Source organism: Ranitomeya variabilis, chromosome 5 (assembly GCF_051348905.1).
Source record: "Ranitomeya variabilis isolate aRanVar5 chromosome 5, aRanVar5.hap1, whole genome shotgun sequence".
Lineage (NCBI taxonomy): Eukaryota > Metazoa > Chordata > Amphibia > Anura > Dendrobatidae > Ranitomeya > Ranitomeya variabilis.
Genome location: NC_135236.1, coordinates 277,224,692 through 277,368,870, shown reverse-complemented (window position 1 = coordinate 277,368,870; position 144,179 = coordinate 277,224,692).

The following is a 144,179-nucleotide window of genomic DNA, read 5'->3' as shown; positions in this document are numbered from 1 at the left end:
ATACATGAAATATGAAAAACTATATGGCTTCTGAATACTAGAAAAAAATTAGACGCTTTGCACACAATTTGGTCAAGTTATGTCTGCCCATCCACCATCATCAAGGTGGTCTCAGAAAAAAACTGATGTAGTGTCCACATTCACCTAGGAATTCAGACATTAGCCTAAGAGAGGAACAGTGGGTACAGCACTCCCGATTTCCAGGCGCCAGTACGTTTCACTCTGATGACACAAGGACGTGAAAGAGCCCTTAGTGAATTTTGGCTGACTTTTGAAAATTTTTAGGGAAAAGGGTCAGGATTCAGGAATCCAAACACAAATTCAATTGCGCAATGTTAATGCTTAATTTGAGATAGGCAAACGCTTTCCGAACAAGTTCGCTCATCTGAGTACTCGAGTATTTTAGTGCTTGCTCATCACTAGTCTTTAGGGAACACCCTCAATTATTACATACATGCACATCACCTGATCTGCTTCATCCAATAAGGATTCAAGTTTATACAGCTTTAAGCTGTAATATCTGCATAAAAATTATGATAAGATCAAAATACTTCAAATTACTTGCCTAATCATTCTGCACACTGTGTGTATCTTTTTAGAGGTCAGACTCTGTTTTTACTTAACAACATCTCCTAATCCTTAGTCTATATACAAATACTATTCTGATTTCATATAGCCACCAATAAAAGGTGTATGGCAGCTTATTGAATACAATTTTAACCCCTTCACAACATGTGACATGCATTTGCGTCATATGTCGTTGTGAAGATCTGAGGTTGAGGATCATAATAATAGCCTAGGCAGGTTAATGATGCAACTATAGTTCCACTGCCCCTGTACCAGGCAATACCTACTTTCTCCCAACTTTTGGTTGGCCCACAGATTTTGTATTTCCCACCAGTATAGTCTGTAGTCATAGTCATTGCTCCTCTAAATGATGGATACCACGACCATAGCACACCTATCCGGCTCCAGCCATCAACAATTTTCCATTCCCTCGTCAGTGTCCTTGATACCCCAAGCATCCACAATGAATTGAGCCCAACCCTCAGGAAACACCCCGACAAAGCTATCTGTGCATTGGTGGAGGTATTTTTCTCAGGCCGAGCCCATCACCTGGGTCTGCATGCGAGACCCGTGTGGTGAAGGCTCCACTGGCTCTATTACCCACATCCACATAATGGGACTAGTGACTAGGAAAACAATGTCTTAATTGAAACCCCTGAGACACTGATGAGAGTAATGGAATGATTGCTTTACATTTAACTTTATCAATCTCTTGTCTGGCCTTTTGTATACATACACTTTATATGAAAACACAAAAAAGCACAGTAAAACCAAAAACACTCTGTTACAAAAAAAATCACAGTGGACAGCAAGTGCTAGTAAAAAGATGGAAAAAACAGGGTATTTGGTTGATACATTTTTTGCAAAAAATGTATATTAAGCCGCTCTACCAATCGCCAAGGTATACCCATATCAGAGCAGTCCTAACTAATGTATGTAATCCCTATCTGATGTATTTAAAACCTGGTCATATGTACAATACCTGTATGAGCAGGATTCAGAAAAGGAATGTCCATGTGGACACGCTGTACAGAACGGCTACACTTATATGAAAAAGTTTGGGCACCCCTATTAATCTAAAGCTTAATGTTTTATAAAAATAGTTTTTTTTGCAACAGCTATTTCAGTTTCATAGATCTAATAACTGTTGGACACAGTAATGTTTCTGCCTTGAAATGAGGTTTATTGTACTAACAGAAAATGTGCAATCTGCATTCAAACAAAATTTGACAGGTGCATAAGTATGGGCACCCTTATCATTTTCTTGTTTTAAATACTTCTACCTACTTTTTACTGACTTATTAAAGCACTTTTTTTGGTTTTGTAACCTCATTGAGCTTTGAACTTCATAGCCAGATGTATGCAATCATGAGAAAAGCTACTTAAAGTGGCCACTTGCAAGTTGTTCTCCTGTTTGAATCTCCTCTGAAGAGTGGCATCATGGGCTCCTCAAAACAACTGTCAAATGATCTGAAAACAAAGATTATTCAACATAGTTGTTCAGGGGAAGGATACAAAAAGCTGTTTAAGAGATTTAACCTGTCAATTTCCACTGTGAGGAACATAGTAAGGAAATGGAAGAACACAGGTACAGTTCTTGTTAAGGCCAGAAGTGGCAGGCCAAGAAAAACATCACAAAGGAAGAGAAGAAGAATGGTGAGATCAGTCAAGGACAATCCTCAGACCACCTCCAGAGAGCTGCAGCATCAACTTGCTGTAGATGGTGTCACTGTGCATCGGTCAACTATACAACACACTTTGCACAAGGAGAAGCTGTATGGGAGAGTGATGCGAAAGAAGTCGTTTCTGCAAGCACGCCACAAACAGAGTCGGCTGAGGTATGCAAAAGCACATTTGGAGAAGCCAATTTCTTTTTGGAAGAAGGTCCTGTGGACTGATGAAACCAAGATTGAGTTGTTTGATCATACAACAAGGCGTTATGCATAGCGGCAAAAAAACACAGCATTCCAAGAAAAACACTTGCTACCCACAGTAAAATTTGGTGTAGGTTCCCAGGGCTGCCATCAGGGCATGACAGCCATGACTGGCGTATGGGGCCCGGTGAGCAGAGGGGGCCCGCATCGGGCCCCGTCTAATCTGCTCACCGGGCCCCACCCTGCCAGCGCTGCGGGCCCCCCACCTGCCGGCGCTGCGGGCCACTATTGACGTGCGGGCCCGTGCCCGCACGTCAATGGTTAACAGCCGCCGCCAGCCAGTCGGAGGCTGGCAGCTGACTTGAGCGGCCGCAGTGTGCAGTGCGTCCTTCACCTGCGTGGAGGAAGTGAGGTGGTTCCCCGCCGCAGGAGCATGGCAGGGTAAGAACTCTTTTTTTTTTTTTTGAGAGCGGCGATCCCAGGGGGGTGGGGCCCGGGGCAGAATGCTGGACACGCTGGGGCCCGGGGCAGAACGCTGGACACGCTGGGGCAGAAAGCTGGACACGGGCAGTATGCTGGACACAGGGGGCAGAGATGCTGGACACAGGGGGCAGAGATGCTGGACACAGGGGGCAGAGATGCGGGACACAGGGGGCAGAGATGCTGGACACAGGGGGCAGTATGCTGGACAAGGGGGCAGAATGCTGGACAAAGCGGCAGAATGCTGGACACAGGGGGCAGAATGCTGGACACAGGGGGCAGAGATGCTGGACACAGGGGGCAGAGATGCTGGACACAGGGGGCAGAGATACTGGACACGGGCAGAGATGCTGGACACAGGGGGCAGAGATGCTGGACACAGGGGGCAGAGATGCAGGACACAGGGGGCAGAGATGCTGGACACAGGGGGCAGAGATGCTGGACACGGGGGCAGAGATGCTGGACACGGGGCAGTATGCTGGACAAGGGGGCAGAATGCTGGACACGGGGCAGAGATGCTGGACACAGGGGGCAGAGATGCTGGACACAGGGGGCAGAGATGCTGGACACAGGGGGCAGAGATGCTGGACACAGGGGGCAGAGATGCTGGACACGGGCAGAGATGCTGGACACAGGGGGCAGTATGCTGGACAAGGGGGCAGTATGCTGGACACAGGGGGCAGAATGCTGGACAAAGGGGCAGAGATGCTGGACACAGGGGGCAGAGATGCTGGACACAGGGGGCAGAGATGCTGGACACAGGGGGCAGAGATGCTGGACACAGGGGGCAGAGATGCTGGACACAGGGGGCAGTATGCTGGACACAGGGGGCAGAATGCTGGACACAGGGGGCAGAATGCTGGACACAGGGGGCAGAGATGCTGGACACAGGGGGCAGAGATGCTGGACACAGGGGGCAGTATGCTGGACAAGGGGGCAGTATGCTGGACACAGGGGGCAGAATGCTGGACAAAGGGGCAGAGATGCTGGACACGGGGCAGAATGCTGGACACGGGGCAGAATGCTGGACACAGGGGGCAGAATGCTGGACAAAGGGGCAGAGATGCTGGACAAAGGGGCAGAATGCTGGACAAAGGGGCAGTATGCTGGACAAAGGGGCAGAGATGCTGGACACGGGGCAGAATGCTGGACAAAGGGGCAGAGATGCTGGATACAGTGGGCAGTATGCTGGACATGGGGCAGAATGCTGGACACAGGGGGCAGAATGCTGGACAAAGGGGCAGGATGCTGGACACAGGGGGCAGAATGCTGGACACAGGGGCAGTATGCTGGACACAGGGGAGTATGCTGGACACAGGGGCAGTATGCTGGACACAGGGGCAGAGATGCTGGACACAGGGGCAGAGATGCTGGACACAGGGGCAGAGATGCTGGACACGGGCAGAGATGCTGGGCACAGGGGCAGGATGCTGGACACAGGGGCAGAGATGCTGGACACAGGGGCAGAATGCTGGACAAAGGGGCAGGATGCTGGACACAGGGGCAGTATGCTGGACACAGGGGCAGAGTTGCTGGACACAGGGGCAGAGATGCTGGACATAGGGGCAGTATGCTGGACACAGGGGCAGAGATGCTGGACACAGGGGCAGAGATGCTGGACACAGGGGCTATGAATGATGCTGGACACGGGCTATGAATGATGCTGGACACGGGCTATGAATGATGCTGGACACGGGCTATGAATGATGCTGGACACAGGGGCTATGAATGATGCTGGACACAGGGGCAGAATGGAGATATGGGGTATGATGAAAGACATGGGGGCATGACTGGAGACAGATGGGGAAGGATTGGAGACACAGGAGGCATGATTGGAGACACTGGGGGCAGAATTGGAGACAGATTGTGCAGGATCATGGGGCAGGATGGATACGATGGAGACAGATGGGGCAGGATGGGGAGATCATATGGGGCAGGATGGATACTCATGAGGGCAGGATGGGAGAACATATGGCTGACGCCAGGAATGAGACACACGGGGGCCAGGATGGGGAATATTATTACCATAGGGACTAATTAGGGGATATTATTACTGCAGTGATGTATTTATTTTTTGAGGACACTGTTTTAAATGAGGGGGCGGTCCTGTTACTGTGTAGAGTGACACTATGTCGCCTCTTTTTCTTTATGCGGTGTAATGTAGAAGTTGGGAAAAATTAAGTAATGTGTTCTACAAGCGGAGCTCGAGATAACTGTGTTATTTCCTGCAGAAACGAGTCCTGGCTGGAAGACATGATGGCGGTCTGTGCTGGATGAAAGATGAAGGACTTAACCTAGAGACGTCACTGGTAAGTCAGTGTTACCTATACACTGACACTATACACTGTATATAGGGTTGAGCGAAACGGGTCGTTCATTTTCAAAAGTCACCGACTTTTGGCAAAGTCGGCGTCTCATGAAACCGAGCCGATCCCAGCGTTGCATCGGCCATGCGGTACGCGACTTTCGCGCCAAAGTCGCGTTTCAATGACACGAAAAGCGCCATTTCTCAGCCAATGAAGGTGAACGCAGAGTGTGGGCAGCGTGATGACATAGTGCCTGGTCCCCACCATCTTAGAGAAGGGCATTGCAGTGATTGGCTTGCTGTCTGCGGCGTCACAGGGGCTATAAAGGGGTGTTCCCGCCGACCGCCATCTCACTGCTGCTGATCTGAGCTTAGGGAGAGGTTGCTGCCGCTTCGTCAGAAGCAGGGAAAGCGTTAGGCAGGGTCCATAAACCACCAAACCGCTTGTGCTGTAGCGATTTCCACTGTCCAACACCACCTTCGGTGTGCAGGGACAGTGGAAGCTACATTTTTTTATTTTTTCTCTCAGCGCTGTAGCTCATTGGGCTGCCCTAGAAGGCTCCCTGATAGCTGTATTGCTGTGTGTACGCCACTGTGGAAACCATCTGCTTTTTTCAAAGCACATATCCTCTTGTTCCTTCCTTTCTGCACAGCTATCTTTTTTGTTTGTCCACACTTTTTATTTAATTTGTGCATCAGTCCACTCCTTATTGCTGCCTGCCATACCTGGCTGAGATTACTGCAGGGAGATAGTAATTGTAGGACAGTCCCTGTTTTTTTTTTTTTTTTTGTTGGAGATTAAGATTGGCATTTCTGCTAGAGTGCCATCCGTGTGTGTGCCATCTCTCACTGAGTGGGCCATAGAAAGCCTATTTATTTTTTTCCATGATTTGGGTTCTAAAATCTACCTGACAAAAAAACACTACATCAATCAGTGGTAGAAAAATATTGGCCTCAGTCAGGGCTTGTGTGCCACTCCTGACTCCTGTGTGTGCCATCTCTCACTCAGTGGGCCATAGAAAGCCTATTTATTTTTTTGCTTGATTTGGGTTCTAAAATCTACCTTTAAAAAAATCACTACATCAATCAGTGGGAGAAAAATATTGGCCTCAGTCAGGGCTTGTGTGCCACTCCTGACTCCTGTGTGTGCCATCTCTCACTGAGTGGGCCATAGAAAGCCTATTTATTTTTTTCCATGATTTGGGTTCTAAAATCTACCTGAAAAAAAAACACTACATCAATCAGTGGTAGAAAAATATTGGCCTCAGTCAGGGCTTGTGTGCCACTCCTGACTCCTGTGTGTGCCATCTCACACTCAGTGGGCCATAGAAAGCCTTTTTTTATTATTATTATTATTTGGTTTCTAAAGTCTCCCTGAAAAAAAAAAAACAGTGGGAGATTAATATTGCCCTTTCAGCTTGTGTGCCAGTCTTGACTCCTGGGTGTGCCACCTCTCTCTCTCAAATTGTGGGCCATAGAAAGCCTATTTATTTTTTTCCTTGATTTGGGTTCTAAAATCTACCTTAAAAAAAACACTACATCAATCAGTGGTAGAAAAATATTGGCCTCAGTCAGGGCTTGTGTGCCACTCCTGACTCCTGTGTGTGCCATCTCTCACTCAGTGGGCCATAGAAAGCCTATTTATTTTTTTGCTTGATTTGGGTTCTAAAATCTACCTTTAAAAAAATCACTACATCAATCAGTGGGAGAAAAATATTGGCCTCAGTCAGGGCTTGTGTGCCACTCCTGACTCCTGTGTGTGCCATCTCTCACTGAGTGGGCCATAGAAAGCCTATTTATTTTTTTCCATGATTTGGGTTCTAAAATCTACCTGAAAAAAAACACTACATCAATCAGTGGTAGAAAAATATTGGCCTCAGTCAGGGCTTGTGTGCCACTCCTGACTCCTGTGTGTGCCATCTCTCACTCAGTGGGCCATAGAAAGCCTTTTTTTATTATTATTATTATTATTATTTGGTTTCTAAAGTCTCCCTGAAAAAAAAAAAAAAAAAAAACAGTGGGAGATTAATATTGCCCTTTCAGCTTGTGTGCCAGTCTTGACTCCTGGGTGTGCCACCTCTCTCTCTCAAATTGTGGGCCATAGAAAGCCTATTTATTTTTTTCCTTGATTTGGGTTCTAAAATTTACCTTAAAAAAAACACTACATCAATCAGTGGTAGAAAAATATTGGCCTCAGTCAGGGCTTGTGTGCCACTCCTGACTCCTGTGTGTGCCATCTCTCACTCAGTGGGCCATAGAAAGCCTATTTATTTTTTTGCTTGATTTGGGTTCTAAAATCTACCTTTAAAAAAATCACTACATCAATCAGTGGGAGAAAAATATTGGCCTCAGTCAGGGCTTGTGTGCCACTCCTGACTCCTGTGTGTGCCATCTCTCACTGAGTGGGCCATAGAAAGCCTATTTATTTTTTTCCATGATTTGGGTTCTAAAATCTACCTGAAATAAAACACTACATCAATCAGTGGTAGAAAAATATTGGCCTCAGTCAGGGCTTGTGTGCCACTCCTGACTCCTGTGTGTGCCATCTCTCACTGAGTGGGCCATAGAAAGCCTATTTATTTTTTTCCTTGATTTGGGTTCTAAAATCTACCTGAAAAAAAAACACTACATCAATCAGTGGTAGAAAAATATTGGCCTCAGTCAGGGCTTGTGTGCCACTCCTGACTCCTGTGTGTGCCATCTCTCACTCAGTGGGCCATAGAAAGCCTATTTATTTTTTTGCTTGATTTGGGTTCTAAAATCTACCTTTAAAAAAATCACTACATCAATCAGTGGGAGAAAAATATTGGCCTCAGTCAGGGCTTGTGTGCCACTCCTGACTCCTGTGTGAGCCATCTCTCACTGAGTGGGCCATAGAAAGCCTATTTATTTTTTTCCATGATTTGGGTTCTAAAATCTACCTGAAAAAAAAACACTACATCAATCAGTGGTAGAAAAATATTGGCCTCAGTCAGGGCTTGTGTGCCACTCCTGACTCCTGTGTGTGCCATCTCTCACTCAGTGGGCCATAGAAAGCCTATTTATTTTTTTGCTTGATTTGGGTTCTAAAATCTACCTTAAAAAAGACACTACATCAATCAGTGGTAGAAAAATATTGGCCTCAGTCAGGGCTTGTGTGCCACTCCTGACTCCTGTGTGTGCCATCTCTCACTCAGTGGGCCATAGAAAGCCTATTTATTTTTTTGCTTGATTTGGGTTCTAAAATCTACCTTTAAAAAAATCACTACATCAATCAGTGGGAGAAAAATATTGGCCTCAGTCAGGGCTTGTGTGCCACTCCTGACTCCTGTGTGTGCCATCTCTCACTGAGTGGGCCATAGAAAGCCTATTTATTTTTTTCCATGATTTGGGTTCTAAAATCTACCTGAAAAAAAACACTACATCAATCAGTGGTAGAAAAATATTGGCCTCAGTCAGGGCTTGTGTGCCACTCCTGACTCCTGTGTGTGCCATCTCTCACTCAGTGGGCCATAGAAAGCCTTTTTTTTTTTTTTTTTTTTTATTATTTGGTTTCTAAAGTCTCCCTGAAAAAAAATAAAATAAATAAAAAAACAGTGGGAGATTAATATTGCCCTTTCAGCTTGTGTGCCAGTCTTGACTCCTGGGTGTGCCACCTCTCTCTCTCAAATTGTGGGCCATAGAAAGCCTATTTATTTTTTTCCTTGATTTGGGTTCTAAAATCTACCTTAAAAAAACACTACATTAATCAGTGGTAGAAAAATATTGGCCTCAGTCAGGGCTTGTGTGCCACTCCTGATTCCTGTGTGTGCCATCTCTCACTCAGTGGGCCATAGAAAGCCTTTTTTTTTTTTTTTTTTTCATTATTATTTGGTTTCTAAAGTCTCCCTGAAAAAAAAATAAAATAAATAAAAAAACAGTGGGAGATTAATATTGCCCTTTCTGCTTGTGTGCCAGTCTTGACTCCTGTGTGTGCCATCTCTCACTCAGTGGGCACTGGGCCATAGAAAGCGTTTTTTTTTTTTTTTATTATTATTTGGTTTCTAAATTGTCCCTGAAAAAAACCTTTTATCTTATTTGGTTTCTAAAGTCTCCCTGAGAAAAAAAAATTAAAAAAATAGGTCGGAGATTAATATTGACATTTGGGCTTGAGTGACAGTCCTGCGTGTGTGGCATTTCTGTGATTTTGTGCCACAGAAAACAATGTGTGTAACATTGTGCCTGATTTTCCTTGTGGTCTCAGCAACCTGTTAAGGGATATTGAAATCATACTGAAGCTATAGCTCACCGTGTAAGTTGTTTGACAGTAACAAATATAGTTACTTAGGTTACGTTTTTAAAACAATGAGGAAGTCTGGTGCAAGAGGTCGTGGCCGTGGGAGTTCATTGTCAGCTGGTAATGATGGTAGTGGTAGTGGAGCATCAGGTGGGCGTGGGGATAAAAATATTCCACCTAAGTCTGGAGCTGTGGAGCCAGTTTCGTTGTCTGGCAACACAAGGCCTCGAAAGCTCTCTTTTCTGGGAGTAGGAAAACCGCTTTTAAAGCCGGAGCAGCAACAGCAAGTTTTGGCTTACATTGCAGACTCAGCCTCTAGCTCTTTTGCCTCCTCTTCTGAAACTGGTAAATGTAAAAGCAGCGCGTCGCTTGTGGATGTTCACGGTCAGGGACAAGTCGCTTCCTTGTCCTCTTCAGCAAAAACAACAACAAGAGAGAAGGATGCAGCAGGCGACACAACGGGTTACTCCATGGAGCTCTTTACACATACCGTCCCTGGCTTAGAAAGTGAAACACTTAACAGGCCATGCCCATTACAAGTAGATTCTGACATGGAGTGCACTGATGCACAGCCACAGCCAGAGTACTATGCTGCTCCTTTGACTCAGACCACAACTTTGCCCTCTCAGGGTACTGATACGCAATCAGACCCTGATGAGACTATGTTGCCCCGCCACGAACGCTATACCACCGACCGACACGGTGACACAGACGAAGTTGCACACGAGCTCGAAGAGGAGGTAATAGATGACCCAGTTGTTGACCCCGATTGGCAGCCATTGGGGGAACAGAGTGCAGGCGGCAGTAGTTCAGAAGCGGAGGTGGAGGAGGGGCCGCAGCAGGCATCAACATCGCAACAGGTTCCATCTGCCGGGCCCGTATCTGGCCCAAAACGCGTGTCAAAGCCAAAACCTGTTGGAGGACAGCGTGGCCATCCGGTTAAAGCTCAGTCTGCAATCCCTGAAAAGGGATCCGATGCTAGGAAGAGTGCAGTCTGGCATTTTTTTAAACAACATCCAATTGATCAGCGCAAAGTCATCTGTCAAAAATGTTCAACTAGCTTAAGCAGAGGTCAGAATCTGAAAAGTCTCAATACTAGTTGCATGCATAGACACTTAACCACCATGCATTTTCTAGCCTGGACTAACTACCAAACGTCCCTTAAGGTTGTAGCACCCTCGGCCAATGAAGCTAGTCAGCAACGCAACATCCCTTCCGTCACTGTAAGGCCACCATTTTCTGCACCACCGGCAGTATCTGTGCAGGTTTCTTTGCCAGCCAAAAGCAGTCAGGGTCAGGGAATCACCAGTTTTGTAGGAGGAAATATTGCATCTAGGGCACCGGCGGAAACAATACCGTCTCCAACCGTCTCTCAGTCTGCCCTGTCCACCGGCACACCCGCAAGTTCCACGTTCTCCATCTCTCCAGTTCAGCTCACACTACATGAGACTCTGGTTAGAAAAAGGAAGTACTTATCCTCGCATCCACGTACACAGGGTTTTAACGCCCACATAGCTAGACTAATCTCGTTAGAGATGATGCCCTACCGGTTAGTTGAAAGCGAAGCTTTCAAAGCCCTGATGGAGTACGCTGAACCACGATACGAGCTACCCAGTCGACACTTTTTTTCAAGAAAAGCCATCCCAGCCCTGCACCAGCATGTTAAACAGCGCATCGTCCATGCATTCAGGCAATCTGTGAGTACAAAGGTGCACCTGACTACAGATGCATGGACCAGTAGGCATGGCCAGGGACGTTATGTGTCCATCACGGCACACTGGGTGAATGTGGTGGATGCAGGGTCCACAGGGGACATCAATTTCGGGACAGTTGTGCCTAGCCCACGGTCTAGGAAACAGTTGGCTGTAGGCGTTCGCACCCCCTCCTCCTCCTCGTCCTCCTGCAGAAGCTACAGCTCTTCCACAGACCGCAGTCGGCCAACCACTCCATCGGCAGATGACACTGTTGCACACCAGTTGTCCCATTATGGGCCAGCTACTGGCAAGCGTCAGCAGGCTGTATTGGCTATGAAGTGTTTGGGCGACAACAGACACACCGCGGAAGTTCTGTCTGAGTTCTTGCAACAAGAAACGCAGTCGTGGCTGGGCACAGTAGATCTTGAGGCAGGCAAGGTAGTGAGTGATAACGGAAGGAATTTCATGGCTGCCATCTCCCTTTCCCAACTGAAACACATTCCTTGCCTGGCTCACACCTTAAACCTGGTGGTGCAGTGCTTATTGAAAACTTATCCTGGGTTCTCCGACCTGCTCCTCAAAGTGCGTGCACTTTGCTCACATATCCGACGTTCGCCTGTACACTCCAGCCGTATGCAGACCTATCAGCGGTCTTTGAACCTTCCCCAGCATCGCCTAATCATAGACGTTGCAACAAGGTGGAACTCAACACTGCACATGCTTCAGAGACTGTGCCAACAGAGGCGGGCTGTTATGTTTTTGTGGGAGGATACACATACACGGGCAGGCAGTAGGATGGCAGACATGGAGTTGTCAGGTGTGCAGTGGTCCAAGATACAAGACATGTGTCAAGTCCTTCAGTGTTTTGAGGAATGCACACGGCTGGTTAGTGCAGACAACGCCGTAATAAGCATGAGCATCCCCCTAATGCGTCTGCTGATGCAAAGTTTGACGCACATAAAGGATCAGGCGTCTGCACCAGAGGAAGAGGAAAGCCTTGATGACAGTCAGCCATTGTCTGGTCAGGGCAGTGTACAGGACGAGGTTGCGAGCGAAGAGGAGGTGGAGGACGAGGAGGATGATGGGGATGAGTATATTTTTAATGCGGAAGCTTTCCCGGGGGCACTGGAAATTGGTTGCGTGGCAAGGCCGGGTTCTGGTTTTTTGAGGGACACAAGTGACGTAGATTTGCCTGAAACTGCCCCTCAACCAATCACAACCGGAGATTTGACAACTGGAACTTTGACCCACATGGCGGATTATGCCTTACGTATCCTAAAAAGGGACACACGCATTACGAAAATGATGAACGATGACGATTACTGGTTGGCCTGCCTCCTTGATCCACGCTATAAAGGCAAATTGCAAAATATAATGCCACATGAGAACTTGGAACTAATATTAGCAACCAAACAATCAACTCTTGTTGACCGTTTGCTTCAGGCATTCCCAGCACACAGCGCACGTGATCGTTCTCACATGAGCTCCAGGGGGCAGCAGACTAGGAGTGTTAGGGGTGCACACATCAGAAGTGGCGTTGGACAGAGGGGTTTTCTGACCAGGTTGTGGAGTGATTTTGCTATGACCACAGACAGGACAGGTACTGCTGCATCAATTGAAAGTGACAGGAGACAACATTTGTCCAGTATGGTTACTAACTATTTTTCATCCCTTATCGATGTTCTCCCTCAACCGTCATTCCCATTTGATTACTGGGCATCAAAATTAGACACCTGGCCAGAATTGGCAGAATATGCATTGCAGGAGCTTGCTTGCCCGGCAGCAAGTGTCCTATCAGAAAGAGTATTCAGTGCTGCAGGTTCAATATTAACCGAAAAAAGGACTCGTCTGGCTACCCAAAATGTTGACGATCTAACATTCATTAAAATGAACCACAACTGGATTTCAAAATCTTTTGCCCCACCTTGCCCGGCCGACACCTAGCTTTCCTATGAAAAGCTCTTGCCTGTGAATTACTTTTCTAATGTCTAATTTGCTGCAGCTGATTGTCCAGCATACGACATGTTTACACCTCCATAAATGGCCAAACTCACCACACGGGGCCGTGGTATCGCGACTTGGCGCAAGCACCCGTGAGACTGCTGTTTGTCTGAAGAGGTGGGTGTGCTCGCTTTTGGTTGACGGCATTGCTACTGGGTCCCTCATAGTACAATGTAGTGTCTCTGGCGGTGGTGGTGCGCACCCAACGTCAGACACACCGTTGTAACATGAGGGGCCCTGGGGCGGTCCCGCCGGCCACAAGAGAGTTCCCCCCTCCCCCAGCTCAAACTGTGCTCTACCACGTGCAAAATTATGTCGCACAGCTCCACCAATGTTTAGTCTATTCGCTGACATCATTCAATGTCTGGCACTGACAATACAAATTTGTAGACATCTATGATGCTACTTAAAGTAGTCTGTGTCAGTGTCCTATATTGGCACCATTAAATAGTTACTGCCAAATTACTATGTCAGAAACTCAGCAGATGAGCCCACCCCTGTACCTAAGTATGCCACCTTTTTTTTTTTTTTTGGGTTGTTTTGCGAGACATTAACATCTATTTATATTTTGGGAGTACTGGGACAGACACTCCTTGCAATACTCCTCCACTGACCACAATGCTGCCTGCCTGTGTATCCATGTAACTGATGTAAAACTGCCTTGAGCCTATGTTTTGTTATTTTAGGCCTTTGATAGCCTGTGTGCTGTCCCTACTTGCAATACTCCTCCTCCGCTGACCACCAAGCTGCCTGTGTATCCATGTATCCTATTTTAAACTGCCTTGAGCCTATGTTTTGTTATTTTAGGCCTTTGATAGCCTGTCTGCGGTCCCTACTTGCAATACTCCTCCTCCGCTGACCACCAAGCTGCCTGTGTATCCATGTAACCTATTTTAAACTGCCTTAAGCCTATGTTTTGTTATTTTAGGCCTTTGATAGCCTGTCTGCGGTCCCTACTTGCAATACTCCTCCACTGACAACAATGCTGCCTGCCTGTCTATCCATGTAACCTATTTTAAACTGCCTTGAGCCTATGTTTTGTTATTTTAGGCCTTTGATAGCCTGTCTGCGGTCCCTACTTGCAATACTCCTCCACTGACAACAATGCTGCCTGCCTGTCTATCCATGTAACCGATTTTAAACTGCCTTGAGCCTATGTTTTGTTATTTTAGGCCTTTGATAGCCTGTCTGCGGTCCCTACTTTAAATACTCCTCCACTGACCACCAAGCTGCCTGTGTATCCATGTAACCTATTTTAAACTGCCTTGAGCCTATGTTTTGTTATTTTAGGCCTTTGATAGCCTGTCTGCGGTCCCTACTTGCAATACTCCTCCACTGACAACAATGCTGCCTGCCTGTCTATCCATGTAACCGATTTTAAACTGCCTTGAGCCTATGTTTTGTTATTTTAGGCCTTTGATAGCCTGTCTGCGGTCCCTACTTTAAATACTCCTCCACTGACCACCAAGCTGCCTGTGTATCCATGTAACCGATGTAAAACTGCCTTGAGCCTATGTTTTGTTATTTTAGGCCTTTGATAGCCTGTCTGCGGTCCCTACTTGCAATACTCCTCCACTGACAACAATGCTGCCTGCCTGTCTATCCATGTAACCGATTTTAAACTGCCTTGAGCCTATGTTTTGTTATTTTAGGCCTTTGATAGCCTGTCTGCGGTCCCTACTTTAAATACTCCTCCACTGACCACCAAGCTGCCTGTGTATCCATGTAACCGATGTAAAACTGCCTTGAGCCTATGTTTTGTTATTTTAGGCCTTTGATAGCCTGTCTGCGGTCCCTACTTTAAATACTCCTCCACTGACCACCAAGCTGCCTGTGTATCCATGTAACCGATGTAAAACTGCCATGACCCTATTGTTTGCTATTTTAGGCCTTTGATAGCCTGTCTGCGGTCCTTACTTTAAATACTCCTCCATTGACAACAATGCTGCCTGTGTATCCATGTAACCGACGTAAAACTGCCATGAGCCTATGTTTTGTTATTTTAGGCCTTTGATAGCCTGTCTGCGGTCCCTACTTTAAATACTCCTCCACTGACCACCAAGCTGCCTGTGTATCCATGTAACCGATGTAAAACTGCCATGAGCCTATTGTTTGCTATTTTAGGCCTTTGATAGCCTGTCTGCGGTCCCTACTTTAAATACTCCTCCACTGACAACAATGCTGCCTGTGTATCCATGTAACCGATGTAAAACTGCCTTGAGCCTATTTTTAGGTATTTTAGGCCTAGGAAGCCTGTCTGCAGTCCCTAATTCAAGTTGTCCTCAAATGAATAAAGCTGAGCTTCTACCTTCTGCCTCTCATTAACTGCTGTTTTTAAAAAAAAATGGTGTTTAGGGCCTACTAACGGTTTCTGCCCCTTCCTGGTGTTGTCCTCAACTGAATACAGCTGAGCTTCAACCTTCTGGCTCTCATTAAGTGTTTTTTAAAAAACAAAATGGTGGTTAGGGCCTACTAACGGTTTCTGCCCCTCCCTGGTGTTGTCCTCAACTGAATACAGCTGAGCTTCAACCTTCTGGCTCTCATTAAGTGTTTTTTAAAAAACAAAATGGTGGTTAGGGCCTACTAACGGTTTCTGCCGCTCCCTGGTGTTGTCCTCAACTGTATAAAGCTGAGCTTCAGTCTTTAGGCTTTTGGCCTACAGTAGCAGATATTAAACTGCATTTGGCCTACTAGTGTGGTTGGGCCCTTAAAACAGTGTCTGCTGCTCCTGCGTTTGCTACTCCACTGAACAAAGCAATGCCGCCTGTTTAGTCCTGTTACCAATTTTGAACTGCATTTAGCCCACTTTATTCTTTGGGCCCATATCTGTTTCCCCCTCATCCTGCCCATTGCCCAGCCAGTGATAGATGAGAATGCTGGTACATTGACCCATAATGCAACATTCCCCGTGCACACTACACTGCAAGATTGGGACCCTGCTGAAAGTCAGGTCCCCCTTCCCGCATAAAATACCACCTTACATGGGGACAAAGAGGAAGGTGCAGATGAAGGTGCAGGTTCCTTCATCAGGTGGGGGGAGGAATACTCGTTGGCGACGTCACTGCCACAGGGCCCCTCATAGTATGCAAAAGTGTTGCTACCGGTGGGAGGCGCCCCCGCCGTGCAAACACACCGCTGTACTTTGATCGGTGACTACCCAGATAACGGTGCAGCTACGACACTTAAGTAAGCCCACCACGAAGTCCATCCCGACCATCTCCCAGGGCCTGTCTGCCACTGGCAGGGGGTAAAGTAGCCCAGCAGGCCGTTGCCGAGTAGACCGATTCTTGGCGCAGGAGACACATGCCCGAATATTATCCCCGACGTCACGAGCCATATGCAGCCACCAGTATGTTCTCGCCAGAAGCTCAAATGTCCTCTTGATCCAGAAATGTGTACCCTCCTTGGACAAAGGAGCCCAACAGAGAAACTCCGGTCGCAAATTTGATGGTACAAAAGGCTTGCCCGGGGGAACAGACTCTAGTGAATCCGGAGCCACGGTTCTCAGGCTCTCAGAAGGGACAATAAGCCAAGGCTCCTCCTCCTCTGATGACACTACGGAGCGGGAGAGAGCGTCGGCACGAATGTTCTTCAACCTGGAGAAAAAAGTTAGGGTGAAATGGAACCGGGAGAAGAACAGGGACCATCTGGCCTGGCGAGAATTTTGCCGCTGGGCTGTCTGTTAGTACACAAAATTTTTTTGGTCTGTAAAAACTTTAGGAGGTGTCTCCACTCTGAGAAAGCCAACTTCATGGCTAGCAACTCCCTGTCCACGATGGAATAATTCCTCTCCGCTGGTGAGAAGGTCTTGGAGAAGAAGCAAGGATGCTTCTGACCTTGAGCATCCTTTTGGAAGAGGACTGCTCCAAGACCAACGGATGAGGCATCCACCTCTATTATAAATGCCTTATCTACATCGGGGCGATGTAGGATGGGAGCGCTAGCGAAGTGTGACTTAATAGTGAGTAGGGCCTTGGAGACCTCCTCCGACCACAACTTGGGATTTGCTCCCTTCTTGGTGAGGGCAACCAAGGGAGCTACCAAAGATGAGAAGTGTGGGATGAACTGGCGATAGTAATTAATGAACCTCATAAAGCGCTGCACTGCTTTAAGAGAATGGTGTTCTTGCCAGTCCATTACAGCCTGTAGCTTGGCAGGATCCATAGCCAATCCCTGGTCAGAGATGATATAGCCAAGGAAAGGCAAAGACTCCTGCTCAAACACACACTTCAGTTTGCCCGTAAGAGGTCAAAAACTTTGCAAACATCTCTCTGATTGGAGTCAATATCTGGAGAGTAGATGAGAATATCATCCAGATAGACTACGACCGAGGTGGTGAGCATCACCCGGAAGATGTCGTTCACAAAGTCTTGGAAAACGGCTGGGGCATTACAGAGTCTATCAAAGAGCTCAGATATCAAGGGCAAAGGATACTTATTCTTAAGTGATGGCGTTAAGACCCCAGTAGTCTATGCATGGACGTAGTTCTCCCCATATTGACAGCAGCATCAGAGGGGCTAAACGCCCACGATCAATGCTAGCAGGGCGTCACCTCTCATATTGAGTTGACACCCACATTTGATCGTGACGGTGCTTTGTGTGAGCTCATATGATCCCACAGCACTGTACATATATGGCGCATGTTGGGAAGGGGTTAAGAAAGAAGTGTGTAAAGACAGAAGACACAACCTTCAAAGAAATCATGCATTTTGGAAATTAAGAAAAGTAAACACTGAATCAGAAGGCAAACATTTTAATAAAATTCACAATACTAATAACAATACCACACACAATACAATACAACCACTCACCGATTCATCAAACCTACATACTAAAGATGACCTGCTAATAGTTGTTATCACATTTTACTGTCTTTATAAGTATAACAGCAGCTCTAGAATGTTGTCTTTATGTTGTTTTTTATCTATTTTGAAACACTACTGCTTTTGACAGAACAAACTTGACATTTAAGTCTGTCTTAAAATATTGTGCACAGGGCAACAAGCTCAGAGTACAAAACCAGCACTAAAACTACATATAAATTATACAAAAGGAATCAATGAAGAAAGTAATGCAATAAAAGGAACAAATAATGTCATGTCAAATGCATACAGGTTGCTGGGGAGAGGATGTATGCCTACAGAAAAGTGCTGAATGATTGCCCACTGTCCTTAAAAGGTGATTATACCTATGGTGATAATTACAATCAGTTCCTTCTATAAAATCTTGCAATGGCTTTAAAATATAACACATTAAGTAGCAATGAAGAAAGTGTTTAAGTAGGAAAGATGGATATGCTTCTTAGACCAGCTAATTTTCCTTACTGCTCAGTTCACAGATCTGGGGGTATGACCTAGAATAATGGCCCAACAGACGGAACTTGATAACATTTCACCTGAGAAGAGCTGACAAGTGTCCATTCAGTTTTTATTATATATAACAGTAAAGGCATAACAATCATTTCCAAACCATGAAATCTTTGAGATCTCTTAGAGCCACAATTACAAAAAATATATAATGTGACTCATTAGAAACACATATATAAGACACTTTATAAGCGTGTCCCGAGGAACACTCCGGTATAAAACATCAGAAAATATAAAAATAAGTATTTTGCTTATAAAAAAGAAAATACTGGAGAGATATCAAATGCAGACATTTTAACATTAAAAACAAAAACACATACAACAAAAAACTGGTACAGTACAAAAATTGGCCACCAGCTACAAAAACTTTCTCCTGCAAGTAGTTAACTGAAAGGTTTTTTTCAGTTGAAAACACAGATATGGCATCCACCGAGTGTTGTCCTGTCGCGTCTTCTTTATATTATTGCCAAGAAGCTGCAACTGAATAAAGCTGTGCTTCAACCTTATGGCTTTCGGCCTATAGTATCAGATATTAAACTGCATTTGGCCTTCAACTTTGGTTTCGGCCTACTAACGGTGTCTGCCCCTGCCTGGTGTTGTCCTCAACTGAATAAAGCTGTGCTTCAACCTTCTGTTCCAAATTAAGATTTTTAAAAAAGAAATTGGGTGTTTAGGGCCTACTAACGGTGTCTGCCCCTCCCTGGTGTTGTCCTCAACTGAATAAAGCTGAGCTTCCACCTTCTGGCTCTGATTAACTGCTGTTTTTTTAAAAATTGGCTGTTCCGGCCTACTAACGGTGTCTGCCCCTGCCTGGTGTTGTCCTCAACTGAATAAAGCTGAGCTTCCACCTTCTGGCTCTGATTAACTGCTGTTTTTTTAAAAATTGGCTGTTCCGGCCTACTAACGGTGTCTGCCCCTGCCTGGTGTTGTCCTCAACTGAATAAAGCTGAGCTTCCACCTTCTGGCTCTGATTAACTGCTGTTTTTTTAAAAATTGGCTGTTCCGGCCTACTAACGGTGTCTGCCCCTGCCTGGTGTTGTCCTCAACTGAATAAAGCTGAGCTTCCACCTTCTGGCTCTGATTAACTGCTGTTTTTTTTTAAATTGGCTGTTCCGGCCTACTAACGTTGTCTGCCCCTCCCTGGTGTTGTCCTCAACTGAATAAAGCTGTGCTTCAACCTTCTGTTCCAAATTAAGATTTTCAAAAAAGAAATTGGGTGTTTAGGGCCTACTAACGGTGTCTGCCCCTCCCTGGTGTTGTCCTCAACTGAATAAAGCTGAGCTTCAACCTTCTGGCTCTTATTAACTGCTGTTTTTTTAAAAATTGGCTGTTCCGGCCTACTAACGGTGTCTGCCCCTCCCTGGTGTTGTCCTCAACTGAACAAAGCTGAGCTTCCACATTCTGGCTTTCGGCCTATACTATCAGATATTAAACTGCATTTGGCCTACTAGTGTAGTTAGGCCCTTGAAACAGTGTCTGCTGCTCTTGGGTTTGCTACTCCACTGAACAAAGCAATGCCGCCTGTTTAGTCCTGTTACCAATTTTGAACTGCATTTAGCCTACTTTATTCTTTGGCCCTATATCTGTTTCCTCCTCATCCTGCCCATTGCCCAGCCACTGCTAGATGAGTCTGCTGGTACATTGACCTAGACCACTACATTCCCCTTGTACTCTACACAGCCAGAATCTGACCCTGCTGAAAGTAAGGTTCCCCTTCCCGCATGTTATACCACCTTACACAGAGACAAAGAGGAAGGTTCAGATGAAAGTGCAGGTTCCTTCATCAGGTGGGGGGGGCATACTCGTTGGCGACGTCACTGGCACAGGGCCCCTCAGAGTACGCAAAAGTGTCGCTGCTGGTGGGAGGCGCCCCCGCCATGCAAACACACCGCCGTACTTTGAGGGGCCCTGTGCCAGTGCCAATGCGAACGAGTGGGCCCCCCCTGCTTGCTCAGGATCACAGCACTTGCAACGTTGAAATACTTACCTCTCCCTGCTCCACCACCGTGACGTAGTCCGCTTTTCCTGGGCCCACGAAAAACTTGAGCCAGCCCTACTCCCCCCACAACTTTAGCCAAATGACCCCCAATTTCCTATGCCCAACTATTATTATAAAGTTAATTAAGATTGACAAGCTTCAGAAACAAGAATGGATGTTTTTGGCATTAAAATGGGCACTGTAGGTGTTTTCCTGGCCTCCACTCACTGCCGACTATGCTTCCCCATTGACTTGCATTGGGTTTCGTGTTTCGGTCGATCCCCGACTTTTAGCAATAATCGGCCGACTGCACTCGACTCGACTCTGGACAAAGTCGGGTTTCACAAAACCCGACTCGATCTTAAAAAAATGAAAGTCGCTCAACCCTAACTGTATACTATATACAGAGGTCCTTTGTATAATTTCACTAGTGATCACTGTATTATCTGTACACAGACATTGCATACTAAGTACAGATCTCCTGTGTATAATGGCACTTATGGTGATAGTGTGGTGCTTTTTTTTTATTACTGATCAGAATTGTAGTATTCAGTAACTATGTGGTGGTAATATGTGGTCTGGACATGGTGTTGCGGGATTTGTTCCTTGTATGTGATATTATTCGATCACTGTGGTGGTGGTAATATGCGGTCTGGTCATGGTGTAGCGGTATTTGTCCCTTGTATGTGATATTATTCGATCACTGTGGTGGTAATATGTCATCTGGTCATGGTGTAGCGGTATTTGTTCTTTTTATGTGATATTATTGGTCATTTTAAAAATTGAAAAATAAATAAAAATATACCTAAATTGTATTGCATATTTTAACAAATATTTAATAGGTTACAGCAGAGTAGGGCCTCACCAAAAGAGTCTACCGTGTTATGGTGGCGGCTTACAAAATCTTTTGGCCAAAACAAAAGCTGCCGGCTATATGTGTGATCTGGTGATGGGAACTGTTAGGGTATGTGTCCACGTTAAGTAAACGCTGCGTGTTTGACGCTGCGTGGGGCCGCAGCATCAAACACGCAGCGTCCAGATGTTCCAGCATAGTGAAGGGGATTTTATGAAATCCCGTCTCCACTATGCTTGGTAACACGCACCCGGCGGCCCTGTGACTCCGGACATGCGGAGCTTCTTTTAAGATCGCAGCATGTCCGTGTTCCTTGCGGCAGCTGCGCCGCCGCAAGCTATAACACAGGGCCCTATGTGTGGGGTGAGATGATCCCGGATGTGTGCAATGAACCCATCCGGCATCATCGCCTCACAGTAGGGAGCGGGGCTTAGCGTCGAGCGGGTTTGCCGCTCCGACGCAACCGCCGGCCATCCTGAAGGTGGATACGTACCCTCAATGTGTGATTGGTGAGAAGTGGAGTTTTTCCAAGAGAGAGCGGTGGGACTGTGGACAGTTTGAGGGGTGGAGCGTGGAGGCGGGGCTGGGGTGGAGCCTGGGCGGAGTCTCAAGGGGGCCCCGAAAATTTTGCCAGTATGGGGCCCCAAAATTTCTAGTGGCAGCCCTGTAGGTTCCATCATGCTTTGGGGCTGTGTGGCCAATGCCGGCACCGGGAATCTTGTTAAAGTTGAGGGACGCATGGATTCCTCTCAGTATCAGCAGATTCTTGACAATAATGTTCATGAATCAGTGACAAAGTTGAAGTTACGCAGGGGATGGATCTTTCAGCAAGACAATGATCCAAACCACCGCTCCAAATCTACTCAGGCATTCATGCAGAGGAACAATTACACTGTTCTGGAATGGCCATCCCAGTCCCCAGACCTGAATATCATTGAACATCTGTGGGATCATTTGAAGAGGACTGTCCATGCTCGGCGACCATCAAACTAAACTGAACTGGAATTGTTTTGTAAAGAGGAATGGTCAAAAATACCTTCATCCAGGATCCAGGAACTCATTAAAAGCTACAGGAAGTGACTAGAGGCTGTTATTTTTGCAAAAGGAGGATCTACTAAATATTAATGTCAATTTTCTGGTGAGGTGCCCATACTTATGCACCTGTCAAATTTTGTTTGAATGCAGATTGCACATTTTCTGTTAGTACCTGATTTCAAGGGCAGCACGGTGGTGCAGTGGTTAGCACAGCAGCCTTGCAGCGCTGGAGTCCTGGGTTCTAATCCCACTCAGGACAACATCTGCAGAGAGTTTGTATGTTCTCTCCGTGTTTGTGTGGGTTTCCTCCGGGTACTCCAGTTTCCTCCCACATTCCAAAGACATACTGATAGGGAATTTAGATTGTGAGCCCCATCAGGGACAGCGATGATAATGTGTGCAAAATTGTAAAGCGCTGCGGAATATGTTAGCGCTATATAAAAATAAAGATTATTATTATTTCAAGGCAGAAACATTACTGTGTCCAACAGTTATTAGATATATGAAACTTAAATAGCTGTTGCAATAAAAACAATTTTTATAAAACATTAAGCATAAGATTAATAGGGGTGCCCAAACTTTTTCATATAACTGTAAGATCCAAATAAAACACAACAATAAAAGAACAGAGTCTCTTAGAGCCCTGGCCAGCTCCTCACAGTCATGTTTCTGATTTTGATGCGGGCTTGCAAGCCAAGTCCACATCTTTTCCAGCAGCTGTTTTAACCTGTTAAATGTTGCTGTCAATCTCTGACACAGTTAACATGCGCCAAGCAGGGGGTGAGTCATTCCTCAAAAAATAATGCCTCACACAGCCCCATAACCAAAAATTTAAAATGTTATGGGTTTACGAATACATCAACACAAGCAATGTGGTCTTTTTCAAAATTAAAAAATTTGTATTGAGACACAGTCTGTACATAGGGCCTCATGATGAGCCAGAGGGGCGTAACGCGTTGAGGCGGAGCAGGCAGGTAGCGTCCAGATGAGCACTATGATCTTTCTGTACTATGTTCTGTGATGGCAATTAGCATTTATCTTTAAAGGCATATCTAGGAATAAATTGCTATCAATGAGTTATGGTTTCTTGGTGCTCTTGTATTGTAAACATAAGGGGATATGTGCAGATGTAATAATTTAAAAACAAAGGAATTTTTCTCTGATTTTCTATTCCCCAATATTTTGATCAAGGTTTACAGTGGAAATATCTATGATTGCCACCAAACGCCAATTGTGTTCTCTTTTTGTTTTTAATCTTATTGGTGGCTAGGGTTTCCCTAGCGATAGAAGTGATACTTGTCTAGTCATAGAGGTACCCTTTAAATATACCTTATCAGGGGAGGGAATACCTGGAGGACAGAAAGGATATCTAGGGCCTTTAGGTACAGTCATCGTTGAGCGTGGGCGCCAATACGCTTCCCATAGGGTGCCAACCTCCGCAGTTAGGAAGGTGCAAGTTTAGGCACAAGACTAGGGACTCATAGAAATCCCCAATAGGTTGGTTAAGGTTGGTGTTTTTTTCACTGTGTGTTGATTTTTTCTTTTGATGTGTAACCACAGGTTGGTTGTTGTTCTTGACATATAAGTTCGAATAAAATACAGATGATTTCATGGGGTATAATTATGATTGATTAATTTTTTGACTTGATTGCAAATTTCTGAATAAAAAATTCTATCCACCTTAAACCATTTAAAAAAGTAATTAATGCCTTTATGACCACAAATTGGTGCTACAGCAAAGAAGAATCACATTTTGAAGTTCAGTATCCATTATTCTGTAAGTGCATTGGGGTGTGACGATTAGAAATGAGCGAATTTGTTCGGGTTTCCTCTTATTCAACAAGCCAAATAAGCTGCAGAGGGAACCTGGCTTCCTGGATCGTGCTGGCCGATCAGATGATCGGTGCCGCAGCTGCATGGTACATGCAGCTGTGGCGCCGATCAGATGATCGGCCAGAGTGATCCAGGAAGCCATTTTTCCTCTGCAGCTTATTCGGCAAGCCAGAGGCATAGCTAGGGTTTTGGTTCAGGGGGCAAAGCTTCTGAGTGGGTCCCTAACCAGGTAACCTTCATTACAATTTGGTGACATGCCCTAATAGTGGAGGAGAACCTCAGCAGATGACTGCGCTATTACTGAAGATAATCTCTATATAACGACCAACATGGATATTACCACCATATGGTCAGTGGTAGATACCAGTCCTACAGAATATATAAGAGATCACAGCACAGTTACAGATAATGTCTTACCGCTGACATTCTTTCTGATGGAATCGTTCATTTTTCCCGTCTTTTCCATCGGCACAGACCGACATGGCAACTTCTTCCAGCCAGGACTCGTCTGCAGAGAATACAACAAAGACACATTTCACTTCTCATATTCCAGCCCCATCACCATTTATTCCCAACCTGCACAAACTCCTCATCCTGCTGATACCCCAATACTGAGCCGCTGCTGCCGTATGTGTCCCTAATACTGCCCCTGATACCCCAATACTGAGCCACTGCTGTCGTATGCGTCCCTATTACTGCACCTGCTGTGTGGTTCTCTGTGCCTTCTGTTGTGAATTTGGATTCTGGGCTCCCCCGGTGGCTACTGGTGGAATTGAACTTGTGACATCATCTTCCCTGTTCACCTGTTCTGATTAGATCTGGGTGTCGCTATATAACCTGGCTTCTTTGTTAGATGCTTGCCGGTCAACAATGTTATCAGAAGCCTCTCTGTGCTTGTTCCTGCTCCCAGACATCTACTAGATAAGTTGGACATTCGTCCATGTTTTGTTTTGTATTTTGGTTCCAGTTCACAGCTGCAGTTTCGTTACTGTGTCTGGAAAGCTCTTGTTGATCAGGAATTGCCACTCTGGTATTATGAGTTAATGCCAGAGTCCTAAAGTAATTTCTGGATGTGTTTTGTTAGGGTTTTCTACTGACCATGAAAGTATGCTTTCTGTCTTCTGCTATCTAGAAAGCGGACCTCAAATTTGCTAAAACTATTTTCCTGCTGCGTTTGTTGTTTCATCTCATATCACCGCCAATATATGTGGGGGGCCTCTGTCTCCTTTCTGGGCATTTCTCTAGAGGTGAGTCAGGTCTTATATTTCCCTCTGCTAGCATTATTTAGTTCTCCGGCCGGCGCTGGGCATATAGGGATAAAAAGTAGGACATGCTACCTGGCTACTTCTAGATGATGCGGTAGGTTTAGTTCATGGTCAGTACAGTTACATCTTCCAAGAGCTTGTTCCTATTGAGGCTTATGCTAGTTCTCTGGCCATGGAGATCATGACAGTTTGACCGGCCAACTAAAGGGTTAAAATCCTTGGCTGAGAAAGGAGAGAAATAAGAAGTCTGCTGAAAATTTTTTTTTTTTTTTTTTCTCTAGTAGTTAGTGTGCTCTTAATTGGATCACTTGCCAGTCTGTCTATGCTGCAGTCTTTCTTTTTTTTCTCTCTCCTTCTAATCTTTGAATGGCTCTATGTTCACCTGTCTATAATGGATCTACAGAGTGTAACTGCAGGTTTGAATGATCTCTGTCATGATCTCTGCAGGCAGAGATCATAGCAAGCCTATAGAGGGACAAGCTCTCGGAAGATGGAACTATACTGACCATGAACTAAGCCTGCCGCGCAACTAGAAATAGCCAGGTAGCATTTCCTATTTATCGCTAGATGCCCAGCTCTGGCCTAAGACCTAAATAGCTAGCAGAGGGAAATATAAGACCTGGCTCACCTCTAGAGAAATATTCCAAAGAAGACAGTAGCCCCCCACATATAATGACGGTGAGTTCAGATGAAACAACAAACGCAGCAGGAAAATAGTCTTAGCAAATTTGAGGTCCGCTTCCTAGATAGCAGAAGACAGATAGTATACTTTCATGGTCAGCAGAAAAACACTAACAAAACACCATCCAGAGATTACCTTAAACTCTGGCATTAACTCATAACGCCAGAGTAGCAATCCCTGATCAACGAGAGCTTTCCAGACACAGTAACAAAACTTCAGCTGTGAACTGGAACAAATAGGCAAAACAAAACATGGACAAAAGTCCAACTTATCTAGTAGTTGTCTAGAAGCAGGAACAAGCACTGAGAGGCATCAGATAACATTGTTGACCGGCAAGAAACCACCAGAGAAATGAGCTTAAATAGCGACACCCACTACTGATGGAACCAGGTGAAACAGGAAAGAGGATGACAAGTCCAATTCCACAAGCGGCCACCGGGGGAGCCCAGAATCCAAATTCACAACAGTACCCCCCCCTCAAGGAGGGGGCACCGAACCCTCACCAGATCCACCAGGGCGACCAGGATGAGCCCTATGGAAGGCACGAACAAGATCAGAAGCATGAACATCAGATGCATTGACCCAAGAATTATCCTCCTGGCCGTAACCCTTCCAGTTGACCAGATACTGGAGTTTCCGTCTGGAAACACGAGAGTCCAAAATTTTCTCCACAACGTACTCCAACTCACCCTCAACCAACACCGGAGCAGGAGGCTCAACTGAAGGTACAACAGGTACCTCATACCTGCGCAATAACGACCGATGAAAAACGTTATGAATGGAAAAGGACGCAGGGAGGTCCAAACGGAAAGAAACAGGATTAAGAATCTCCAATATTCTATAAGGGCCGATAAACCGAGGTTTAAACTTAGGAGAAGAGACCCTCATAGGGACAAAACGAGAAGACAACCACACTAAATCTCCAACACCAAGCCGAGAACCAACACGACGATGACGGTTGGCAAAACGCTGAGTCTTCTCCTGGGACAACTTCAAATTGTCCATAACCTGCCCCCAGATGTGATGCAATCTCTCCACCACCGCATCCACTCCAGGACAATCCGAGGATTCCACCTGACCGGAGGAAAATCGAGGGTGAAACCCCGAATTACAGAAAAACGGGGACACCAAGGTGGAAGAGCTGGCCCGATTATTGAGGGCGAACTCTGCCAATGGCAAAAAAGCAACCCAATCATCCTGGTCAGCAGAGACAAAACACCTCAGATATGTCTCAAGGGTCTGATTAGTCCGCTCGGTCTGGCCATTAGTCTGAGGGTGAAAAGCAGATGAAAAAGACAAATCTATGCCCATCCTAGCACAGAATGCCCGCCAAAATCTAGACACAAATTGGGTACCTCTGTCAGAAACAATATTCTCAGGAATACCGTGCAATCGGACAACATTCTGAAAAAACAGAGGAACCAACTCAGAAGAAGAAGGCAACTTGGGCAGAGGAACCAAATGGACCATTTTAGAGAAACGGTCACAGACCACCCAGATGACAGACATCTTCTGGGAAACAGGCAGATCTGAAATAAAATCCATCGAGATGTGTGTCCAAGGCCTCTTAGGAATAGGCAAGGGCAACAGCAGTCCGCTAGCCCGAGAACTACAAGACTTGGCCCGAGCACAAACGTCACATGACTGCACAAAGACTCGCACATCTCGTGACAGGGAAGGCCACCAGAAGGATCTTGCCACCAAATCCCTGGTACCAAAAATTCCGGGATGACCTGCCAATGCAGAAGAATGTACCTCAGAGATGACTCTGCTGGTCCAATCATCCGGAACAAACAGTCTATCAGGCGGACAACGATCCGGTCTATCCGCCTGAAACTCTTGCAAGGACCGCCGCAGATCAGGAGAAACGGCCGACAAAATTACTCCCTCCCTAAGGATACCTGTGGGTTCAGAATTACCAGGAGAGTCCGGGTCAAAACTCCTAGAAAGGGCATCTGCCTTAACATTCTTAGAACCCGGTAGGTATGACACCACAAAATTAAAGCGAGAAAAAAATAAAGACCAGCGCGCCTGTCTAGGATTCAGGCGTCTGGCAGTCTCAAGATAAATCAAATTTTTGTGGTCAGTCAATACCACCACCTGATGCCTAGCCCCCTCGAGCCAATGGCGCCACTCCTCAAACGCCCACTTCATACTGTCATGATCTCTGCAGGCAGAGATCATAGCAAGCCTATAGAGGGACAAGCTCTCGGAAGATGGAACTATACTGACCATGAACTAAGCCTGCCGCGCAACTAGAAATAGCCAGGTAGCATTTCCTATTTATCGCTAGATGCCCAGCTCTGGCCTAAGACCTAAATAGCTAGCAGAGGGAAATATAAGACCTGGCTCACCTCTAGAGAAATATTCCAAAGAAGACAGTAGCCCCCCACATATAATGACGGTGAGTTCAGATGAAACAACAAACGCAGCAGGAAAATAGTCTTAGCAAATTTGAGGTCCGCTTCCTAGATAGCAGAAGACAGATAGTATACTTTCATGGTCAGCAGAAAAACACTAACAAAACACCATCCAGAGATTACCTTAAACTCTGGCATTAACTCATAACGCCAGAGTAGCAATCCCTGATCAACGAGAGCTTTCCAGACACAGTAACAAAACTTCAGCTGTGAACTGGAACAAATAGGCAAAACAAAACATGGACAAAAGTCCAACTTATCTAGTAGTTGTCTAGAAGCAGGAACAAGCACTGAGAGGCATCAGATAACATTGTTGACCGGCAAGAAACCACCAGAGAAATGAGCTTAAATAGCGACACCCACTACTGATGGAACCAGGTGAAACAGGAAAGAGGATGACAAGTCCAATTCCACAAGCGGCCACCGGGGGAGCCCAGAATCCAAATTCACAACAGATCTCGCCACGAAAGTACAAAGTTTGCAAGATTTTGTTGTTCATGCTCCGGTATCAGAGCCGAGAATTCCTTTGCCGGAATTCTTCTCAGGGAATAGATCTAGCTTTCAGAATTTTAGAAATAATTGTAAGTTATTTTTGTCCCTGAAATCTCGTTCTGCTGGAGACCCTGCACAGCAGGTTGGGATTGTGATTTCCTTGCTCCGCGGCGACCCTCAAGATTGGGCTTTTGCATTGGCACCAGGGGATCCTGCGTTGCGCAATGTGGATGCGTTTTTTCTGGCCTTGGGCTTGCTGTATGAGGAACCTCATTTGGAACTTCAGGCAGAAAAAACTTTGATGTCCCTATTGCAGGGGCAAGATGAAGCTGAAATTTACTGCCAAAAATTCCGTAAATGGTCTGTGCTTACTCAGTGGAATGAGTGTGCCTTGGCGGCTGCTTTCAGAGAGGGTCTTTCTGATGCCATTAAGGATGTTATGGTGGGGTTCCCTGTGCCTGCAAGTCTGAATGAGTCCATGACAATGGCCATTCAGATCGATAGGCGTCTGCGGGAGCGCAAACCAGTGCACCATCTGGCGGTGTCCACTGAGAAGACGCCAGAAAACATGCAGTGTGATAGAATTCTGTCCAGAAGCGAGCGGCAGAATTTTAGACGGAAAAATGGGTTGTGTTTCTATTGTGGGGATTCTACTCATGTTATTTCAGCATGCTTTAAGCGTACTAAAAAGCTTGATAAATCCGTTCCCATTGGCACTTTACAGTCTAAATTTATTTTGTCTGTGACCCTGATTTGCTCTTTGTCATCTATTACTACGGACGCCTATATCGACTCTGGCGCCGCTTTGAGTCTTATGGATTGGTCCTTTGCCAATCGTTGTGGGTATGATTTAGAGCCTTTGGAGACTCTTATTTCTCTGAAGGGGATTGACTCCACCCCATTGGCTAATAATAAACCACAATACTGGACACAAGTGACTATGTGTATTAATCCGGATCACCAGGAGACTATTCGTTTTCTGGTGCTGTATAATCTACATGATGATTTGGTGCTGGGATTGCCATGGCTGCAGTCTCACAACCCAGTCCTTGACTGGAGAGCTATGTCTGTGTTGAGCTGGGGATGTAAGGGGACTCATGGGGACGTACCTTTGGTGTCCATTTCATCATCTATTCCCTCTGAAATCCCTGAGTTCCTGTCTGATTATCGTGACGTCTTTGAAGAACCCAAGCTGGGTTCACTACCTCCGCACCGTGAGTGCGATTGTGCTATAGATTTAATTCCGGGTAGTAAATACCCAAAGGGTCGTTTATTTAATCTGTCTGTGCCTGAACATACTGCTATGCGAGAATATATAAAGGAGTCCTTGGAAAAGGGACATATTCGTCCATCGTCATCTCCCTTAGGAGCCGGTTTTTTCTTTGTGTCAAAAAAAGACGGCTCTTTGAGACCATGTATTGATTATCGGCTTTTGAATAAAATCACGGTTAAATATCAATACCCATTGCCGTTGCTGACTGATTTGTTTGCTCGCATAAAGGGGGCCAAGTGGTTCTCTAAGATTGATCTCCGTGGGGCGTATAATTTGGTGCGGATCAGGCAGGGGGATGAGTGGAAAACCGCATTTAATACGCCCGAGGGCCACTTTGAGTATTTGGTGATGCCTTTTGGTCTTTCTAATGCCCCTTCAGTCTTCCAGTCCTTTATGCATGATATTTTCCGCGATTTTTTGGATAAATTTATGATAGTGTATCTGGATGATATTCTGATTTTTTCGGATGATTGGGACTCTCATGTCCGGCAAGTTAAGAGGGTTTTTCAGGTTTTGCGGTCTAATTCTCTGTGTGTCAAGGGTTCTAAGTGCGTTTTTGGGGTTCAGAGAATTTCCTTTTTGGGATATATTTTTTCTCCCTCTTCCATTGAGATGGATCCTGTCAAGGTTCAAGCTATTTGTGATTGGACGCAGCCCTCTTCTCTTAAAAGTCTTCAGAAATTTTTGGGCTTTGCCAACTTTTATCGTCGATTTATTTCTGGTTTTTCGGAAGTCGTTAAGCCATTGACCGATTTGACTAGACAGGGTGCTGATGTTGCTAATTGGTCCCCTGATGCTGTGGAGGCCTTTCAGGAGCTTAAGCGCCGTTTTTCTTCTGCCCCTGTGTTGCGTCAGCCTGATGTGACCCTTCCTTTTCAGGTTGAGGTCGACGCTTCTGAGATCGGGGCTGGGGCAGTGTTGTCGCAGAAAAGTTCTGACTGCGCCGTGATGAGGCCTTGTGCCTTCTTTTCCCGTAAATTTTCGCCTGCTGAGCGGAATTATGATGTTGGGAATCGGGAGCTTTTGGCCATGAAGTGGGCGTTTGAGGAGTGGCGCCATTGGCTCGAGGGGGCCAGACATCAGGTGGTGGTATTGATTGACCACAAAAAATTGATCTATCTTGAGACCGCCAGGCGCCTGAATCCTAGACAGGCGCGCTGGTCATTGTTTTTCTCTCGGTTTGATTTTGTGGTATCGTACCTGCCGGGTTCTAAGAATGTTAGGGCGGATGCCCTTTCTAGGAGTTTTGAGCCTGATTCACCCGGCAACTCTGACCCCACAGGTATTCTTAAGGAGGGAGTTATCTTGTCAGCCGTTTCTCCGGACCTGCGGCGGGCCTTGCGGGAGTTTCAGGCGGATAGACCGGATCGTTGTCCGCCTGATAGGTTGTTTGTTCCTGATGATTGGACCAGTAGAGTCATCTCTGAGGTACATTCTTCGGCATTGGCAGGTCATCTTGGAATTTTTGGTACCAGGGATTTGGTGGCAAGATCCTTCTGGTGGCCTTCCCTGTCACGAGATGTGCGAGGCTTTGTGCAGTCTTGTGACGTTTGTGCTCGGGCCAAGCCTTGTTGTTCTCGGGCTAGTGGATTATTGTTGCCCTTGCCTATTCCTAAGAGGCCTTGGACACACATCTCGATGGATTTTATTTCAGATCTGCCTGTTTCTCAGAAGATGTCTGTCATCTGGGTGGTGTGTGACCGTTTTTCTAAGATGGTCCATTTGGTTCCCCTGCCCAAATTGCCTTCTTCTTCCGAGTTGGTGCCCCTGTTTTTTCAAAATGTTGTTCGTTTGCATGGTATTCCTGAGAATATCGTTTCTGACAGAGGAACCCAATTTGTGTCTAGATTTTGGCGGGCATTCTGTGCTAGGATGGGCATAGATTTGTCTTTTTCGTCTGCTTTTCACCCTCAGACTAATGGCCAGACCGAGCGGACTAATCAGACCCTGGAGACATATCTGAGGTGTTTTGTGTCTGCTGACCAGGATGATTGGGTTGCTTTTTTGCCATTGGCGGAGTTCGCCCTCAATAATCGGGCCAGCTCTGCCACTTTGGTGTCCCCGTTTTTCTGTAATTCGGGGTTCCACCCTCGATTTTCCTCCGGTCAGATGGAATCCTCGGATTGTCCTGGAGTGGATGCGGTGGTGGAGAGATTGCATCATATCTGGGGGCAGGTGATGGACAATTTAAAGTTGTCCCAGGAGAAGACTCAGCTTTTTGCCAACCGTCACCGTCGTGTTGGTCCTCGGCTTTGTGTTGGAGATTTGGTGTGGTTGTCTTCTCGTTTTGTCCCTATGAGGGTCTCATCTCCTAAGTTTAAGCCTCGGTTCATCGGTCCGTATAAAATATTGGAGATTCTTAACCCTGTTTCCTTCCGTTTGGACCTCCCTGCATCCTTTTCTATTCATAACGTTTTTCATCGGTCGTTATTGCGCAGGTATGAGGCACCGGTTGTGCCTTCCGTTGAGCCTCCTGCTCCGGTGTTGGTTGAGGGTGAGTTGGAGTACGTTTTGGGAAAAAATCCTAGACTCCCGTGTTTCCAGACGGAGACTCCAGTATCTGGTCAAGTGGAAGGGATACGGCCAGGAGGATAATTCTTGGGTCACTGCATCTGATGTTCATGCCTCTGATCTGGTTCGTGCCTTTCATAGGGCCCATCCTGATCGCCCTGGTGGTTCTGGTGAGGGTTCGGTGCCCCCTCCTTGAGGGGGGGGTACTGTTGTGAATTTGGATTCTGGGCTCCCCCGGTGGCTACTGGTGGAATTGAACTTGTGACATCATCTTCCCTGTTCACCTGTTCTGATTAGATCTGGGTGTCGCTATATAACCTGGCTTCTTTGTTAGATGCTTGCCGGTCAACAATGTTATCAGAAGCCTCTCTGTGCTTGTTCCTGCTCCCAGACATCTACTAGATAAGTTGGACATTCGTCCATGTTTTGTTTTGTATTTTGGTTCCAGTTCACAGCTGCAGTTTCGTTACTGTGTCTGGAAAGCTCTTGTTGATCAGGAATTGCCACTCTGGTATTATGAGTTAATGCCAGAGTCCTAAAGTAATTTCTGGATGTGTTTTGTTAGGGTTTTCTACTGACCATGAAAGTATGCTTTCTGTCTTCTGCTATCTAGAAAGCGGACCTCAAATTTGCTAAAACTATTTTCCTGCTGCGTTTGTTGTTTCATCTCATATCACCGCCAATATATGTGGGGGGCCTCTGTCTCCTTTCTGGGCATTTCTCTAGAGGTGAGTCAGGTCTTATATTTCCCTCTGCTAGCATTATTTAGTTCTCCGGCCGGCGCTGGGCATATAGGGATAAAAAGTAGGACATGCTACCTGGCTACTTCTAGATGATGCGGTAGGTTTAGTTCATGGTCAGTACAGTTACATCTTCCAAGAGCTTGTTCCTATTGAGGCTTATGCTAGTTCTCTGGCCATGGAGATCATGACAGCCTTCTAAATTCTAAAGCACCCCTCTATAATATAGTAATGCCAGGTGCAAGTGCCCTAGAAAACAGTGCTCACATTTTGCTCCCTAGAAAGTAATATTGCCATGTGTGCCCCTTTGATAGTCACAGTAACCTGAGATCCCCTATAACAAGAAATGCCCACTTTACATTTAATAATGTCCTGAGTCTCCCCCCTGTACAGCTCCCCTATACAGTATAATGCCCCCTCGTTGTATAGTACCATCCACACAGTATACTGACCCCTTAGTAGCCCCCAAACGGTTTGATGGCTCCAACACTGTATGATGGCCCCTTCACTGTAATCTCCACACTGTATGATGGCCCACTAGATGGCCTCCATATAGTACAATGCACCAGATCATCCTAAATACACTATGTTCCAAATTATTATGCAAATGACATTTTTCTCTGATTTTCCTAAATGGTTGGTGCAAATGACAGTCAGTCTAATAAAAGTAATCACCCGTTAGAGTATACATCGAATTTTATTGAATAAACCTCCCAATGATAACAGTATAATCTCCAAAATGAATAAAGACTCAAAATGCACTGTTCCAAATTATTAGGCACAGTAGAATTTCGAAACATTTGATATGTTTTAAAGAACTGAAAATGCTCATTTGTTGAATCTGCAGCATTAGGAGGTCACATTCACTGAACAAAAAGCTATTTAACTCCAAAACATCCTAACAGGCCAAGTTACATGTTACCATAGGAACCCTTCTTTGATATCACCTTCACAATTCCTGCATCCATTGAGTTCTGCTTGTATTTCTTTACATGAAGTCAGAATAGCCTCCCAGAGCTGCTGTTTTGATGTGAACTGCCTCCAACCCTCATAGATCTTTTGCTTGATGATAAACCAAAGGCTCTCTATAGGGTTGAGGTCAGGGGAAGATGGTGGCCACTAGTGTTGAGCGATACCTTCCGATATTCGAAAGTATCGGTATCGGATTGGATCGGCCGATACCGGCAAAATATCGGATCTTTCCGATACCGATACCCGATACCAATGCAAGTCAATGGGAGCAAAATATCGGAATTAAAATAAACCCTTTATTTCCTTGTAGCCTAATTCCACATGAAGGAAAACAACTAAGAATAACGTAGAATGTATCGGAGAAGGTGGAGGGGACATTAAAGGCATAGAGGTTTAGCCCATTCAAATGGAATAGCAGGAATTATAAATTTTTTAAGACATTCGGAGTTACAAAGATTTTGACTATGTTTGGATTTTTTAGATTTTGTCAGATATTTATGTTTCTCTACTTCCATGCTCTGTACCTTTTTTTTACTTCAAACACACTTTCTTCTTCATCATCCTCAGCAGCAGCATCTTTTTCATCAACTTCTTCTCCACCTTATTCCTCTTCTTCTTCACCTTCTTCCTATTATTCTTTTTTAAAAAAATCTTCATTTTCTTCTCATTCAACTCTTATTCTTCTCCATATTCAAGTTCATAATCTCCTTCATATTCCTCTTCTTCATCAAAATCTTATGTTTGACAGGCATTCCTGTACTTGTTATCTATCAAAGTTTGAAGATTACACCTTCTGTTCTGCCTGTCGCAAAAGATTTAAAACAGGATTTGTCCGCGTTCAGTTTGGCCTGCAGCAGCAGGCTTTATCCAGGGGCACCACGAGGAGGAACGGACTCACCCCCATACACTGCTTAGTCTTCTTCTGCTTATAATTTAGATTATATCTTTTGCTCTGATGTTTAGTCTTATGCTTAATGTTCTTCTGCTCTTTGTTCTGCAGCCTCTTGTTCTTTTGCTTCTCGGTCTTCCATGGCGTTGTCTCCAGTGTCGTCGTCTCCGGGGTCATCGTCGTCATCATCGGGGTGGTCGTCATCGGGGTGGTCATCAGGGTCATCATCTCCAGGGTCCTCATCTCAGTGGTTGTCTTCTTTGGTGTCGTCGTCATCTTAGGGGTGGTCTTCTGGGTCGTCGTCTTTAGGGTCTTGAACTTGGAAATGTAGCAGAAGGTACAAGAAGGCTGAGAAAATGCTGAGAACCAGCTGATGGAACTGGAACTCGGATGGCTACCCGAAGGTCCAAGAGCCAATGGAACTACCGAGGACCAGCTGATGTTACTGGAACCTGGTTACTAAGCAGGAGGTACCCGTGCCTGAAAGCACTACCAAGGACCACCTGACGTTGGTGGAACTCAGATACCCAGAAGGAGGCACCTAAGCCAAAGGCTCTGCCTGGAACCAGCTGACGGAACTGGAACCAGGATGGGGAGCAGAACGTACAAGAGCAAAAGACACTGCCGAGAATGAGCTGACGGTACTGGAATCCAGATGGGTAGCCGAAGGTCCAAGAGCCAATGGAACTACCGAGGACCAGCTGACGTTACTGGAACCCGGTTACTAAGCAGGAGGTACCCGTGCCTGAAAGCACTACCTAGGACCACCTGACGTTGGTGGAACTCGGATACCCAGAAGGAGGCACCTAAGCCAAAGGCTCTGCCCGGAACCAGCTGATGGTACTGGAACCAGGATGGGGAGCAGAAGGTACAAGAGCAAAAGACACTGCCGAGAACCAGCTGACGGTACTGGAACCCGGATGGGTAGCCGAAGGTCCAAGAGCCAATGGAACTACCGAGGACCAGCTGACATTACTGGAACCCGGTTACTAAGCAGGAGGTACCCATGCCTGAAAGCACTACCAAGGACCACCTGACGTTGGTGGAACTCGGATACCCAGAAGGAGGCACCTAAGCCAAAGGCTGTACCCGGAACCAGCTGACGGTACTGGAACCAGGATGGGGACCTATTCAAGATTGTCTTCCTAGGGCCCCAACTAGCGGTGTTGGAGCAAAGGGTCAGCAGGGGGAGCAGAGTGTAGGCCGAAGCCTGCAACTGGAGGCATTTGGAGGTCCGTTGTGTCTGCGTGGCGTTTGCAGGACACGATGCCGGCTACACAGCAGGGGAACAGCTGGCGTTGCTGAACCCCACTGACACAGTGGCGGGTGTTTTTCACTGTGCAGCCTGCACTACCGGGCACCAACTGGCAGTGTTAGAGCCCAGGGAATCAAGGAGTAGCAGAGTGTAGGCCGAAGCCTGCACTGGAGGCAGTTTAATATCTGTTGCGTCTGCGTGGCGTTTGCAGGACACGTTGCCGGCTACACAGCAGGGGAATAGCTGGCGTTGCTGAACCCCACTGACACATTGACGGGTGTTTTTCTCTGTGCAGCTAGCACTTCCGGGCACCAACTGGCGGGGTTAGAGCCCAGGGACAGCATGAAGAGCAGACTGTAGGCCGAAGCCTAATTGGAGCATATTGAAAGGCAACCTTTAAACCCCCCTCAGGTGTTACAAACTAGAAGAGCCACCTTGTGCAGCAATAATGCTGCACAAGTAAAAGATTGCTCTTTTAATTTCGTTCCTTGCACACGCTGAATGAAACACGTATAAAATTTAGCCCCTTATACAGTCAAACTGTCTTGGAGGCGTGACTTTCCTTCTTAATGAGACGCAGCACAGCTGTGAAAAATACCACCTTGGTGCTGGGCGCTGCCTCCTGAATGTTGCTTTTTTGTGTTCCGTAGTCTGCGATGTTGTGTTATCCCTTGGACATGCGCTGTTACTGCGCAAGGCCATGAATCCCAGCCCCGCAGTGTCTTCTGATTTACTTACACTGCGGGGCTGGGATTCATGGCCTTGTGCAGTAAATACCGGCGCCTGTCACTCATGTCCTTACTCCTGCTTCAGACTGTGGGGTGTCAGCTGACCCCTTATTGCATGCCACGGCCGTGAAGCCGCACAGTCTGAAGAAGGCGGAAGGAGATGAGCGAGAGGCGAAGATATGCACAGCGCATTCCCATGAATCCCAGCACCGCAGTGAGAACAAATAAGACACTGAGGCGTGTGATCTTGGGCAGCGCGTCCGCACAGGCGCAGCCAGCCTGACTACAAATGTTGTCAGAAGACAGGCAGCGCTAACTGCGGATGGCCAAGGGATAACATTACAGCGCAGGCTCCGGGACAGATTCAAACAACGCTAAGGAGGTGGCGCACGCTGGCTAGGGGGTTGCTGCATGTCATTACGAATGAAAGTCACATCTCCGGGACGGTTGAACTTTATCAGGGGAAACATATTATTATAACTGTGTTTAGTTCAGCATGTGCAAGGAGTAAAACTGAAAGCCACCTTGTACAAATGCAGCATTACTGCTGTACAAGGTGGCTGTTATACATATAAACGCCTGGGGGGGGACAGGTTCCCTTTAATTTCAGTTGTTGTGTCTGCGTGGCGTTTGCAGGACATGATGCTGGCTACACAGCAGGGGCACAGCTGGTGTTACTGAACCCCACTGACACATTGACGGGTGTTTTTCTCTGTGCAGCTAGCACTTCCGAGCACCAACTGGCGGTGTTAGAGCCCAGGGTCAGCAGGAGGAGCAGAGTGTGGGCCAAAGCCTGCACTGGAGGCAGTTTAATATCTGTTGTGTCTGCGTGGCATTTGCAGGACACGTTGCCGGCTACACAGCAGGGGAACAGCTGGCGTTACTGAACCCCACTGACACATTGACGGGTGTTTTTCTCTGTGCAGCTAGCACTTCCGGGCACCAACTGGCGGGGTTAGAGCCCAGGGTCAGCAGGAAGAGCAGAGTGTAGGTCGAAGCCTGCACTGGAGGCAGTTTAATATCTGTTGTGTCTGCGTGGCGTTTGCAGGACATGTTGCCGGCTACACAGCAGGGGAACAGCTGGCGTTGCTGAACCTTACTGACACATTGACGGGTGTTTTTCTCTGTGCAGCTAGCACTTCCGGGCACCAACTGGCGGGGTTAGAGCCCAGGGTCAGCAGGAGGAGCAGAGTGTAGGCCGAAGCCTGCACTGGAGGCAGTTTAATATCTGTTGTGTCTGTGTGGTGTTTGCAGGACACGTTGCCGGCTACACAGCAGGGGAACAGCTGGCGTTGCTGAACCACACTGACACATTGACGGGTGTTTTTCTCTGTGCAGCCAGCACTTCCGAGCACCAACTGGTGGTGTTAGAGCCCAGGGTTAGCAGGAGGATCAGAGGAGCAGAGTGTAGGCCGAAGCCTGCACTGGCGGCAGCTTTGTGTCTGCGTGGCGTTTGCAGGACACGTTGCCGGCTACACAGCAGGGGAACAGCTGGCGTTGCTGAACCCCACTGACACATTGGCGGGTGTTCTTCTCTGTGCAGCCAGCACTTCCGGGCACCAACTGGCGGTGTTAGAGCCCAGGGACAGCAGGAGGAGCAGAGTGTAGGCCGAAGCTTGCACTGGAGCAAGTTGAAAGGGAACCTTTAACCCCCCCAGGCGTTAGTTGCTGAAAGAGCCATCTTGTACAGCACTAATGCTGCAAAAGGAAAAGGTGGTTCTTTTAATTATGCTCCTTGCAAACGCTGAACTAGACACTTATGAAATGTGTCCCAAAAACACCGTAAAACCGTTCCGGAGGTGGGACTTTCCTTTGTAATGTGATGCAGCACAGCCGTCATTCTTACCCCCTTGGCGCCATGCGCCGCCTCCTCAGCGTTGTTTGATTCTGTCACTGAGCCTGCGCTGTTATGTTATCCCTTGGCCAGGCGCACTTAGCGCTGCCCATCTTCTGACATCATTTGGTGTCGGGCTGGCTGCGCCTGTGCGGCCGCGCTGCCCGACATACCGCCTCGCAGTGTCGGCTAATGTAATCCCACTGCAGGCCTGGAATCCATGGGCATGCGCAGTGCATATCCTCACCTCTCACTCCCCTCCCTCCGGCTTCTTCAGACTGTGCGGCGTCACGGCCGTGGCATGCTATTAGGGATCAGCTGACGGCGCACAGTCTGAAGAAGGCGGAGGGAGATGAGTGAGAGCCTGAGGTGAAGATATGCACTGCGCATGCCCATGGATCCCAGGCCCGCAGTGTGATTAAATCAGAAGACACTGCGAGGCAGGATCTCGGGCAGCGCGGCCGCACAGGCGCAGCCTGCCTGACACCAAATGATGTCAGAAGACGGGCAGCGCAAAGTGCGCCTGGCCAAGGGATAACATAACAGCGCAGGCTCTGTGACAGAATCCAACAATGCTGATGAGGCGGCGCACGGCGCCAAGGGGATGGGAATGACGGCTATGCTGCATCACATTACAAAGGAAAGTCCCACCTCTGGGACGGTTTTACGGTGTTTTTGGGACACATTCCATAAGTGTCTAGTTCAGCGTTTGCAAGGAGCACAACGAACAGAGGCACCTTTTCCTTGTGCAGCATTACTGCTGCACAAGGTGGCTCTTTCAGTAACAAATGCCGGGGGGGGGACAGGTTCCCTTAAATTTCAGTAGTTGTGCCAGCGTGGCGGTCGCATGACACGTTGCCGGATACACAGCAGGGGAGCAGCTGATGTTACTGAACCCCAATAACACGGCAGCAAGTGTTAACTGTGCAGCCAGAACTTCCAGGCACCAACTGATGGTGTTAGAGCCCAGGGACAGCAGGAGGAGCAGATTGGTGGTATTGCCGCACACACAGCTGGGGAACAGCTGACGTTACTGAACCCCAATAACAGAGGAGCGACTGTTGACTGTGCGGACAGCACTTCCAGACACCAACTGGTGGTGTTAGAGCCCAGGGACAGCAGGAGGAGCAGATTTGTTTTGCCAGATATACAGCAGGGGAGCAGCTGAAGTTACTGAACCCCAATAACACGGCAGCAAGTGTTAACTGTGCAGCCAGCACTTCCAGGCACCAACTGGCGGTGTTAGAGCCCAGGGACAGCAGGAGGAGCAGATTTGTTTTGCCAGATACACAGCAGGGGTGCAGCTGACGTTACTGATCCCCAATAACACGGCAGCAAGTGTTACCTGTGCAGCCAGCACTTGCAGGCACCAACTGGCGGTGTTAGAGCCCAGAGACAGCAGGAGGAGCAGATTGGAGGTATTGCCGCACACACAGCTGGGGAACAGCTGACGTTACTGAACCCCAATAACAGAGGAGCGACTGTTGACTGTGCGGACAGCACTTCCAGGCACCAACTGGTGGTGTTAGAGCCCAGGGACAGCAGGAGGAGCAGATTTGTTTTGCCAGATACACAGCAGGGGAGCAGCTGAAGTCACTGAACCCCAATAACACGGCAGCAAGTGTTAACTGTGCAGCCAGCACTTCCAGGCACCAACTGGCGGTGTTAGAGCCCAGGGACAGCAGGAGGAGCAGATTTGTTTTGCCAGATACACAGCAGGGGTGCAGCTGACGTTACTGATCCCCAATAACATGGCAGCAAGTGTTACCTGTGCAGCCAGCACTTGCAGGCACCAACTGGCGGTGTTAGAGCCCAGGGACAGCAGGAGGAGCAGATTGGAGGTATTGCCGCACACACAGCTGGGGAACAGCTGACGTTACTGAACCCCAATAACAGAGGAGCGACTGTTGACTGTGCGGACAGCACTTCCAGGCACCAACTGGCGGTGTTAGAGCCCAGGGACAGCAGGAGGAGCAGATTTGTTTTGCCAGATACACAGCAGGGGATCAGCTGACGTTACTGAACCCCAATAACACGGTAGCAAGTGTTAACTGTGCAGCCAGCACTTTCAGGCACCAACTGGCGGTGTTAGAGCCCAGGGACAGCAGGAGGAGCAGATTGGAGGTATTGCCGCACACACAGCTGGGGAACAGCTGACATTACTGAACCCCAATAACTGAGGAGCGACTGTTGACTGTGCGGACAGCACTTCCAGGCACCAACTGGCGGTGTTAGAGCCCAGGGACAGCAGGAGGAGCAGATTGGAGGTATTGCCGCACACACAGCTGGGGAACAGCTGATGTTACTGAACCCCAATAACAGAGGAGCGACTGTTGACTGTGCGGACAGCACTTCCAGGCACCAACTGGCGGTGTTAGAGCCCAGGGACAGCAGGAGGAGCAGATTTGTTTTGCCAGATACACAGCAGGGGAGCAGCTGACGTTACTGAACCCCAATAACACGGCAGCAAGTGTTAACTGTGCAGCCAGCACTTCCAGGCACCAACTGGCGGTGTTAGAGCCCAGGGACAGCAGCAGGAGCAGAATGTAGGCCGAGGCCTAATTGGGTCAAGTTAAAAGTGAACCTTTAACCTCCCCATGCGTTAGCAACTGAAAGAGCCAACTTGTGCAGCACAAGGTGGTTCTTTTAATTATGCTCCTTGCACATGTGAACTAAACACTTATAAAGTGTGTCCCCTGATACTGTGATACTGTCCCACAGGTGGTACTTTCCGTCGTGATGAGACGCAGCACAGCCGGCATTCACACCCCCATGACGCGGGGCGCCTCCTCATCAGCGGTGCTTGAATCTGTTATGTTAAACCTTGGCCATGCGCAGTTAGCGCTGCCTGTTTTCTAACATCATTTGGTGTCATGGTAACTGTGCCTGTGCGGCCGCACCGCCCAAGAAACCACCTCTCAGTGTCTTCAGATTTAGTCCCACTGCAGGGTTGGGATTCCACTACTCTCCATCCGACTTCTTCAGAGTGTGCGGCGTCACGGCCTTGGCATGTGAATTGGGATCAGCTGACGCCACACTTTCTGTAGAAGGCGGAGGGAGAAGAGGGAGAGGCGAAGATATGCATTTGCTGCCGTGTTATTGGGGTTCAGTAACGTCAACTGCTCCCCTGTGATGCGGCGGTCGTTTCTCAGGCACTGCAGCATGAAATCAATCATGTGCTTCAGACTGCCAACTGGCCAAAAAACGCTGCCCCCTGCTTGAGGCGTGATGTCTGCCTGCTCTGCATCACCCCACCCTCGCTCTACATACTGACTACTGGAGATTTGTGTAACTCCCTCCTCTGGAAAGATGTCTTCCTCCTCCATTGACTCCTCCTTATCCTCCTCACAAAAGGTCCCCTGCCTATTCCTTAGTGAGGAACCACGTCACGCACACTGTCCAGAAGCTGATGGAATTGGTAACTCCTCATCCTCAACCTCTTCCACCACCTCATCCCTTAGCGCTTGCAGGGTTCTTTCAAGCAGGCAGATAAGGGGGACAGTCATGCTGACTAGCGCATCATCTGCACTCGCCATCCTCGTGGATTCATTAAAGGCCTGCAAAACCTGGCAGATGTCCTTCATAGTGGCCCACTCAGTGGTTGTGAAGTCTGAACAGCGTGCACTGCGACTTCTTTGCGCCTGATGCAGCTGGTACTCCATTACTGCTGGCTGCTGCTCACACAACGGCTCCAACATATGTAATGTGGAATTCCACCGGGTGGGGAGGTCACATATGATGCGATGTTCCGGAAGACGGAATCGCCGCGGCAGACTTGCAATGCGCGATCTGGCCATGCTGGAACGCCGCAAGTGAGCACACTCAAGGCGGACCTTGTGCAGCAGTGCATCAAGATCCGGATAGTCCCTCAGAAAACTCTGCACAACCAAATTGAGCACATGTGCCAGACATGGGATGTGAGTGAGGTTGCCAAGGGCCAGAGCTGCCACCAGATTTCAGCCATTGTCACACACTACCATGCCTGTCTGGAGATTCGCTGGCGCAAACCACTTGTCGCTCTCAGAATTGATGGCATTCCAGAGCTCCTGTGCTGTGTGGCTTCGATTCCCCAAAGAAATTAATTTAAGTACGGCCTGTTGATGTTTGGCCACAGCTGTGCTCATATCGGTTGTTACAGGTAAGCGTTCACGGGTCAAGGTGGAGGTAGACCGTGATGGCTCCTGCAGCGATGATTCTGAGGAACTGAGGTATGAGGAGGAGTCAATGTGCACAGACTGGATTCCTGCAATCCTTGGCGTTGGCAGTACACGTACAGCACCACTCGCCATGTCTGTACCCGGCTCCACAACATTGACCCAATGGGCAGTGAGGGAAAAGTATCGTCCCTGTTCATGGTGACTGGTCCACGCATCGGTGGTGAGGTGGACCTTGCTATTAACGGCGTTTAGTAGCGCATGTTTGATGTTTGCATCCACATGCTTTTGCAGGGCAGGGACGGCTTGCCTGCTGAAATAAAAGCGGCTGGGCACATTGTATTGTGGGACTGCCACTGCCATCAAGTTACGGAAGCTGTCAGTCTCGACCAGCCTGAATGAGAGCATTTCCAGTGACAGAAGTTTGGCAATGCCTGTATTCAGAGCCTGTGCTCGTGGGTGGTTTGCCGAGAATGGCCGCCTTTTCTCCCATACCTGTGCTACTGATGGCTGTAGACTGGGCAGGGAGTGTGAGGATGACTGGGAATGTGGTGCTGTGGGTGGAATTACACTGGGTCTCTGGACAACAGTGCCAGAGGTTCTTCCATGGCGATCCTGTGAGGAAGCTGAACCAGCAGTGTGTGAGCTGGAGGAAGAGGCAACAACACAAGCTGAAGAGGTGGTAGGTGCCGCTGTAGGTTGGCCTAGGTCTTCAGTGTGTTTTTGTAACTCCACCGCATGCTTGGTCCGCACATGTTTCCACTAGTGTTGAGCGATACCGTCCGATACTTGAAAGTATCGGTATCGGAAAGTATCGGCCGATACCGGCAAAGTATCGGATCTAATCCGATACCGATACCCGATACCAATACAAGTCAATGGGACTCAAGTATCGGACGGTATCCCTGATGGTTCCCAGGGTCTGAAGGAGAGGAAACTCTCCTTCAGGCCCTGGGATCCATATTAATGTGTAAAAGAAAGAATTAAAATAAAAAATATTGCTATACTCACCTCTCCGATGCAGCCTGGACCTCACCGAGGGAACCGGCAGCGTTCTTTGCTTAAAATGCGCGCGTTTACTTCCTTCCGTGACGTCACGGCTTGTGATTGGTCGCGTGCCGCCCATGTGGCCGCGACGCGACCAATCACAGCAAGCCATGACGTAATTTTCAGGTCCTCAGTGCCTAATTCTAGGCATTCAGGATTTTAAAATTACGTTCCGGCTTGTGATTGGTCGCGTCGCGGTCACATGGGCGACGCGACCAATCACAAGCCGTGACGTCACGGGAGGCAGGAGACGCGCGCATTTTAAAATTACGTCACGGCTTGTGATTGGTTGTGTGCCGCCCATGTGACCGCGACGCGACCAATCACAGCAAGCCGTGACGTAATTTTCAGGTCCTGAATGCAGAATTAGGCATTCAGGACCTGAAATTACGTCACAGCTTGCTGTGATTGGTCGCGTCGCGGTCACATGGGCGGCACGCAACCAATCACAAGCCGTGACATAATTTTAAAATGCGCGCGTCTCCTGCCTCCCGTGACGTCACGGCTTGTGATTGGTCGCGTCGCCCATGTGACCGCGACGCGACCAATCACAAGCCGGAACGTAATTTTAAAATCCTGAATGCCTAGAATTAGGCATTGAGGACCTGAAAATTACGTCACGGCTTGCTGTGATTGGTCGCGTCGCGGCCACATGGGCGGCACGCGACCAATCACAAGCCGTGATGTCACGGAAGGAAGTAAACGCGCGCATTTTAAGCAAAGAACGCTGCCGGTTCCCTCGGTGAGGTCCAGGCTGCGTTGGAGAGGTGAGTATAGCAATATTTTTTATTTTAATTCTTTCTTTTACACATTAATGTTGTTTCGATACCGATACCCGATACCACAAAAGTATCGGATCTCGGTATCGGAATTCCGATACCCGCAAGTATCGGCCGATACCCGATACTTGCGGTATCGGAATGCTCAACACTAGTTTCCACATGTTTGAGGTATTGAGGTTGCTGATATTTCTACCTCGTTTGTTTTTCTGACTACATAGCTTGCATTTGACAAAGCAAATGTCATCTGCAACTGTGTCAAAAAAGGACCAGGCACTGCAACTCTTGGGAGCGCCCGCTTTGGCTTTTGGAAGAGGCATGCTCCTAACGGGTGCCGAAGTGGAGGCTCCAGGCGCCGCAGTCTTCCCCCTCCCTCTCCCAGCCGTTCGGGGAATCTCTTCCTCAGAGCTGCTCCCACCACCTTCCTGTTCCTCACGCCATGATGGGTCGAGGACCTCATCATCTACGCTACCCTCTGCCTCCAACTGCTTCTCCTGGGTAGTCTCGGCAGCACAGTACGCACCAGAAACTGGCACCTGAGTCCCATCATCTGATGCGTACTGAGAAGTTGTAACCGGAGGCACTGTCCCACCCGCCTCTTCTGATTCAGAGAGACAAAGCTGTTGGGCATCACTGCATACAGCCTCTTCTTCTGATTCTCTAATGCTTCTTGGCTGGCCCCCTGTTTCCAAGCTAAGAGATTCAGAGAACAGAAGTAGAGATGGCTCCTGTCCTGGGCTCTCTGACTGCCTGGGCAATTTGGCAGGTGGTGAAGAGACAGATGGTTGCTCTTCAGCGCTCTGTGCCTGAGAGGATGTGGCACTAATTGAAGTCGATGAGTTAGCTGCCATCCATCCGACAACAGCTTCAATTTGTTTGTCCCGCAGCAGCGGGGTACGGCGAGCTCCGACAAAGCTGCGCATGAAGGTCTGCTCCCTGCTGAAACTGGGGGATGATGAGTCACCGGTGCCCGCAGCTGGCACAGAATCCCCACGTCCTCTCCCTGCTCCATGCCCACGCCCACGTGCCTTACTCCCTGCCTTCTTCATCCTGACTGAGTGGTTAAGATAGGCAGAAAAGTACTATCGGCTTAGTGTGCTTATTCCTGAACAGCTGCTAACAGGTATAAGAAACACGTATTTTATGGAGTGTGGACTAGACTTTATTATGAGCTTATGTGGCCTACACAACAGTAAAGTGGAGTGTTCGGTGAACTTTGGGTTTATTTCACAGAACAGACACTACAGAGTGAGTGCAGTACTCAAACACAGACCGTGCAGACAGCCGCGAACGGCGCTGCAAGGCCAAACAAAGCTCCTCTATCTAATCCTATATAGTGATTTTCCACAATCTAGCAGGATACAGATGGAAAGCCACTAATATAGGATATATTTGAGAAAATGTGCAGCAGGCTGCACTAAATTAAAAAAAAAAAGGATTTAGCAGTATGAGGCAGTGAAGCACCCTGAGCTGAACACAACCGGCTGTGGCTATGGACAGACAGCAGAGTGAGCTGCACCCACACAGACTGTGCAGACAGCCATGAACGGCGCTGCAAGGCCAAACAAATCTCCTCTCTCTAATCCTATATAGTGATTTTCCACAATCTAGCAGGATACAGATGGAAAGCCACTAATATAGGATATATTTGAGAAAATGTGCGGCAGGTTGCACTAAATAAAAAAAAAAGGATTTAGCAGTATGAGGCAGTAAAGCACCCTGAGCTGAACACAACTGGCTGTGGCTATGGACAGACAGCAGAGTGAGCTGCACCCACACAGACCGTGCAGACAGCCGCGAACGGCGCTGCAAGGCCAAACAAAGCTCCTCTATCTAATCCTATATAGTGATTTTCCACAATCTAGCAGGATACAGATGGAAAGCCACTAATATAGGATATATTTGAAAAAATGTGCAGCAGGCTGCACTAATTTTAAAAAAATGGATTTAGCAGTATGAGGCAGTGACGCACTCTGAGCTGAACACAACCAGCTGTGGCTGCGGACAGACAGCAGAGTGAGCTGCACCCACACAGACTATGCAGACAGCCGCGAACGGCGCTGCAAGGCCAAACAAAGCTCCTCTATCTAATCCTATATAGTGATTTTCCACAATCTAGCAGGATACAGATGGAAAGCCACTAATATAGGATATATTTGAACAAATGTGCAGCAGGCTGCACTAATTTAAAAAAAAAAAAAAAAAGGATTTAGCAGTATGAGGCAGTGAAGCACCCTGAACTGAACACAACTGGCTGTGGCTATGGACAGACAGCAGAGTGAGCTGCACTCACACACACACACACACACACAGACCTTGCAGACAGCTGTGAAAACAGCGCTGCGAGGCAAAAGCAAGGTGAACACACAGCGGTTGCTAATTTAGTGTGGATTAAGCACAATTAAGCAAATCGCAATCTCTAAACTGGGCCTCAGTCAGAACACAGCGTCCTGTCACTAACTGAATTCACAGCAGAGTGAGCACAAAATGGCGGCGGCGACTTTTAACCCCTTCATGACCCAGCCTATTTTGACCTTAATGACCTGGCCATTTTTTGCAATTCTAACCAGTGTCCCTTTATGAGGTAATAACTCAGCAATGCTTCAACGGATCCTAGCGATTCTGACATATTCGTGACATATTGGGCTTCATGTTAGTGGTAAATTTAGGTCGATAATTTCTGAGTTTATTTGTGAAAAAAATGGAAATTTGGCGAAAATTTTGAAAATTTCGCAATTTTCACAATTTGAATTTTTATTCTGTTAAACCAGAGAGTTATGTGACACAAAATAGTTAATAAATAACATTTCCCACATGTCTACTTTACATGAGCACAATTTTGGAAACAAAATTTTTTTTTGCTAGGATGTTATAAGGGTTAAAATTTGACCAGTGATTTCTCATTTTTACAACAAAATTTACAAAACCATTTTTTTAGGGACCACCTCACATTTGAAGTCAGTTTCAGGGTTCTATATGGCTGAAAATACCCAAAAGTGACACCATTCTAAAAACTGCACCCCTCAAGGTGCTCAAAACCACATTCAAGAAGTTTATTAACCCTTCAGGTGCTTCACAGCAGCAGAAGCAACACGGAAGGAAAAAATTAACATTTAACTTTTTAGTCACAAAAATGATTTTTAGCAACAATTTTGTTATTTTCCCAAGGGTAAAAGGAAAAACTGTACCACGAAAGTTGTTGTCCAATTTGTCCTGAGTACGCTGATATCTCATATGTGGGGATAAACCACTGTTTGGGCGCACGGCAGGGCTCGGAAGGGAAGGAGCGCCATTTGACTTTTTGAATGAAAAATTGGCTCCAATCTTTAGCGGACACCATGTTGCGTTTGGAGAGCCCCCGTGTGCCTAAACATTGGAGCTCCCCCACAAGTGACCCCATTTTGGAAACTAGACACCCCAAGGAACTTATCTAGATACATAGTGAGCACTTTAAACCCCCAGGTGCTTCACAAATTGATCCGTAAAAATGAAAAAGTACTTTTTTTTCACAAAAAAATTATTTTAGCCTCAATTTTTTGATTTTCACATGGGCAACAGGATAAAATGGATCCTTAAATTTGTTGGACAATTTCTCCTGAGTACACCGATACCTCACATGTGGGGGTAAACCACTGTTTGGGCACATGGTAAGGCTTGGAAGGGAAGGAGCACCATTTGACTTTTTGAATGAAAAATTATCTCCATCGTTAGTGGACACCATGTCGCGTTTGGAGAGCCCCTGTGTGCCTAAACATTGGAGCTCCCCCACAAGTGACCCCATTTTGGAAACTAGATGCCTCAAGGAACTTATCTAGATGCATAATGAGCACTTTAATCCCTCAGGTGCTTCACAGAAGTTTATAACGCAGAGCCGTGAAAATAAAAAATAATTCTTCTTTCCTCAAAAATGATTTTTTAGCCCAGAATTTTTTATTTTCCCAAGGGTAACAGGAGAAATTGGATCCCAAATGTTGGTGTCCAGTTTGTCCTGAGTACGCTGATACCCAATATGTGGGGGTAAACCACTGTTTGGGTGCACGGCAGGGCTTGGAAGGGAAGGCACGCCATTTGGCTTTTTGAATGGAAAATTAGCTCCAATCATTAGAGGACACCATGTCGCGTTTGGAGAGCCCCTGTGTGCCTAAACATTGGAGCTCCCCCACAAGTGACCCCATTTTGGAAACTAGACCTCCCAAGGAACTAATCTAGATGTGTGGTGAGCAGTTGCAACCCCCAAGTGCTTCACAGAAGTTTATAATGCAGAGCCTTGAATATAATAAATAAGTTTTCTTTCCTCAAAAATAATTTTTTAGCCCAGAATTTTTTTAAATTTCCCAAGCGTAACAGGAGACATATGACCCCAAAAGTTGTTGTCCAGTTTCTCCTGAGTATGCTGATACCCCATATGTGGGGGTAAACCACTGTTTGGGCACACGTCGGAGTTCGGAAGGGAAGTAGTGACGTTTTGAAATGCAGACTTTGATGGAATGCTCTGCGGGTGTCACATTGCGTTTGCAGAGCCCCTGATGTGCCTAAACAGTGGAAACTCTCCACAATTGACCCCATTTTGGAAACTAGACCCTCAGAGGAACTTATCTAGATGTGTGGTTAGCACTTTGAACCCCCAAGTGCTTCACAGAAGTTTATAACGCAGAGCCGTGAAAATAAAAAATCATTTTTCTTTCCTCAAAAATAATTTTTTAGCCCGCAATTTTTTATTTTCCCAAGAGTTACAGGAGAAATTGGACCCCAAAAGTTGTTGTCCAGTTTCTCCTGAGTACGCTGGTACCCCAGATGTGGGGGAAAACCACTGTTTGGGCACATGCTGGGGCTCAGAAGGGAGATAGCACCATTTGACTTTTTCAATGCAAGATTGGCTGGAATCAATGGTGGCGCCATGTCGTGTTTAGAGACCCCCTGATGTGCCTAAACAGTGGAAACCCCTCAATTCTAACTCAAACACTAACCCCAACACACCCCTAACCCTAATCCCAACCCTAACCACAACCCTAACCCCAACACACCCCTAACCATAGTCTTAACCCTAATTCCAACCCTAACTCTAATTCCAACCCTAACCCTAAGGCTATGTGACCACATTGCGGATTTGTGTGCGGATTTTTTTGCACCGTTTTTGAAAAATCTGCAGGTAAAACGGACTGCGCTTTACCTACGGATTTACTGCGGATTTCCAGTGTTTTTTGTGTGGATTTCACCTGCGGATTCCTATTATGGAGCAGGTGTAAGACGCTGCGGAATCTGCACAAAGAATTGACATGCTGCGGAAAATACAATGCAGCGTTTCCGCGCTGTATTTTCCGCACCATGGGCACAGCGGATTTGGTTTTCCATAGGTTTACGTGGTACTGTAAACGTGATGGAAAACTGCTACGAATCCGCAGCGACCAATCCGCTGAGGATCCGCAGCCAAATCCGCACCGTGTGCACATAGCCTAATTCTAACCCTAATTCCAACCCTAGCCCTAATTCTAACCCTAATTGTAACGCTAATTGTAACCCTAATTGTAACCCTAATTCTAACCCTAGCCCTAAGTGCAACCCTAGCCCTAAGTGCAACCCTAGCCCTAAGTGCAACCCTAAGTGCAACCCTAAGTGCAACCCTATCCCTAAGTGCAACCCTATCCCTAAGTGCAACCCTATCAAGTGCAACCCTAACCCTACCCCTAACCCTAACCCTACCCCTAATGGAAAAACAAAAATAAATATATTTTCTGTATTTTATTATTGGCCCTACCTATGGGGGTGATAAAGGGGGGGGTTTATTTACTATTTTTTTTATTTTGATCGCTGTGATAGAACTTATCACAGCGATCAAAATGTACAGGGAACGAATCTGCCGGCCGGCATATTCTGCGGGTGCACTGCGCATGCGCAAGCCATTTTCCAAGATGGCGGCGCCCATGGGAGAAGACGGAGGACACCGGGAGGGATACCGGGACTAGGTAAGTATGGGTGGGTGCGATCGGACAGCAGGGAAGGGCGGAGGAGGGGCGGAGGGGAGAGGAAGGCGCTTAGGACAGGACGGAGGGGTAGGGAACACTGACGGCGGCTGCAGATTGCCGCCGCCAGTCGGTGGGGGGGCCAGATCGGGGTCTCCAGCCATGGCCGATGCTATTGCAGCATCAGCCATGGCTGGATTGTAATATTTAACCAATTTTCATAGGTGAAATATTACAGATTGCTCTGATTGGCTGTTTCACTTTCAACAGCCAATCAGAGCGATCGTAGCCACGGGGGGACAAAGCCACCCCCCCTGAGCTGTAGTACCACTCCCCCCCTCCCTGCATGTCGGGTGAAATTGGAGTTAACCCTTTCACCTGGCCTGCAGGGACGCGATCCGGCCATGACGCATATGCTGCGTCACAGGTCGGATTGGCACTGGTTTTCATGACGCATACGCTGCGTCAAAGGTCGGGAAGGGGTTAAAGGGCGTCGTGATATCATTTCAGCAGCCAATCACAGCCATGCCAGTAGTTACATGCCCACCATGCAGAACAGGATGTGCCCACACTTCAACTCATTCCTCATTGGCTGATTCATAAAAAAACGGGAGTTTGCATGATGTGAATTTCCGATTCTGGTTTCCGATACACTGAAAGTATCGGAACTCGGTATCTGAATTCCGATACCGTGAATATCGGCCGATACCCGATACTTGCGGTATCGGAATGCTCAACACTAGTAGCCACACCATGAGTTTATCTCCTTTTATGCCCATAGCATAATGACTCAGAGGTTTCCTTTGCAGCATGAGATGGTGCATTGTCATGCATGAAGATGATTTTGCTCCTGAAGGCACATTTCTGCTTTTTATACCATGGAGGAAAGTTGTCAGTCAGAAACTCTATGTACTTTGCAGAGGTCATTTTCACACCTTCAGGAACCTTAAAGGGCCCTACCAGCTGTTTCTCCATGATTCCGGCCCAAGACATGACTCCTCCACATCCTTGCTGTTGTTGCAGCCTTGTTGGGACATGGTGGCCAAACACCAACCATCCACTACTCCATCCATTTGGACCATCCAGGGTTGCTCAACACTCATCAGTAAACAAGAATGTTTGGAAATTAGTCTTCATGTATGTGTGGGCCCAATGCAACCATTTCTGCTTGTGAACACTGTTTAAGGGTGGCCAAATAGTAGGTTTCTGCACCACAGCAAGCCTTTGAAGGAGCCTACACCTTGAGGTTCGAAGGACTCCAGAGGCACCAGCAGCTTCAAATATCTGTTTGCTGCTTTGTAATGGCTTTTTAGCAGCTGCTCTCTTAATCCGATGAACTTGCCTGGCAGAAATCTTCCTCATTATGCCTTTATCAGCACAAACACATCTGTGCTCAGATACAGCCACAAATCTCTTAACAGTACGATGATCACGCTTAAGTTTTTGGGAAATTTCTAATGTTTTCATCCCTTCACCAAGGCATTGCACTATTTGATGCTTTTCAGCAGCAGAGAGATCCTTTTTCTTTACCATGTTTCTTGAAAACTGTGACCTGCCTAATAATGTGGAACATCATTTTTAAGTAGCTTTCCTTTAATTAGAATCACCTGGAAAAGTAATTATCCCATGTGTTTAAGATTGATTTCAGTGATCTAATGAGCCCTGAGACACAATAACATCCATGAGTTTATGTGAAAAACAAAACAATTAAATCTTTATCACACTTAAATCCAATTTGCATAATAATTTGGAACACAGTGTATAGTATAATGCACTCCCCATAGGTCTCCATATAGTATAATGCACTCCCCATAAGCCTCCATATAGTATAATGCACTCCCCATAGGACTCCATATAGTATAATGCACTCCTCATAGGCCTGTATATAGTATAATGCACTCCCCATAGGTCTACTCTATAGCACAAGGCAGCACCCATCATAGGCAGACTCTATAGCACAAGACAGCATCCCCATAGGTAGACCCTGTAGTATAAGACAGCACCCCATAGGCAGACCCTGTAGTATAAGGCAGCACCCCATTGGCAGATCCTGTAGTATAAGGCAGCACCCCATAGGCAGATTCTGAAGTATAAGGCAGCACCCATATAGGCAGACCCTGTAGTATAAGGCAGCCCCCCATAGGCAGACTCTAGTAAAAGGCAGCACCCCAAAGGCAGACCCTGCAGTATAAGGCAGCACCCCATAGGCAGACTCTAGTAAAAGGCAGCACCGCATAGGCAGACCCTGTAGTATAAGACAGCACTCCATAGGCAGACCCTGTAGTAAAATGCAGTATCCCATAGGCAGATTCTGAAGTATAAGGCAGCACCCATATAGGCAGATCCTGAAGTATAAGGCAGCCCCTCCATAGGCAGATCCTGAAGTATAAGGCAGCCCCCTTATAGGCAGATCCTGAAGTATAAGGCAGCCCCTATAGGCAGATCCTGAAGTATAAGGCAGCCCCCTATAGGCAGATCCTGAAGTATAAGGCAGCCCCCCTATAAGCAGATCCTGAAGTATAAGGCAGCCTCCTATAGGCAGATCCTGAAGTATAAGGCAGCCCCCATAATAAAACAATAAATAAATACTCACCTCTCTTCCTCCTTGATCCAGCAGTGCTCCGACCTCCCGCTAATCTTCTGACAGCGGGCGCCGGGTGGTAACGTCATCGCACCAACTGTCAGCATCGGTGTTGGTGACACCAGATGCTGACAGGGGGATGATGGGAGAAGGAGCGCAGCGCAGCTTCCCTCATCAGCTCCTCTGCCTCACACTGTATTCTTTGTCTTGCTTATTTTAGTTGATTGACAGGTTGTTCTCTATATCATATATTTGTAAACAATAGTACAAGGATTTTGTTTCCACAGGAGAAGCATATAACCTACAAATATGATATACAAGGGAGGTGATAAAGAATGTTTTTCTTTAATTATAAAACATAACAAGAAAAAGAAAAAGGGAAAATCCAACAGGTGAAAAAATGTACAGCGGAATGCGGGGTAAGTGCATGCACAAATATATTACTGGTAAATCACCATGACAAAAACACATACATGATCCAATTATCAAGTAATAAATAATGCTGAATAAATATGCATATCTAATCAAAAGATAATTAAATAAATAATATATAACAATTATGGTTAGAAATCCATAAAATGTATATAGTGCATCATGTGAAATGCATCAATGTAGGTGATGGTCAGAGGTATATAGTATCAATTGTGCAAAATGGCAAGTAGGCATGGTCAGCTGCTGAAAATGATATCTACCTGTATATATCAAGGACCACAAGATAGCAATTCATTAATAAAATAAGTAATACTACCACAGGTGTATGAAAGTATTAAATATATTTCATATTCAAATTCATGTGGGAGATAATTTATAATTATTATAGAGTCATTGCTTGGTAAAAAAAAACAGCCGAGGTGGGAGAAATATAAAGCATATAAGGTGCTTGCATATAATAAAGTGACAATGTAAGAAAAAAGCAGCAGTATACTGACCAACAATTGAGCCCTGCAGCAGCCTGCACCTGCTCAATACACGTTTCGCCTGAGCTTTAATGAGGGAGTAAGAAGAAAGTGTGCAAAGGAGTATTTAAATCATGAGGGGGCAATCATGTGTGGTGACTAGTTGGAAACAACTGACGCAGGTCGTGCAGTATACTATGCATGGTATTGCTGGCGTAACCTCCTGCCCACAGGACGCATCTGCATGGAGTGCATCACGTGGGTGGAAGTGACGTCAGCATGCGTTCCAGGCTTTAACACGTTACATCTGAAAGCCCTCCAGATGTACCGGAGTATGTAATAGTAGCGCATACATAAAGAATTAGGTGAGGATATGAAGTCAATGGCCGTGAGAGAATGTCTGACACAGTGGCCAAAGTGGAAGAGGTACAAAGTGGGATTGGTGCAAAATACAGTTATATGAAAAAGTTTGGGCACCCCTATTAATCTTAAGCTTAATGTTTTATAAAAAATAGTTTTTTTCACAACAGCTATTTCAGTTTCATATATCTAATAACTGTTGGACACAGTAATGTTTCTGCCTTGAAATGAGGTTTATTGTACTAACAGAAAATGTGCAATCTGCATTCAAACAAAATTGGACAGGTGCATAAGTATGGGCACCCTTATCATTTTCTTGTTTTAAATACTCCTACCTACTTTTTACTGATTTACTAAAGCACTTTTTTTGGTTTTGTAACCTCATTGAGCTTTGAACTTCATAGCCAGGTGTATGCAATCATGAGAAAAGCTACTTAAAGTGGCCTCTGGCAAGTTGTTCTCCTGTTTGAATCTCCTCTGAAGAGTGGCATCATGGGCTCCTCAAAACTGTCAAATGATCTGAAAACAAAGATTATTCAACATAGTTGTTCAGGGGAAGGATACAAAAAGCTGTCTCGGAGATTTAACCTGTCAATTTCCACTGTGAGGAACATAGTAAGGAAATGGAAGAACACAGGTACAGTGTTATGAACTGGTGGCCTAGGAGCAGCATGAGACGTACTCTGGAGAAGGTGGTACCTGTACTGACCGCAGACCCTGAACTTAACACCGCAACTAGAAGTAGCCGTGGAATGTACCTGTCACTTCCTAGACATCTCGACACAGCCGGAGGACTAATTACCCCTAGAGATAGAAAGGGGAAAACTATCTTGCCTCAGAGAAAATCCCCCACAAAGGAAAGACAGCCCCCCACAAATATTGACTGTGAGAAGAGAGGGAAATAACATACGCAGACTGAAATCAGGATTTAGCAAAGGAGGCCAATTCTAGCTAAATAGAAAGAATAGGACAGAGTACTATGCGGTCAGTATTAAAACACTAGAAAATATCCACCACAGAAAATACAAAACTCCACAACTAACTAAAGGCATGGAGGGTATATCTGCATCTCCAGAGATACCAGCTTGGTTAAACAAATCGTTATACAGACCAAGCTGGACAAGACAAAACATGGAAGGTAACTAGAACGATCAGGCCCACAGCATGTGGACTGCAGAAAACAAGCCAGCACTTATCTTGGTTGAAATGATCAGCAAGCAAGAGAGACCAGGCAGGGAAGTGAATCCTCCAGGAAACAATGGACAACTGGCACTGGCTAAAGGGTGAAGCAAGACTAAATAGCCCAGTCAGATTTGCAGAAAGTGAACACACCTGATAAATGCTGCGATTCAGAGACAGCAGCGCTACCACTTACAACCACCGGAGGGAGCCCAAGAGCAGAATTCACAACAGTACAGTTCTTGTTAAGGCTAGAAGTGGCAGGCCAAGAAAAACATCAGAAAGGCAGAGAAGAAGAATGGTGAGATCAGTCAAGGACAATCCTCAGACCACCTCCAGAGGGCTGCAGCATCAACTTGTTGCAGATTGTGTCACTGTGCATCGGTCAACTATACAACGCACTTTGCACAAGGAGAAGCTGTATGGGAGAGTGATGCGAAAGAAGCTGTTTCTGCAAGCACGCCACAAACAGAGTCGGCTGAGGTATGCAAAAGCACATTTGGAGAAGCCAATTTCTTTTTGGAAGAAGGTCCTGTGGACTGATGAAACCAAGATTGATTTGTTTGGTCATACAAAAAGGCACTATGTATGGCGGCAAAAAACACAGCATTCCAAGAAAAACACTTGCTACCCACAGTAAAATTTGGTGGAGGTTCCATCATGCTTTGGGGCTGTGTGGACAATGCCGGCACCGGGAATCTTGTTAAAGTTGAGGGACGCATGGATTCCTCTCAGTATCAGCAGATTCTTGACAATAATGTTCATGAATCAGTGACAAAGTTGAAGTTACGCAGGGGATGGATCTTTCAGCAAGACAATGATCCAAAACACCGCTCCAAATCTACTCAGGCATTCATGCAGAGGAACAATTACACTGTTCTGGAATGGCCATCCCAGTCACCAGACCTGAATATCATTGAACATCTGTGGGATCATTTGAAGAGGGCTGTCCATGCTCGGCGACCATCAAACTTAACTTAACTGGAATTGTTTTGTAAAGAGGAATGGTCAAAAATACCTTCATCCAGGATCCAGGAACTCATTAAAAGCTACAGGAAGCGACTAGAGGCTGTTATTTTTGCAAAAGGAGGATCTACTAAATATTAATGTCACTTTTCTGGTGAGGTGCCCATACTTATGCACCTGTCAAATTTTGTTTGAATGCAGATTGCACATTTTCTGTTAGTACAATAAACCTCATTTCAAGGCAGAAACATTACTGTTTCCAACAGTTATTAGATATATGAAACTGAAATAGCTGTTGCAAAAAAAACAATTTTTATAAAACATTAAGCTTAAGATTAATAGGGGTGCCCAAACTTTTTCATATAACTGTATATAGCAGCATGAAGGTGACCTGAAGTGAAAATAGGAAATTTATAAAGTGACCATAAGTTTTATATTATAGATAATGAAAGATAATATATGCATAAATATACAATATATAGTGTAAAAGACAATATATAAATTTATATAAATAAAAATAGTTACTGTACATACAATGTGTGTAAACTAACAATGAAAAATAAAAGTAATAGATTTTAAAAATTATATAAAACTATGAGGAATAATAAAAGAACAATAAAAACTAAGCTCACCCTGCACAACCAGAAGACTAAAGAAAAGTTGATATTATTAATTATATATTATAACCACATGATTTGCAATATAGATGGGATAGCATTAAAATGAGTCAGCTTCGAGTTTCCCATGGAGACTATTGAAGCAAGTGTAAAGTAAAAAAAAGTTTTTAATAATATATAACAAAAATAAAAAAAATATTTAAGTTCAAATCACCCCCCCCCCCATTCAAAATAAAACAATTAACAAAAATTAAAAAATACACATATTTTGTATTGCGGCATTCAGGATCGCCCGATCTATCAAGATGTAAAAAGAATTAATCCGATCGGAAAAACAGTGTAACAAAAATAAGGCAAAATGCAAGAATTACGTTTTTTTTGGTTGCCGCAACATTGCATTAAAATGCAATAACGGGAGATCAAAATATTGTATCTACACCAAAATGGAATCAATAAAAACGTCAGCTCGGCACGCAAAGAATAAGCCCCAGATCCCAAAATATGGAGACGCTACAGGTCTTGGAAAATGACACATTTTTTATTTTTTTTAACAAACTTTAAAAAAAATGTCTCCACTTAAAACAAACAACCTAGACATGTTTGGTATCTTCAAATTCGTAATGACCTAGAGAATCATAATGGCAGGTCAGTTTTAGCATTTTGTGAACAAGGTAAAAAAAACAGTTGTGGAATTGCACTTTTATTTTCAATTTCACCGCACTTGGAATTTTTTTTCCGTTTTACAGTACACAATATGGAAAAACCAATGGTGTCGTTCAAAAGTACAACTCGTCCCACAAAAAAACAAGCCCTCACATATTGATGAAAAAATAAAAAAGTTATGGCTCTGGGAAGCAGGGAGAAAAAAGCAGAAACGCAAAAATGAAAATGGGCTGCGCGTGAAGGGGTTAGGGTTTATGCACTCGCCCCTTTTTTTGTTCCATTATCAAAAAGTTCTAGCAAATGAAGTATTTTCAAAAAGAGGGGCCTTTTAATGTATAGTAAATATTGCTTAATACAGTAGATTTGTAGGTGCTTTTTATTATCCACATGTTATATATTTTTGCTTCTCATTGTTTCATTTCACAGGATCTCTGCTATCCATTCTTACGTCTCAATGTACAATATTATATTGTTTTTACTTTTGAAAAACCTAATAAATAGAAATAAAAAGAAGTTTAATCTGAAATGTGAGAAAAAATGAGAATTCTGTAAATAGATAATTTTACATTTTCTATCAAAAAATCAATGTTGTATGTTTGTGTGCTCCATGTGTATGTGTGTAACAGCTCAGCTGCCAAATACAATGTTCGTGTCTGTTTCTAACAGTTGACAGGATATGAGAAGCAAGAAACGACCTTTCAAGAGTCTGTCAAACTTATCAACAAATCAGTCGAGTTCTGAATGATCTTGATATTGGTGAGACATTTCCTTCAGCAGATTCTGACTCCACAATATAGATTCCTCAAAACATTTCATTTCTTTGCCATTTATCTTTAATCCTTTTGCTGCAAGAGAGGCCACAGGTAAGAATTTTCAAGGCTTTGTGGAAATTAACTGTTACTGTAACAAGATATTGGAAATTCTATGAAGAGTAAAATATTAATGTGGACTATATATTTCTTCAAGTGTGTTTGTATCTATCCCACACATGAGTATACAACCAGACTCCAGTCTTTTTGGAACTGTGGATGTATGCTGACGCACAAAGCAAATGTGTGCTAAAGGATACTGTACAGAATAATCATTTAATAATTTAATGGTCAAATGGGATTGAAGGGTAAAAAGAAGGGGAAGGAGAGTATACTTACACTACCAGCTCACTTTTATTCTCCAAACTAACAGCAAAGCTAACAAAATAAAAAGGAAGCCTAATAAATATAACTTTGTTAGGAAATTACAAAAAGTTGGAAAGAGAGATCTAATTCAACGAGTTGCCAATATATATAAAGCCTTAATAACTGCAGGTTCGGAGACTAAGTAACTGTAAAACGTGGGTGAACATTGAAATAATGGAAGAAACATCACTATGACAGGCATCTTTAAAATTATACAGTACTAGTTGGCCTGTGCGAAAGTTTCACACATTGGTTGTCGGGGGCGCAGTCAATTTCAGGAAAATCAAGCTGGTCAAATGTTAATGTATTTAATGAGATGATGAACACAGAGAGGTATTTATATGTAGATAGGTAATATAATAAATTGGTTTGATAAGTAGAGGCTAAAAAAAGTCTTCAGGTTGTGGTGCCACCTGCAGGTTATTGTTTTTTTCTGCAAGTTTCTGAAAATAAATGTTTAAACTGTATTTATTGATCAAATCGTGAATGTGTGGTTTGTTAGTGTCTTTTCCTGCAAGTTTACCTTTCAAATGGTGTATTATTTGTGTGTGGGGCAAAGTAATCACCGAAAAAGCAGTCATGTTTACAAATGTGTTTGCATATGTGACTCACCATTTGTGCGTGTGGGGCGAAATAATCACTGAAAAAGCAGTGCATGTTTACAAATGTGTTTGCACATGTGACTCACATGAAATTGGCTGGGCAAGCTCTTTAGCAACTGGAAAGACCCATAGGCAAATGCCACCTGCAAGTAATTTGACCTTTGAAATGGTGTATCATTTGTGTGTGTCGATGGAGTATGAACGGAGCAACTTTAGGTTGTGTTGCCACCTGCAGGTTATTATTTTTTTCTGCAAGTCTCTGAAAATGAATGTTTAAACTGTATTTATTGATCAAATCGTGAATGTATGGTTCGTCTGTGTCTTTTCTTGCTGAAGAGGGCAAGTTTACCTTTCAAATGGTGTATTATTTGTGTGTGTGGGGCGAAGTAATCACTGAAAAGCAGTGTATGTTTACAAATGTGTTTGCATATGTGACTCACCTGCAGTGAAGTGTGCAATCCTCGAATTTGCCTGAAATTGGCTGGGCAAGCACTTTAGCAACTGGAAAGACCTGAAGGCAAATGCCACCTGCAAGTAATTTGACCTTTGAAATGGTGTATCATTTGTGTGTGTTGATGGAGTATAAATGGAGCAAGTGTGCAATTGAATAGGCAGTGCATGTTTACAAATGTGCAATCCTTCAATGTGCCTGAAATTGGCTGGACAAGGAGTTTGGCAAGCTGGAAAGCCCCCCAAGGCAAATGTTAGGATTTATTTGTGATATATGTAGGCAGCTTTGTGGTAGTGCGCTTTGGAGTAGTGTGGTGCCACCTGCAGGTCAATTTTCCTTACTGCAGGTTTATGAAAATTAATGTTTAAACTGTATTTTGTGATCACATTGTGGATGTGTGGTTTGTTTGACTATTTTCTTGCTGAAGGGGGCAAGTTTACCTTTCAAATGGTGTATCATTTGTGTGTGTGTGGGTGCAGTATGAATGGAGATACAAAGTAATCAACGAAAAAGAGTATTTAGAAAAAATACTAAAGGATTTTTCGTGAAAATGTAGGAAAATGAAATATCGCTAGGCACCTGATGAGAATCAGTTATTCTTGCTGAACTTGAAATCTTTCTTCATTATTATTTTCTTTGTTAAACGATATACAGTATGTTATGTTGAATATTTTAAAAATACTATGGTTAGAAAAAAAATGTGTTTTTTTATTATTATATCGATTTTCCCTTTTTGTAACTTATGTGATTCAAATACTAGGAATTATTGATCTCAGTTGCTTCTGCAACCAAAGATAATAATACATAGCAATTGCTCTGTCTTTAATTTCCTATACTCAGCACACTGTAATTTAGTTTCAGTTCTTGCATCTCTTAACCATGCTTTAGTATTCAGACCTGCAGTATCTCCCCTACTTCCCCCACACACTCGAGTCAATACTTTGTATGACCACTTTTTGGTGCAATTAGTGCTGCAAGTCTTTTGGTGTATGTTTCTACTGGCTTTGCAAATCTAGATGCTGACATTTTTGCACATTTTTGTTTGCAAACTAGCTTTATTTCAGTGAGATGGGATGAGGAGCATCTGTAAACTGCAATTTTCAAGTCTTGCCACAGATTCTGAATGGGACTTAGGTCTTGACTTTGACTGGGCAATAGTGTTGAGCATTCCGATACCGCAAGTATCGGGTATCGGCCGATACTTGCGGGTATCGGAATTCCGATACCGAGATCCGATACTTTTGTGGTATCGGGTATCGGTATCGAAACAACATTAATGTAAAAATGTGTAAAAGAGAGAATTAAAATAAAAAAATATTGCTATACTCACCTCTCCGACGCAGCCTGGACCTCACCGAGGGAACCGGCAGCGTTGTTTGCTTAAAATTTGCGCGTTTACTTCCTTACGTGAAGTCCCGGCTTGTGATTGGTCTCGTGCCGCCCATGTGGCCACGACGCGACCAATCACAGCAAGCCGTGACGTAATTTTAGGTCCTTCAGGATTTTAAAATTACGTTCTGGCTTATGATTGGTCGCGACGCGACGCGACCAATCACAAGCCGTGACATCACGGGAGGCTGGACACGCGCGCATTTTAAAATGCGCGCGTGTCCAGCCTCCCGTGACGTCACGGCTTGTGATTGGTCGCGTCGCCCATGTGACCGCGACGCGACCAATCACAAGCCAGTACGTAATTTTAAAATCCTGAAGGACCTAAAATTACGTCACGGCTTGCTGTGATTGGTCGCGTCGCGGCCACATGGGCGACGTGACCAATCACAAGCCGGGACGTCACGGGAGGCAGGACACGCGCGCATTTTAAAATGCGCGCGTGTCCAGCCTCCCGTGACGTCCCGGCTTGTGATTGGTCGCGTCGCCCATGTGACCGCGACGCGACCAATCATAAGCCAGAACGTAATTTTAAAATCCTGAAGGACCTGAAATTACGTCACGGCTTGCTGTGATTGGTCGCGTCGCGGCCACATGGGCGGCACGCGACCAATCACAAGCCGGGACTTCACGTAAGGAAGTAAACGCGCGAATTTTAAGCAAACAACGCTGCCGGTTCCCTCGGTGAGGTCCAGGCTGCGTCGGAGAGGTGAGTATAGCAATATTTTTTATTTTAATTCTTTCTTTTACACATTAATATGGATCACAGGGCCTGAAGGAGAGTTTCCTCTCCTTCAGACCCTGGGAACCATCAGGAATACCGTCCGATACTTGAGTCCCATTGACTTGTATTGGTATCGGGTATCGGTATCGGATTGGATCCGATACTTTGCCGGTATCGGCCGATACTTTCCAATACCGATACTTTCAAGTATCGGACGGTATCGCTCAACACTACTGGGCAATTCAAATGCATGAATATTCTTTGATCTAAACCATTCAATTGTAGCTCTGGTAGTATGTTTAGGGTTGTTGTCCTGCTGTAAGGTGAACCTACGCCTAAGTTGGAATTCTTTTTCAAGACAGGTTTTCCATGAGGATTTAATTGCATTTAGCTCCATCCATCCAGTCTCCCTGTCCCTGATGAAGAAAAACATTCACAGCATGATGCTGCCACCACCATGTTTGATGGTGGGGATAGTGTTTTCAGTGTGATGTGCAGTGTTAGTTTTTAACCACACACACCATTTTTCTCAAAAATTTGTAATTTGGTCTCATCTGACTAGAGCACCTTCTTCTACATGCTAGCTGTGTCCCATACATGGATTTTTGCAAACTGTAAACGGGACTTCTTATGTCTCGATTTCAGAAACTGCTTTCTTCTTACAACTCTTCCATTGAGGCAAGATTTATGGAGTATACAACTAAGGCCATGTTCACATGTTCAGCATTTGATCAGTATTTTGCATCAGTATTTGTAGGCCAAAACCAAGATTGGAACAATCAAGGGAAGAGTACAATAGAAACACATGCGCCACTTCTGCATTTTTCACCCATTCCTGGTTTTGGCTGACATATACTGATCTAAAATACTGACCATATGCTAAACGTGTGAACATGGCCTAATAATCTCCCAAAAGAGCTGTGGATCTCTCCGGCTCCTCTAGAGTGACCGTGGGCCTCTTCTCTAATTAATACTCTCACTGCTTATGATATCAGTTAAGGTGAACCGCCATGTCTTGGTAGGTTTAGAGTTGAGTTGTGCCATACTGCTTCCATTTTCAGATGATAGATTAAACAGTACTCTGTGAGATACTAAGGCGTTATACTTTTCTATAACCTTGCTTTATTCCTATCCATAGCTTTATCCTGACCTGTCTTTTGCTCCTTGGTTTTCATGATGCTGTTTAATGATTTTAAACAAACCTCTGAGGCCTTCACACAACAGCTGTAGTTATACTGAGAATACACTACACACAGGTGGACTTAATTTACTACTTAGGTGGCTTATGGAGGCAATTTGTCACTCAGGATTTTTTAGGGGTTTCAGACTACAGGGGGCTGAATATAAATGCACATTACAATTTTCGATTTATATTTTTAAAATATTTAGTAAACTATGAATCATTTCCACCAGACTATATGTTGGTATGTCACATAAAATAACAATAAGCTTGCAAATATAATGTGAAAAAAATGTGGAAACATTCATGGGGGAAGAATATTTTTTCAATGCACAATATATGTGTCAATAGTAGCAGCCTTATATCACTGATAAGCCCCTGATATTACTTAAAGGGAACCTGTCAGCTCATTTATGCTGCTTGAACCACAGGCAAGAATAAGAGACTGGCTGCTGTATTATTTACATTTATGTTTTACTTTGAAACACTGTGGCGTTTCAGTGAAAAACATAGTTGAAAGCACATCAGGGGATGAGAAGATTAGAACAAGAGGAAAGACTTTGATATCTTCTCTCTGTCCACTCCATTAAACTGACAGGTATCTCTGTATACACAGAGATAGTGGGTAAATTTCCTGTCTAGCTCAGCATTCAAGGAGAAGCCAATATGGATCTGCCTCATAGACTTGTCACCTCATCCCAGGCCATGCTTTCAACTACTTATTTCTTTGAAATGTGACATTTCAAAATGAAACATAAATGTTTACAATACTGAAATTTGTCTCTGATTCGTGGTGCCCGTGGTCCAGGCAGCATGAGCCAGCTAAAAGGTTCCCTCTAACTAAATATTACATTAATAGTAATAGTTTTGTTAATTCTTCCTACACCAAACCATGCATTTGCATAATGGGTGGAAAGTAGTCTTGAAATGTAGTGATAATTAAAGAGCAAACAATCACTACACATTGAAGGCCAAATATTGACTGCATTCTTAAGGGGTAAGTGACCCTTAAACACCTTGCAGCTGCTGCTGATTTTGATTTCATTGTGCAAAGTGCCTCTCGAGAGAGGAAGAGGACTATAACTCTACAGTAGTGCCACCTTTTGAAAGTAGCTATCCTAAATGTCAATGTAGACTCCAATAAGCTTTGCCACATAACAGGATAAAAGCCTAAGTCATGTGGCAAGGCTCTCTAAGGCTGGTTTCACACATGCGTTTTGATCTGCAGCGTTTGTAAAAAAAACCCGCAGGTGCTGAAAAAACGCATGTAAACGCGTGCAAACGCTGTGTTTTTTAGACGCATTCGTTTTTGCATGCAGTAAAAAAAACGTGGCGTTTTGACGCGTTTACATGCGTTTTTTCCTGCGTTTGCGTTTTTGAAACGCATGCTGAGAAGTGTGTGACAGATGCCAATCATCAAAATCAACTAGAAAACCCACTATTAATAGAATTAGCTAGGGTTAGGGTTAGGGGTAGGGTTAGGGTTTGGATCCCTAGGGTTAGGGGTAGCTTTTTATTACAAGAATGTCCTGGTCACCAGGTCACTGATAAGCCACCCCCCACAATCAAGGTGATAAAGGGATCCAAACCCTAACCCTAATCCTAACCCTAACCCTACCCCTAACCTGTTGTGAATTCAGTTCTCGAACTCCCTCCTGTGGTCATGAATGGTACTTCGGCGAGTTGTGTCCTTGGACTCCCTCTGGTGGCTGTGAGAGGAACTGCTGGTTCTTGAGGTTGCTTCCTCAGCTGCCCTCGTTTGCGGTTAGGCTGGCTTCTCTATTTAACTCCACTCAGATCGTTACTTCATGCCAGCTGTCAATGTATCAGTACTGGTTCAGATCTCTCTCGGATCTTTCTGATGACCTGTCTACTCCAGCAGAAGCTAAGTCCCTGCTAGTTCATTTGTTGTTCATATTGTACTGAATATATTTCTTAGTACTTGCTAAGTTCTAGTCCAGCTTGCTAACATGATATTGCCTTGCTAGCTGGAAGCTCTGGGGTGCAGAGTGGCACCTCCGCACCGTGAGTCGGTGCGGGGGTCTTTTTGCACAATCTGCGTGGCTTTTTGTAGTTTTTTGTGCTGACCGCATAGATCCCTTTCCTATCCTCTGTCTATTTAGTGAAGACTGGCCTCCTTTGCTGAAACCTGTTTCATTCCTGTGTTTGTGACTTTCCTCTTAACTCACAGTTTATATTTGTGGGGGGCTGCCTTTTCCTTTGGGGAATTTCTCTGAGGCAAGGTAAGGCTTTATTTCCTATCTTTAGGGGTAGTTAGCTCTTAGGCTGTGAAGAGGCATCTAGGGAGAGTTAGGTACGCTCCACGGCTATTTCTAGTGTGTGTGATAGGATTAGGATTTGCGGTCAGCAGAGATCCCACTTCCCAGAGCTTGTCCTGTCGTCTAGTTTAACCATCAGGTCATTCCAGGTGCTCCTAACCACCAGGTCCATAACAGTACAGCTGGCCAACAAAGTGTTAATGCATCTCAATAGAGGGATAAGAGAAGTTCTGAGACCATTTTTTTTTTCTGCAGTGTGTTTTGTCTTTCTTTTCCCCTTAACCTCTGGGTGGTTCAGGACTCAGGTGTAGATATGGACATTCAAGGTCTGTCCTCTTGTGTTGATCAACTCACTGCAAGGGTACAAAGCATTCAAGATTATGTAGTTCAGAATCCGATGTTAGAGCCTAGATTTCCAATTCCGGATTTGTTTTCTGGGGATAGATCTAAATTTCTGAATTTCAAAAATAATTGTAGACTGTTTCTTGCTTTGAAACCCCGCTCCTCTGGTGACCCCATTCAGCAAGTAAAAATCATTATTTCTTTGTTACGTGGCGACCCTCAAGACTGGGCATTCTCCCTTGCGCCAGGAGATCCTGCATTGCTTAATGTAGATGCGTTTTTTCTGGCGCTTGGATTGCTTTATGACGAACCTAACTCTGTGGATCAGGCAGAGAAAATCTTGCTGGCTTTGTGTCAGGGTCAGGATGAGGCGGAGGTATATTGCCAGAAGTTTAGAAAGTGGTCTGTGCTTACTCAATGGAATGAGTGTGCCCTTGCAGCAATTTTCAGAAAGGGTCTTTCTGAAGCCCTTAAGGATGTTATGGTGGGGTTCCCACGCCTGCTGGTCTGAATGAATCAATGTCCTTGGCCATTCAGATCGATCGGCGCTTGCGTGAGCGCAAGGTTGTGCACCATTTGGCGGTATCCTCTGAGCAGAGGCCTGAGCCTATGCAATGTGATAGGACTTTGACCAGAGCTGAACGGCAAGAACACAGACGTCAGAATGGGCTTTGTTTTTACTTTGGTGACTCCACTCATGCTATCTCTGATTGTCCTAAGCGCACTAAGCGGTTCGCTAGGTCTGTCACCATTGGTACGGTACAGCCTAAATTTCTTTTGTCCGTTACTCTGATTTGCTCTTTGTCGTCCTACTCTGTTATGGCATTTGTGGATTCAGGCGCTGCCCTGAATTTGATGGACTTGGAGTTTGCCAGGCGCTGTGTTTTTTTCTTGGAGCCCTTGCAGTATCCTATTCCATTAAGGGGAATTGATGCTACGCCTTTGGCCAAGAATAAACCTCAGTACTGGACTCAGTTGACCATGTGCATGGCTCCTGCACATCAGGAAGATATTTGCTTTTTGGTGTTGCATAATTTGCATGATGTGGTCGTGTTGGGTTTGCCATGGCTACAGGTCCATAATCCAGTATTGGATTGGAAATCAATGTCTGTGTCCAGTTGGGGTTGTCAAGGGGTACATGGTGATGTTCCGTTGTTGTCAATTTCTTCTACTACTCCTTCTGAAGTCCCTGAGGTTTTGTCGGATTACCAAGATGTATTTTATGAGCCCAAATCCAGTGCCCTACCTCCTCATAGGGATTGTGATTGTGCTATTAATTTGATTCCTGGTAGTAAATTTCCTAAGGGACGACTTTTCAATTTATCTGTGCCGGAACACGCCGCTATGCGGAGTTATATAAAGGAGTCCTTGGAGAAAGGGCATATTTGCCCGTCGTCGTCACCATTGGGAGCAGGGTTCTTTTTTGTGGCCAAGAAGGATGGTTCTCTGAGACCTTGTATAGATTACCACCTTCTCAATAAAATCACGGTCAAATTTCAGTACCCTTTGCCTCTACTGTCTGATTTGTTAGCTCGGATTAAGGGGGCTAGTTGGTTCACCAAGATAGATCTTCGAGGGGCGTATAATCTTGTGCGTATTAAGCAGGGGCTGTTTTGTCTCAAAGAAGCTCTGATGGCTCTGTAATGAAGCCATGTGCTTTCTTTTCTAGAAAGTTTTCGCCTGCTGAGCGCAATTATGATGTTGGCAATCAGGAGTTGTTGGCTATGAAGTGGGCATTCGAGGAGTGGCGACATTGGCTTGAGGGAGCCAAGCACCGCGTGGTGGTCTTAACGGATCACAAGAATCTGACTTATCTCGAGTCTGCCAAGTGGTTGAATCCTAGACAGGCTCGATGGTCGCTGTTTTTCTCCCGTTTCGATTTTGTGGTTTCATACCTTCTGGGTTCTAAGAATGTGAAGGCCGATGCCCTTTCAAGGAGTTTTGTGCCTGATTCTCTGGGAGTTCCTGAGCCGGCTGGTATTCTCAAAGAGGGGGTAATTCTGTCTGCCATCTCACCTGATTTGCGGCGGGCGCTGCAGGAGTTTCAGGCTGATAGACCTGACCATTGTCCAGCGGAGAAACTGTTTGTCCCTGATAGATGGACTAGTAGAGTTATCTCTGAGGTTCATTGTTCGGTGTTGGCTGGTCATCCTGGGATTTTTGGTACCAGAGATTTGGTGGCTAGGTCCTTTTGGTGGCCTTCCTTGTTACGGGATGTGCGTTCTTTTGTGCAGTCCTGTGGGACTTGTGCTCGGGCCAAGCCCTGCTGTTCTCGTGCCAGTGGGTTACTTTTGCCCTTACCAGTCCCGAAAAGGCCTTGGACGCATGTTTCCATGGATTTTATTTCAGATCTCCCTGTCTCTCAAAGGATGTCGGTCATCTGGGTGGTTTGTGATCGCTTCTCTAAGATGGTCCATTTGGTACCCTTGCCTAAATTACCTTCCTCCTCTGATTTGGTTCCATTATTTTTCCAGCATGTGGTTCGTTTGCATGGCATTCCAGGGAACATCGTGTCGGACAGAGGTTCCCAGTTTGTTTCAAGGTTTTGGCGGTCCTTTTGTGCTAAGATGGGCATTGATTTGTCTTTTTCTTCGGCTTTCCATCCTCAGACAAATGGCCAAACCGAACGAACTAATCAGACTTTGGAGACCTATCTGAGATGCTTTGTTTCTGCTGATCAGGATGATTGGGTGACCTTCTTGCCATTGGCTGAGTTCGCCCTTAATAATCGGGCCAGTTCGGCTACTTTGGTGTCGCCTTTTTTTTGTAATTCTGGTTTTCATCCTCGTTTTTCTTCAGGGCAGGTTGAGCCTTCGGACTGTCCTGGTGTAGATTCTGTGGTGGACAGGTTGCAGCAAATTTGGACTCATGTAGTGGACAATTTGACATTGTCCCAGGAGAAGGCTCAACGTTTCGCCAACCGCCGTCGTTGTGTTGGTCCCCGACTTCGTGTTGGGGATTTGGTTTGGTTGTCGTCTCGTTATGTCCCTATGAAGGTTTCTTCTCCTAAGTTTAAACCTCGTTTCATTGGTCCTTATAAGATTTCTGAAATTCTCAATCCTGTGTCGTTTCGTTTGGCCCTTCCAGCTTCTTTTGCCATCCATAATGTGTTCCATTGGTCGTTGTTGCGGAGATATGTGGCGCCTATGGTTCCCTCCGTTGACCCTCCTGCTCCGGTGTTGGTCGAGGGGGAGTTGGAGTATGTGGTGGAGAAGATTTTAGATTCTCGTATTTCGAGACGGAAACTTCAGTACCTGGTCAAATGGAAGGGCTATGGTCAGGAGGATAATTCCTGGGTTGTTGCCTCCGATGTCCATGCTGCCGATTTGGTTCGTGCCTTTCGTTTGGCTCGTCCTGATCAGCCTGGGGGCTCTGGTGAGGGTTCGGTGACCCCTCCTTAAGGGGGGGTACTGTTGTGAATTCCGTTCTCCAACTCCCTCCTGTGGTCATGAATGATACTTCGGTGAGTTCTGTCCGTGGACTCCCTCTGGTGGCTGTGAGTGGAACTGCTGGTTCTTGAGGTTGCTTCCTCAGCTGCCCTCGTTTGCGGCTAGGCTGGCTTCTCTATTTAACTCCACTCAGATCGTTACTTCATGCCAGCTGTCAATGTATCAGTACTGGTTCAGATCTCTCTTGGATCTTTCTGATGACCTGTCTACTCCAGCAGAAGCTAAGTCCCTGCTAGTTCATTTGTTGTTCATATTGTACTGAATATATTTCTTAGTACTTGCTAAGTTCTAGTCCAGCTTGCTAACATGATATTGCTTTGCTAGCTGGAAGCTCTGGGGTGCAGAGTGGCACCTCCGCACCGTCAGTCGGTGCGGGGGTCTTTTTGCACACTCTGCGTGGCTTTTTTTAGTTTTTTGTGCTTACCGCATAGATCCCTTTCCTATCCTCTGTCTATTTAGTGAAGACTGGCCTCCTTTGCTGAAAACTGTTTCATTCCTGTGTTTGTGACTTTCCTCTTAACTCACAGTTTATATTTGTGGGGGGCTGCCTTTTCCTTTGGGGAATTTCTCTGAGGCAAGGTAAGGCTTTATTTCCTATCTTTAGGGGTAGTTAGCTCTTAGGCTGTGAAGAGGCGTCTAGGGAGAGTTAGGTACGCTCCACGGCTATTTCTAGTGTGTGTGATAGGATTAGGATTTGCGGTCAGCAGAGATCCCACTTCCCAGAGCTTGTCCTGTTGTCTAGTTTAACCATCAGGTCATTCCTGGTGCTCCTAACCACTAGGTCCATAACACTAACCCTACCCCTAACCCTAACCCTACCCCTAACCCCACCCCTAACCCTAGGGATCCAAACCCTAACCCTAACCCTAGGGATCCTAGTGATCCATAGGGATTGGCTATTATGTTGACCTGGTGACCAGGACATTCTTCTAATAAAAAGCTTTGTTCAATGTGGACACCCCAAGAGTTTTCACTGTCATATTGTTAGGGTTAGGGTTAGGGGTAGGGTTAGGGTTAGGGTTAGGGGTAGGGTTAGGGTTAGGGGTAGGGTTAAGGTTAGGGTTAGGGGTAGGGGTAGGGGTAGGGTTAGGGTTAGGGTTAGGATCCCTTTATCACCCTGATGGTGGGGGGTGGCTTATCAGGGTGTATTCTTGTTTTTTTCTATAAAAACGCATGCGTTTAAAATGCAAGCAAATGCATGTACGCAAAAACGCATGCATTTCCATAGACATCAATGTATTTTTTGACGCAAATCACACGCAAATGAACGCATGCGTATTTTTTGCGGCAAAAAAAGCCTCTAGAAATTACTACATGTTGCATTTCTGAAAATGAACGCATGCAGCAAAAAAACGCATGCGTCGTTAAACGCGGCCAAACGCGTACAAAAAAACGCATGCATTTTTAATGTTAAACATAGGGAAAAAAAAGCATGCTTTTTTTTCGGTAAAAACGCTGCAGATCAAAACGCAAGTGTGAAACCAGCCTAAAGTGTCTATATTGACTTTTAGGATTGCTACTTCCAATATGTGGCACTAGAGTTCTAGTCCTCTTCCTCTCTGAAGAGGCAAGTTGCATATCTAATAAGCATTACAAGACTTAAAAGGATCCTCACATTGGCATGACAGTCTTTGGCATGTCACTCTCCACAAGGAGAAACTCTACCTCTTGGATCCCCGGTTTCATTAACAAATGTACAAAAGCTGTCTGCAAGGATGAACACATTCATTTTTGCACTATATAGCTTTCTTAAGAAATTTGGATATTTGGGCTGTGGAGCTTCACAGGAGCCCTTCAAAACTTTTATCAGGAATACTTAGACCCTTCCACAGACATAGCCTATGAACCTAGGAAGTCTATAGGTCCATTTGAGTAGGAGTTAAGCTACAATTACACTGAAAAATTATCATGAGGGAGAGTTCATAAGACACCTTGCTCACAATGATCTTTCAGTGTAAACAGGCTGCTGATCACCCATTGAATGAGCAAAATGCTCATTCATTGCGTTAAATGATGTTTTATGCAGAGTAAATGCCGTGTGCAGGAACCAATAAATCAGGCATGGGTCAGATCACTAGTGGTGGTGAATAGAGTTGAGCGAACCTTCGGTTTGGTTCGACGAATGCCCCGACGTTCGCTAAACACACCCAAAACCAATTGAATTCAATGGGAGGCAAAACCAAACGCATACACAACACCTTCAGGAAAGCCAAAAAGCTTCCAAATCAGATCAAATTAAGGACAGACACCATGAAAAGTGGCATCAATTGAACACAGTAGAAATTTGATAATGACTCAGCAGAAGTCAGCCATGAGCCATGCCTGAGTTATCAGGGTCTGGGCCAGCATTTAGAGCTTGTAATTTAAGTTTAAATTAAGAGGAACTGGGTGAGGGACTGGTGTAAGCCTGCTTTGCTGGGAGCCCTGATACCTCATGCAACAGCTTAAACTGGCTATTTGCTCAGCCACACTCAGGTGCCACAAACATCAGTTTCGTAGACTTCTATTGGTAGAAAAATTTAAGGATAGAAACACAGGTAGTTGACTGATCAATTAATCTATAGTATACATTTTATAATGGCACAGCATCAGTCAGCCATGGGCCATGCATGTAGTATCAAAAAAATGTTGACTACACCACTAAAGTGGCATCAATTTCCCCAGAGTAGAAATAGTATAATGGGCCTCTGACACCCTTTCCACTACAGGCAAACAACTGGATGGAGATCCAACTTGGAGTCTCCATCTCAAAAAATTGTTAGTAACATCAGCAGCAGCAACAGCAGGCACAGAAGCCATGACAAAGGTGTCACAGACAGCAATAACGCAAGATCAATGCAACACACTAAAAACTACACAATTGTCTTGTCTGTCCAGTCTTCAACAGGGGTGCAAAAGTCATTGGAGATCGATGACTTGTTCATCTTGATGAAAGTTAGGCAGTCTACACTTTCAGGGGACAGCCGGAAGTGCTTAACCATCAGTACACCACCAGAATGCTGGCTGCCTGGCATGACAAAATCTCCAAAGCGTGACAGGAAAGTTCAGGTCACTCTTCCATTTTTAATGGAATTCAATATGTCCCCCTGATGGCATTGATATTGAGCTTGAGATACTCCTACATCATCCTCTCCAGTTGTTCACATCATCTCACTCTTGCACTCTGTTCTACTGGTGCACAGGATGGTCTAAAAAATGTGTGAAATGACTCACAAAAACTGCTCCTTCAGCTTACACTGATGCTATTATTGTTTTTTGAGTTGATGACTCAACGTTCCCTGAGTTGGTAGTCTATAGCTGCGATGCACACTGTGTGCCTCACTGCTCATTGGGGAAAACCACTCTTAAGAATGTCTACAAGCCTGTTTCAGTTCTCCAGCATGCACGTGTCCCTTTCCAGGGGGGAAGCATCTGGCAAAATTTACTCTTGTACAGTGGATCTAACAGAGTGGCAACCCAGTAGTCAGCACCATTCTGATCCTAATAATACGAGCATCATGTCGCAGATAATGCAGCAAGAAGATTGTCATCTGTCAGGTGCTTCCATGAGGTCTAAGTTCATGATGTGTTGCTGGTGGGGTAACACTCAAGCTTACTTCCTCTGTCCCTCCAACCAACCATGGAAAACAGAGAGGGGATCATTATCTTCTTTATCGCCTGACTGTTGGGTGCACATCACCGCTTCCTCCTCCTCCATTTGTTTCTCAACTCCTTTTGTCAAATATAAAATACAGTCTGTATAGAGTCTTGTGCTTGGGTGCAAGGAAACACAGAAGACACATGCTTGTTTAAGTAGTTATTGTATTACTTCATACAAGTAAGGGTTAACAGTTGCAGGCAGGAGACAAGACTGGCAGGAATAAACCTTAAGTCCATCTAATCACAGAAACAGGTTATAGGTTCTCTCTCTACTTCCCTTGCCAATGTTGATGGTAAGCTGAGGGATTCCTGAGTCCTCACATGTCCAAGGATCTGAAGTAGAAGGTGGTTAGGATAATAAGCAAGTCTTCCAGGAGCAAGGTGACAGGTAAAATGCAGACTTGATTCTGAAGCACTGATTAAACCGCTGATGCTGCTTAAAAGGGCAAGTGGCAGAGAACAGGGCGGAAACATTGAAACCGAGAACTCCAACCCAAACACGAATCCAAATGAGCTTCATTTGTGCCAAATTTGAGATTGGCAAATGTTTTCTGAACAAGTTCGCTCATCTCTAGTGGTGAACATGCCTGGTGCACTGATGCAGTGGTGCTCACATGGTGATGAATATGCAAGGGTTGATGCCACCATTTACTGTTCCCTTGTGGCTGGATGGTCAGTGCCATACTCCATGATGGAAATATAGAGAGGAAACCATAGATGCATCAGTGGTGTAATTTTATACATAACTTCACGCTAACCCCTTTCCAATGAGGCGGTTTTCTGTTTTTGCATTTTAGTTTTTTCCTCTTCTACTTTTTTAAAGAGCCATAACTTTTAATTTTTTTGTCGACATAGAAATATAAGGGCTTGTTTTTGGAGGACAAGTTGTAATTCAATTACATCATTAATTGTATCATGGGATGTAATGGAAAGGGGGAAAAGTGAAGTGCATCAAAACTGCTAAAAAAGTGCAATTACACAATTGTTTTTTTTTTAATTTACCATATTCACAATACAGTAAAAACAACCAAGCAATATGGTTCTCCAGGTCAGTACGATTAAGGAGCTACCAAACATGCATGTTTTTTTTAATTTAAATTCCAAATGTATAAAAAAAATGTTGCTTGTGTTGATATATTCTGAGATCCATAACATTTTACATTTTTAATTGATGGGGCAGTGTGAGAGTTTATTTTTTGTGCCCTGAGCTGTTGTTTTTATTGATACAATTTTGGAGCAGGTATGATATTTTGATCACCTCAAATTGCATTTTATTGCTGTGTTACATTGGCAGAAAAATCTTTACTGATCAGGTTAATTAATTTGATATTTTGATAGATCAAACTTTTACAGATATAAGGAAACAGCACATGTGTAATTTTGGTACTGTTTTTTATTTCTAATGGAGCAAAAGAGGGGTTATTTGAACTTTTACATTTGGGCGTTAAATATAGTTTGTTTATCTAAAATTGATTCTGTTAGTCCCTTTAGTGGAGTTGAGCCTGAGATCATGTGATCACTATTGCTATAAAAATCACGGTTTCCTATGGACACCAGTCTAAAACAGGCATTCACAGGGCAACCATCATGACAGGCACGAGGATTTTCTGCAGACCCCTTGCCATCATGGTAGCCCATTGGAGTCCAGCAATTGTGTCCAGGCTCTGATGGTCACATGAAATGACTCATTCCCCATGCCGGCGGCATTTAACATGTTATCAGCCCTGGGTGGAGCTCTGCTCCACACACAGCTGTTGGAAGCAGATAATGTCTAGGTATCACATCCATTAACTACTAGGAGAGATGCGGGCTCAGGAACTAAGCCCGCATTAAAGTCAGGGAGTCAGCATATGATCGAAGGTGACATTGAAGTAATAACATAATCCACACTATCTATAAACAGAGAGATGGTGAGAGGACACTTACCTAATTTAAATAAATTTTAATCACCTGGACCAGATGAATTACATCCTAGGATACTGAAAGAGTTAGCAAAGGAAATTGCAGAACCACTAGCCAGAATTTTTAAATATCCTGGAGAACAGGAGAAGTCCTAGAAGATTGCAGAAGGCCAATGTAATGAACGGAAACGGAGGCACAGATGTAGAAGTTTACATTCATATTTATTGAGGTTAAATGTGAAACCACTAGACTATGGTCTGGGGGCTCCAAAGGGGGTGTTACTGCGTGAGCCCCAGACACCCGTAGTAAGTCCCCTCAAACACTGACAGAATGGAATGCCTGGAGGACATGGGTGCTACCTTGAGTTAGACCCCGTACTCGTGGCGGCTGTCCCAGCAGAATAGATGGACCAGCAGGGTTAGTGGATGCTGCAGAGCTGACCTGAAGATACCGGGTGTTCAAGTAGAAGCTGGTAGCAGGAGTACTGGTGTAGTCCGGAAGAGTGGCAGGTAGACTGGCAGGACTAGATGGGTCCAGTGTAGATAGTGCGGATGCAGTCCAGAATAACCAGGTAACAGGTAGCAGAGGATCTGTGGAGACAGACAGTGTAAGCAGAGTACTTGGCAGATAATTCTGAAACAGAAGCGCATGTAAACAGGAGCCGGAAGTTAGCAACAGTGGATACTTGTTTCTCCGGCGCCCTCCCAATGGTGGAGGCACTAGAAATAGTAGCCAACCACACGCTATTGGTTAGCGGCAACTTTTGGAAAATGCACACTGTCTCTTTAGGTTGCGTGTGACCTAAGAACCCTGCCTGGGAACCTGCTGGAGGAAGGAGGGGCAGAGGCTGCATCCAGACAGCGTGGAGCCGGCACAGAGCGGGAGTCCCAATGAAGACCCCTTGGAAGTACAGGAAATGGACCGGGTGTAACAGGCACCTTTAAAAAAGGAAAGAGCCACGGAATCACAGGTGAGTGAGCCTTACTTCTTTACCAGGAAAGATCTTTGAACAACCTATTAAACAGCATGTATATAAGTACTTGGATAAGAATACAGTAATTAACTAGAGAAAGCATGGGTTTGTAATAAGCAAGTCATGCCAGACTAATCTAATTTATTTCTATGATGGAATCACTGACTGGGTGGATCAGGGAAATGTGATATAGTATATCTCAACTTCATCCTGATCCTCCTTCTTCCTACCATGTTTAGTCCCAGGAGACTGATGATCCCAAACTAGGACACTCCGAGGAGCTGTTCACCACAACAATTCTTGATTGTAGCCTCTCAACTTGCATGCTCCAAGAGGGACAAGAGGACATGCTGTTTAGTGATGCACATAATTTAGAGAAGCCACAGCCACAAGAACATGATGGTGGGAAGTGGCAAATTTGGGATAAGGAGGAAGATGATGAGACACAGCTTCCGCTATGTCTTGTTGTTGGTAACCCCTTTCCGACATTGTGCGTAATAGTGCGCCCATGCCGGATCCTCCCTGTTCAGAGATCACAGTGGCATTTAACTAGTTAACAGCCACGGGTGGGTCGCTAGTCCACCTGCGGCTGTTGTGGACACATGTCAGCTGTATAGATCAGTTGTTCTGTGCCTGGAAAGGTGCAGGGTCCACTTCTGAGTGGAGTGCCTGTATGCTCTTCATGTCCATGATTAATTTATTCACAGATTGGTGGAAGGATGGATGGATGTGAACAAGTAGTGATGGTGTGCTGGATGATCTTCACTTTCCCAAGTTCATAAAATTCTTACTGAAGACCTGATAGTGTCACTTCACAACCTTCAGAACTTGGCTCCTTTAATCACCTGGAGTGTTTTGATCTCCCATATTAATCTCTTCCTACCATAAGTTATCATGAATTCCCAAAGGACTAACATCTGTCTGGGCAACATAATGATAGTTCAGCACCTTTTGACTTAGGATATCCTGGAACGATACTCTTCACAGCTTGGCAACAGTACAGTATTTCCTCAGCTTCACTTGTTGATTACTGAGATCCAACAAACATATATATGGACTTTCCCACTGGCTGGTTATTGTAGCTAGACTCCAAGCTACCAGAATGGACATTATACCATTCAGCGAGACAAGTTCCACTAGGCCATCATAATTTTGCTCTTTCAGTCCTACTCGGACTTTGCATAAGATCACAGCCTCAGTATCTGAAGGTAAAAAGATGTATCATCTACTCACCACCTAGGCCACGCTGATTATTCCGTCTAGGCCAGCAAATCTTTGATGTCGATACAATATGCAGATGGTCCTCTGAATCACTTCTCTATGTTTGAATTGAGGTAGAGTCAATTTGTGCTTCAGAGCATCCAACATCTCTTCAAGACAATTTTGCAAAACATTCATACCCAAAACAACAGAAAAAAATCAATCATCTTAAATGTCAACAACAATTAGACTCTCTCTTGGGAGTTCTGTTTGGTCAATTTTTACCATAGATTCCCAACAAACTTGCTGGGGAACAACTTGCTTATTGCTTGCAATGACATTTACCCAGGCTTTTGGAGGATGAAGCAAAAGGTTTGGATTTTAGTAATGCACATAATATCATGCATGAATGATTGTGACATGTTAGCTTTTGTCAATTAAAGCTGCAAAAGGAATTTTGTCAATTTTAATGGTCATTGCAGGACACCTGCCAACGTATCTAGAGAGCCATTCTGGGTGGTCTGAACCTGGGAGTTCTACTGCACAAGGCCGGCTCCCGGTTTTTGAGGGCCCCGGTCGAAAGAGTCTCAGTGGGCCCCCCCCTTTAACACATACCACGATTCATGATGCCCAGATACAGCAGAGAAATATAGGTATAGTACAATGCCAGATTATACTGCTTACATGAGTGATAGCTATTGTAAATTCTGCAGTGCATATATACAGGACAGGAGGAGTGGTACTGTGCAGTGTATACAGTATATGCAGGAGAAGTGGTACTGTGCAGTGCATATATACAGGACAGGAGGAGTGGTACTGTGCAGTGTATAGATAAGTGTATAGATACAGGACAGGAGGAGTGGTACTGTGCAGTATATATACAGGACAGGAGGAGTAGTACTGTGCAGTGTATATATACAGGACAGGAGAAGTGGTACTGTGCAGTGTATATATACAGGACAGGAGAAGTGGTACTGTGCAGTGTATATATACAGGACAGGAGGAGTGGTACTGTGCAGTGTATATATACAGGACAGGAGAAGTGGTACTGTGCAGTGTATATATACAGGACAGGAGGAGTGGCACTGTGCAGTGTATATATACAGGGCAGGAGGAATAGTACTGTGCAGTGTATATATACAGAACAGGAGGAGCGGTACTGTGCAGTGTATATATTGTATACAGGACAGGAGGAGCGGTACTGTGCAGTGTATATATTGTATACAGGACAGGAGGAGTGGTACTGTGCAGTGTATACATACAGGACAGGAGGAGTGGTACTGTGCAGTGTATATACTGTATACAGGACAGGGGGAGTAGTACTGTGCAGTGTATATATACAGGACAGGAGGAGTGGTACTGTGCAGTGTATGTATACAGGAGGAGTGGTACTGTGCAGTGTATATATACAGGACAGGAGGAGTAGTACTGTGCAGTGTATATATACAGGACAGGAGGAGTGGTACTTTGCAGTGTAAATATACAGGACAGGAGGAGTGGTACTTTGCAGTGTATATATAAAGGACAGGAGGAGAGGTACTGTGGAGTGTATATATACAGGGAGAGTAGTACTGTGCAGTGTATATATACAGGACAGGAAGAGTGGTACTTTGCAGTGTATATATACAGGGCAAGAGGAGTAGTACTGTGCAGTGTATATATACAGGAGGAGCGGTACTGTGCAGTGTATATATAAAGGACAGCAGGAGTGGTACTGTGCAGTGTATATACTGTATACAGGACAGGAGGAGCGGTGCTGTGCAGTGTATATATATGGGGGGAGTAGTACTGTGCAGTGTATATATACAGGACAGGAGGAGTGGTACTGTGCAGTGTATATATACAGGAGGAGTGGTACTGTGCAGTGTATATACACAGGACAGGAGGAGTAGTACTGTGCAGTGTATATATACAGGACAGGAGGAGCGGTACTGTGCAGTGTATATATAAAGGACAGCAGGAGTGGTACTGTGCAGTGTATATACTGTATACAGGACAGGAGGAGCGGTGCTGTGCAGTGTATATATACGGGGGGAGTAGTACTGTGCAGTGTATATATACAGGACAGGAGAAGTGGTACTGTGCAGTGTATATATACAGGAGGAGTGGTACTGTGCAGTGTATATACACAGGACAGGAGGAGTAGTACTGTGCAGTGTATATATACAGGACAGGAGGAGCGGTACTGTGCAGTGTATATATACAGGACAGGAGGAGTGGTACTGTGCAGTGTATATATACAGGACAGGAGGAGTGGTACTGTGCAGTGTATATATACAGGACAGGAGGAGTGGTACTGTGCAGTGTATATATGCAGGACAGGAGGAGTGGTACTGTGCAGTGTATATATACAGGACAGGAGGAGTGGTACTGTGCAGTGTATATACTGTATACAGGACAGGAGGAGCGGTACTGTGCAGTGTGTATATATAGGGGGAGTAGTACTGTGCAGTGTATATATGCAGGACAGGAGGAGTGGTACTGTGCAGTGTATATATACAGGAGGAGTGGTACTGTGCAGTGTATATATACAGGACAGGAGGAGCAGTACTGTGCAGTGTATATATACAGGACAGGAGGAGTGGTACTGTGCAGTGTATATATGCAGGAGGATTGGTACTGTGCAGTGTATATATACAGGACAGGAGGAGTAGTACTGTGCAGTGTATATATACAGGACAGGAGGAGCGGTACTGTGCAGTGTATATATAAAGGACAGGAGGAGTGGTACTGTGCAGTGTATATACAGGACAGGAGAAGTGGTACTGTGCAGTGTATATATACAGGACAGGAGGAGTGGTACTGTGCAGTGTATATATACAGGACAGGAGGAGTGGTAATGTGCAGTGTATATACTGTATACAGGACAGGAGGAGCGGTACTGTGCAGTGAATATATACAGGACAGGAGGAGTGGTACTGTGCAGTGTATATATACAGGACAGGATGAGTGGTACTGTGCAGTGTATATATACAGAACAGGAGGAGTGGTACTGTGCAGTGTATATACTGTATACAGGACAGGAGGAGCGGTACTGTGCAGTGTATATATACAGGGGGAGTAGTAATGTGCAGTGTATATGGAGCACCCCCACTGCCGCAGGGCCGAGGGGTACCCGGTACCGGGCCTCTCTGTCTCAGTTCTGGGGTTGTCACGGTGGCTAGACCCTGCCCGTGACCCTGCTGAAGGGCGTCCAATGAAGGTGGAGAGTGATGTTGTTGTGGTGTGGTGCAGGTCGCGGTGAATAACGAGAAAACCAGGTTGCAGTCTCTTTACCTATTTACTGAAGGCTTCAGGATCCTCAGTCCGGAATACGGTTAACCAGGCTACCTGAGTCCGGCCGGTCCGATGGCACCTCCAGAGTTCCCTTTGCAGGTGGAAATATGTGCCTACCTTCTAGCGCTTGTGTGTTGTGGTCCTCCCCTGCTGTGCTTACGGGATAGTCCCCACAACTGTTGTGTCTGTTTCTGAAGTTCCCTCACAACTCGATTATGATGTTCTTCTTCGTCCCCCCAGATGATATGGCTAGGACGCACCCATATGACGGGTAGACTCGGAGCTCTTCCGGGACCCTAGTGTCGCCCCTCTCCAAATGTTGCCCCCTATGTCTTCTTAGGTGATTTGAGTGAGACAGCCCGCCTATGACTGACTGTCCTGCCGTAGGTTTGAAGTAAAGCCTGGAGATCAATACTTATTCGGCGTTTCCGGCCACCAGCTACGCGCCTCAGTAGGATGTTGCCTCATCTTACAGCACGACTCCTACTGGTATTTCTCCTTGTTGCGTTGATCTCGTTTCTCACTCAGCACAATAAACCTCGCTTCTTGTCCTTTCTTGGGGTACCGCCGCGATGAAGTGCAGGCACGGTCCCGTAACGTTCTTTCTGTTCGCTAGGCCTCTGTCAGGATCCCACCCCTGACAGGGACCCCCCTGAATCTTCCCCTGCAACACCCTCTGCCACAGGATGTTGCCTGGTTCCAACCCAGTCAGCTTCTGACTAACTTCCTATCTAACCCCCAGTTTTACCAGATTGTGAGGAGTGGCCTAATACATAGCACCCTTAGCTCCCCCTGGAAGCCAGACTGTGAAGTTTATTGGTGTCTGTGATACCTGGTCAGGTGAACTCCTTCAGTGCCATCAGACGTACCATAGCCCCCCTTAGCTGCGGAGCATCAGTACTGCAACGACCAGGACTCTGGGGCGCTGCACTCCCCCCCCCCCCGGTTAAATCCAGTACTCCTGGACTGGGAAGAAAACAACAATACATGTCAGCAAAAAGACATACAATTTGTGAAATGCAATAGCAAGTAAATTTGAACAGAGCTTCCCTTTATGGGAGGTGAGGACAATTGAACGTTACAAACATGGTTAAATATTTTAAATAACATACTATAAATAACTTCTCTTACCCAACAGGGTATTCTACTTAGTGCAATTTCTGAACAATAATTTAACGTTGCCTTTAAGGACGTACACACTGAATCCACTAAAGACCTTCTTATAAAACACTATAAGGCTAATCAACTTTTCTTCATTTTCCACCTTTACATCTGCAGGACCGCCTGTCTATCTGCCCCAGGCCTACTGCCTCTCGTTCTGTTGCAGGACCGCCCCTTCTCGCCCGGGCCTACTGCCTTTCTGCTACTATCCACAGTATAGAACTTATCAACCTTCTCTCAGTTCAAGATCACTGAGCCATCTCTGTATGGCTCCTAGGAGGACTCACCGACTAACCCCGTATGGGTTCACTTCCTGTCCTCATTCTCTAACACATTATTAAACATTTCTTACAATTAACTAGCTGTCTACACATAACTTTGACATGTAAGCATTATTCGACTTTAAGTGCTATTGGTGAACGTCCCCTTTAAGAAGGGACCAAGTCTCTCGGAGGTAGTGCAACTTCTCAAGCTGCAAGTTCGTGTACAGCAAGGACTCCGGTACTGCTTCCAGGAACAGTTTCTTCGCAAAGAGTCCTTTTCTTTGTAAAACCAGTAGAGGGCACCTTTAAGAAGGTGCAAACTATTTACAATAAGTTTGTAATCATGCAGTGTTCATGATCCAGCAGTTCTTTTCAACAATGATGAACAAGAAACAAAAGCACAAAGGCAAAAATAGGGATCCCGGGTAAACTAAGGGATCCCTTTAAGAGTTAACCCTAGTCGGGTTGTAGCAGCAAGAAAACACATAGGAAAACGAACAGTAAACTATATACAGTTTGCAAAGCACTTTAAAGCTTCATAGTAAATTGCAAGACATCAGCCGGTAGTGGACGTCTCCTGACCGCGGCGGCTTCGGTCCCTCGTCTCTGGCTGATGCGATGTCAGTATCGATGGTTGGTCTCTTGGGTGCAGTCAGGTCACCCGGCGTCTGGATTCGAAGACTAACCCTGGCTGCAAGCTCGGTGGCTGCAACAAGGCGTATGGTGGCGATAGTAACAAGATCTGTCAAGGCCGGATCGGTCATGGTCGGGGCAACGGGTGACACCCCCTCAGGCCCACATCGTTGGACGTTCCCAGCGCACCATCCTTGTGCACTCTGGTGGCGGGTGTAGGTCACCTGATCCCCCCTTTGCAATAATGGGTCACCGTATCGGTTGCGGAAAGGAGTCTTCACATTGTGACTAGTAACGAAGACGTCAGTCGGTAGTCCCGGTTCCTGCATGGAGCCCCAACCCCACTTTGGGTGAAAGGCCAGCACAGTTACCCGCTTTACCGCGTCCTTCCTGCCGTGCGCAGGCTTTGGGGGTTTCACTTTTGGCGCGTCAGTTTGTTCTGTCTCTTTTCAGTTTTTCCAATGTAAGATCAGGCATTGTTTATATTGTTCCCAAGTGAGCACAGCAAGGGTGAGGCCTTCCTCCCGAGCTCCATCGGGCCCGATCCAGGGGTTTTCCCACTGGAGAATCACCCCTTCTGAGCTCACATCTATGGGTTCTCCCATCTTGGTCGGTAGTGGAGGTACCAGCTTCCCCATCGTGTCGGGGGTGAGGATCACCCGCTCCACCGAGAGGAAACAGTTATTGTTGGGGTGAGGAGCGGTCGCGGGAGCGGGATCGGTCAGGGGAGCAGGATCGGTCGGGGGAGCAGAATCGGCCGGGGGAGTAGGGGCGCCCTCCATACCTGCGCCTGATGTGATTCCACCGATGTCGATCCGTTCCGCTGACAGGGACACTGGAATCGGCTGCAACCCGGACCGCGGCTCCTCCAAGGTGGCCTCTCGATGTGGTTCCGCTCTCCATGGCTCCGCACCTGCTGGCTTCGTGGTCGGGATAGGTAGACTCGGCTCCTCCGCCGGCGGCTCCAAGGAGTTCAGATCCTTCAGCTGCGGTGGATGCGGTTCTGCCTCTGGTGGGTGAGGGCAAGCCGGGATCACTTCGCCTTCGCTCGGGCACCTGCTGATCATCTTCGCTGTCTTGAGATCGGCAGCCATGCATGCACCTGACTCCGCCATTTCTCTGAGGTCGAGCTCCCTCTTCACTTCGTTCCCGCCATTGCAAATCAGGGGGCGGTTCTCCTCTGCTGCTGGGCAGGTCGCCATCTCGCAGCAGAAGTCGGAGGGGGCGGTTGCTGCTTTTGGCGCCGTTTTGGTAGTCTCCTCCCATGACACGCCCTTCTTCTTCCTCTGCGCTCTCCTTAGCGCTGTTATAGCGGCAGGTTTTGGCGGGAACTTTTGGTGGCAAGTGGCAATACACAGTCTTTGCAATAAGTCACAGTCCAAATATAATAAATCACAGTTCCAAGGCACACATGACCTGATTCTTCAGGCTTAAGTGAATCCTGTTCGTGATGCCAAGTTGGAGCGCCCCCACTGCCGCAGGGCCGAGGGGTACCCTGTACCGGGCCTCTCTGTCTCAGTTCTGGGGTTGTCACGGTGGCTAGACCCGGCCCGTGACCCTGCTGAGGGGTGTCCAATGAAGGTGGAGAGTGATGTTGTTGTGGTGTGGTGCAGGTCACGGTGAATAACGAGGACACCAGGTTGCAGTCTCTTTACCTCTTTACTGAAGGCTTCAGGATCCTCAGTCCGGAATACGGTTAACCAGGCTACCTGAGTCCGGCCGGTCCGATGGCACCTCCAGAGTTCCCTTTGCAGGTGGAAATCTGTGCCTACCTTCTAGCGCTTGTGTGTTGTGGTCCTCCCCTGCTGTGCTTACGGGATAGTCCCCACAACTGTTGTGTCTGTTTCTGAAGTTCCCTCACAACTCGATTATGATGTTCTTCTTCGTCCCCCCAGATGATATGGCTAGGATGCACCCATATGACGGGTAGGCTCGGAGCTCTTCCGGGACCCTAGTGTCACCCCTCTCCAAATGTTGACCCCTATGTCTTCTTAGGTGATTTGAGTGAGACAGCCCACCTATAACTGACAGTCCTGCCATAGGTTTGAAGTGAGGCCTGGAGCTCAATACTTCCTCGGCATTTCCGGCCACCGGCTACGCGCCTCAGTAGGATGTTGCCTCGTCTTACAGCACGACTCCTACTGGTATTTCTCCTTGTTGCGTTGATCTCGTTTCTCACTCAGCACAATAAACCTCGCTTCTTGTCCTTTCTTGGGGTACCGCCGCGATGAAGTGCAGGCACGGTCCCGTAACGTTCTTTCTGTTTGCTAGGCCTCTGTCAGGATCCCACCCCTGACAGGGACCCCCCTGAGTCTTCCCCTGCAACACCCTCTGCCACAGGATGTTGCCTGGTTCCAACCCAGTCAGCTTCTGACTAACTTCCTATCTAACCCCCAGTTTTACCAGATTGTGAGGAGTGGCCTAATACATAGCACCCTTAGCTCCCCCTGGAGGCCAGACTGTGAAGTGTATTGGTGTCTGTGATACCTGGTCAGGTGAACTCCTTCAGTGCCATCAGACGTACCATAGCCCCCCTTAGCGGCGGAGCATCAGTACTGCAACGACCAGGACTCTGGGGTGCTGCATATATATGCAGGACAGGAGGAGTGGTACTGTGCAGTGTATATATACAGGAGGAGTGGTACTGTGCAGTGTATATATACAGGACAGGAGGAGTAGTACTGTGCAGTGTATATATACAGGAGAGGAGGAGTGGTACTGTGCAGTGTATATATACAGGACAGGAGGAGTGATACTGTGCAGTGTATATATACAGGACAGGAGGAGTGGTACTGTGCAGTATATATATACAGAACAGGAGGAGCGGTACTGTGCAGTGTATATATACAGGACAGGAGGAGTGGTACTGTGCACTGTATATATACAGGAGGAGCGGTACTGTGCAGTGTATATATACAGGACAGGAGGAGTGGTACTGTGCAATGTATATACTGTATAAAGGACAGGAGGAACGGTACTGTGCAGTGTATATTTACGGGGGGAGTAGTACTGTGCAGTGTATATATACAGGTCCTTCTCAAAAAATTAGCATATAGTGTTAAATTTCATTATTTACCATAATGTAATGATTACAATTAAACTTTCATATATTATAGATTCATTATCCACCAACTGAAATTTGTCAGGTCTTTTATTGTTTTAATACTGATGATTTTGGCATACAACTCCTGATAACCCAAAAAACCTGTCTCAATAAATTAGCATATCAAGAAAAGGTTCTCTAAACGACCTATTACCCTAATCTTCTGAATCAACTAATTAACTCTAAACACATGCAAAAGATACCTGAGGCTTTTAAAAACTCCCTGCCTGGTTCATTACTCAAAACCCCCATCATGGGTAAGACTAGCGACCTGACAGATGTCAAGAAGGCCATCATTGACACCCTCAAGCAAGAGGGTAAGACCCAGAAAGAAATTTCTCAACAAATAGGCTGTTCCCAGAGTGCTGTATCAAGGCACCTCAATGGTAAGTCTGTTGGAAGGAAACAATGTGGCAGAAAACGCTGTACAACGAGAAGAGGTGACCGGACCCTGAGGAAGATTGTGGAGAATGACCGATTCCAGACCTTGGGGAACCTGAGGAAGCAGTGGACTGAGTCTGGTGTGGAAACATCCAGAGCCACCGTGCACAGGCGTGTGCAGGAAATGGGCTACAGGTGCCGCATTCCCCAGGTAAAGCCACTTTTGAACCATAAACAGCGGCAGAAGCGCCTGACCTGGGCTACAGAGAAGCAGCACTGGACTGTTGCTAAGTGGTCCCAAGTACTTTTTTCTGATGAAAGCAAATTTTGCATGTCATTCGGAAATCAAGGTGCCAGAGTCTGGAGGAAGACTGGGGAGAAGGAAATGCCAAAATGCCTGAAGTCCAGTGTCAAGTACCCACAGTCAGTGATGGTGTGGGGTGCCATGTCAGCTGCTGGTGTTGGTCCACTGTGTTTCATCAAGGGCAGGGTCAATGCAGCTAGCTATCAGGAGATTTTGGAGCACTTCATGCTTCCATCGGCTGAAATGCTTTATGGAGATGAAGATTTCATTTTTCAGCACGACCTGGCACCTGCTCACAGTGCCAAAACCACTGGTAAATGGTTTACTGACCATGGTATTACTGTGCTCAATTGGCCTGCCAACTCTCCTGACCTGAACCCCATAGAGAATCTGTGGGATATTGTGAAGAGAAAGTTGAGAGACGCAAGACCCAACACTCTGGATGAGCTTAAGGCCGCTATTGAAGCATCCTGGGCCTCCATAACATCTCAGCAGTGTCACAGGCTGATTGCCTCCATGCCACGCCGCATTGAAGCAGTCATTTCTGCCAAAGGATTCCTGACCAAGTATTGAGTGCATAACTGAACATTATTATTTGATGTTTTTTTTGTTTGTTATTAAAAAACACTTTTATTTGATTGGACGGGTGAAATATGCTAATTTATTGAGACAGGTTTTTTGGGTTATCAGGAGTTGTATGCCAAAATCATCAGTATTAAAACAATAAAAGACCTGACAAATTTCAGTTGGTGGATAATGAATCTATAATATATGAAAGTTTAATTGTAATCATTACATTATGGTAAATAATGAAATTTAACACTATATGCTAATTTTTTGAGAAGGACCTGTACAGGCCAGAAGGAGTGATACTGTGCAGTGTATACATACAGGACATGGAGGAGTGGTACTGTGCAGTGTATATATACAGTACAGGAGGAGCGGTACTGTGCAGTGTATATATACAGGACAGGAGGAGTGGTACTGTGCACTGTATATATACAGGAGGAGCGGTAATGTGCAGTGTATATATAAAGGACAGCAGGAGTGGTACTGTGCAGTGTATATACTGTATACAGGACAGGAGGAGCGGTACTGTGCAGTATATATATACGGGGGGAGTAGTACTGTGCAGTGTATATATACAGGACAGGAGGAGTGGTACTGTGCAGTGTATATATACAGGAGGAGTGGTACTGTGCAGTGTATATATACAGGACAGGAGGAGCGGTACTGTGCAGTGTATATATACAGGAGGAGTGGTACTGTGCAGTGTATATATACAGGACAGGAGGAGTAGTACTGTGCAGTGTATATATACAGGACAGGAGGAGCGGTACTGTGCAGTGTATATACAGGACAGGAGGAGTGGTACTGTGCAGTGTATATACAGGACAGGAGGAGCGGTAGTGTGCAGTGTATATATACAGGACAGGAGGAGTGGTACTGTGCAGTGTATATATACATGACAGGAGGAGTGGTAATGTGCAGTGTATATACAGGACAGGAGGAGTGGTACTGTGCAGTGTATATGTACAGGACAGGAGGAGTGGTACTGTGCAGTGTATACAGTATATACAGGACAGGAGGAGCGGTACTGTGCAGTGTATATATACAGGGGGAATAGTACTGTGCAGTGTATATACACAGGACAGGAGGAGTGGTACTGTGCACTGTATATATACAGGAGGAGTGGTACTGTGCAGTGTATATATACAGGACAGGAAGAGTGGTACTGTGCATTGTACTTATACAGGGGGAGTAGTACTGTGCAGTATATATATATAGGACAGGAGGATTGGTACTGTACAGTGTATATACTTCAGCAGCTGCCCAGGCGCAAATATCTATATTCTGTATAGATACAGTATATACATATACAGGACAGGTGCTGGGGCCTGGGCTGGGCGGCTGCTGAAGTATATAATATACTTCAGCAGCTCAGCTGCAACCTGCAGCCGCCCAGCCCATGGCCTCCCAAGCTCACCCAGACTGTCAGAATACAGCGATATCATCGCAGTCACTCAGGCGCGGGTAGGAGCTCCTCCGGAATCTGCCTGATAAGTTCATTCAGCAGTGCAGCCAGGGGCGGGAGAGCAGAGCAGGAGAACGTGCTCTCTCCACCCACAAACAATGTCACGCTGGCTGCGTTCTTAACCCCTATGTGCCTGCCTGCACTGACTGAGAAGATGCTTGTGCCAGCTCCCGCTGCCAGCACCTGTAAAACCGCAGTGCCCGCAGATTTAAAGGGTTGGTGGCAGGAAAAACAGCGGGCAAGCAGCCAGATGTATCTTTGATAGCGTGAGTGGGTTCTCCGACTCACTAGGGCCCTGGCACTTGCCCGGGTGCACCGGGTGCTGACGCTGGCCATGCTACTGCACCTCCCTTAGAGATGCTGCACTCAATTGCCCAATTAATATTTCCACTTTCTATGCCGTGGACACTGGATAAAGTTTAAACAAAGCCTGCATCTTTTCTCTGAACTCTCTTAATTCATGGGCATCTTTATAGCTTGGGAGTCATGGTGTTCCAAAATGGCACAGCATGGTGAGAGGCATGGTGTGTGCTATGTTGGTGCTCCACCATTGCCATGTGAGTCACACTCTCTATCCTAAGACATTTTATACAGTATGTATATACCTTATTAAAAATTAGTGTATGTAAAATTTACTTACCCTCCTCCAGGTATGCTGCTCTTTTAATTGTGGCTGTGATCTTATTCTCTTTTAAACAAAACACTGATGCTGAACTGCGATCCAGTTGATCAGTTACAGGTAGTTGTGCGTAAAAATAGCATACTTGCTTTATGCAATTCTGTTTGGCTGTACTGTAATGGAGGCATGATTCTTCAATAATCTGGCTGCTCTTTGCTTGGTAAAGAAGGTGAAATATAACAACTTCTGCTGTTCCATAATACTTCCAAAATGTCAGTGCCAATTTCCATGTTCAGACTGCTTTTGGAAGCAAGTTCACAATTTCACAGTACAAATTCAGCAGCAGCTTCTTATTTCTGTGCCCAACAATAATAAAAGACAATTCAGCATTTGAGCACCTACTTTATAATGGCGGCAGTCAGTAGACAGAGCAGGATGTCTCCGCTGCGCAGCAACGATAGCATTTACTTCCATGCAGCAGCAGACATGTCCAGCATAATTCTCAGCCACCTGAACAGCTTGTCAGATATGGAAGATATGTTTGTCCTTTCTTCACAAACATATCTTCCTCCATCTCACACAACTACCTGTATCAGGTTTTCTTCACTTCACTGCACAGCACAGAATTTGGTCATGTGGTTTAACCATGCAACCTTACTTTCATATACAGAAAGCAGCGCTGCTTCATTAAAGGGGTTGTCCACTACTAGAACAGCCCCTGCTTAAATTAAATGTCCGCCTCCAGTGCCATCTCTGTTCCAGCGGTGTCAGCATTCACAGTCCCAGGGCTGTGGTGCGTTGGAATGCCTGGTGCCCAGTCAGCGCTGGCATCACTATCTCTGGCTTTGTACAAACTGAACATGAAGAGGAAGTCAGGGATCAGCTGCAGCCCAGACTGCATCTTCATGCTCAGTTCATACAAAGGCAGAGACAGTGATGCCAGTGCTGATTGGGCGCCGGCGTCACAAGTCATCACAACACATCACAGCTCCAGGGAGAGCGAGTGCCAACACTGCAGCAGCGGAGCTGGCACTGGAGTGAGTATAGGCTTTATTATTTTATTATTTCGTTTAAGAAGGGGTTGTCCTAGTAGTGGACAACCTCTTTAACTCTTAACTACCACCTAATGGCAGAATATAAATTCATCACTTTGCCATTACATAGGAGTGATTCATATCTGCACAATCTAATATGAATTACCTGCGAAAGGAAATATTAGCATGGTGCAAACATAATGAAGTAGCTGACAGCTCTGAATAACACATGCAGTGCAACTTTGGGGCAATACACAAAAGATCATTATTCTTTACAATGAATCCTATTTTAACAGGATTCCCACTGGTGAGAACAAGAGCAGACTTTGCACAGTAACCAATCTATCACAAATCGCCCAGGAAGCATTGTTTACAGCGGTCTGCATGTGTAAACTGGTAATTAAATGACCACCCTTTATGCTGCCAGTCAGCCCATGTAAACAAACCCTTAGCACCATTATTGGATGGAGCTAAACAATCAGAGATGGAGCTTTGCATCTGTAGTATTAAGCTTAATGGAGGTCACAATGGATATAAGAAGTAATTATACCAGTGACATTTACTCCTTACTGACATGTTAGTAAATGTAATGTAACTGCCTGTGCGTGCCCATTGTGTACAATGTGCTTGCGTTACATGTTTCTCGTGTGCACTATACTTTTCACATATACCCTCTGCTTGCGCAACATGTGAATAGTGCTTGTCTGACTTGTCCGATGCACACTGTGCGTGTCTAATATGTGTTCTGTGATGTGTGCAATATGTTGTTTATGACATCTGTTATTTAAAGCGATTGTCCCATCATCTTAAATTGGTAAAAGTACAGGTGAAAGCAAACAACTTTGCAATTTGCTTGTTACCTCTCCATTCTCAAGAGCTGAGGGATTTTTAATTCCATTGTTTACTGCTCGTTACTGGCCACCTTTGCAGTCTATCAGCAGTGTCCAGTCTCCTAGTTATAGAGCACATTGGTTACAGACTTGAGAGATTTTAACTTCTTATCTGTAACTGGCCAGATCGTTTGATTGGGCAGGCTTCAGCACTTCTGTGCTTTTCTGATGCTGCTAAGGTAAAGCTGCATCATAGCAGCTTCAGAGATCACACAGTTCAGCATTACAACTATATAAAACTGTCAGTCGGTCTGAACAGTCAGTCAGTCAGTGGGTGCATCAACACAAAGGAACGAAGAGGCAGGAAATCTGTGTACTCTTGTTTAACCCCTTCCCAACCTGTGACGCCACGTAGGCGTCATGAAAGTCGGTGCCAATCCGACCAGTGATGCCTATGTGGCATCATGGCAGGATCACGTTCCTGCAGATCGGGTGAAAGGGTTAACTGTATTTTCACCCGACCTGCTGGGACAGGGGGAGTGGTACTTGAGCCCAGGGGGGCTTCGCCCCCCCCCCATGGGTACGATTGCTCTGATTGGCTGTTGAAAGTGACGTTTCACTTTTTGTTTCAATCAGAGCAAACATAATATTTCACCAATGAAAATTGGTGAAATATTACAATCCAGCCATGGTCGATGCTGCAATATCATCTGCCATGGCTGGAAACCCTGATCTGTCACAGCCACCAATTCACCGCCCCCGTCCTCCATCCTGTCCTCTGCTCCCCTCTGTCCTCCTGTCCGCTCCCCCGTACTCCGATCCCACCACCCCATACTTACCGACCTCCAGTGTCCCTCCCGGTGTCTGTTTGTCTTCTGCATGGGCGCCGCCATCTTCCAAAATGGCGGGCGCATGCGCAGTGCGCCCGCCGAATCTGTCGGCCAGCAGATTCGTTCATTCATTTTGATCACTGTGATAGATCATATCACAGTGATCAAAATAAAAAAATAGTAAATAACCACCCCCCTTTATCACCCCATAGGTAGGGAACATAATAAAATAAAGAAAATATATTTATTTTTATTTTTCCATTAGGGTTAGGGTTATAACTAGGGTTAGGGTTAGGGTTAGAACTAGGGTTAGGGTTAGGGTTAGAACTAGGGTTAGGGTTAGGGTTGCAATTAGGGTTAGGGTTACGGTTAGAATTAGGGTTAGGGTTAGAATTAGGCTATGTGCACATGGTGCGGATTTGGCTGCGGATCAGCAGCAGATTGGCCGCTGTGGATTCGTAGCAGTTTTCCATCACATTTACAGTACCATGTAAACCTATGGAAAACCAAATCCGCTGTGCCCATGGTGCGGAAGATACCACGTGGAAAAGCTGCGTTGTATTTTCCGCAGCATGTCAATTCTTTGTGCGGATTCCACAGCGTTTTACACCTGTTCCTGTATAGGAATCCGCTGGTGAAATCTGCACAGAAAACACTGGAAATCCACGGTAAATCCACAGGTAAAACGCAGTGCATTTTACCTGTGGATTTTTCAATAATGGTGCGGAAAAATCCACACAAAAATCCCCAACATTGGCACATAGCCTTAGGGTTGGAATTAGGGTTAGGGTTGGAACTAGGGTTAACATTAGGGTTAGGGGTGTGTTGGGGTTAGGGTTAGGCTTGTGGTTAGGGTTATGGTTGGGATTAGGGTTAGGGGTGTGTTTTGGGTTAGGGTTGTGGTTAGGGTTGGGGTTAGGGTTAGGGGTGTGTTGGGTTAGGGTTGTGATTAGGGGTGTGTTGGGGTTAGGGTTGTGATTAGGGTCATGGTTAGAGTTGGGATTAGGGTTAGGGATGTGTTGGGGTTAGTGTTGGAGTTAGAATTGAAGGGTTTCCACTGTTAAGGCACATCAGTGGGTCTCCAAACGCAACATGGCGCCACTATTGATTCCAGCCAATCTTGAGATGAAAAAGTCAACTGGTGCTCCCTCACTTCCGAACCCGACGTGTGCCCAAACAGTGGTCTACCCCCACATATGGGGTACCAGCATACTCAGGACAAACTGGAAAACAACTTTTGGGGTCCAATTTCTCCTGTTACCCTTGTGAAAATAAAAAATTGCGAGCTAAAAAATCATTTTTGAGGAAAGAAAAATTATTTTATAGTTTTACGGTTCTGCGTTATAAACTTCTGTGAAGCACTTGGGGGTTCAAAGTGTTCACCACACATCTAGATAAGTTCCTTGGGGGGTCTAGTTTCCCAAATGTGGTCACTTGTGGGGGGTTTCTACTGTTTAGGTACATCAGGGGCTCTGCAAACACAGTGTGACGCCCGCAGACCATTCCATCAAAGTCTGCATTTCAAAACATCACTACTTCCCTTCCGAGCCCTGACGTGTGCCCAAATAGTGGTTTACCCCCACCTATGGGGTATCAGCCTTCTCAGGACAAACTGGACAACAACTGTTGGGGTTGAATTTCTCCTGTTACCCTTGTGAAAATAAAAAATTGTGGGCTAAAATCATTTTTGAAGAAAGAAAAAGTGATTTTTTATTTTCACGGATCTGCGTTATAAACTTCTGTGAAGCACTTGGGGTTTGAAAGTGTTCACCACACATCTAGATAAGTTCCTTAGGGGGTCTAGTTTCCAAAATGGGGTCACTTGTGGGGGTTTATACTGTTTAAGCACATCAGGGGCTCTGCAAAAGCAACATGATGCCCGCAGACCATTCCATCAAAGTCTACATTTCAAAACGTCACTACTTCTCTTCCGAGCCCTGACGTGTGCCCAAATAGTGGTTTACCCCCACATATGGGGTATCCGCGTTCTCAGGACAAACTGGAAAGCAACTTTTGGGGTCCAATTTCTCCTGTTACCCTTGTGAAAATAAAAAATTGTCGGCTAAAAAATCCTTTTTGAGGAAAGAAAAATGATTTTTTATTTTCACGGCTCTGCATTATAAACTTCTGTGAAGCACTTAGGGGTTCAAAGTGCTCACCACACATCTAGATAAGGGGGGTCTAGATTCCAAAATGGGGTCACTTGTGGGGGAGCTCCAATCTTTAGGCACACAGGGGCTCTCCAAATGCGACATGGTGTCTGCTAACGATTGGAGCTAATTTTTCATTCAAAAAGTCAAATGGCGCTCCTTCCCTTCCGAGCCTTACCGTGTGTCCAAACAGTGGTTTACCCCCCATATGAGATATTGGTGTACTGAGGAGAAATTGCCCAACAAATTTTAGGATCCATTTTATCCTGTTGTCCATGGGAAAATATAAAAATTGAGGCTAAAAGAACATTTTTGTGAAAAAAAGTACTTTTTCATTTTTACACATCAATTTGTGAAGCACCTGGGGGTTTACAGTGCTCACTATGCATCTAGATAAGTTCCTTGGGGGGTTTAGTTTCCAAAATGGGGTCACTTGTGGGGGAGCTCCAATGTTTAGGCACACAGGGGCTCTCCAAACGCGACATGGTTTCCGCTAATGATTGGAGCTAATGTTCATTCAAAAAGTCAAATGGCGCTCCTTCCCTTCCGAGCCTTGCCGTGTGCCCAAACAGTGGTTTAACTCCACATGTGAGGTATCGGTGTACTGAGGAGAAATTGCCCAACAAATTTTAGGATCCATTTTATCCTGTTGTCCATGGGAAAATGAAAAAATTGAGGCTAAAAGAACATTTTTGTGAAAAAAAAGTACTTTTTCATTTTTACAGATCAATTTGTGAAGCACCTGGGCATTTAAAGTGTTCACTATGCAACTATATAAGTTCCTTGGGGGGTCTACTTTCCAAAATGGGGTCACTTGTGGGGGAGCTCTAATGTTTAGGCACATAGGGGCTCTCCAATCGCGACATGGTGTCTGCTAAAAATTGGAGCCAACTTTTCATTCAAAAAGTCAAATGGCGCTCCTTCCCTTCCGAGCCCTGTCGTGCACCCAAACAGTGGTTCCCCCCCACATATGGGCTATTGGCGTACTCAGGACAAATTGGGCCACAATGTTCACGGTCCAATTTCTCCTTTTACCCTTGGAAAAATAAAAAAATTGTTGCTAAAAGATCATTTTTGTGACTAAACAGTTAAATGTTCATTTTTTTCCTTCCATGTTGCTTCTGCTGCTGTGAAACACCTGAAGTGTTAATAGACTTCTTGAATGTAGTTTTGGGCACCTTGAGGGGTGCAGTTTTTAGAATGATGTCACTTTTGTGTATTTTCAGCCAAATAGACCCCTCAAACTGACTTCAAATGTGAGGTGTTCCCTAAAAAAAATGGTTTTGTAAATTTTGCTGTAAAAATGAGAAATCGCTGGTCAAATTTTAACCCTTATAACCTCCTAGCAAAAAAAAATTTGTTTCCAAAATTGTGCTGATGTAAAGTAGACATATGGGTAATGTTATGTATTAACTATTTTGTGTCACATAACTCTCTGGTTTAACAGAATAAAAATTCAAAATTTGAAAATTGTGAAATTTTTTACATTTTTGCCAAATTTCCATTTTTTTCACAAATAAACGCAAAAATTATCGGCCTAAATTTACCACTATCATGAATCTCAATATGTAAAAAAAAATATCAGAATCGCTACGATCCATTGAAGCGTTCCTAAGTTATTACCTCGTAAAGGGACACTGGTCAGAATTGCAAAAAATGGCCAGGTCATTAAGGTCAAAATAGGCTGATTCATGAAGGGGTTAACAAGTTGAGGTAACCCATTTTTGTGAGTAATTATAGGACAAGCAAAAAACCTGGGTATTCTGGTTACGAGGAAGCTAAGCAGTAGTACTCAATTTCAGGCAGCAGCAAATAAAACCCTATAATCCCAATGTAATATTGCCCCTCTTTAAGGCTAGGTTAACATTAGCGTTTCTGTGCACAGCATATCATCTGCATGCTCAAACGCATGCAAAAACGCAGCGTTTTTTATCCGCATGATCTTACGCATGACGGCAAAAAAACACTGCGTGTGCAGGCGTTTGTATGCGTTTTTGCATGCTTTTGAGTTGTTTATGTGTATGAGTACGGTATTTCCCAATGGGCGTGGCTTATGGGATTTCTATATATAGACACACTGCACAGATGAAATCCTCTTCTTTTGATACTGTATCCTGCTGCAAGATGGATCTTAGCGTGGAGAGCTTCAATCTGAATCTGGATTTATCATTGAAATTGGCTTTTGCTGTGGCTTGTGAGGAAGAAAGGAAAAGAGAAAGATGGAGAAGACGTCGTTGCTATTGGCAACACCCCATTGTTGAAGTGCGAGAGAGCCGTGGAGCCTACCACTGATTGTACACCGAGCTTCGTGAAAACCCGCTATATTTTTTCGACTACACAAGAAAGTCTAAACAGAGCTTCCAAAAATTGCTGCTGTGTCAGAGGATCCATCACCAGGTAGAGCAATTCCTGCTGAGGAACATCTGTTGGTGACCCTAAGGTACGTAATTTTGAAAAAGAAACACTGGTCATTAATATTGTTCTAAAAGCCATGTACTGATTTTTTTTCCCATTTTCTTTTCCACAGATTCCTGGCTACCGGAGAGACCTTAAGATCTCTACATTTTCAATTTCGGATTGGAGTGTCCAACCTTTCTGGGATTGTTGGAGACACGTGCCGTGCATTGTGTGATGTTCTGCATTCAAGAATTCCTCCCACAACTGAACTCTGGCTGAAAAATGCAGAAAAATTTAGGGAAATTTTTAATTTTCCAAACCGTGTGGGGGCAAATACATTCGAATTCTGAAACCTGCTGGAAGTGGATCCGAGTACTTTAATTATAAAAAATACTTTTCCATTGTTCTCATGGCGATTGCAGATGCTGAGTGTCGATTTGTCACCATTGGCATTGGCTCATTTGGAAGAGGAAATGACTCGCAGACTTTCAAAAACTGTGACATGGGCCAATGTTTGTATGCTAATAATTTTAATTTTCCACAGCCACAACCTCTTCCAAACACTGAAGGATTGCCAATGCCGTTTGTTGTTGTTGGGGATGAGGCGTTTCAAATGTGTGCCAACCTCATAAAACCATACTTAAGTCGGGATTTGATTCACACAAAAAGGATTTTCAACTACAGATTGACAAGCGCACGAACAACTGAGGAGTGTGCCTTTGGTTTGCTGGCTGCTAAATGGTGCATTTTGGGTACAGCTATCAATCTTAAAATTGAGACAATTGATGAGGTTGTGAAAGCATGTGTTGTTCTGCATAATAACATCCTGTCAAAAGAGCGACCCCACTTCGAACTTGAGGAACCTGTTAATACCACATTGCAGGATTACCATGCTCACCCTCTGAGGACTACAGTGGAAGTTGCCCAAATGAGGGATAAATTGGCTGCTTTCTTTGTTTCTGATATTGGACGTGTGGCATGGCAAGATGAAATGGTTTAAGCTGTAATGTACCTGTAATGATATGTACCTGTACTGTTTTGTAACTGTAATACTAACACCTTTACTGTAACTTTAATAATAAACACCTTAACTGTAACACGCGTTACTATTTCACTCAACAATACACACATGTTTAAATAAAGAGATAAAGAAAACACAGGGAGACAGGTATTGTGAAACAAAATAATTTTTACTAACAAAAATAAAAACAATTTGAAAAATGTGATTTACTTTGGGGGTCTGTGGGAGAAAGTTATATGGTGGACCTGGGGATGTTGGGCTGTGAGTAGGCTAGGAGTGGTTGGGGAAGTTGTTAAAAGGGACGTGGCAGTCAATTGGAGGATTGGGTCAGAAACATTGGCTGAGGACACATTGGGGAAGAGGACACATTAGGAGTGGAAAACAAGTTGGAAAGGATTGATACATTGAATGGGAAAGAACCAAGGGAAGGTGTTGACAGGCTAGGAAAAAAAAAACATTCGGAGGTGAGTCTGGAGGGGGTGGCTAGTGTCTTGTTCCTTTTCACTTCCTGGCCTTTGTTTTGCTGCTTCCTCTGCCTTTTTGTTCCTGTTGCTGTGTGGTGGGAGTGGAAAGCTGGGCTGCTGCACTCGGCTGCATGTTCAAAGAGGAAGGCTGGGCTGCTGCACTCAGCTGTGCGGTTGAAGGGGAAGGCTGGGCTGTTGCACTCGGCTGCATGGTGGAAGTGTAAGGCTGGGCTGCTTCACTCGGCTGCATGTTGTAGCTGGGTACTGTTGGAACAGTCCTAATGTCCAGCGGTGGTTTTGGTAGGGGTGGATAGGTCACTTGGTGAGCAGACTGGTATCCAAGTCCATGTGATGTTGGGAAAAGTGCTGGCCAATTCTGTCACTGGTGCTGTGCTGGAGCTTGTTGCCCTGTAGAAAATGATGTTTGTGCCTGCTGCTGATATCAAGACTGCTGCATGGTCTCGGTGTAAGCAGCCTGACAGGCCTTCATCACATACACCTGGAGGTCAGGACTAAGGTTTTCCGTCAATACTCATTCTATAGCGGAAAAATAATGTTGCGCCAGTCTACTAAGGTCAGCTTCCAGGTGGTCAAGGTGTCTGTGGACTTCCTGGAAAAGTTTTTTTACCTGAGTGAACCCACTATCCAGTCTTTCTACAGCTGCCTTCCTCCCAGCCTGGAAGACCCAAGCTTAAGTGAATAAACTCGGGCATGACTGACCTCTCCCAGGCCCTCTGCTGCTGGCGAGCAGACCCAAGTAAAGTAGTGGCAGAGGGCTGAGAAAGGGAAAAACCAGATGGACCGGCTTCCTGTTCCCCAGCCTGTGAAACCTGCCTGGTTGCTCCATCGCTGGTGGATGATTGGGATTGGGCCTGTTTGTTGGCTGGTCGATGAGGGGCCACTCCAACAGAGGACGATCCAGGTTGTGTGGTGCTGCTCCAGGTTCTGTGTGGAAAATAAATGAAAAACATTTGTAAAAAAAAATAAAAAGTTTAAATAATAGTAAGACAACACAAAAGATACTCACGTTCGCTGACCAACCGCAAGCTTCAGAAAATAAAGCTGATGATGGTACTTATATTTTCTGATTTTTCGAGCAGCACCACTTCGAACCCAAATCTCCTCTCTCATGTACTTATTGAAGCAATCCTTCCTCGAATGCCAACAGACTTTTATTCTCTTCACTGTGAAGGGGGAAAAAAAGGAAAAATTAATTGTAAAATATAGACATCAACATTTACAGTATAACAGACGCATCAGACCACATTGCATTACTTACGAAAATCCTTTCTGACTTTTGGCCTTGTATGGTCCCAATCATCCAAGAGCGATGTTGCCACTTCTTCCCAGAGTCATCGGATCAAGGCTGAGTCGGAATGATTCTGATCATGGGGGTCCCACAACGCTGTTTGCTCTTGCACAGCTTGAATCATTATGTCACGTTGTCCTTCCTCATGTTGTGGAACGTATAGATGAAATACAAAAAAAAAAATTGTAAGTAAATCTGAAAACAAATTCAATTACAACTCTGATAAAGGCTACTTACACCCCGTCTTTCTTCCTCAGCAACTTGTGGCCGACGACCCTGAGAAGAATCATTTCCACTCGACTGCTCCTGCTCTTCCACAATGGAAGGTACCTATAAAGAAAATACATGATTTACCGCATGTATAGTATTGCCAGTCAATACATACCAATCAGTAAATCAAATGTGATTACATAATCAGTGTCATGCCCACTTTCAGAAGCTTCAGTGGAGGACATGTTGGAATAGCAGGCAGCAGTCAAGTGAAACACTAGAGTAAAGAACAGATAAGAAAAATGTAACTTGTTAAGAGCCAAACACAATGTAGCCCCCCCAAGCACCAGGACGGCAGCACCAGGATGGCAGCATCAGGTAGGCAGCACCAGGACAGCTTCACCAGGAAGGCAGCACCAGGAAGGCAGCACCAGGACAGCAGCAGCAAAAAATTTGTACAGAGTACAGACTGCAAAGACAAACAGACATTTTCAAAGCTTCTATACTTACATCCAAAGTCTTGTGCTTGCATCCAGCATCTTGAGGGTAATGAAATTACTGTGTCCTCACCCTCTTTTATACCCCTTTGTTTTAGGAGTGGCTGAAGCCAGTTCCTGGACATGTTCAGTCTGAAGTACGCATGCATATCGAACACATGCGTACGCATGTCCTTGCATACCAATGCGTTCCCATAGACAGTAATGCGGTTTTTTTACGCACTCATCTGCAATCATCGCAAGATTGCGCAATATTTGATGCCTCAAAAAATGCAACATGTTGCATTTGCCGGACACCGTCGCACACCGCAAAACACCTCATGCGTACGCATCCGCATGCGAACACATGCAAACGCATGTCCCTGCGTACACCATGTTAAAGATATGTATGCATGATGTGTGCTGACCTATGCTGATCATAGGCTGCGTACAGAAACGCTAATGTGAACCCAGCCTAAATCCTTTGTAAGGCCGTATTTGAAATATGGAATCACATTTGGGCTCCACATTTTTAAAAGGATATTAGGAAGCTAGAATCAGTTGAAACGAGGCCAACTAGATTATTACATAGGTTGGAAGGTCTCTCATTAGTGTTGAGCATTCCGATACTGCAAATATCGGGTATCGGCCGATATTCGCTGTATCGGAATTCCGATACCGAGTTCCAATATTTTTGTGATATCGGAAATCGGAATCGGAAGTTCCTATAAGTTCCCAGGTGTGTGCGGTGCGTATGGTTCCCAGGGTCTGGAGGAGAGGAGACTCTCCTTCAGGCCCTGGGATCCATATTCATGTAAAAAATAAAGAATAAAAATAAAAAATATGGATATACTCACCCCTCCGACGGACCATGGACCTCACCAGTGCAAGCGTCTGCCTCCGTTCCTAAGAATGCAATGAGTGTAGGACCTGCGATGACGTTGCGGTCTTGTGATTAGACGCGTGACCGCTCATGTGACCGCTCACGTGACCGTGACGTCATCGAAGGTCCTTCACTCTCTGTATTCTTAGGAACGGAGGCAGACGCTTGCAGGGGTGACAGCCAGGGCTCGTCCGAGGGTGAGTATATCCATATTTTTTATTTTTATTCTTTATTTTTTACATGAATATGGATCCCAGGGCCTGAAGGAGAGTTTCCTCTCCTTCAGACCCTGGGAACCATCAAGGATAGCTTCTGATATTTGTATCCCATTGACTTGTATTGGTATCGGGTATCGGCGATATCCGATATTTTTTGGATATCGGCCGATCCAATCCGATAGCGATACTTTCAAATATCGGACGGTATCGCTCAACACTATCTCTCATAGCCTGGAAAAAAAACTCCTCACTTACATGTATAAATATGGAGCGCCCCCACTGCCGCAGGGCCGAGGGGCACCCGGTACCGGGCCTCTATGTCTCGGTTCTGGGGTTGTCACGGTGGCTGGGCCCGGTCCGTGACCCTGCTGAGGGGCGTCCAGTGAAAGTTGAGAATGTGATGAGGTTGTGGTGCGGTGCAGGTCGCAGTAAATAACGAGGACACCAGGTAGCAGTCTCTTTACCTCTTTACTGAAGGCTTCAGGATCCTCAGTCCGGAATACGGTTAACCGGGCTGCGTGAGTCCGGCCGGTCCGATGGCACCTCCAGAGTTCCCTTTGCAGGTGGAAATCTGTGCCTACCTTCTAGCGCTTGTGTGTTGTGGTCCTCCCCTGCTGTGCTTACGGGATAGTCCCCACAACTGTTGTGTCTGTTTCTGAAGTTCCCTCACAACTTGATTTTGATGTTCTTCTTCGTCCCCCCAGATGATATGGCTAGGACGCACCCGTATGACGGGTAGGCTCGGAGCTCTTCCGGGACCCTAGTGTCGCCCCTCTCCAACTGTTGCCCCCTATGTCTTCTTAGGTGATTTGAGTGAGACAGCCCACCTATAACTGACTGTCCTGCCGTAGGTTTGAAGTAAGGCCTGGAGCTCAATACTTCCTCTGCGTTTCCGGCCACTGGCTACGCGCCTCAGTAGGATGTTGCCTCGTCTTACAGCACGACTCCTACTGGTGTTTCTCCTTGTTGCGTTGATCTCGTTTCTCACTCAGCACAATAAACCTCGCTTCTTGTCCTTTCTTGGGGTACCGCCGCAATGAAGTGCAGGCGCGGTCCCGTAACGTTCTTTCCTGTTCGCTAGGCCTCTGTCAGGATCCCCCCCCTGACAGGGACCCCCCTGAGTCTTCCCCTGCAACACCCTCTGCCACAGGATGTTGCCTGGTTCCAACCCAGTCAGCTTCTGACTAACTTCCTATCTAACCCCCAGTTTTACCAGATTGTGAGGAGTGGCCTAATACATAGCACCCTTAGCTCCCCCTGGAGGCCAGACTGTGAAGTGTATTGGTGTCTGTGATACCTGGTCAGGTGAACTCCTTCAGTGCCATCAGACGTACCATAGCCCCCCTTAGCGGCGGAGCATCAGTACTGCAACGACCAGGACTCTGGGGCGCTGCACTCCCCCCCGGTTAAACCCAGTACTCCTGGACTGGGAAGAAAACAACAATACATGTCAGCAAAAAGACATACAATTTTGAAATGCAATAACAAGTAAACTTGAACAGAGTTTCCGTTTATGGGAGGTGAGGACACTTGAACGTTACAAACATGGTTAAATATTTTAAATAACATACTATAAATAACTTTTCTTACCCAACCGGGTATTCTACTTAGTGCAATTTCTGAACAATAATTTAACGTTGCCTTTAAGGACGTATACGCTGAATCCACTAAAGACCTTCTTATAAAACACTATAAGGCTAATCAACTTTTCTTCATTTTCCACCTTTACATCTGCAGGACCGCCTGTCTATCTGCCCCAGGCCTACTGCCTCTCGTTCTGTTGCAGGACCGCCCCTTTCCGCCCGGGCCTACTGCCTTTCTGCTACTATACACAGTATAGAACTTATCAACCTTCTCTCAGTTCAAGATCACTGAGCCATCTCTGTATGGCTCCTAGGAGGACTCACCGATGAACCCCGTATGGGTTCACTTCCTGTCCTCATTTTCTAACACATTATTAAACATTTCTTACAATTAACTAGCTAACTACATATAACTTTTACATGTAAGCATTATTCGACTTTAAGTGCTACCGTTGAACGTCCCCTTTAAGAAGGGACCAAGTCTCTCGGAAGTAGTGCAACTGCTCAAGCTGCAAGTCCATATACCGCAAGGACTCCGGGCTGTTTCCAGGAACAGTTTCTTCGCAAAGAGTCCTTTTCTTTGTAAAACCAGTAGAGGGCACCTTTAAGAAGGTGCAAACTATTTACAATAAGTTTGTAATCATGCAGTGTTCATGATCCAGCAGTTCTTTTCAACAATGATGAACGAGAAACAAAAGCAAAAAGGCAAAAATAGGGATCCCGGGTAAACTAAGGGATCCCTTTAAGAGTTAACACTAGACGGGTTGTAGCAGCAAGAAAACACATAGGAAAACGAACAGTTAGCTATATACAAATGATGAAGCATTCTTGCTTACTCAGTTTCTGGCTGGACAGGAGGCGGCCTCCTCCTCCCAGACAGGGGTCTGGGTGGCCACCGTTTTGGTTTCAACTCCAGCTGGGGCACCAGTTACCACTGCGGCCAAGCTCCTGGCCACTACAGTGGCAGTGGTAGTAACAGTGCAGGTGGTGGTCTTTACCACGGTGTAAGTTGGAGTAACCACCGTGGTCTTTGTAGTGACGATGGATCGGTCATAGGAGGGCATCTTCATCACAGGGGGCTCTTTTACAGGCACCTTGGTTGGGGGTTCCGTAAGCTTTTTCTTGTGGACATTTAAAGTGAACCACCCCTTCTCCCCAAAGTGCCGGATGTAAGTTACTTCATCCCCTGGGTAGAGGTCCCGGTCCGGATGGCCCTCCCTCAAGTGAGACTCGACATCCCTCCAGTTGACGAACACTTCTGCGTACAGGCCTGGCTCTTTAATGAAGCCCCAACCTCCACGGAGCTTGAAGGCGACGATGGTGCCCTGCCTGCGTGGGGCCTGGTGAGCGATGGGGTCCTTGCGGGCCCGGTCCTTGACCGCCAAGTCTTTTTGATGGTAGGCCTCCATCCCGGCCCGGTACGCCTCCTCCTTCTTCCACTGCTGTTCTAGCTGGGCCTGGTATTCCTCCCAGCTAAGGGCCTGTACCATCTCACCCTCCTGGGTCGCCACCCCGGGGAACCCCATAAAGTTGGCTCCGGGGTTCACCCAGCGGCAGACCGTGTGCTCCGCATAGACCGCTCCCGGCAGGGTGACTGGTGAGATCGGGGGCTTCAGGAGGTGCTCCATGCCCGTGGCTTGGTCCCAGGGAAGGAGGCGCTGGGGTCGGTGGGTCCCCGGGGAAGGTGGCGCCGCAACTGGGCCTATCAGCAGGTCCTCTGCTGACGGGGCAGGGTCGGCGGGCTTACCGGCTGGTGCAACGTCCTCCCTCGAGGCTGGTCCCACTGGCGGTGACATCGGTGGAGACGTGGGCAGCAATTCGAGCAGCGATGCAGGGACCGGGGTCGGGGAATCCTCCGCTGGCGTTTCCTGGGAAGTGATTTTGGCTTCCACCCGCAGCTGGAGAAGTTGTTCAATCAGGTCCTCCATTTCGAGTTGCAGGAGACCCACATCAGCCGTGGAGACGGGGCTGCTACGCTCCTCCGGGTAGTTGGGGGAGTTCTCCACTTCAACCCCACATTCTGGGTCTGAGCGATCAGCCATCTCATCCTCCACGTGGGCCGCTTCCTGGTCCTTTTCCCGCTCTCTCCTTCGTGGGCAGTTTCGTTTTCTCTGTCTCCGCCCACCATTGAGAATCAGGAGGCGGATCTCGGCTGCTGACGGACACGTCCTCAAGGTACAGAAATATTTAGATTGGGCGGCCATTGTCTTTCGCGCTCTTCAGCTTGTCCACACCTACTCCACGCCCCTCTTCTCCTCCTGCACTCTCCTCAGCGCTGTAATGGCGGCGGTTTTTGGCGGCAAGTGGCACTGCACAGTCTTTGCAATAAGTCACAGTCCAAACACAATAAATCACGGTTCCAAGGCACACATGACCTGATTCTTCAGGCTTAAGTAGATCCTGTTCGTGACACCAAGTTGGAGCACCCCCACTGCCGCAGGGCCGAGGGGCACCCGGTACCGGGCCTCTACGTCTCGGTTCTGGGGTTGTCACGATGGCTGGGCCCGGTCCGTGACCCTGCTGAGGGGTGTCCAGTGAAAGTTGAGAATGTGATGAGGTTGTGGTGCGGTGCAGGTCGCAGTAAATAACGAGGACACCAGGTTGCAGTCTCTTTACCTCTTTACTGAAGGCTTCAGGATCCTCAGTCCGGAATACGGTTAACCGGGCTGCGTGAGTCTGGCCGGTCCGATGGCACCTCCAGAGTTCCCTTTGCAGGTGGAAATCTGTGCCTACCTTCTAGCGCTTGTGTGTTGTGGTCCTCCCCTGCTGTGCTTACGGGATAGTCCCCACAACTGTTGTGTCTGTTTCTGAAGTTCCCTCACAACTCGATTTTGATGTTCTTCTTCGTCCCCCCAGATGATATGGCTAGGACGCACCCATATGACGGGTAGGCTCGGAGCTCTTCCGGGACCCTAGTGTTGCCCCTCTCCAACTGTTGCCCCCTATGTCTTCTTAGGTGATTTGAGTGAGACAGCCCACCTATAACTGACTGTCCTGCCGTAGGTTTGAAGTAAGGCCTGGAGCTCAATACTTCCTCGGCGTTTCCGGCCACCGGCTACGCGCCTCAGTAGGATGTTGCCTCGTCTTACAGCATGACTCCTACTGGTGTTTCTCCTTGTTGCGTTGATCTCGTTTCTCACTCAGCACAATAAACCTCGCTTCTTGTCCTTTCTTGGGGTACCGCCGCGATGAAGTGCAGGCGCGGTCCCGTAACGTTCTTTCCTGTTCGCTAGGCCTCTGTCAGGATCCCACCCCTGACAGGGACCCCCCTGAGTCTTCCCCTGCAACACCCTCTGCCACAGGATGTTGCCTGGTTCCAACCCAGTCAGCTTCTGACTAACTTCCTATCTAACCCCCAGTTTTACCAGATTGTGAGGAGTGGCCTAATACATAGCACCCTTAGCTCCCCCTGGAGGCCAGACTGTGAAGTGTATTGGTGTCTGTGATACCTGGTCAGGTGAACTCCTTCAGTGCCATCAGACGTACCATAGCCCCCCTTAGCGGCGGAGCATCAGTACTGCAACGACCAGGACTCTGGGGCGCTGCAAATACATGTGTGGTCAATACAAAGGACTGTCACATTAGTCATTTCTTACAAAGGACTAGAGAATATTCATTATGCGTGGAGATAAAGAGAGTCCGGAATCTAAGTAGGAAAGGGTTCTTTACAGTTAAAGTAGTCAGATTGTGGAATGTCCTACTGCCAGAGTAGTTACAAAAGATAATAATATTAGCATTTAAAAAAAGGACTGGATGCTAATTTCATAACAAGTGGCATTGAGGGTTATGAATAATCCACTTATATAGAATGTGTAATTAATCAAGTAAGGTCTAATCATCATTTTAATTTTTATTTCAGAATTCAATTGTACACGTGAAAATACGTAGCTTTGTAATGTATGTTATTAGAGAAATCTGCTTCTTTCTCATCCTGGACTGATCATTCATTCTCAAAATTCTCAATTCCCAGGTAAAATCTGTAGTCAGTGAAGACACACTGCTAAATTAGGGAGATATGAGATGGCAGTTGCTACTGATAAGATTCTATGTAGAAGAGAGAGGGATCAGCTAGAGGAAGAGGTTTTCCTTCCTCCTCCTTCTCTACTTCATAGAATCTTATCAGTAGCAACCACCATCATGAAAGATCAGGCCAGGAGTAGTGAGAAGCAGATTTCTCTGGTAGGATATATTACAAAGTCACTTTTTTCATGTGTACTATTGATTTTTTTTAAAATAGAAATTAAAACAGCGGTTACTCTTTAAACTTTATGGACCTATGTCTTTTTTCAACTTATGTAACTACTGTACTATGTACTGGGCTGCCACCAGGAATTTCAAGGCCCCATACTGGCAAAATTTTCAGGCCCCCTCCCAGATGCCACCCCTGCTACGCCTCCACCGAGCAAACCTTCCACAGTCGCACTGCCCACTTTTGGAAAAATTCCACTTCTGCACAACATCCTCACCAATCTCTCATTAACATTTCCTATCGTACACTATATCTCATAAATAGGGTTGAGCGACTTTCATTTTTTTAAGATCGAGTAGGGTTTTGGGAAACCCGATTTTGTCCAGAGTCGAGTCGAGTGCAGTCGGCCGATTATCGCTAAAAGTCGGGGATCGACCGAAACACGAAACCCAATGCAAGTCAATGGGGAAGCATAGTCGGCAGTGAGTGGAGGCCAGGAAAACACCTACAGTGCCCATTTTAATGCCAAAAACATCCATTCTTGTTTCTGAAGCTTGCCAATCTTAATTAACTGTATAATAATAGTTGGGCATAGGGAATTGGGGGAAAGTTGTGGGGGGAGTAGGGCTGGCTCAAGTTTTTCGTGGGCCCAGGAAATGCGGACTACGTCACGGCGGTGTTGCAGGGAAAGGTAAGTATTTAAAAGTTGCAAGTGCTGTGATCCTGAGCAAGCAGGGGGGGGCCCACTCGTTCGCATTGCCACTGGCACAGGGCCCCTCAAAGTACGGCGGTGTGTTTGCATGGCGGGGGCGCCTCCCACCAGCAGCGACACTTTTGCGTACTCTGAGGGGCCCTGTGCCAGTGACGTCGCCAACGAGTATGCCCCCCCACCTGATGAAGGAACCTGCACTTTCATCTGCACCTTCCTCTTTGTCCCTGTGTAAGGTGGTATAACATGCGGGAAGGGGAACCTTACTTTCAGCAGGGACAGATTCTGGCTGTGTAGAGTACAAGGGGAATGTAGTGGTCTAGGTCAATGTACCAGCAGACTCATTTAGCAGTGGCTGGGCAATGGGCAGGATGAGGAGGAAACAGATATAGGGCCAAAGAATAAAGTAGGCTACATGCAGTTCAAAATTGGTAACAGGACTAAACAGGCGGCATTGCTTTGTTCAGTGGAGTAGCAAACCCAAGAGCAGCAGACACTGTTTCAAGGGCCTAACCACACTAGTAGGCCAAATGCAGTTTAATATCTGATAGTATAGGGCGAAAGCCAGAATGTGGAAGCTCAGCTTTGTTCAGTTGAGGACAACACCAGGGAGGGGCAGACACCTTTAGTAGGCCGGAAAAGCCTATTGCATTTTTTAAAATGGTAATTTGGAGCAGAAGGTTGAAGCTCAGCTTTATTTAGTTGAGGGCAACACCAGGGAGGGGCAGAAGCCGTTAGTAGGCCCTAACCACCATTTTTTTTTTTTAAAACCACTTAATGAGAGCCGGAAGGTTGAAGCTCAGCTTTATTTAGTTGAGGACAACACCAGGCAGGGGCACACAGACAGACACCTTTAGTAGGCCGGAAAAGCCTATTGCATTTTTCAAAATGGTAATTTGGAGCAGAAGGTTGAAGCTCAGCTTTATTTAGTTGAGGGCAACACCAGGCAGGGGCACACAGACAGACACCTTTAGTAGGCCGGAAAAGCCTATTGCATTTTTTAAAATGGTAATTTGGAGCAGAAGGTTTAAGCTCAGCTTTATTTAGTTGAGGGCAACACCAGGCAGGGGCACACAGACAGACACCTTTAGTAGGCCGGAAAAGCCTATTGCATTTTTCAAAATGGTAATTTGGAGCAGAAGGTTGAAGCTCAGCTTTATTTAGTTGAGGGCAACACCAGGGAGGGGCAGAAGCCGTTAGTAGGCCCTAACCACCATTTTTTTTTTTTTAAACCACTTAATGAGAGCCGGAAGGTTGAAGCTCAGCTTTATTTAGTTGAGGACAACACCAGGGAGGGGCAGAAGCCGTTAGTAGGCCCTAACCACCATTTTTTTTTTTAAAACCACTTAATGAGAGCCGGAAGGTTGAAGCTCAGCTTTATTTAGTTGAGGACAACACCAGGGAGGGGCAGAAGCCGTTAGTAGGCCCTAACCACCATTTTTTTTTTAAAAACCACTTAATGAGAGCCGGAAGGTTGAAGCTCAGCTTTATTTAGTTGAGGACAACACCAGGCAGGGGCACACAGACAGACACCTTTAGTAGGCCGGAAAAGCCTATTGCATTTTTTAAAATGGTAATTTGGAGCAGAAGGTTGAAGCTCAGCTTTATTTAGTTGAGGGCAACACCAGGCAGGGGCACACAGACAGACACCTTTAGTAGGCCGGAAAAGCCTATTGCATTTTTCAAAATGGTAATTTGGAGCAGAAGGTTGAAGCTCAGCTTTATTTAGTTGAGGGCAATACCAGGGAGGGGCAGAAGCCGTTAGTAGGCCCTAACCACCATTTTTTTTTTTTTAAACCACTTAATGAGAGCCGGAAGGTTGAAGCTCAGCTTTATTTAGTTGAGGACAACACCAGGGAGGGGCAGAAGCCGTTAGTAGGCCCTAACCACCATTTTTTTTTTTAAAACCACTTAATGAGAGCCGGAAGGTTGAAGCTCAGCTTTATTTAGTTGAGGGCAACACCAGGGAGGGGCAGAAGCCGTTAGTAGGCCCTAACCACCATTTTTTTTTTTTAAAACCACTTAATGAGAGCCGGAAGGTTGAAGCTCAGCTTTATTTAGTTGAGGACAACACCAGGGAGGGGCAGAAGCCGTTAGTAGGCCCTAACCACCATTTTTTTTTTAAAAACCACTTAATGAGAGCCGGAAGGTTGAAGCTCAGCTTTATTTAGTTGAGGACAACACCAGGCAGGGGCACACAGACAGACACCTTTAGTAGGCCGGAAAAGCCTATTGCATTTTTTAAAATGGTAATTTGGAGCAGAAGGTTGAAGCTCAGCTTTATTTAGTTGAGGGCAACACCAGGCAGGGGCACACAGACAGACACCTTTAGTAGGCCGGAAAAGCCTATTGCATTTTTCAAAATGGTAATTTGGAGCAGAAGGTTGAAGCTCAGCTTTATTTAGTTGAGGGCAACACCAGGGAGGGGCAGAAGCCGTTAGTAGGCCCTAACCACCATTTTTTTTTTTTAAAACCACTTAATGAGAGCCGGAAGGTTGAAGCTCAGCTTTATTTAGTTGAGGACAACACCAGGGAGGGGCAGAAGCCGTTAGTAGGCCCTAACCACCATTTTTTTTTTTTAAACCACTTAATGAGAGCCGGAAGGTTGAAGCTCAGCTTTATTTAGTTGAGGACAACACCAGGGAGGGGCAGAAGCCGTTAGTAGGCCCTAACCACCATTTTTTTTTTAAAAACCACTTAATGAGAGCCGGAAGGTTGAAGCTCAGCTTTATTTAGTTGAGGACAACACCAGGCAGGGGCACACAGACAGACACCTTTAGTAGGCCGGAAAAGCCTATTGCATTTTTCAAAATGGTAATTTGGAGCAGAAGGTTGAAGCTCAGCTTTATTTAGTTGAGGGCAACACCAGGCAGGGGCACACAGACAGACACCTTTAGTAGGCCGGAAAAGCCTATTGCATTTTTTAAAATGGTAATTTGGAGCAGAAGGTTGAAGCTCAGCTTTATTTAGTTGAGGGCAACACCAGGCAGGGGCACACAGACAGACACCTTTAGTAGGCCGGAAAAGCCTATTGCATTTTTCAAAATGGTAATTTGGAGCAGAAGGTTGAAGCTCAGCTTTATTTAGTTGAGGGCAACACCAGGGAGGGGCAGAAGCCGTTAGTAGGCCCTAACCACCATTTTTTTTTTTTAAAACCACTTAATGAGAGCCGGAAGGTTGAAGCTCAGCTTTATTTAGTTGAGGACAACACCAGGGAGGGGCAGAAGCCGTTAGTAGGCCCTAACCACCATTTTTTTTTTTAAAACCACTTAATGAGAGCCGGAAGGTTGAAGCTCAGCTTTATTTAGTTGAGGACAACACCAGGGAGGGGCAGAAGCCGTTAGTAGGCCCTAACCACCATTTTTTTTTTAAAAACCACTTAATGAGAGCCGGAAGGTTGAAGCTCAGCTTTATTTAGTTGAGGACAACACCAGGCAGGGGCACACAGACAGACACCTTTAGTAGGCCGGAAAAGCCTATTGCATTTTTCAAAATGGTAATTTGGAGCAGAAGGTTGAAGCTCAGCTTTATTTAGTTGAGGGCAACACCAGGCAGTGGCACACAGACAGACACCTTTAGTAGGCCGGAAAAGCCTATTGCATTTTTTAAAATGGTAATTTGGAGCAGAAGGTTGAAGCTCAGCTTTATTTAGTTGAGGACAACACCAGGCAGGGGCACACAGACAGACACCTTTAGTAGGCCGGAAAAGCCTATTGCATTTTTCAAAATGGTAATTTGGAGCAGAAGGTTGAAGCTCAGCTTTATTTAGTTGAGGGCAACACCAGGGAGGGGCAGAAGCCGTTAGTAGGCCCTAACCAAAGTTGAAGGCCAAATGCAGTTTAATTTCTGATACTATAGGCCGAAAGCCAGAAGGTGGAAGCTCCGATTTAGACAGTGGAGGACAATTTGAATTAGGGACTGCAGACAGACTTAGTAGGCTGTCCCCTGTGGACCATGCATCCACCACATTAACCCATTGCGCCGTAATGGACACGTAATCTTCCGTGGCCATGCCTACAGGTCCATGCGTCTGTTGTCAGGTGCACCTTTGTACTCACAGATTGCCAGAGTGCATGGACAATGCGGTCTTCTACATGCTGGTGGAGGGTTGGGATGGCTTTTCTCGCAAAAGAAGTGTCGACTGGTTAGCTTGTAGCGTGGTACAGCGTAGTCCATCATGGCCTTATTAATAGTAAATAAAATATATAACTAGGCTCTATGAACTTTTAAATAGGTTCCAGGGGTACACGGGCAGCATTGGTGTGGTCAGTGGAGGAGTATTGCAAGTAGGGGCTGCAGACAGGCTATCAAAGGCCTAAAATAACAAACAGTAGGCAGTCATGGCAGTTTTACATCGGTTACATGGATACACAGGCAGGCACTCCAGGCAGCATTGTGGTCAGTGGAGGAGTATTGCAAGTAGGGGCCGCAGACAGGCTATCAAAGGCCTAAAATAACAAACAATAGGCTCATTGCAGTTTTACAGCGGTTACATGGATAGACGGGCAGGCAGCTTGGTGGTGAGTGGAGGAGTATTTAAAGTAGGGACCGCAGACAGGCTTCAAAGGCCTAACATAAGAAAATGGGCTGGCTGTAGGCACTTTATAATTGGTTCCAGGGGTACACGGGCAGCAGTGGTCTGGTCAGTGGAGGAGTATTTAAAGTAGGGACCGCAGACAGGCTATCAAAGGCCTAAAATAACAAACAATAGGCTCATGGCAGCTTTACAGCGGTTACATGGATACACAGGCAGCTTGGTGGTGAGTGGAGGAGTATTTAAAGTAGGGACCGCAGACAGGCTATCAAAGGCCTAACATAACAAACAATAGGCTCATGGCAGTTTTACAGCGGTTACATGGATACACGGGCAGGCAACTTGGTGGTGGTGAGTGGAGGAGTATTTAAAGTAGGGACCGCAGACAGGCTATCAAAGGCCTAAAATAACAAACAATAGGCTCATGGCAGTTTTACAGCGGTTACATGGATACACGGGCAGGCAGCTTGGTGGTCAGTGGAGGAGTATTTAAAGTAGGGACCGCAGACAGGCTTCAAAGGCCTAACATAAGAAAATGGGCTGGCTGTAGGCACTTTATAATTGGTTCCAGGGGTACACGGGCAGCAGTGGTCTGGTCAGTGGAGGAGTATTTAAAGTAGGGACCGCAGACAGGCTATCAAAGGCCTAAAATAACAAACAATAGGCTCATGGCAGTTTTACAGCGGTTACATGGATACACGGGCAGGCAGCTTGGTGGTCAGTGGAGGAGTATTTAAAGTAGGGACCGCAGACAGGCTTCAAAGGCCTAACATAAGAATATGGGCTGGCTGTAGGCACTTTATAATTGGTTCCAGGGGTACACGGGCAGCAGTGGTCTGGTCAGTGGAGGAGTATTTAAAGTAGGGACCGCAGACAGGCTATCAAAGGCCTAAAATAACAAACAATAGGCTCATGGCAGCTTTACAGCGGTTACATGGATACACAGGCAGCTTGGTGGTGAGTGGAGGAGTATTTAAAGTAGGGACCGCAGACAGGCTATCAAAGGCCTAACATAACAAACAATAGGCTCATGGCAGTTTTACAGCGGTTACATGGATACACGGGCAGGCAACTTGGTGGTGGTGAGTGGAGGAGTATTTAAAGTAGGGACCGCAGACAGGCTATCAAAGGCCTAAAATAACAAACAATAGGCTCATGGCAGTTTTACAGCGGTTACATGGATACACGGGCAGGCAGCTTGGTGGTCAGTGGAGGAGTATTTAAAGTAGGGACCGCAGACAGGCTTCAAAGGCCTAACATAAGAAAATGGGCTGGCTGTAGGCACTTTATAATTGGTTCCAGGGGTACACGGGCAGCAGTGGTCTGGTCAGTGGAGGAGTATTTAAAGTAGGGACCGCAGACAGGCTATCAAAGGCCTAAAATAACAAACAATAGGCTCATGGCAGTTTTACAGCGGTTACATGGATACACGGGCAGGCAGCTTGGTGGTCAGTGGAGGAGTATTTAAAGTAGGGACCGCAGACAGGCTTCAAAGGCCTAACATAAGAAAATGGGCTGGCTGTAGGCACTTTATAATTGGTTCCAGGGGTACACGGGCAGCAGTGGTCTGGTCAGTGGAGGACTAGTGGAAGGAGGGACCGCAGACAGGCTTCAAAGGCCTAAAATAACAAACAATAGGCTCATGGCAGCTTTACAGCGGTTACATGGATACACAGGCAGCTTGGTGGTGAGTGGAGGAGTAGTGCAAGGAGTGTCTGTCCCAGTACTCCCAAAATATAAATAGATGTTAATGTCTCGCAAAACAACCACAACAAAAAAAAAGGTGGCATACTTAGGTACAGGGGTGGGCTCATCTACTGAGTTTCTGACATAGTAATTTGGCAGTAACTATTTAATGGTGCCAATATAGGACACAGACACAGACTACTTTAAGTTGCATCATAGATGTCTACAAATTTGTATTGTCAGTGCCAGACATTGAATGATGTCAGCGAATAGACTAAAGATTGGTGGAGCTGTGCGACATAATTTTGGACGTGGTAGAGCACATTTTGAGCTGGGGTAGGGGGGAACTCTCTTGAGGCCGGCGGGACCGCCCCAGGGCCCCTCATGTTACAACGGTGTGTCTGACGTTGGGTGCGCACCACCACCGCCAGAGACACTACATTGTACTATGAGGGACCCAGTAGTAATGCCGTCAACCAAAAGCGAGCACACCCACCTCTTCAGACAAACAGCAGTCTCACGGGTGCTTGCGCCAAGTCGCGATACCACGGCCCCGTGTGGGGAGTTTTGCCATTTAGGGAGGTGTAAACATGTCGTATGCTGTACAATCAGCTGCAGCAAATTAGACATTAGAAAAGTAATTCACAGGCAAGAGCTTTTCATAGGAAAGCTAGGTGTCGGCCGGGCAAGGTGGGGCAAAAGATTTCGAAATCCAGTTGTGGTTCATTTTAATGAATGTTAGATCGTCAACATTTTGGGTAGCCAGACGAGTCCTTTTTTCGGTTAATATTGAACCTGCAGCACTGAATACTCTTTCTGATAGGACACTTGCTGCCGGGCAAGCAAGCTCCTGCAATGCATATTCTGCCAATTCTGGCCAGGTGTCTAATTTGGAGGCCCAGTAATCAAATGGGAATGACGGTTGAGGGAGAACATCGATAAGGGATGAAAAATAGTTAGTAACCATACTGGACAAATGTTGTCTCCTGTCACTTTCAATTGATGCAGCAGTACCTGTCCTGTCTGCGGTCATAGCAAAATCACTCCACAACCTGGTCAGAAAACCCCTCTGTCCAACGCCACTTCTGATGTGTGCACCCCTAACACTCCTAGTCTGCTGCCCCCTGGAGCTCGTGTGAGAACGATCACGTGCGCTGTGTGCTGGGAATGCCTGAAGCAAACGGTCAACAAGAGTTGATTGTTTGGTTGCTAATATTAGTTCCAAGTTCTCATGTGGCATAATATTTTGCAATTTGCCTTTATAGCGTGGATCAAGGAGGCAGGCCAACCAGTAATCGTCATCGTTCATCATTTTCGTAATGCGTGTGTCCCTTTTTAGGATACGTAAGGCATAATCCGCCATGTGGGCCAAAGTTCCAGTTGTCAAATCTCCGGTTGTGATTGGTTGAGGGGCAGTTGCAGGCAAATCTACGTCACTTGTGTCCCTCAAAAAACCAGAACCCGGCCGTGACACGCAACCAATTTCCTGTGCCCCCGGGAAAGGTTCGGCATTAAAAATATACTCATCCCCATCATCCTCCTCGTCCTCCACCTCCTCTTCGCCCGCTACCTCGTCCTGTACACTGCCCTGACCAGACAATGGCTGACTGTCATCAAGGCTTTCCTCTTCCTCTGGTGCAGACGCCTGCTCCTTTATGTGCGTCAAACTTTGCATCAGCAGACGCATTAGGGGGATGCTCATGCTTATTACGGCGTTGTCTGCACTAACCAGCCGTGTGCATTCCTCAAAACACTGAAGGACTTGACACATGTCTTGTATCTTAGACCACTGCACACCTGACAACTCCATGTCTGCCATCCTACTGCCTGCCCGTGTATCCTCCCACAAATAAATAACAGCACGCCTCTGTTCGCACAGTCTCTGAAGCATGTGCAGTGTTGAGTTCCACCTTGTTGCAACGTCTATGATGAGGCGATGCTGGGGAAGGTTCAAAGACCGCTGATAGGTCTGCATACGGCTGGCGTGTACAGGCGAACGTCGGATATGTGAGCAAAGTGCACGCACTTTGAGGAGCAGGTCGGAGAACCCAGGATAAGTTTTCAATAAGCACTGCACCACCAGGTTTAAGGTGTGAGCCAGGCAAGGAATGTGTTTCAGTTGGGAAAGGGAGATGGCAGCCATGAAATTCCTTCCGTTATCACTCACTACCTTGCCTGCCTCAAGATCTACTGTGCCCAGCCACGACTGCGTTTCTTGTTGCAAGAACTCGGACAGAACTTCCGCGGTGTGTCTGTTGTCGCCCAAACACTTCATAGCCAATACAGCCTGCTGACGCTTGGCAGTAGCTGGCCCATAATGGGACAACTGGTGTGCAACAGTGTCATCTGCCGATGGAGTGGTTGGCAGACTGCGTTCTGTGGAAGAGCTGTAGCTTCTGCAGGAGGACGAGGAGGAGGAGGAGGAGGGGGTGCGAACGCCTACAGCCAACTGTTTCCTAGACCGTGGGCTAGGCACAACTGTCCCTAAATTGATGTCGCCTGTGGACCCTGCATCCACCACATTCACCCAGTGTGCCGTGATGGACACATAACGTCCCTGGCCATGCCTACTGGTCCATGCATCTGTAGTCAGGTGCACCTTTGTACTCACAGATTGCCTGAGTGCATGGACGATGCGCTGTTTAACATGCTGGTGCAGGGCTGGGATGGCTTTTCTGGAAAAAAAGTGTCGACTGGGTAGCTCGTATCGTGGTTCAGCGTACTCCATCAGGGCTTTGAAAGCTTCGCTTTCAACTAACCGGTAGGGCATCATCTCTAACGAGATTAGTCTAGCTATGTGGGCGTTAAAACCCTGTGTACGCGGATGCGAGGATAAGTACTTCCTTTTTCTAACCAGAGTCTCATGTAGGGTGAGCTGGACTGGAGAGCTGGAGATCGTGGAACTTTCGGGTGTGCCGGTGTACATGGCAGACTGAGAGACGGTTGGAGACGGTATTGTTTCCGCCGGTGCCCTAGATGCAATATTTCCTCCTACAAAACTGGTGATTCCCTGACCCTGACTGCTTTTGGCTGGCAAAGAAACCTGCACAGATACTGCCGGTGGTGCGGAAAATGGTGGCCTTACAGTGACGGAAGGGATGTTGCGTTGCTGACTAGCTTCATTGGCCGAGGGTGCTACAACCTTGAGGGACGTTTGGTAGTTAGTCCAGGCTTGAAAATGCATGGTGGTTAAGTGTCTATGCATGCAACTAGTATTTAGACTTTTCAGATTCTGACCTCTGCTTAAGCTAGTTGAACATTTTTGACAGATGACTTTGCGCTGATCAGTTGGATGTTGTTTAAAAAAATGCCAGACTGCACTCTTCCTAGACTCGGATCCCTTTTCAGGGATTGCAGACTGAGCTTTAACCGGATGGCAACGCTGTGCTCCAACAGGTTTTGGCTTTGACACGCGTTTTGGGCCAGATACGGGCCCGGCAGATGGAACCTGTTGCGATGTTGATGCCTGCTGCGGCCCCTCCTCCACCTCCGCTTCTGAACTACTGCCGCCTGCACCCTGTTCCCCCAATGGCTGCCAATCGGGGTCAATAACTGGGTCATCTATTACCTCCTCTTCGAGCTCGTGTGCAACTTCGTCTGTGTCACTGTGTCGGTCGGTGGTATAGCGTTCGTGGCGGGGCAACATAGTCTCATCAGGGTCTGATTGTGGATCTGTACCCTGAGAGGGCAATGTGGTGGTCTGAGTCAAAGGAGCAGCATAGTACTCTGGCTGTGGCTGTGCATCAGTGCACTCCATGTCAGAATATACTTGTAATGGGCATGGCCTGTTAAATGTTTCACTTTCTAAGCCAGGGACGGTATGTGTAAAGAGCTCCATGGAGTGACCCGTTGTGTCGCCTGCTGCATCCTTCTCTCTTGTTGTAGTTTTTGCTGAGGAGGACAAGGAAGCGACTTGTCCCTGACCGTGAACATCCACAAGCGACGCGCTGCTTTTACATTTACCAGTTTCGGAAGAGGAGGCAAAAGAGCTAGAGGCTGAGTCTGCAATGTAAGCCAAAACTTGCTGTTGCTGCTCCGCCTTTAAAAGCGGTTTTCCTACTCCCAGAAAAGAGAGCGTTCGAGGCCTTGTGTAGCCTGACGACGAAACTGGCTCCACAGCTCCAGACTTAGGTGGAATATTTTTATCCCCACGACCACCTGATGCTCCACTACCACTACCATCATTACCAGCTGACAATGAACGCCCACGACGACCTCTTGCACCAGACTTCCTCATTGTTTTAAAATCTTAACCAAAGTAACTTTATTTGTTGCTGTCAAACAACTTACACGGTGAGCTATAACTTCAGTATGATTTCAATATCCCTTAACAGGTTGGTGAGACCACAAGGAAAATCAGGCACAATGTTACACACTCTGTTTTCTGTGGCACAAAATCACAGAGATGACACACACGCAGGACTGTCACTCAAGCACTAATGTCAATATTAATCTCCCACCTAATTTATGTTTTTTTTTTTTCAGGGAGACTTTAGAAACCAAATAATATTAAAAAAAAAAAAAAAAAAAGGCTTTCTATGGCCCACAATTAGAGAGAGAGAGGTGGCACACCCAGGAGTCAAGACTGGCACACAAGCTGAAAGGGCAATATTACTCTCCCACTGTTTTTTTATGTTTTTTTTTTTTTCAGGGAGACTTTAGAAACCAAATAATATTTAAAAAAAAAAATAAATAGGCTTTCTATGGCCCACTGAATGAAAGGGAGAGAGGTGGCACACCCAGGAGTCAAGACTGGCACACAAGCTGAAAGGGCAATAATACTCTCCCACTGTTTTTTGTATGTTTTTTTTTTTTTTTTCAGGGAGACTTTAGAAACCAAATAATATTAAAAAAACCAAAAAAAAATAGCCTTTCTATGGCCCACTGAATGAGAGAGAGAGGTGGCACACCCAGGAGTCAAGACTGGCACACAAGCTGAAAGGGCAATATTACTCTCCCACTGTTTTTTTATGTATTTTTTGTTTTTTAAGGGAGACTTTAGAAACCCAATAATATTTAAAAAAAAAAAATAAATAGGCTTTCTATGGCCCACTGAATGAGAGGGAGAGAGGTGGCACACCCAGGAGTCAAGACTGGCACACAAGCTGAAAGGGCAATATTACTCTCCCACTGTTTTTTTAGGTTTTTTTTTTTTTTCAGGGAGACTTTAGAAACCAAATAATATAAAAAAAATAAAAAAAAAAATAGGCTTGCTATAGCCCACTGAATGAGAGATAGCACACACAGCAGTGGCACACAAGCCCTGACTGAGGCCAATATTTTTCTCCCACTGATTGATGTCGTGTTTTTGTGTTGAGGTAGAATTTAGAACACAAATCACGGAAAAAATAAATAGGCTTTCTATGGCCCACTGAATGAAAGGGAGAGAGGTGGCACACCCAGGAGTCAAGACTGGCACACAAGCTGAAAGGGCAATATTACTCTCCCACTGTTTTTTGTATGTTTTTTTTTTTTTTTTCAGGGAGACTTTAGAAACCAAATAATATTAAAAAAACCAAAAAAAAAATAGCCTTTCTATGGCCCACTGAATGAGAGAGAGAGGTGGCACACCCAGGAGTCAAGACTGGCACACAAGCTGAAAGGGCAATATTACTCTCCCACTGTTTTTTTATGTATTTTTTGTTTTTTAAGGGAGACTTTAGAAACCCAATAATATTTAAAAAAAAAAATAAATAGGCTTTCTATGGCCCACTGAATGAGAGGGAGAGAGGTGGCACACCCAGGAGTCAAGACTGGCACACAAGCTGAAAGGGCAATATTACTCTCCCACTGTTTTTTTATGTATTTTTTGTTTTTTAAGGGAGACTTTAGAAACCCAATAATATTTAAAAAAATAAATAAATAGGCTTTCTATGGCCCACTGAATGAGAGGGAGAGAGGTGGCACACCCAGGAGTCAAGACTGGCACACAAGCTGAAAGGGCAATATTACTCTCCCACTGTTTTTTTAGGTTTTTTTTTTTTTTTCAGGGAGACTTTAGAAACCAAATAATATTAAAAAAAAAAAAATAGGCTTGCTATAGCCCACTGAATGAGAGATAGCACACACAGCAGTGGCACACAAGCCCTGACTGAGGCCAATATTTTTCTCCCACTGATTGATGTAGTGTTTTTGTGTTGAGGTAGAATTTAGAACACAAATCACGGAAAAAATAAATAGGCTTTCTATGGCCCACTGAATGAAAGGGAGAGAGGTGGCACACCCAGGAGTCAAGACTGGCACACAAGCTGAAAGGGCAATATTACTCTCCCACTGTTTTTTTATGTATTTTTTGTTTTTTAAGGGAGACTTTAGAAACCCAATAATATTAAAAAAAAAAAATAAATAGGCTTTCTATGGCCCACTGAATGAGAGGGAGAGAGGTGGCACACCCAGGAGTCAAGACTGGCACACAAGCTGAAAGGGCAATATTACTCTCCCACTGTTTTTTTAGGTTTTTTTTTTTTTTTCAGGGAGACTTTAGAAACCAAATAATATTAAAAAAAAAAAAAAAAAATAGGCTTGCTATAGCCCACTGAATGAGAGATAGCACACACAGCAGTGGCACACAAGCCCTGACTGAGGCCAATATTTTTCTCCCACTGATTGATGTAGTGTTTTTGTGTTGAGGTAGATTTTAGAACACAAATCACGGAAAAAATAAATAGGCTTTCTATGGCCCACTCAGTGAGAGATGGCACACACAGGGATGGCACTGTAGCAGAAATGCCAATCTTAATCTCCCACAAAAAAAAACAAAACAAAAAAAAAAACTGTCCTACAATTACTATCTCCCTGCAGTAATGTAAGCCAGGTATGGCAGGCAGCAATAGGAGTGGACTGATGCACAAATTAAATAAAAAGTGTGGACAAACAAAAAAGATAGCTGTGCAGAAAGGAAGGAACAAGAGGATATGTGCTTTGAAAAAAGCAGTTGGTTTCCACAGTGGCGTACACACAGCAATACAGCTATCACGGAGCCTTCTAGGGCAGCCCAATGAGCTACAGCGCTGAGGGGAAAAAAAAAAAAAATAGCTTCCACAGTCCCTGCACACCGAAGGTGGTGTTGGACAGTGGAAATCGCTGCAGCACAAGCGATTTGGTGGTTAGTGGACCCTGCCTAACGCTCTCCCTGCTTCTGACGAAGCGGCAGCAACCTGTCCCTAAGCTCAGATCAGCAGCAGTAAGATGGCGGTCGGCGGGAACGCCCCTTTATAGCCCCTGTGACGCCGCAGACAGCAAGCCAATCACTGCAATGCCCTTCTCTAAGATGGTGGGGACCAGGATCTATGTCATCACGCTGCCCACACTCTGCGTTCACCTTCATTGGCTGAGAAATGGCGCTTTTCGCGTCATTGAAACGCGACTTTGGCGCGAAAGTCGCGTACCGCATGGCCGACAAGCACAGGGGTCGGATCGGGTTTCATGAGACGCCGACTTAGCCAAAAGTCGGCGACTTTTGAAAATGATCGACCCGTTTCGCTCAACCCTACTCATAAATAGCCATCAGCTTTTGTTTTGGCCAAAAGCATTTTTAAGCCTGCCACCATGACAAGATAGACTCTTTTGGCAGGACTATACTTTATTCTAACCTATTAAACATTTGTTAAAATATCCAATACTCTTTTTATGTATATTTTTATTCATTTTTCTTTATGTGAATGTATCATATACATTTTTTTAAATGACCACTAATACCACATACAAGGGACAAATACCATCGCACAATGGCCAGACCACATATTACCACCACATAGTAACTGAATACCACAAACAGGGACAAATACCACCACACCATGACCAGACCACATATTACCATCACATAGCAACCGAATAATACCACATGCAAGGAACAAATACTGCCACACCATGACCAAACCACATATTAACACTAGAAAGGGACCGAATAGCACCACATACAGAGACAAATACCACCACACCATGATCAAACCACATGTTACCACCACATACAAACATTACCATAAGTGCCATTATACACAGGAGCGCTGTACACTGTATAGAGTGTATAGTGTAAGTGTACAGGTAATAGCGACTCACCAGTGACATCATACACAGGAGCCCTGTATATAGTGTCAGAGTACAGGTAATACAGTGATCACCGATGACATTACACACAGAAACTCTGTACATAGTACACAGTGTAATGTGTAAGTGTACAGGTAACACACTGACTTAAAAATGATGTCTCTAGTTCAAGATATTCTTCTTCGTTTTGTGTCTTCATCCAGCGCAGACTGCCATCACTTCTTCAAACCAGCACATTCCCCAATTTTCTCCAACTCCTACAGTACACCAGATGAAGAAAAAAAGTGGCAGTGTCACCCTTCGCAGTAACAGCCCCCCTACTGAAAGCAGTATCCTCAAAAATAAAATACATCAGAGCAATAATAATATCCCTTAATTAGCCCCTACAGTAATAATGTCCTACATCCTGGCACCTTCCTGTAATAACATCCTCCATCCTGGCCCCATGTGTCTCATTCCTGGACCAATGTGTCTCCATCCTGCTCCCATATGTCCTCCCATCGTGGCCCCATGTGTCTCTTCCTGTTCCCATATATGTCTTCCCTTCCTGGCTCCATAGATCTCTGTCCTGCCCCTAATATGTCTTCATCCTGTCCCTATATTTCTCCATGCTGCCCTCCATATATCTCCATCCTGCCCCCATATATGTCTTCACATCCTGGCCCCATATGTCTCCATCCTGCCCTTCCACATGACTCCATCCTGCCCACCCCATGTGTCCATCCTACCCCCAGTATGTCTCCATCCTGCCTCCCACATGTCTCCATCCTGTCACTCACATGTCTCCATCCTGCCCCCCAATATGTCTCCATCCTGCCACCCCTATCTCTAAATTCTGCCCCCTCATATGTGTCTATCCTGCTCCCATGTTTCCATCATGCCCCCTCATATGTTTCCATCCTGCCCATTCCATATGTCTCCATCCTGTCCTCTCATGTCTCCATCCTGTCCCCTCACATGTCTCCATTCTGCCCCTCCCTATATCTTCACCCTACTCCCCCATATGTCTCCATCCTGCTCCCCCATATGTCTCCATCCTGCCCCCCCATATGTCTCCATCCTGCCCCCTAGAGACTTTCTCCATCCTGGCCCCTCATATGTTTCCATCCTGCCTCCCATATGTCTCCTTCCTGCTCCCCATACGTCTCCATCCTGCCCCCCTGAATGTCTCCATCCTGCCCCCTGGAGACTTTCTCCATCCTGGCCCCTCATATGTCTCCATCCTGCCCCCCATGTGTCTCCATCCTGCCCCCTAATATGTCTCCATCCTGGCCCCTCATATGTCTCCACCCTGTCCCCGCAATATGTCTCCACCCTGACCTCCCATATGTCTCCTTCCTGCCCCCATATGTCTCCAACATGCCCCCCATATTGCAGATTTCAGTAAAAGAAGAAAAAGTTTTTCCTTAGCTGTACACAGTCCAGAGGCATCTTCTTCCTGAACCATTTGAGGTGCAGACGAAGCGGCAGATGACAATCACATCATACACCTCCAACCTGCACGCCGACGTCAGCTGCCAGCCTCTGATTAGCTGGCGGCTCCTATTGCAGTGCATGTCAAGCGGGTCCTGCACAGCAATAGCGTGCAACTGAACGTGAGTCCTTTGATGCACGTTCAGGTACTGAGCATTTAAATGGCTGAATCCTGCCTCTGGGGCACAGTAAGGAGCAAAGCCCCTCCCTTGCTGGGCCCCATACACCAGTAAGGGCAGTAATGTCCTGATGCAGCCTTGACTATGTAACTACAGTATGTAATGCAATTTTTGTACTGGGGCCATTTGCTCTTAATGTACATACACCCCTGCTTCTTAAGTCTATGGGGGAAGTGAAGTACTAATGTACAACCTGAGAGATAAGTAGGAAAGGAGCCATATGAAAGAGTTTCAGAGTGTCTGTCAGAGAGGCAAAATGGGATATGTCCGATTGCGCATCACCTCATTAATCATAGGAGACAGAAGAGTCAACTGTGTTATCCATCTAATAAATGAAACAATCAAACAAGAGGACAAAACTATTTTCTCTTCAATATTTCCTAGGTTTTCTGTCACTCAGCTTTCTGCTCACAAACTCCCAAGTTATTACAAACCCCCCACCTGTATTCATATCTCAGTCTACGTAGGAATCAATTTAAAGCTCCCTTCTTTACTATATAAGCGTAGCTAAAGAATTTAGGACTTTGGGCTGCTTTTGCTCTTTTTTTGTCAAGTTTTTGGTATTTTGTGCCTTTAATTTTATTTGCACTAAATTCATCATACCATCCGTGCCTTCTTTGAAGTCGATTTAATGTGTTCATCTGTTCTTTTTTCTAGCTTGCCACTGTGAGCATGGTATAGGACTATAGATTTTTTCACCTGATTCTTCATTTTCAAATAAAGAAAAAAATACAAATATACGCCAATCACCTAACCCACCTCCCTTCCCTAAAGTAATTTTTGAGCAATCTTTTTAAAAATTCTTTTACAAATTTGACTTTTTGCTTTAAACAGTTGCAAAATCTGTTAATAACAGAAAAAAGACCATTGTTGACTTTGTGCAAAATTAATCTACCATATGTGCCATTTTGTTGAATTTAAGACAAGAAAAGTCATACAAGATGAAAAAACGTCCAAAAACTGCAGTTGATGAACCAGACCCTTTGTTCTACTTAGAAGTCAATTTCTCAATGACTTCTCATTGTGCCACCAGTACAGTATTTTTGTGCATGAGACATACATTTGCATAGTTTTATTTAGCATATGTAGCGCTCAATTAAATAGACAACTGATCATTTGCCAAACTTTGACTTCTGGATGCCCCTTATATGAACCTCCTAGAAATCACTCTTAAAAGCAAACATCATTACGCAAGCAGCCTCTCTGCAAGTAATACACTGCAGAGACTAAGACTAATCCAATTGGTGTGACATCTGCTCTTTATTAGGTACCAATATAGTCTTAATTACTTTCCAGTAGGGAAGCTGTTTTATGAAAACATGCATGTTACACAGCTCTTACAGCGGCACAAAACAAAAGTACAGGCTGATTCACCAGGAGATTCATGAAGGAGCAGCAGACACAGTCATGCAATAACTTTCACAATGTGATAATTTATTCTGATTAAGACCTGTGACTAAAAGTACTTCAGAATTTTTACTTAATAATCCTTATAATTTAATATGTTATAACAGGGGGCAATACAAGCAGCACGACTTTCTGCAAGAAGAGTATATGAGTTTCTGCTGTTAATTAGATGGCAAGACCAACACTGAGCTAATCTGACTTAAACTATTTGTGATGTCGCAGTGGTTTCATTTATTTTAACACACTTGCAATGTCGTAAGTTTCTGTGACTGATGTGAACGATGACCAAAAAGTTCAAGTGAGACAGTTTGTTGTTCTCCTTCTTTGAGTGCAGTTGGAGCAGCCAAAAAAGCCAGTGGTCAGTGGGTGAACAGTGGGCCTTTTAGTGCCCACTCAACGTATTGGAAGATGTAAAGAACAAACTTAAAGTCTTAAAATATGTCATCAGATTTTTACTACATCATCTGAGAGAAACATAAGCTAGGAAAAGAGACCCTGATTACAACGATGTATCATTTAGTTCACTGGGGGCAGCAGTTGTGACACAGAGTTTTTAGATGCAACATGTAATTTTGTCTATGGATTGTAAGCTGCTTAACAGAGGAGGAGGCGTAGTCGGACCAGGGCTCACATGAGCTATAGTCCAGGCAGTAATAAGGCCGGCGTCGCACCTAGCGTATCAAAATACGGTCCGTTTTTTTTACGGCCGAAATATGCAGAAAAGTACCTGAACAGAGATCCATAGTCAATGCGAGGTTGCGATTTTTTTCCAAAAATGATCTGTGTGTAATCTGTATGGCATCCATATGGCACGCCGGCTTGCAAAATGGACATAGAATGGATCCATGGGCTCAAATATTCATGAAAACATATATACAGTCTATATACAGTACAGACCAAAAGTTTGGACACACCTCATATAAAGATTTTTCTGTATTTTCATGACTATGAAAATTGTACATTCGCACTGAAGGCATCAAAACTATGAATTAACACATGTGGAATTATATACTTAACAAAAAAGTGTGAAACAACTGAAATTATGTCTTATATTCTAGGTTCTTCAAAGTAGCCACCTTTTGCTATGGAAGCTGCCCCATAGAGAAATATTGGTCCGTGTGCAATGCGTTGTTTTTGCGCCTCTCGCTCGTCCGTATTCCTCTCTAGTGTGACCACGGCCTAATTGGTTGGTGATAAAATATTCATTGTATTGAAAGAAGAGCACACAGCCTAATAAGTGACACCTGCCTGAAATCTGTGTCTCAGTCCCTATCTCGTGCTAAACTCAGATTACATAGCAAAAACCTGCAGAAAGATTACCTTTTGTCATGGTCAGGACATGGTTAATGTCCTGTCAGGGTTAATTTTGCTAGCCTCTTTCCCAAAATGGGAGGGGTATTTATACTCGCTCCTAACCTGGTTTCTCTGTCAGCTATAGATTCTGTTTGTCTGTATGCATGACTCTTGGAGTGTGTGTCCGGCTTGCATAGTGTTATCTTGCTTTCCGTGCTTTACTCTGTTTGTGTTCCTGGCTACTAAACTCTGGCTTTGCTTCTGACGATCCCCTGTCTCTCCATTTTGGTACATCGTAATCTCCTGGCTACGACCTCTGCTTGTTTTATTATTCTTTAGTGCTTGTCCCTTCTCTGTTTCCCCGGTGTCTGGCTCCGCCCCTTTCCTCCTCCCACTCTGTCACATGGTCTAAGGTCCTGTTCATTACCTGTACACTCTGTTTCATGTCAAAGGTCCCGTGGGTTCAGGTTAGTAACTTGGCGTCTTGCTCAGCTGCTGTGTGCAGCTTCCCCTGCAGCATTGATACCCAGGCATCGTGACATTATAGCTGACCATACAGTCTTTTTCCCTGGTGGGATGGGTGTTGGTATGTCATGGATCCTGTACAGGCTCTCATGGGGCAGATTAATGAGCTCTCCCAGTTGTTGCAGAAGCTGTCTGTGGAACAGCAAGCCCTGGTCCACTCGCACCAGCAGGTGCAGAGAGATGTGGCAGGTGCTTTACAGATGTCTGCTTCCTTGTGGTCCCGGGAGGGGGGCACCACTGATGTATCCTTAGCGGACCCCGAAGCACCTGTAAAGTTACCCGATACTTTTTCTGGGGATAAAAAGTTGTTCAGGGTCTTTAGGGAGGGATGCAGGTTGTTTTTTGAGTTGCGTCCCCGGGCCTTGGGAAATGAAAGACAGAGGGTAGGGGTAGTTATGTCTTTATTAAGGGGGTCCCCACAGGCATGGGCTTTCTCTCTCTCTCCCTCTGCTCCTGAACGCATGTCTGTGAACCTGTTTTTTGAGTCCCTGGGGCTCATTTATGATGAACCTGATAGAGTGCCTTTGGCAGAGGATATGGTAATGAGTTTGACACAAGGGAAGCACTCTGCTGAATGGTTCTGCTCAGAGTTTAGATGCTGGGCAGCTAAAATTTCTTGGAATGATGCAGCCCTGAGGGGGTTGTTCCGCATAGGTCTGTCTGACCGTCTAAAGGACGCTCTGGCACTTCATCCTCCTCCTAATACCCTGGAGGATGTCATGACTCAGGCAGTTTGAAGGGACCGGAGACTCCGTGCTAGAGGAGTGATGCAGCAAGAGACTTCCTTGTTTTCCAAATTGCGTGACACTGCACTCTGAGCCCATGGAGATTGAGTCAGTTTCAGTTATAGAGAAAGAGAGGAGGCGCCGGAGAGACAATCAATTGTGCTTTTATTGTGGAGCCTCTGGACATTGGAAAAGGAACTGTCCATCCTGCCCTTCTTCTGTGAAACCGTCTGAGAAACGACTGAGTCTGGGCAACAATCGAGGAGGTTGTCCAGACTCCCAGGTACATGTTTTCTCACTTGCCAAAATTGTGCTTCAAGTGGAATTGGAACTTGCTGGCGGTCCTGTGGTGACCACCGCCTTTGTTGACTGTGGTTCTTCTATTAATTTGACTAATGCCCAAGTTATGACTCGTAATAAGATAGGGACAGTAAGGCTGAAAGACCCTGTTAAAGTTGTGGCTGTTGATTCATCCCCTCTTACCCGGGATGGAATTTGTTTCAGGACTGATGTTTTTTCTCTGAAAGTGGGTTCCACTCACGTGGAAAAACTAAGTTGCTTTTTAATGAATAACCTACCTGCAGGACTGGTACTGGGAATGCCCTAGCTGCAATGCCACAATCCTGTCATTGATTGGGTGATAGGGGAGATGTAAGGGTAATGGTCCGTGTTGTAACCTGGGACCTCTTGTTAACCCGATTAAGTCTGTATTTGTGTTGTCTGTCGGTCTGGAGGGTATTCCGGAGTACCTGAAAGACTTCGAAGACGTGTTTTCCGAAAGTGAGGGAGGCGCTTCCACCACATCGACCCGGTGATTGTGAAATTGATTTAATCCCAGGAGCCAAATTACCCAAGGCTCGCCGGAACAATTTGTCTGGGCCTGAGCGCCAATCTATGAAAGAGTACATCACAGAGAGCCTCCGCAAGGGGCATATTCGGCCCTCTGTCTCTCTCGTTGCAGCGGGGTTTTTCTTTGTCAAGAAAAAAGATGGTGGTTGCCGACCATGCCTCGACTTTTGAGAACTAAATAAGATTACTGTAAAAAACACGTATCCTCTTCCTCTGATTCCTGATTTATGTAATCAACTCACTGGGGCCAAGTGGTTTTCCAAGCTTGACTTACGAGGGGCTTATAACCTGATAAGGATCTGAAAGGGGGATGAATGGAAAACAGTATTTCTGATAACCGAGGGCTTGTTTGAAAATTTGGTCATGCCCTTCGGTCTCACCAACGCTCCTGCTGTTTTCCAGAGTTTCATTAATGTTGTTTTTTCTGACCTGATTGGGCGTTATGTTGTCATTTACCTGGATGACATCTTGATATACTCTGAGGACAGTCAGTCACACTTACACCATCTTCATTCGGTTCTTGTGAGACTCAGGGAGAACCATTTATATGCTAAGCTGGAGAAGTGCTCGTTCTTTATGCAAGAACTGTCTTTTCTGGGATTAATTGTATCTGGGGAGGGATTCCGCATGGATCCTGGGAAGGTTCAGGCCATTTCTGATTGGGTGCAACCTCAGGACCTGAAGGGGTTGCAACGATTTCTGGGCTTCGCTAATTATTATAGGAAGTTCATTAAAGGGTTTTCGCAGGTAGTGAAACCCTTGACGGACCTCACACTCAAAGGGGCGGATGTAAAAAATTGGTCCGTGGCCGCAAAAAATTCCTTTCTGACACTGAAGAAAAGTTTCACTTCAGCACACGTGTTGATTAGTGTTGAGTAGTGTTGAGCATTCCGATGCTGCAAGTATCGGGTATCGGCCGATACTTGCTGTATCGGAATTTCCGATACCGAGATCCGATATTTTTGTGATATCGGGTATCGGTATCGAAACAACATTAATGTAAAAATGTGTAAAAGAAAGAATTAAAATAAAAAATATCGCTATACTCACCTGTCCGACGCAGCCTGGACCTCAGCGAGGGAACCGGCAGCGTTGTTTGTTTAAAATTCGCGCTTTTACTTGGTTACGTGAATTCCCGGCTTGTGATTGGTCAGGGTGGCCATGTTGCCGGGACGCGGACCAATCACAGCAAGCCGTGACGAAATTACGTCACGGCTTGCTGTGATTGGTCCGCGTCCCGGCAACATGGCCGCCATTAACCAATCACAAGCCGTGACGTCACGGGAGGCTGGACTTGCGCACTTTTTAAAAAACGCGCGTGTCCAGCCTCCAGTGACGTCCCGGCTTATGATTGGTCACGGCGCCATGTTGCCGGGACGCGGACCAATCACAGTAAGCCGTGACGAAATTACGTCACGGCTTGCTGTGATTGGTCCGCGTCCCGGCAACATGGACGCCATTAACCAATCACAAGCCGTGACGTCACGGGAGGCTGGACACGCGCGTTTTTTAAAAAGTGCGCAAGTCCAGCCTCCCGTGACGTCACGGCTTGTGATTGGTTAATGGCGGCCATGTTGCCGGGACGCGGACCAATCACAGCAAGCCGTGACGTAATTTCGTCACGGCTTGCTGTGATTGGTCCGCGTCCCGGCAACATGGCCGCCCTGACCAATCACAAGCCGGGAATTCACGTAACCAAGTAAAAGCGCGAATTTTAAACAAACAACGCTGCCGGTTCCCTCGCTGAGGTCCCGGCTGCGTCGGACAGGTGAGTATAGCGATATTTTTTATTTTAATTCTTTCTTTTACACATTTATATGGTTCCCAGGGCCTGAAGGAGAGTTTCCTCTCCTTCAGACCCTGGGAACCATCAGGAATACCGTCCGATACTTGAGTCCCATTGACTTGTATTGGTATCGGGTATCGGTATCGGATTGGATCCGATACTTTGCCGGTATCGGCCGATACTTTCCGATACCGATACTTTCAAGTATCGGACGGTATCGCTCAACACTAGTGTTGAGCGATACCTTCCGATATCGGAAAGTATCGGTATCGGAAAGTATCGGCCGATACCGTCAAAGTATCGGATCTAATCCGATACCGATACCCGATCCCAATGCAAGTCAATGGGACGAAAATATCGGAATTAAAATAAACCCTTTCTTAACTTGTAGGTTCATTCTACATGAAGGAAAACAACTAAGAATAATGTAGGATGTATTGGGGGACGTGGCGGAGACATTAAAGGCACAGAGGTTTAGCCCAATCTAATAGAATAGCAGGATTTTGTTTTGTTTTTTATGACGTTCGGCGTTAGAAAGATTTTGACTATGTTAATTTTTTTTTTATTTTGTCAGATATTGATGTTTCACTACTTCCACGCCCTTCACCTTCTTTTTTACTTCTCCCACACTTTCTTCTTCATTATCCTCATCATCAGCTTCTTTGACATCAACTTCTTCACCTTATTCATCTTCTTCTTCATCTTCTACCTATTATTTTTTTGGTTACATTGTTCATATTCTTTTTATTTTACTATTATCTTCATCATATTCTACTTCTTCATCATATTCTTATTTGTGACAGGCATTCCCGTAGTTGTTATCTATAAAAGTTTGAAGATTACACCTTCCGTTCTGCCTGTCACAAAACAGTTACATTTGTCCGCGTTCAGTTTGGCCTGCAGCATCAGGCTTTATCCAGGGGCACCACGAGGAGGAACGGACTCACCCCCATACACTGCTTAGTCTTCTTCTGCTTATAATTTAGATAATATCTTTTGCTCTGATATTTAGTCTTATGCTTAATGTTCTTCTGCTCTTTGTTCTGCAGCCTCTTGTTCTTCTGCTTCTCGGTCTTCCAGGTCGTCGTCGTCTCCAGGGTCGTCGTCTCCGGGGTCGTCGTCATTGGGGTGGTCTTCAGGGTTGTCGTCTCCGGGGTCATCGTCATCGGGGTGGTCTTCAGGGTCATCGTCTCCAGGGTCGTCGTCATCACGGTGGTTGTCGTCTCTGGTGTCGTCGTCAACTTAGGGGTGGTCTTCCGGGTCATCGTGTTTAGTCTCTTGAACTTGGAAATGTAGCAGAAGGTACAAGAAGGCTGAGAAAATGCCGAGAACCAGCTGATGGAACTGGAACTCGGATGGCTACCCGAAGGTCCAAGAGCCAATGGAACTACCGAGGACCAGCTGACGTTACTGGAACCCGGTTACTAAGCAGGAGGTACCCGTGCCTGAAAGCACTACCAAGGACCACCTGACGTTGGTGGAACTCGGATACCCAGAGGGAGGCACCTAAGCCAAAGGCTCTGCCCGGAACCAGCTGACGGTACTGGAACCAGGATGGGGAGCAGAAGGTACAAGAGCAAAAGACACTGCCGAGAACCAGCTGACGGTGCTGGAACCCGGATGGGTAGCCGAAGGTCCAAGAGCCAATGGAACTACCGAGGACCAGCTGACGTTACTAAAACCCGGTTACTAAGCAGGAGGTACCCGTGCCTGAAAGCACTACCAAGGACCACCTGACGTTGGTGGAACTCGGATACCCAGAGGGAGGCACCTAAGCCAAAGGCTCTGCCCGGAACCAGCTGACGGTACTGGAACCAGGATGGGGAGCAGAAGGTACAAGAGCAAGTGTCTGCGTGGCTTTTGCAGGACACGATGCCGGCTGCACAGCAGGGGAACAGCTGGCGGTGCTGAACCCCACTGACACATTGGCTGGTGTTTTTCTCTGTGCAGCTAGCAGTACCGGGCCCCAACTGGCGTTGTTAGAGCCCGGGGTCAGCAGGAGGAGTAGAGGGAGCAGAGTGTAGGCCGAAGCCTGCACTGGCGGCAGCTTTGGGTCTGTTGTGCCTGCGTGGCAGTTGCAGGACACGTTGCCGGCTGCACAGCAGGGGAACAGCTGGCGGTGCTGAACCCCACTGACACATTGGCTGGTGTTTTTCTCTGTGCAGCTAGCAGTACCGGGCCCCAACTGGCGGTGTTGGAGCCCGGGCTCTGCAGGGGGAGCAGAGTGTAGGCCGAAGCCTAATTGAACCAATTTCAAAGGTAACCTTTAACCCCCCCTCAGGGGTTACAAACTCGAAGAGCCACAGCTTATGCAGCAGTAGTGCTGCACAAGTGAAAGGTTGCTCTTTTAATTTTGCTCCTTGCACACGCTGAATGAAACACGTATAACATTTAGCCCTTTATACAGTCAAACTGTGTTGGAGGCGCGAGTTCCCTTTGTAATGAGACGCAGCACAGATGTCAAGAATCCCACCTTGGTGCTGGGTGCAGCCTCCTGAGCGTTGTTATTTGCTGTACAGGAGTCTGCGCTGTCGTGTTATCCCCTGGCCTAGCGCTGTTAGCGCTGCCCATCTTCTGACATCATTTAATGTCGGCCGGTGCGGTTCGCGATGACCATGAATCCCAGCCCCGCGGTGTCTTAACATTGTTAAAACACTGCGGGGCTGGGATTCATGGCCTGGCGCAGCACATATGTTCGCCTCTCACACTCGGGTCCTTACACCCGCTTCAGACTGTGCGGCGTCAGCTGATCCCTTATCGCATGCCACGGCCATGAAGCCGCACAGTCTGAAGAAGGCGGAAGGAGATGAGGGACAGGCGAACTGATGCACTGCTCATGCCCATCAATCACACCCTCGCAGTCCCAATAAATAAGACACCGAGGGGCGTTGTGTGGGTCAGGGCGGCCGCAGAGGCGCAGGCAGCCAAACAATGATGCCAGAAGACGGGCAGCGCTACCAAGGGGGTTGCAGCGTGTCATTACAAAGGAAAGTCACACCTCCGGGACGGTTAAATGGTCACACAGAGGACACATTTTAGACGTGTTTTCAGTTCCACATGTTCGAGGAGAATACGTTTATGAGCCACCTTGCACACATGCAGCATTACCGCTGTACAAGGTGGCTGTAAAACGTACAAACGCCTGGGGGAGGGGGGACAGGTTCCCTTCAATTTCAGTTCTTGTGTCTGCGTGGCTTTTGCAGGACATGATGCCGGCTGCACAGCAGGGGAACAGCTGGCGGTGCTGAACCCCACTGACACATTGGCTGGTGTTTTTCTCTGTCCAGCTAGCAGTACCGGGCCCCAACTGGCGTTGTTAGAGCCCGGGGTCAGCAGGAGGAGTAGAGGGAGCAGAGTGTAGGCCGAAGCCTGGCAGCTTTGGGTCTGTTGTGCCTGCGTGGCAGTTGCAGGACACGTTGCCGGCTGCACAGCAGGGGAACAGCTGGCGGTGCTGAACCCCACTGACACATTGGCTGGTGTTTTTCTCTGTGCAGCTAGCAGTACCGGGCCCCAACTGGCGGTGTTGGAGCCCGGGCTCTGCAGGGGGAGCAGAGTGTAGGCCGAAGCCTAATTGAACCAATTTCAAAGGTAACCTTTAACCCCCCCTCAGGGGTTACAAACTCGAAGAGCCACAGCTTATGCAGCAGTAGTGCTGCACAAGTGAAAGGTTGCTCTTTTAATTTTGCTCCTTGCACACGCTGAATGAAACACGTATAACATTTAGCCCTTTATACAGTCAAACTGATTTTGAGGCGTGAGTTCCCTTCGTAAAGAGACGCAGTACAGCTTGCAAAAATGCCACCTTGGTGCTTTGCGCGGCCTCCTGAGAATCGTTATTTGTTGCACAGGAGTCTGCGCTTTTGTGTTATCCCTTGGCCTTGCGCTGTTAGCGCTGCCCATCCTCTGACATCATGTTATGTCGGCCGTTGCGGTTTGCGATGACCATGAATCCCAGCCCCCCAGTGTCTTAACATTGTTAAAACACTGCGGGGCTGGGATTCATGGCCTGGCGCAGTACATATGTTCGCCTCTCGCTTGGGTTCTTACACCCGCTTCAGACTATGCGGCATCAGCTGATGACCTTATCGCATGCCACGGCCATGAAGACGCACAGTCCGAAGAAGGCGGAAGGAAATGAGGGACAGGCGAAGAAATGCACCGTTCATGCCCATCAATCACACCCTCGCAGTCCCAATAAATAAGACACCGAGGGGCGTTGTGTGGGGCAAGGCGGCCGCAGAGGCGCAGGCAGCCAAACAATGATGCCAGAAGACGGGCAGCGCTACCAAGGAGCTTGTTGCGTGTCAATACAAAGGAAAATCACACCTGAGGGACGTTTTAATGGTCGCAGAGGACTCATTTTTAGACGTGTTCACTTCAACATGGGCAAGGAGAATAAGTTTCTGAGCCACCTTGCACACATGCAGCATTACTGTCGTACAAGGTGGCTGTAAAACGTAAAAACGCCTGGGGGAGGGGGGACAGGTTTCTTTCAATTTCAGTTCTTGTGCCTGCGTGGCTGTTGCAGGACACATTGCCGGCTACACAGCAGGGGAACAGCTGGCGGTGCTGAACCCCACTGACACATTGGCTGGTGTTTGGCTCTGTGCAGCTAGCACATCTGGGCCCCAACTGGTGGTGTTAGAGCCCAGGGTCAGCAGGAGGAGGAGAGGGAGCAGAGTGTAGGCCGAAGACTGCACTGGAGCAAGTTGAAAGGGAAACTTTAACCCCCCCCCCCCCCAGGCGTTTGTAGCTGAAAGAGCCATCGTGTACAGCACTAATGCTGGAAAAGGTAAACTTAGCTCTTTTAATTATGGTCCTTGCACATGCTGAACCTAACACTTATGAAAAGTGTCCCCTCCTACCGTGATACCGTCCGGTAGGTGGAACTTTCCTTTGTGATGTGACGCAGCACAGCCGTCATTCTTACCCCCTTGGCGCCGTGCGCCGCCTCCTCAGCGTTGTTTGAATCAGTCCCGGAGCCTGCGCTGTTAGGTTAGCCCTTGGCCATGCACACATTTTGCGCTGCCCATCTTCTGACATCATTTGGTGTCAGGCTGGCTGTGCCTGTGCGGCCGCGCTGGCCGAGATCCCGCCTCGTACTGTCTTCTGATTTAATCCCACTGGGGGCCTGAGATCCGTGGCCATGCGCAGTGCATATCCTCGCCTCTCACTCCCCTCCCTACGGCTTCTTCAGACTGTGCGGTGTCACGGCCGTGGCATGCTATTAGGGACCAGCTGACACCGCACAGTTTGAAGAAGCCGTAGGGAGATGAGTGAGAGGTGGAGGTTCAGATATGCACTGCGCATGTCCATGGATCTCAGGCCCCCAGTGGGATTAAATCAGAAGACAGTACGAGGCGGGATCTCGGCCAGCGCGGCCGCACAGGCGCAGCCAGCCTGACACCAAATGATGTCAGAAGACGGGCAGCGCAAAATGTGTGCATGGCCAAGGGCTAACCTAACAGCGCAGGCCGGGACTGATTCAAACAACGCTGAGGAGGCGGCGCACGGCGCCAAGGGGGTAAGAATGACGGCTGCGCTGTGTCACATCACAAAGGAAAGTTCCATCAACCGGACGGTATCACGGTAGGAAGGGACACTTTTCATAAGTGTTAGGTTCAGCATGTGCAAGGAGCACCACGAAAAGAGGCACTTTTTCCCTTTGCATCATTACTGCTGCACAAGGTGGCTCCTTCAGTAACAAACGCCTGGGGGGGGGGGACAGGTTCCCTTAAATTTAACTTGTTGTGCCTGCGTGGCGGTCGCAGTACACGTTGCCGTATACACAGCAGGGGAACAGCTGGCGGTGCTGAACCCCACTAACACATTGGCGAGGTGTTTGGCTCTGTGCGGACAGCACTTCTGGACGGCAACTAGCGGTGTTGGAGCCCAGGGACAGGTGGAGGAGGAGGAGGTGGAGGAGGTAGGAGGAGGTAGGAGGGATTGCCACACACACAGCAGGGGAACAGCTGACGTTACTGAACCCCAATAACAGAGGAGGGACTGTTGACTGTGCGGACAGCACTACCAGGCAACAACTAGCGGTGTTGGAGCCCAGGGAAAGGAGGGGGAGGTGGAGGTGGAGGAAGTAGGAGGGATTGCCACACACACAGCAGGGGAACAGCTGACGTTACTGAACCCCAATAACAGAGGAGGGACTGTTGACTGTGCGGACAGCACTACCAGGCAATAACTAGCGGTGTTGGAGCCCAGGGAAAGGAGGGGGAGGTGGAGGTGGAGGAGGTAGGAGGGATTGCCACACACACAGCAGGGGAACAGCTGACGTTACTGAACCCCAATAACAGAGGAGGGACTGTTGACTGTGCGGACAGCACTACCAGGCAACAACTAGCGGTGTTGGAGCCCAGGGAAAGGAGGGGGAGGTGGAGGTGGAGGAGGTAGGAGGGATTGCCACACACACAGCAGGGGAACAGCTGACGTTACTGAACCCCAATAACAGAGGAGGGACTGTTGACTGTGCGGACAGCACTACCAGGCAACAACTAGCGGTGTTGGAGCCCAGGGAAAGGAGGGGGAGGTGGAGGTGGAGGAGGTAGGAGGGATTGCCACACACACAGCAGGGGAACAGCTGACGTTACTGAACCCCAATAACAGAGGAGGGACTGTTGACTGTGCGTACAGCACTACTGGACGGCAACTAGCGGTGTTGGAGCCCAGGGACAGGAGGGGGAGGTGGAGGAGATAGGAGGGATTGCCACACACACAGCAGGGGAACAGCTGACGTTACTGAACCCCAATAACAGAGGAGGGACTGTTGACTGTGCGGACAGCACTACCAGGCAACAACTAGCGGTGTTGGAGCCCAGGGACAGGAGGGGGAGGTGGAGGTGTAGGAGGTAGGAGGGATTGCGCCACACACAGCAGGGGAACAGCTGACGTTACTGAACCCCTATAACAGAGGAGGGACTGTTGACTGTGCGGACAGCACTACTGGACGGCAACTAGCGGTGTTGGAGCCCAGGGACAGGAGGGGGAGGTGGAGGTGGAGGAGATAGGAGGGATTGCCACACACACAGCAGGGGAACAGCTGACGTTACTGAACCCCAATAACAGAGGAGCGACTGTTGACTGTGCGTACAGCACTACCAGGCAACAACTAGCAGTGTTGGAGCCCAGGGACAGGTGGAGGAGGAGGAGGTGGAGGAGATAGGAGGGATTGCCACACACACAGCAGGGGAACAGCTGACGTTACTGAACCCCAATAACAGAGGAGCGACTGTTGGGACTGTGCGGACAGCACTTCTGGACGGCAACTAGCGGTGTTGGAGCCCAGGGACAGGTGGAAAAGCAGAGGAACACAATGTAGGCCGAAGCCTGATTGGAGAAAGTCGAAAGGGAACCTTTAACCCCCCCCAAGGCGTTTGTAGCTGAAAGAGCCAGCTTGTGCAGCACAAAAGATGCAAAAGGAAAAGGTGGCTCTTTTCATTATGCTCATTGCAAACACAGAACTAAACACTTATAAAATGTGTCCCCTGAAACTGTGAGACCGTCCCGGAGGTGGGACTTTCCTTCGTAATATGACGCAGCACAGCCGTCATTCTTACCCCCCCGGCGCCGTGCCCCGGCTCCTCAGCGTTGTTTGATTCCGTCCCGGAGCCTGTGCTGTTATGTTATCCCTTGGCCAGGCACACTTAGTGCTGCCCATCTTCTGACATCATTTGGTGTCAGGCTGGCTGCGCCTGTGCGGCCGCGCTGGCCGAGAGCCCGCCTCGCAGTGTCGTCTAATGTAATCCCACCGCGGGCCTGGGATCCGTGGCCATGCGCAGTGCATATCCTCGCCTCTCACTCCCCTCCCTACGGCTTCTTAAGACTGTGCGGTGTCACGGCCGTGGCATGCTATTAGGGACCAGCTGACACCGAACAGTCTGAAGAAGCCGTAGGGAGATGAGTGAGAGGTGGAGGTTCAGATATGCACTGCGCATGTCCATGGATCTCAGGCCCCCAGTGGGATTAAATCAGAAGACACTGCGAGGCGTGCTCTCGGCCAGCACGGCCGCAAAGGCGCAGCCATCCTGACACCAAATGATGCCAGAAGACGGGCAGCGCTAAGTGTGCCTGGCCACGGGATAACATAACAGCGCAGGCTCCGGGACGGAATCAAACAACGCTGAGGAGCCGGGGCACGGCGCCAAGTGGGTAGGAATGACAGCTGTGCTGCGTCATATTACGAAGGAAAGTCCCACCTCCGGGATGGTTTTACGGTATCAGTGGACACATTTTATAAGTGTTAAGTTCTGCGTGTGCAAGGAGCTAAACCAAAATAGCTACCTTTTCCTTGTGCAGCATTACTGCTGCACAAGGTGGCTCTTTCAGTAACAAACGCCTTGGGGGGGGGGGACAGATTCCCTTACATTTCAGTTGTTGTGTCAGCGTGGCGGTCGCAGGACACATTGCCGGCTACACAGCTGGGGATCAGCTGACGTTACTGAAACCCAATAACACTGGGTCGTATGTTTTGACTGTGCAGACGACACTTCTGAGCCTCAACTGGCGGTGTTGGAGCCCAGGAATTTAAGTTCAGGTGGTAGAAAGATGAACACAACAGGAGACCTGGATAACGTAGACAGTGACCTAATTATTTAATCAGGAAGAGGAGTGGCAAATTCCTGCGAGATCCAGGCCTTGTTCATTTTCAGGAAGGTAAGCCGGTCAACGTTATCGGAGGATAGTCGCATGCGACGGTCAGTTAGTACACCACCTGCAGCACTAAAGACACGTTCCGATAATACACTGGCCGCAGGGCAAGACAGCACCTCCAATGCATACTGGCTTAGCTCTGGCCATGTATCCAGCTTAGAGACCCAAAACTTGAAAGGGGAAGAGCCGTCTGGGAGTACAGCAAGAGGGCAAGACATGTAGTCTGTCACCATCTGACGGAACCATTGCCTCCTGCTGACTGGAGCCGTCTGTGATGGTGTAGACTTTTGTGGCGGGCACAGAAAACTGTGCCAGAGTTGGGCCATACTCGTCTTGCCTTGTGCAGAGGCACTGCTTCTGCTCCCTCTTTGTGCAGAGCCTCCACCACTGCCTGGACGCACTGAGCTGCTTTGGAATGCACTAGCAGCACTTCTCTCAGTTGGAATGGAGAAGATGATGGAATTCACCAGTGTGTCTTGGTACTCCCGCATTTTTCGCTCTCGGTTCAACGGCGTGATGAGGCTTTCTACGTTGTCCCAGTAGCGAGGATCGAGGAGGGTGAACACCCAATAATCAGACATGTTGAGAATGTGGGCGATGCGGCGGTCATTTCTCAGGCACTGCAGCATGTAATCCACCATGTGCTGCAGACTGCCAACTGCCCAAGAAACGCTGTCCCCTGCTGGAGGCGTGATCTCTGCCCGCTCGTCATCACCCCACCCTCGCTGTACACACTGAGTACTGGACAATTCTGTAACTCCCTCCTCTGGACGGATGTCTTCCTCCTCCATTGACTCCTCCTCATCCTCCTCACAAACTGTCCCCTGCCTACGCGTTTGTGAGGAACCACGTGGCACTGACTGTCCAGAAGATGATGGAAATGCTGAATCCTCATCCTCCACCTCTTCCACAACATCATCCCTTAGCGCTTGCAGTGATTTTTCAAGCAGGCAGATAAGGGGGACAGTCATGCTGACTAGTGCATCATCTGCACTCGCCATCCGCGTGGAATAATCAAAGGGACGCAAAACCTGGCAGACGTCATTCATAGTGGCCCACTCTGTGGTTGTGAAGTCTGTACGGCGCTGAGTGCGACTTCTTTGCGCCTGAAGCAGCTGGTACTCCATTACAGCTTGCTGCTGCTCACACAACCGCTCCAACATATGTAACGTGGAATTCCACCTGGTAGGTAGGTCACATATGATGCGATGTTCCGGCAGGCGGTGTCGGCGCTGCAGAGCCGCAATGCGCGCTTTTGCCGTGCTGGAACGCCACAAGTGAGCACACTCTAGGCGGACCTTGTGCAGCAGTGCATCAAGATCCGGATAGTCCCTCAAGAAACTCTGCACGACCAAATTGAGCACATGTGCCAGACATGGGATGTGAGTGAGGTTGCCGAGGCCCAGAGCTGCCACCAGATTTCGGCCATTATCACACACTACCATGCCTGGCTGGAGATTCGCTGGCACAAACCACACATCGCTCTCCTGCTTCATGGCATTCCAGAGCTCCTGCGCTGTGTGGCTACGATTCCCCAAAAAAATTAATTTCAAGACGGCCTGTTGACGTTTGGCCACGGCTGTGCTCATGTCGGTCGTAACATGTACACGTTCATCACGGGTCCATGTGGAGGTGGACTGTGACGGCTCCTGCAGCGATGATTCTGAGGAACTGGTGTTAGAGGAGGAGTCAATGCGTACAGAATGGATTCCTGCAATCCTTGGAGTGGGCAGGACATGTCCTGCGCCACTCGCACGGTCTGTACCCGGCTCAACGACATTAACCCAATGGGCAGTGAGGGAAAGGTATCGCCCCTGTCCATGTTGACTGGTCCACGCATCGGTGGTGAGGTGGACCTTGCTACTGACGGCGTTCAGTAGCGCGTGTTTTATGTGTCCCTCCACATGCTTGTGCAGGGCAGGGACGGCTTGCCTGCTGAAGTAAAAGCGGCTGGGCACATTGTACTGTGGGACTGCCAATGACATCAAGTCACGGAAGCTGTCAGTCTCCACCAGCCTGAATGACAGCATTTCCAGTGACAGAAGTTTGGCAATGCCTGCAGTCAGAGCCTGTGCTCGTGGGTGGTTTGACGAGAAAGGCCGCCTTTTCTCCCATGCCTGGACTACCGATGGCTGTAGACTGGGCTGGGAGTGTGTGGATGACTGGGAAAGTGGTGCTGCGGGTGGAATTACAGCGGGTCTCTGGACAACAGGGCCAGAGGTTCTTCCACGGCGATCCTGGGAGGAAGCCGAACCAGCTGCGTGTGAGCTGGAGGAAGAGGCAACACGAGCTGAAGAGGTGGTAGCTGCCGCTGTTGGTTGGCCTAGCTCTTCAGTGTGTTTTTCTAACTCCGCCGGGTGCCTGGTGCGCACATATTTCCACATGTTGGAGGTATTGAGGTTGCTGACATTTTTCCCTCTTTTGACTTTGTGATGACACACCTTGCATTTGACATAACAAATGTCATCTGCAACTGTGTCAAAAAAGGACCAGGCACTGCAAGTCTTGGGAGCGCCCTTTTTTGCTTTTGGTAGAGACATGCTCCTAACGGCTGCCAAAGCGGAGGCTGCAGGATCTGCTGTCTTCCCCCTCCCTCTCCCTCTTTGGGCCGTACGGGGAATCTCTTCCTCAGAGCTGCTCCCACCACCTTCCTGTCCCTCACGCCAAGATGGGTCAAGGACCTCATCATCTACACTACCCTCTGCCCCCAACTGCTCCTCCTGGGTAGTCTCAGCAGCAGAGCACGCACCAGTAAGTGGCACCTGAGTGTCATCATCAGCTGATGCGGCCTGCGATGTGGTGAACGGAGCCACTGGCCCACCCGCCTCTTCAGAGGAAGAGAGAAAAAGCTGTTGGGCATCACTGCACCCTGCCTCTTCTTCCATTTCTCCAATGCTGCTTGGCTGGCCCCCTGTTTCCAAGCCAAGAGATTCAGAGAACAGAAGTAGAGACGGCTCCTGTCCTGGGCTCTGTCTGCCTGGGCAATTTGGCAGGTGGTGAAGAGACAGATGGCTGCTCTCCAGTGCTCTGTGTCTGAGAGGATGTGGCACTAATTGAAGTTGATGCATTAGCTGCCATCCGTCCGACAACGGCTTCAATTTGGTCTTCACGCAGCAGCGGTGTACGGCGCTCTGCGACAAAGCTGCGCATGAATGACTGTTCCCTTGTGAAAGTGGGTGCTGATGACGAGTCACCGGTGCCCGCAGCAGGCACAGAATCCCCACGTCCCCTCCCTGCTCCGCGCCCACGCCCACGCCCACGTGCCTTACTCACTGCCTTCTTCATCTTGGTTGACTGATAAAGATAAGCAGAAAAGTACTAACGGCTTTGTGTGCTTATTCCTGAACAACTCCTCCTAACAGGTATAAGAAACACTAATTTTCTAAAGTGTGGACTAGACTTTAATATGAGCTAATGTGGCCTACACAAATGTAAAGTGGTGTCACTGGTGTGTTTGGTGAACTTTATTATTTATTTATTTTTTGGGGGCTGAACTGACAACAGATAGAGCTGCAGTCACACGGAGACCGTGACCACAGCCGTAAACGGCACTGCAAGGCCCAAAAACCCTCCTCTACGTTATCCTATGTAGTGTTTTTCCACAAGTTAGCTGGAGACGGGTGGAAAGACACTAATAGGAATTTTTTGAAAAAATGTGCAGCAGCCTGCACTACTTAAAACAAAATGAAAATTGATTTTGCGGTATGACGCAGTGAAGAACCCTGAGCTGGAGACAACCAGGCTATGGCTGCTCACAGACTACAGGGCGAGCTGCAGTCACACGGAGACCGTGCAGACAGCCGTAAACGGCGCTGCAAGGCCCAAAAACCCTCCTCTACGTTATCCTATCTAGTGTTTTTCCACAAATTAGCTGGAGACGGGTGGAAAGACACTAATAGGATTTTTTTGAATAAATTAGCAGCAGACTACACTACTTGGAAAAAAAAAAAAAAGGGACAGTATGAGGCAATGAACCACCCTCCCTGAACTGAATACAACCAGCTATGGATGGCCTATGTGGCTGCACTCAGACTAGAGAGTGGGCTGCACTCACACACACACACACACAGACCTTGCAGATCGCTGTGAAAACAGCGCTACAAGGCAAAAGCAAGGTGAATAGTAGGTGAACACAGCGGTTGCTAAATTAGCCTTTGGAAAGCACAAAGAAGCAAATCGCTATCTCTAAACTGGCCCTCAGTCAGCAAACAGCGTCCTGTCACTAACTGAATTCACAGCAGAGTGATCGCAAAATGGCGCCAGCGACTTTTAAACTGCATCATGACATCATTTCAGCAGCCAATCACAGCCTTGCCAGTAGTTTCATGCCCTCCATGCTGAACAGGATGTGCCCACACTTGGAATCATTCTCATTGGATGAATTTGTGCATTTTGAATCTGGGAACTTCCGATTCCGGTATCCGATACGCGGCAAGTATCGGAATCCCGGTATCGGAATTCCGATACCGCAAGTATCGGTCGATACCCGATACTTGCGGTATCGGAATGCTCAACACTAGTGTTGATACAACCCGATCCATCGAGACCTTTTATCGTGGAGGTCGACGCTTCGGAGGTGGGGGTGGGAGCAGTGTTGTCTCAGGGCCCGACCACCCTTACTAACCTTAAACCCTGTGCCTTTTTCTCTAAAAAATTCTGTTCGGCCGAGAGAAATTATGATGTCGGCAACAGAGAATTGTTAGCAATTAAATTGGCCTTCGAAGAATGGAGGCATTTTCTGGAGGGGGCTGTTCATCCAGTTACGGTCATCACTGATCATAAAAATTTGGCCTATATCGAGTCCGCTAAGAGATTGACCCCTAGACAGGCTCGGGGGGGCACTTTTTTTTCTCGGTTTCATTTTACCATTACGTTCCGACCAGGGTCTAAAAATGTAAGGGCGGATGCCTTATCCCGAAGTTTTGACTCCTTGTCCCCTCCAGAACCTCCTTCCTCCATTCTTCAACCTGGAGTGGTTGTGGCTGAAGTCTCATCTGAGTTACAGAGGGAGATTTTGCATGCACAAGCTCCCAGGAATAAACCCCAAGGTAAACTGTTTGTACCCGATCATTTCCGTCTCACACTTCTGCAAGAATTTCATGACTCTGTGTTGAGTGCACACCCTGGA